Source organism: Medicago sativa, chromosome 7 (assembly GCF_051527215.1).
Source record: "Medicago sativa cultivar Bolivia chromosome 7, Bolivia_mono, whole genome shotgun sequence".
Classification (NCBI taxonomy): Eukaryota; Viridiplantae; Streptophyta; class Magnoliopsida; order Fabales; family Fabaceae; genus Medicago; species Medicago sativa.
Genome location: NC_140755.1, coordinates 28535320 through 28679498, shown reverse-complemented (window position 1 = coordinate 28679498; position 144179 = coordinate 28535320). Strand labels below are relative to the sequence as shown.

The 144179-nt window shown below is 35.1% G+C and overlaps 10 protein-coding genes, 1 long non-coding RNA gene, 1 other non-coding gene and 3 pseudogenes across 19 annotated transcripts; 9 read left to right on the top strand and 6 right to left on the bottom strand.

Annotated features, from left to right (window-relative positions):
* Positions 1-38210: 38210 nt before the first annotated feature.
* Positions 38211-42272, top strand: LOC146905380 (peroxidase 55-like). Its single transcript, XM_085730081.1, has 3 exons — positions 38211-38459; positions 40449-40640; positions 41590-42272. Exons 1-3 carry the CDS (start codon positions 38250-38252, stop codon positions 42148-42150), a joined length of 963 nt encoding a protein of 320 aa, XP_085586207.1. The 5' UTR covers positions 38211-38249; the 3' UTR covers positions 42151-42272.
* Positions 42273-48486: 6214 nt separating this feature from the next.
* On the bottom strand, positions 48487-49686 carry LOC146905379 (serine--tRNA ligase-like; annotated as a pseudogene).
* A 2273-nt stretch (positions 49687-51959) lies between these two features.
* On the top strand, positions 51960-53507 carry LOC146905378 (putative serine/threonine-protein kinase WNK11). The gene is made up of 2 exons (XM_085730080.1): positions 51960-52581; positions 52999-53507. The coding sequence occupies exons 1-2, from the start codon at positions 52078-52080 to the stop codon at positions 53401-53403; spliced, it is 909 nt and encodes a 302-aa protein (XP_085586206.1). The 5' UTR covers positions 51960-52077; the 3' UTR covers positions 53404-53507.
* Positions 53508-57257: 3750 nt separating this feature from the next.
* LOC146905377 (protein NUCLEAR FUSION DEFECTIVE 4-like) lies at positions 57258-64664 on the bottom strand. Of its 2 annotated transcripts, none has more exons than XM_085730078.1 (3): positions 62260-64664; positions 58779-59698; positions 57258-58203 (listed from the first exon to the last, which is right to left on the bottom strand). In XM_085730078.1, the coding sequence occupies exons 1-3, from the start codon at positions 62593-62595 to the stop codon at positions 57690-57692; spliced, it is 1770 nt and encodes a 589-aa protein (XP_085586204.1). In that variant the 5' UTR covers positions 62596-64664; the 3' UTR covers positions 57258-57689. The 2 variants fall into 2 exon arrangements, with proteins under 2 accessions (XP_085586204.1, XP_085586205.1); XM_085730079.1 differs by having other exon boundaries at positions 64160-64642.
* An 8136-nt stretch (positions 64665-72800) lies between these two features.
* Positions 72801-74127, top strand: LOC146905376 (uncharacterized). Its single transcript, XR_015019819.1, has 2 exons — positions 72801-73277; positions 73377-74127. It is a non-coding gene; the product is annotated as an uncharacterized LOC146905376 (long non-coding RNA).
* A 3570-nt stretch (positions 74128-77697) lies between these two features.
* LOC146905375 (uncharacterized) lies at positions 77698-80772 on the top strand (annotated as a pseudogene). Its single transcript, XR_015020118.1, has 2 exons — positions 77698-80112; positions 80413-80772. The product of XR_015020118.1 is annotated as an uncharacterized LOC146905375 (transcript).
* An 11-nt stretch (positions 80773-80783) lies between these two features.
* LOC146905374 (uncharacterized) lies at positions 80784-83487 on the top strand. The gene is made up of 3 exons (XM_085728527.1): positions 80784-80955; positions 81556-82210; positions 82863-83487. The coding sequence occupies exons 1-3, from the start codon at positions 80784-80786 to the stop codon at positions 83485-83487; spliced, it is 1452 nt and encodes a 483-aa protein (XP_085584653.1).
* A 1350-nt stretch (positions 83488-84837) lies between these two features.
* On the top strand, positions 84838-88765 carry LOC146905373 (uncharacterized). The gene is made up of 2 exons (XM_085728526.1): positions 84838-86165; positions 88726-88765. The coding sequence occupies exons 1-2, from the start codon at positions 84838-84840 to the stop codon at positions 88763-88765; spliced, it is 1368 nt and encodes a 455-aa protein (XP_085584652.1).
* Positions 88766-102008: 13243 nt separating this feature from the next.
* On the top strand, positions 102009-102899 carry LOC146905372 (uncharacterized). Its single transcript, XM_085723806.1, has one exon. It carries the CDS (start codon positions 102302-102304, stop codon positions 102509-102511), a length of 210 nt encoding a protein of 69 aa, XP_085579932.1. The 5' UTR covers positions 102009-102301; the 3' UTR covers positions 102512-102899.
* A 1399-nt stretch (positions 102900-104298) lies between these two features.
* LOC146905371 (chaperone protein ClpB1-like) lies at positions 104299-110341 on the bottom strand. 5 transcript variants are annotated; one of them, XM_085723805.1, is made up of 7 exons: positions 108817-109183; positions 108635-108698; positions 107160-108313; positions 106646-106827; positions 105775-106409; positions 104990-105467; positions 104299-104909 (listed from the first exon to the last, which is right to left on the bottom strand). In XM_085723805.1, exons 3-7 carry the CDS (start codon positions 108307-108309, stop codon positions 104631-104633), a joined length of 2724 nt encoding a protein of 907 aa, XP_085579931.1. In that variant the 5' UTR covers positions 108310-108313; positions 108635-108698; positions 108817-109183; the 3' UTR covers positions 104299-104630. The 5 variants fall into 5 exon arrangements, with proteins under 5 accessions (XP_085579931.1, XP_085579930.1, XP_085579928.1 ...); XM_085723804.1 differs by lacking the exons at positions 108635-108698; positions 108817-109183 and adding an exon at positions 110195-110341; XM_085723802.1 differs by having other exon boundaries at positions 108635-109183.
* A 3648-nt stretch (positions 110342-113989) lies between these two features.
* LOC146905370 (uncharacterized) lies at positions 113990-114636 on the top strand. Its single transcript, XM_085723798.1, has one exon. The coding sequence runs from the start codon at positions 114048-114050 to the stop codon at positions 114255-114257; it is 210 nt and encodes a 69-aa protein (XP_085579924.1). The 5' UTR covers positions 113990-114047; the 3' UTR covers positions 114258-114636.
* Positions 114637-115334: 698 nt separating this feature from the next.
* LOC146905369 (chaperone protein ClpB1-like) lies at positions 115335-119392 on the bottom strand. Its single transcript, XM_085723797.1, has 5 exons — positions 118176-119392; positions 117655-117836; positions 116777-117411; positions 115993-116470; positions 115335-115869 (listed from the first exon to the last, which is right to left on the bottom strand). The coding sequence occupies exons 1-5, from the start codon at positions 119323-119325 to the stop codon at positions 115591-115593; spliced, it is 2724 nt and encodes a 907-aa protein (XP_085579923.1). The 5' UTR covers positions 119326-119392; the 3' UTR covers positions 115335-115590.
* Positions 119393-123914: 4522 nt separating this feature from the next.
* On the bottom strand, positions 123915-128233 carry LOC146905368 (uncharacterized). 2 transcript variants are annotated; one of them, XM_085727112.1, is made up of 4 exons: positions 127963-128233; positions 125702-127664; positions 125120-125601; positions 123915-125013 (listed from the first exon to the last, which is right to left on the bottom strand). In XM_085727112.1, exons 2-4 carry the CDS (start codon positions 127634-127636, stop codon positions 124641-124643), a joined length of 2790 nt encoding a protein of 929 aa, XP_085583238.1. In that variant the 5' UTR covers positions 127637-127664; positions 127963-128233; the 3' UTR covers positions 123915-124640. The 2 variants fall into 2 exon arrangements, with proteins under 2 accessions (XP_085583238.1, XP_085583239.1); XM_085727113.1 differs by lacking the exon at positions 127963-128233 and having other exon boundaries at positions 125702-127779.
* Positions 128234-131106: 2873 nt separating this feature from the next.
* On the bottom strand, positions 131107-131213 carry LOC146905367 (small nucleolar RNA R71). Its single transcript, XR_015020825.1, has one exon. It is a non-coding gene; the product is annotated as a small nucleolar RNA R71 (small nucleolar RNA).
* A 10232-nt stretch (positions 131214-141445) lies between these two features.
* Positions 141446-143696, top strand: LOC146905366 (uncharacterized; annotated as a pseudogene).
* The last annotated feature ends 483 nt before the right edge of the window (positions 143697-144179 follow it).

The window sequence follows — 144179 nt, the reverse complement described above, 5'->3', positions numbered from 1 at the left end:
TCGATACGTCCGAAAGATGGCCAATTATGCAAATAATGATGCACTGATGATACACTGCTTCCAAGACAGCCTAGCAGAAGATGCGGCAGATTGGTACACTGGTTTGAGCAAAGACAATATCCATACTTTTGAGGAACTTGCTGCTGCTTTTGAAAGTCATTATGAGTTCAACACCCGTCTGAAGCCAAATAGAGACTCTCTTAAGTCTTTGTCTCAGAAATCAGATGAAACTTTCCGTGAATATGCTCAGAGATGGAGAGGGGCAGCTGCCCGTGTTTCTCCTCAGCTCGATGAGGAAGAATTAACGCAGACATTCCTGCAGACTCTGAAGAAGGAATATAAGGAAAGAATGATAGTCTCTGCTCCAAACAACTTCTCCGACATGGTTACCATGGGAACTCGTCTAGAAGAGGCTGTCAGAGAGGGTATCATTGTTCTTGAGAAGGGTGAATCTTCAGCCAGTGCGCCAAAGAAGTATGGTAATGGCCACCATAAGAGGAAAGAATCTGAAGTAGGGATGGTATCTGGTAACCCATCTACAACTGCTACTCAATTGCCTTTGCCCTATCAATATATGCAATACTCTCAACATCCTTTCTTCCCGCCATTCTATCAGCAATATCCTCTGCCACCGGGTCAACCACCAGTGCCTGTTAATGCCATTGCTCAACAAGTACAACACCAGCCTCCTGCTCAACAACAGCAGCAACAACAACAGGGTCCCCGACCCAGACCTTCTTTTCCACCAATACCAATGCGGTATGCTGAGCTGCTCCCAACTCTACTTGCTAAGGGACACTGTGTCACTAGACCAGGCAAGCCTCCGCCTAATCCATTGCCTCCCAGGTTCCGACAGGATCTTACATGTGAATTCCATCAGGGTGCTCAAGGCCATGATACCGAAGGTTGCTATGCTCTGAAATATATTGTGAAAGACCTGATAGAAAAGGGACGGTTGACTTTTGAAAACAGTGTTCCTCATGTTCTTGACAATCCACTTCCAAACCATGTTGCTGTTAACATGATCGAAGCTTTTGAAAGAATTCCTGTTCCTCAGGGGGATCCCATGTTGGATGTCCGCAATGTTGTTACTCCCTTGGTACCGCTTCATGTTAAGCTTTGCCAGGCTTCCTTGTTCAATCACAATCATGCTTCTTGTTCAGAATGTCTGCAGAATCCCATGGGTTGTTGTGTGGTGCAAGATGATATACAGAGTCTGATGGATGACAAACACTTGACTGCCAGTGATGTATGTGTGATTGTGCCAGTGTTTCATGATTCTCCGGTTGAAAGTGCATCTAAGACAAGGAATGCTGAGCCCTTAGTGATCAGGTTACCTGGTCCAGTATCTTACGCCTCTACAAAAGCAATTCCTTACAAGTACAATGCAACCATGATTGAAAACGGAGTAGAAGTGCCTCTGGTATCCCCAGCCACAGTTGATAATGTTGCGGGTGAAATAACAGCCCTGAGAAGCGGAAAAGTCCGTCCACCCTTGTTTCAAAAGAATGTGGCTACACCTATTGCCACAGTGACTCCACCAGTTGCTTCTCCTATTGACAAGAATACCGGCCCAACAGGCCAATCTATTGACGAGTCTAATCTGGATGAAATTCTGAGGCTTATCAAAAAGAGTGACTATAAAATTGTTGACCAGCTGCTGCAAACTCCGTCAAAGATATCCATCTTGTCTCTGCTCATGAGCTCAGAGGCTCACAGGAAAGTATTGATGAAGGTACTGGAACAGGCTTATGTTGATCATGAAGTCTCTGTGGATCAGTTTAACGGAATAGTGGGTAACATCACTGCTTGCAACAACTTGGGATTTGGTGACGATGAACTCCCCGAAGCAGTAAAACACCACAACTTGGCCCTGCACATCTCCGTGCACTGCAAGTCTGACATGATATCCAATGTGTTGGTGGATACTGATCATCCTTGAATGTAATGCCTGAGTCTACACTAAGGCAGTTGAGTCATCACGGAATCTCTCTGAGGGGAAGCAGCTATTTGGTCAAGGCTTTTGACGGATCTCGTAAGGATGTTCTTGGGGAAGTAGACTTGCCAATTACCATTGGTCCTGAGACATTTCAGATCACTTTTCAGGTCATGGACATTAATGCTTCTTACAGTTGTCTCATCGAAAGACCGTGGATTCACGACGCTGGGGCAGTCACTTCTACTTTGCATCAGAAACTCAAGTTCATGAGGAACGGTAAGATTGTCACTGTGCATGGTGAAGAAGCATATCTGGTTAGCCAAGTGTCATCTTTCTCTTGTGTTGAAGCAGGGTCCGCTGAAGGGACGTCATTTCAAGGCTTGACTGTTGAGGGTGCAGAACCCCGGAAGGCTACTGCTATGGCTTCACTGAAAGACGCCCAGAAGGCTGTTCAAGAAGGGCAAGCTGCTGGCTGGGGCAGAGTGATTCAGATTTTGGAAAACAAGCGTAAAGAGGGCCTTGGATTCTCCCCGACCTCAGGTGTTTCAACAGGAACTTTCTACAGAGCTGGGTTTATCAATGCTATTGCTGAAGATGCTGCTGAAAGTAGTTATGTGCCTACATTTGTTGTACCAGGAGGCACTGTGAGAAATTGGGAGGCCATTGATATTCCTTTAGTCATGCATGCTTCCATGTAATGTGTTTTGTTGCTCATGTTTTTCTTTGTTTTCAAAATAACAATCCTTTCGCTCTGCCCAAGGCGAAAGTGATATCATTGTAAGGGCATGTTTGTTTCGGCATTGCCATTATCAATAAAAAGTTGTCATCTTTCTCACGACTCTTTGTTTCTTTACTTTTTAGTGCTTTTTTCTCGGAAATAATGGTAATGCCAGAAAAAACCAAAACATTTGTATTTTTCTTATTAATTTCAAAAAATCTGCATGAAAAACATTTTTCTAAAATCATCCCAATCATATTATGCAGATTGAACCATAATAAACCCGTTGAACACAGTGACCCTATGGTTCCTCCAAATTTTGAATTCCATGTATATGAAGCTGAAGATGAGGAAGATGATGAAGAGATACCATATGAGATCACTCGATTGCTTGAGCAAGAAAGAAGAGCCATTCAGCCTCACCAGGAAGAGATTGAGCTTATCAACCTGGGTACTGAAGAAAACAAACGAGAGATCAAGATTGGTGCTGCACTTGAGTCAGAAGTGAAAAAGAAGATTACTCAGCTTCTCCATGATTATCCAGATGTCTTTGCATGGTCCTATGAAGATATGCCGGGTCTAGATCCCAAGATTGTGGAACATCGGATACCGACAAGACCTGAATGTCCTCCCGTCAAATAGAAATTGAGAAGGTCTCGTCCAGACATGGCTCTTAAGATCAAGGCTGAAGTGCAAAAGCAAATTGATGCGGGTTTCCTCATGACAGCAGAATATCCTGAGTGGATTGCCAACATCGTACCGGTACCAAAGAAAGATGGGAAAGTCCGAATGTGTGTTGATTATAGAGATTTGAACAAAGCCAGTCCAAAAGACAACTTCCCATTGCCTCATATTGATGTTCTTGTTGACAGTACGACTCAGTCTAAAGTGTTCTCCTTCATGGATGGTTTCTCTGGTTATAATCAGATACGAATGTCACCTGAAGATAGAGAAAAGACGTCCTTCATCACTCCATGGGGAACGTTCTGTTATAAAGTGATGCCGTTTGGCTTAATAAATGCTGGTGCAACCTATCAGAGGGGTATGACAACTCTGTTTCATGATATGATTCACAAAGAGATTGAAGTATATGTTGATGACATGATTGTGAAGTCAAGTGATGAAGAGCAGCATGTGGTGTATTTGAAAAAGATGTTTGAAAGATTGAGAAAGTACAAGCTGCGGTTGAATCCTAACAAGTGCACGTTTGGTGTAAGATCTGGAAAGTTGCTAGGCTTCATTGTCAGCCAAAGGGGCATTGAAGTTGATCCTGATAAAGTCCGAGCCATCAGAGAGATGCCGGCCCCTCAAACTGAGAAGCAAGTCAGAGGTTTCCTCGGACGTCTGAATTATATTTCAAGATTCATATCTCACATGACTACTACCTGTGGTCCAATTTTCAAATTGCTTAGAAAGAATCAGCCTGTTGTATGGAATGATGAATGTCAGGAAGCTTTTGATAGCATCAAAGAATACCTGTTGGAACCACCTATCCTTGTCTCACCAGTGGAAGGAAGGCCTTTGATTATGTATCTGTCAGTATTAGATGATTCAGTGGGTTGTGTTCTCGGTCAACAAGACGAGACTGGTAAGAAAGAGCATGCTATCTACTATCTGAGCAAGAAGTTCACCGACTGTGAGACTCGGTATACGATGCTTGAAAAAACTTGTTGTGCTTTAGCCTGGGCTGCCAAACGCCTGCGTCATTATATGGTGAATCATACAACTTGGTTGATATCCCGAATGGATCCAATCAAGTACATCTTTGAAAAACCTGCTGTCACTAGAAAGATTGCACGTTGGCAAATGTTGTTGTCTGAATATGACATTGTGTACAAAGCTCAGAAAGCAATCAAAGGAAGTATCCTTGCTGAGCATCTTGCTTGTCAGCCACTTGATGATTACCAGCCGATTAAGTTTGATTTCCCTGATGAAGAGATTATGTATCTGAAAGCGAAAGACTGTGAAGAACCACTGGTCAATGAAGGGCCAGATCCTAATAGCAAATGGGGATTGGTGTTTGATGGTGCTGTTAATGCTTATGGTAAAGGGATTGGAGCCATCATTGTAACTCCACAGGGGCACCACATTCCTTTCACCGCTCGAATAACTTTTGAATGCACAAACAACATAGCTGAATATGAAGCATGCATCTTGGGCATTGAAGAAGCCCTTGATCTGAGAATTAAGCACCTTGACATCTATGGAGATTCCGCACTTGTTATTAATCAGATAAAGGGTGAATGGGAGACTCATCATGAGAAGCTGATCCCATGCCGTGACTATGCAAGACGTCTGTTGACATACTTTACCAAAGTCGAGCTGCACCACATCCCACGGGATGAGAATCAGATGGCTGACGCTCTTGCTACTTTGTCTTCCATGTTTCGTGTCAATCACTGGAATGATGTGCCCGTAATCAAAGTGCAGCGTCTCGATAGACCCGCACATGTGTTTACTATTGAAAATATGCCTGATCAGGCTGATGAAGATGTGAATGGTAAAAAGCCTTGGTATTACAACATCAAACAATTCTTGCGGAATCATGAATATCCAACTGGTGCTTCCAACAGAGATAAAAAGACTCTGAGACGATGGGCTAGCAGATTCCTTCTGGACGGAGAAATCCTATACAAGAGGAACTATGATATGGTCTTGTTGAGATGTGTTTACAAACAAGAAGCTGAGAAATTGATGCATGATGTACATGATGGTACTTTTGGGACCCATGCTTCGGGCCACACTATGTCAAGAAAACTATTAAGAGCTGGCTATTACTGGATAACTATGGAACGTGACTGCCACAAACATGCTAAGAGATGCCACAAGTGTCAAATTTATGCTGATAAGATTCATGTGCCTCCACATGCTCTCAATGTTATCTCTTCCCCATGGCCTTTCTCTATGTGGGGCATTGACATGATCGGAAGAATTGAGCCAAAAGCTTCCAACGGACATCGTTTCATTCTAGTGGCAATTGACTACTTCACCAAGTGGGTAGAAGCCGCTTCCTATGCAAATGTGACCAAGCAAGTGGTAGTGAAGTTTATCAAGAATAACATCATCTGTCGATATGGTGTTCCCAACAAGATCATCACTGACAATGGTTCCAATCTGAACAATAGCATGATGCAAGCTTTATGTGAAGAATTCAAAATTGAACATCACAACTCCTCCCCTTATAGACCTCAGATAAATGGTGCAGTTGAGGCCGCTAACAAGAACATCAAGAAGATTGTTCAGAAGATGGTCACTACTTACAAAGACTGGCATGAAATGCTACCATTTGCCTTGCATGGTTACCGCACTACGGTACACAGTTCAACCGGGGCAACCCCTTTCTCTCTTGTGTATGGCATGGAAGCAGTTCTCCCTCTGGAAGTGGAGATTCCATCTTTTCGAGTGATCATGGAAGCAAAATTAACCGAGGCTGAATGGTGTCAAAGTCGGTACGATCAATTGAATCTGATTGAAGAGAAACGTATGGATGCTATGACTCATGGACAATTGTACCAAGTGCGAATGAAGAATGCTTTTGACAAGAAAGTCCGACCTCGTGAATTCAAGGAAGGCGAACTTGTATTGAAAAGAAGGATAAGTCAGCAACCCGACCCAAGGGGCAAGTGGACACCTAACTATGAAGGTCATTATGTTGTCAAGAAGGCTTTCTCTGGTGGTGCTTTGATTCTTACACACATGGATGGTGTTGAACTCCCAAATCCTATTAATGCCGATATAGTCAAGAAATACTTTGTCTAAAAAAAAAAAAAGAACAGCGTGGTAGGTCGAAAACCCGAAAGGGCGGCCTAGGCAAAAATGCGCTTCCCGGTGGATCGAAAACCCGAAAGGGCGATCCAGGCAAAAGTTAGGGACAAAAAAAAATGAATATGAAAAAGCTCGCTGAGATTGTATGCAACTCAGGCAAGAATGAGCGCCTCGATGAGCCGAAAACCCGAAAGGGCGGTTCATGCAAAAATGAGGTTGACAATAAAAGACAAGTAACTATATCTGGCAAATCACCATCACCCCTTGGGGCATCTGCAACTGTCAATAATCATCTTCATCAGAAGCTTCTGTACATGTGAATTCAGAATTTCTATGAAATGTAGCGGTCATCGTGTTCAATGTATCACCAACCAATAAAATTACCATTTTCCAAGCTTTGTAAATCCGTGAAGTCATGCCTTTGGCTGATTCTCACTCTTCTACATCAATTTGAGCCTGTGCTATTGTTTGAAACTCTATTTTTCTTTCTACTCTCAATGCTATATACAAAATATTTTCTTTCCATTTTGATAATGTCAATGTCTGAAACAAACATTTTTGAAAACTGAAAAAATCTTTTTCTGTCTATTTTGAAAGCAAACCTGAGCAATAGGGTACATGTCAATGAAACATGCATGAATGAATGAGTGTCAATGTCTATTTCAATCCATGTTACAAGCAGGTTACTCCCCAGGATGATCTGTGGTCAATGGCAAGAATGAAAAAATAGAATGAAAATGAAAAATTTGAAAAATGAAAATGAAAAGCTCGCTAAGTTGAAAACCCGAAAGGGCGGCTTAGGCAAAAATGAGCACCCCGCTGATTGACAACCTATGAAGGCAATTCAGGCAAAAATGGGGCAATGAAAAGGATCTTATTCCCCGGTGAATCAAAAACCCGAAAGGGCGGTTCAGGCAAAAATGGGATTGAAAAATGAAAGAATAAAAATGAAATATTAAAAGCATTGACCACAGATGCGAACATCCAATGTTTTCTCAGCACTGACACGCCTAGCAACGGCGACCTGTATCCAAGAACTTTCCAAGGGTCCCTCCTTTACAAGTTTTATTGCCCTCAGCCATGGTTTCGATACGTCTCTCAACGACGGTCTCTCCAAAGAGGTTTTCCCCCGTGAATATGTTGCAGCACGAGCCACTACGTGCCCAATCTTCCAATGTCTCATCTGCCTCTGTGAAACTTTCTTGACAAATTACAAACCAATCATGCATTTCAAGCATTCATACATGCATAATCATACATTTTATGTGCTCATACATTCAATAATCTTGTTATACCATACATACATATTGCATTTCCAATTCAATTTCCAATTTCAATCCAAGCTCAATTTCTATTCAATCCAAATTTCGACTGTCGAATTCAATTTCAATCCCCAATTTCAATCACAATTTCAAATTCCAACTTTCCAACTCAATTCAGTTTCCAATTTCAATTCAAATCTCAATTTCAATTCAATTCAATTTCAACTGTCAAATTCGATGCAATCTCAACTCTCCAATCTCAATTTCAAATCATTTCAAATCTCAAATTCGATGCAATCTCAACTCTCAAACCTCAATTTCAATTCAATCCAATCTCAATTTCAGTTTCAACTCAATTCCAATTTCAATTGTCAAATTCAATCCAATTTCAACCTTTAATCCAATTTCAAATGTCAAATTCAATTCAATCTCAATTTCCAATCCAATCTCAATGTCAATTTCAACTCTCCAAATCCAATGTCTATGTCTATGTCTCTAATCAATCTCGATTCTCAACCTTCAATTCAAAGTTTGTGTCAATGATTAATCCACTCTCAATTTGCTTTTGGGCCAACAAAAATGGTCATGTCTGTCTTCAAATCAAATTAATATCAACTTACTCTCAATTTGTATCTTTCTAAATCAAACTTCCAATTCATATCTTGTTATCGGCCAAGTGACTAGTTCGATCCAAATAACAAACTTGTACCTGCTTATATGCCTACATTTCCGGTCAAACAACAAGTTCGATCCAAAGAACAGTTTGTACCCAGCTTATGCTTTGTTATCAGTCAAACGACAAGTTCGATCCAAAGAACAGTTTGCACACACCTACATGATGTGGTGATGATCCAGCAGCAAGTTCGATCCAAAGAACAGTTTGTATCTACCCTTTTGTCTTTTGTCTATATCTCCGGCCAAACAGCCAGTTTGATCCGAAGAACAGTTTGTACCTGTCTATCTGTTTTGTACCTTCAATCAAGTGTCAAGTTCGATCCAAAGAACAGCTTGTATCTGCCTATATGTCTGTGTTTCCGGTCAAGTGCCAAGTTCGATCCCAAGAGCAGCTTGCACCTATCTCTTGTTTTGTATTCCTTGGTCAAGTGGCTGGTTCGATCCAAAGAACGGCTTGTACCCTATTTTTCTACTCCCTGGTTTGTCTACCCTGTCAGTGTCTATCTGAATCCCCAGTGACATGACATGTTCCATAGACTCCAGTTGTCTGTCTTGCATTCATAATCAAAATATTGCATGACATTCATGATTTTGAGAATCTAAGAACGTATTTTTATGTCCAAAAACAGTGCAAATGTTAATATTTAAGTATCTTCGTCCCGTCAAATCAAAGACTTCGTCTCTTGACTCTCCGGACAAAGAAACTTAAATAGGGGCAGCTGTTATACCCTAATTTTGGACCTAAAAATACTAACTCAATTCTTCCTTTCTTGCATTTCAAGCCATTTGATATGTCTCTGATCAATTACATCTTTCTTTGTATTTTATTTCAATATTATTTACAAAATCCATGAAAAAGGGTATTTTAGTCATTTCCTGTGTTAAAATTTCTTTCAAACTTTTAAAAAAAAATTGGTTTGAGACCTTTCAAATAGTTTGAATAAGTCCTTATTCCAACTCCATGTCAAAATCCATTTTTAAAATTGCATTTGAAGCCATTTTGAGTCAGTTTTGCCCCTAGGGGCATTTTAGTCTTTTCATATGTTAAAACCCTTTTTGATCTCTTAAAATTGTCTCTGAGTCTTTTAAATTGGTTTAAATAAGTTCTTGCTTTAGTTCCTTGTCGAAAAACCATTTTAAAATTGCATTTGAGTCGTTTTTAGTCGTTTTAGTCCCCAGGGGCATTTTGGTCATTTCACACGAAATTTCGGCAGAGAGAGGTTACTTTAAAGTACCTCATTTAGATAATTGGTTCGTTTTAGTCCATTTTGTGTTTTTAATCGTTTCACTTTACGTTTATTTCAAAATTACATTTTTTAAATTCAATTTTATTAATTTTTGCATTTTAGTCCTTTTGTGTCATTTTGCACTTTGGTCCTTATCTTTTATTATTTTGCAGATTAGTCCTTTTGGTCCAAGTGTACAGTCCAGTCCACGTGTCAATTTTTCATTTGTCCAGTCAGTTACAAGTCCAAGTCCACGTGTCACTATCCTATTGGTCCAATCATCACAAGTGGCAGCCTATAAAAGGCCACTTCATCAGTCAAAGTCAAGGGTACCACTCATTCTGTTACACATCACCAGAAACAGATTCAATCTCTCTCTCTCTACATTTTTTCGATCAAACACCACAAAATCACAAAAAAGCCTCAAGAACATTCAAGAACACTCTTGAATGTTCAAACCCTAATCATCCATCACCAATTCCAGAATCATCATCAATTGCACGAAGCAAACACAAATTATCAAAAAACGAAGCAAGAACTATGCCAATTCGAAAAAATTTCAGTAATTTCGAATAGTTCTCAGGTGATTTTCTTCGAAAATCCTCATCATTGAACTGGTTGATTCCTCTTCTCGCAATCCAAGCCAAAGGCGATCACGAGAAGAAGATCGAAGAAGAGAAGAAGAAAAAACTGAAGAATCAGTGAGTGTGCAGAGAAACGATCCAGCAAAATCAAATTCAACAAAGATTCGAGGCAATTTCATCAAGATTGAATCAGTTTCGTCCAAACCGAATCAACATTCACAGCAAAACCGGTTTAAATCCCCAATTTAGCCTAATTCAAAACCCTAGGGTTTCGAATTGAACATCAAATCAAGGAGCAACAGCAAAAGGATCTCAAACCTGCAAGAATTGGAACGGTTAGGGTTGAGCAATTTCCAGAGAATCAAGAAGACGTAGACGAAAGAACGAAGGTGGAAGGACGAACAACAACAACAACAATCGTTCATAGCATCTCCAAACAGATCGAAGAAGAGGTAACTCGTCTTCTCCCTGTTCGTTTCTTTTCGTTTCGTTCTCAAAAGCCGTAAGCATAAACACACAGATTCATAACCAATCCTCCTTCTTCCTTCGAAATCAAGTTTGGATCTATAAAGAACATGAAAAAGGATTCAAAAAAACTGTAAAAGATTTGAAAACCATGGAAGTTATCAAGCTTGACGGACTGGATTCCATCGGAGAAGATGAGAGCTTCTCTCTCTTCTCTGCATGTTAGAGAGAGAAGGAGAAGGATGTTATGAATCCTTGAACCGGTTTTATGCTTATATAGGAGGGTGAACCGGACCGGTTCACGTGAACCAGTCTGGTTCACCTTTGGTTTGTTCTCCTGCATTCCTGGCCGTTAGATCTGAGTCAATGTGATGTGTATGGCGTAGATTCATTCTTGCTGTGTACTTGACCTGTGTTACCATGTGCCTTTCAATGTAGACCGTTAGATCTAGGTTAAGCTTGGATTCGGTTTGATCTGAGGGCTCTAAAGCTTTCCTGAGATCCGAAACCATGTTTAGCCTTGGGCCTGGGTCGTTTTTTTGTGTTTTCCTGCATTTTGCTTGTTTTCTTGCTATTTGTCACACAGTCTTGTGTTTTTTACACCCTCACCATGCCTAAAACTTTTAGAAAATTCTATAAGATTTTTGTGAATGCTTCTCATCATTTTTTTTGCTTTGTTTTCTTGTGATGTTCTTAAATCAAAATTGGACAAAAATAATGTGTTGTGTTTTGGCTTTATCTCTTGAGTTTTATGGAAAAGACTTATGAGAATGTGCTTAACTTTGAGTCCAATCCTTGATACGTGTTTTTGAAATGTGATGTGTGAAGTTGTGATGGATTTACCCCTGTGTTTGATATATTTTCACTAGGAGTTTGAGGTGTTGTAATGTTTTACTTGTTTTGCAAGTCATATGGATAGTGGTGTGTAGAAATAAAGTGTCATATATACTTAAAAATTTATCATAGTTCTTGACTAGAGTATGTTCTTATAATTCTCACATTATTACTACAGCAAAAAAACTTCTTCAGAATTGGTAGAATGAGAGAATTATAAGTCATATCCATATTGAGATGTATGGTGAATTTTTAGAGCATTTTGATACTTCATTTTTGTTAGTCTTACCACTTTTTGTTTAACATCTTCTTGCTTTATTCTTTTATCCTATTTATCTTGTGCTATTAACCCTTTCATTTCATATTTCATGCATCCCATAAGCTTCTTTCATCTCATATTCATCTCTACTTTTCTTGCAATTTAATTCTTGCCAAGATTTAGCATGTAAAAAAACAACTTAGGGACTTTGTAATTTCCTTTTATGCATTTTTTTAAAATTTCTTGCAAGACCATAGAATGTATCTAGGCCAATGATGTAAAGGACTATGGACTCTAATGATGTACACTGACACAAGCACCGACACATGCACACACATCACTTTAGGTATATGGCTAGAATATGCATGTTTAGATGTATGTTTAGGATTGTATGTTTAGATGAATGCCTAGGATTTATACTTAGAAAAAATCAATTTTCCAAAAATATGAACCAACTTCACTCAAACCATTTTCTTAATAAACCTTGGGATCAAAATCCCATTGAATTCTCCTTTTCTTTTCTTAACCAAATTTCAATGAAAATTAATCATACTTGACCTTTTTTGCAAAATGACTAATTCCACCTCACACTTTTTACAATCTCATGCCCTTGAGGCCTCTCTCTCTCCTTCTTCAAAATTCCCTTTTCAAACTTAAAATCAACCAACAAAAACAAAAACATTTTTTGGAAGAGAACTACGGTGGATTTGATCCCTTAAACGGGTACGTAGGCAAGGAATCAAAATTCCTTCAATTCAAATAAAATAAAAATTCAAACACATTCTTCTCCCTCCAATTCTTCACTTAGAATACTCTTAGGATTAAATATCATTTTTCAAATAGCATTTAAAAATAAAGCGCGTGCGTAGAAATTAAAGACGGTTCCTATAGGATACTATAGTCGTTATGGGTGCCTAACACCTTCCCGTAGCGAAAACAACTCCCGGACCTCGATTCTCAAGGGTTTTGCTTACTTTTTCCCTTCCCAAGAAAAAATAAGATATCACCGGTTAAAAAGGTTCAAACGTAATCAATGTTTGACACCCGAAAACCAAGATAAAACAGTGGGGTATGTTTCACAGTTGCTGTGTTTTGTGTTTGAGTGATGTGGGGTTGTTGTTTTTGTTGCTTGGGTGGTGGTACGACGAGATTGACCCTCCGCACCACCAGTGGCCCAGTTTTTGTCTGGCGGCTGTTTGTTTCCGAATCTCCTTCTGTCAGCAGATCCGGTCCTACTTTCGATTACGTCGGTGCGCAACGGTTCAATATTGCTTTGTAGCTATTTTTGGTGGTTTCTTTGGGTGTGAAGCATTTGGGTTTATCTGTTGCGTACTGTTGGATGGTTTTGTGGTGGTGGATCTAGTTTCGGTTTAGATTCGAATCTCACAGTGGCTGGTCAATTTTTCGGAGGCTTTTCATGTGGTGGTGATTGGTGTTGTGTTAGGAGTTGAATTGTTATAGGTGTTGTTTTGTGTGGTGGCGAGGGTGCAGTTTGAATTATTGGGTGATTGAAGAAGGTTTGAAGGGGTGGTTGGTGGTGGTGACGGACGTGTGGTGTGGAGGGGGTTTGTGTGATACCAATAGGTGTGATCTGTTCTGACGGCTGCAGGTGTGGCAGATTATCTTTCATTCATGATTAATTCTCCTTCAACGAACTCCCTGATCGTTTGTCGTCGTAAGGATCGTGGTGGTTGTAGTTGTTCGCGTCGGTGGTCGTGGTGCTTCAGATTTTTCTTGTTTGGTGTCAGACCCCCCAGTCACTGAGTGTTCGTTATTTGTGTGTTGGAGGTGGTGATGTGTTGTGGTGGTGGTGGTGATGCTTAGGTGAGGAGGCGGGTGTTAGTTGAGGGTATTTTCTTTTGGAGGCGACCTCTGTTACTCGGGTCCTTCTTCGTCGTCACGAGCTCTTGTTTGGTTGTTAAGGTGTTTAGGGTGTTTGGAGGAAGCGGGTACTTTGAGATCAGAAGTCGGTGTCTGGCTGCAATCTTGTTTGGCGCGATTTGGTGTTTCTCTGGTGTACCAAGGGTGAGGGGTACCCTTCTGTTTTGGTCTCAAAGTCTGGCGGGCCGATCACTTTTGATTCGAGATCGGGAGTCAGTTCTTTGGATCAAGTTTGGTTTTGGGCTTTTTACGGTTTCTTTCAGAGGTCGAGAGGTGGTGGAAGCTGAATGATCTTTCAGATATGAGCGTTTCATTGTGGCTCAGCTTTAGTGTTCATGAATGGGATTTGGTTTTTTGGGGCGTGTTTTTTCTTTGGGGGTGAGTAGTGACGACGAGTGGTGTTGAATTTCATTTTTACAGTGGTCATTTTCGTGAAGGAATTTGTTTTAGGGGATTTTGGTGGGTGTTGTGTAACACCCTAAGACCCGACTTTGGAATATTAGTTAAAAGTAAATATATTTAATAAAATAGGTGTTACACATGCTCAACATCAATGCAGTCATGTAATATTAATATCTCAAAATAGAAGCGGAAATAGTTTTTCAAACTAAACGGAATAAAATAGATTTTCAACATTCAAAAACCAAGTCACAATCATAATACTTCAAAATTCAAGAAAAATGTGTAACCAATTAACCACCCCGACCCTAGTGTTACAGATCAGAGCACGTAAATTGACTACATGTTAATTCACTAATAAGATAAATACGACGGAAGAAGCTTCCATCTCCACCTTCTAAATCACCCCGCAATTATTACTCTTCAACATGAGTATCTGTACCCCATGAGTACAGACACCATAAACACAACAACAACAACATGTGAGAAATACAATTCATAACATAAGGCTAGAAAACATGAACATCATTAAATAATAATAGTATTCAAACCATCAACGGCTACAATCGTCATCTTAGTTTCTCATCAATATATATATATATATATATATATATATATATATATATATAGACACACACATATCATCATGTACACTTCATTCTACAACATACACACCAAGTTCAGACATCATCATTTAGATGCAGATGTATTTCATTCCTAGGACCTATATGCATGTGGTACCACACCTACTCATCGTTTATTGTATGTCAGAGTTGTGTTACTGAACATACTCTCATCGTTCTCATCGTTCCCTAATTATGATTCTATATGCATGCATGAAGACAGACCCACCAAGTAATGCACATTAACACATCATCAATGACTCACACATAAAAGAAACTCATCTCATCATACACATCATCATAACAAGGTATATTTCATCGTTACTCATCAATAAAAACAAGATATTTGTCATCGTTTCTCATCATCATAAACAATATTTAACTCATCACTATTCAACATCATAAAACAATTATTATCTCATCATTATCAACATCATAAATAAGTATTATCTCATCTTTATATAGCACATCTTCAATTATCACATCTTTATATAACACATAGTCAATTATTTTATTATTTACACATCGTTAAATAACACATCAATTACACATCATTAATCAACGCATAAGTTATCAATTATAATACAAAACTTATTCATTTCCACTCTCGGATTCTCTACACAATCAAGAATAGAGTATACATAAATAAAATTCAATAGAATCATCCCAATATAAAATTTATTCTTTTAAAAAAATCATAATATCACAACACAAGCTTTGTATCTCCTTTTACATTAAACTATCAGGTTTGCAAAACGAATCTACCTAAGCTTGCTTCTCCTATTTATCTAATCTAATCAATATACCTTATAAACATATGAACTAGCATAACTAACCCTTATTATTTCAACTCCTTTTTTTTTTTTTTCTATTCTTTACGTTAATTAAACATGGCTATGTAGGGGAAAATGCTTCTCTAGAAAACATTAAAAAAAAAGACATGGTACTAAGACAAATTGACTATGTAGGCATCTCAATTATAACAAAATAGTGAACAATACTTACTCATAGGGCACAAATTATAAATCATAATCAAAGGTATTCAATGTGTTACAGACCGTGTACTGTTAAATCTTGCAAGTAATATATTAATGCTTTCAAACAAATTTAAAAAGAAACTATTATCATCCTTTTGAAACAGGTTTATGGCGTCAATGATACCTAGTATCATCCTTTGCTGATTCAAATAATTTTAATAGCAATCACATTCAATATATCTACAGTATCTGAAGGCTGATAGCGTAAACCTATCAAAACCCTTTGAAGCCAATTTCTTCTTCCCTCTCCTCCCACTTCTTAAGGAGTTGCGCCTCTCTTCTCCCATTTTGTAGGAGGTTTGTTATTTTTACAATTTTCTCTCATTTCTTAATTAATATATAAAATCTATTTATTTAATGTCTCTTTATTGCATTTTTTCTCCTGTGATTAATAATATATAGTATCTCATTTTTTCACATCCCCCCCCCCCCCCCCCCCCCCCCCCATTTTCCCATCTCTTTAGCATTTGTTGCATTTTTTGTGTGATTGTTAATCCAGTGATGTTTATATAAATATTATTATTATTTACTTTCCTATGCTAAATGTAATAATGATAATTGTTATATGTCATGATAAATTATGATGAAACCCGAATCGGATGGATCTCGAAGAAGTAAGCCGAAATGCTTCACTCAAGTGGTAAAAATATTAATTGTATATATTAAGTAACATTTAATGGTTTTTTTTTTAGATATGTGCTATTTTTTTTAATATCATAATAATTGTTTATGTATGGCTAGGCCTGTCTCACCACGTCCAAGTAAGAAAATAGCTGGGAGGCGTCGTGGAGATCGGCATGCAAGGTAATATATAAAATACTAGTTTGATCATTTTATATATTTTTTTTCAATATTAGTTTTGTATACATGTATTATATAGGGTCCGTTAGGGTTGACTTATTTTATTGTTTATACAAATAAATAAGCATTAATGTATTATTTATATACTTGTTAAGATACTTTACGAAAAAACAACTTCTGAAAATTTGTGAGCTTTCAAAGAAAATTTCTTTGGGGGGGGGGGGGGGGGGGGGGGGGGGGGGGATAGGAGGTAGGAAAATTTGTTGTGTGAAGTGGAGAAAAGTTTGTCATCCAAGAAGTAAAGGAGGCTTAGGTGTAAGAGATGGAGACTTTGGAATATTAGATAAAAGTAAATATATTTAATAAAATAGGTGTTACACATGCTCAACATCAATGCACTCATGTAATATTAATATCTCAAAATAGAAGCGGAAATAGTTTTTCAAACTAAACGGAATAAAATAGATTTTCAACATTCAAAAACCAAGTCACAATTATAATACTTCAAACTTCAAGAAAAATGTGTAAACAATTAACCACCCCAACCCTAGTATCACAGATCAGAGCCCGTAAATCGACTACATGTTAATTCACTAATAAGATAAATACGACGGAAGAAGCTTCCATCATTAAACACGAACATCATTAAATAATAATGGTATTCAAACCATCAACGAATACAATTGTCATCTTAGACATCATCATTTAGATGCAGATGTATTTCATTCCTAGGATCTCTATGCATGTGGTACCACACCTACTCATCGTTTATTGTATGTGTGAGTTGTGTTACTGAACATACTCTCAACATTCTCATCGTTCCCTAATTATGATTCTATATGCATGCATGAAGACAGACCCACCAAGTAATGCACATTAACACATCATCAATGACTCACACATAAAAGAAACTCATCTCATCATACACATCATCATAACAAGGTATATTTCATCGTTACTCATCATTAAAAACAACATATTTCTCATCGTTTCTCATCATCATAAACAATATTTAACTCATCACTATTCAACATCATAAAACAATTATTATCTCATCATTATCAACATCATAAATAAGTATTATCTCATCTTTATATAACACATCTTCAATTATCACATCTTTATAGAACACAAAGTCAATTATTTTATTATTTACACATCGTTAAATAACACATCAATTACACATCATTAATCAACGCATCAGTTATCAATTATAATACAAAGCTTATTCTTTTCCACTCTCGGATTCTCTACACAATCAAGTATAGAGTATACATAAATGAAATTCAAAAGAATCATCCCAGTATAAAATTTATTCTTTTAAAAAAATCATAATATCACAACACAGGCTTCGTATCTCCTTTTATATTAAACTATCAGGTTTGCAAAACGAATCTACCTAAGCTTGGTTCTCCTATTTATCTAATCTAATCAATATACCTTCAAAACATATGAACTAGCATAACTAACCCTTATTATTTCAACTTCTTTTTTTTCTTTTCTTTACGTTAATTAAACATAGCTAGGTAGCGGAAAATGCTTCTCTAGAAAACATTAAAAAAAAACATGGTACTAAGACAAATTGACTATGTAGGCATCTCAATTATAACAAAATACTGAACAACACTTACTCATAGGGGACAAATTATGAATCATAATCAAAGGTATTCAATGTGTAACAGACTGTGCACTTTTAAATCTTGCAAGTAATATATTAATGCTTTCAAACAAATTTGAAAAGAAACTATTATCATCCTTTTGAAACAGGTTTACGGCGTCAATGATACCTAGTATCATCCTTTGTGGATTCAAATAATTTTAATAGCAATGCATTCAATTAATTTTAAATTAAAATTAATGGCTATTAGAGAAAGCCCTCATAGTTACTTTATACTATAGACCAATCTTTATGAAAAAATAATTGAAGACAGTATCAGTAAAATTTCAATTGCTAATCATATAATCGAAAGAATTAATATGAAGACAATTAATTAATCACATTCAATATATCTACGTATCGAAAATCAATATATTCAATTAATCATAAACAATTAATTCAGAACCCAAGCATCGATTCTAAAACAAAACAATATGCTAACAAATTTCAATCATATTCAACATGAAAAACATCACAGTTTAAAACTAAAATCAATCATATAGTAACGACAACACAAGTTTAACAAAGAATCATCAAAGGGATTAGAAAACAATGAAAATTAACAACACTTCACTACCCACATGAGTTTATTATGAATAGAACTCCCCCCTTACCTCGAATTCTCTGAAAAACGCAGCTTTTGGTTCAATTCTCTTTAGCTAGGGTTTGCCTTCTTTGCTCTTTTCTTTTATCTAGTTCTAACGTGCAACAATAATGTTTTCTCACTCTCTATTCCTCTATTTATACTAGGAAATTAGGTAAATTCTTGTTATTTTTACTTTTCTCTCCTCCACCTATTATAATTTACTCCCTCCTCCCCCACTTATTTTATTTTATTACTTCTATTTCTCACCTCTCATCCCTATTATTTATTATATCTTTTCTCTCTTTATTATTTTAATTCACATAAAATATTAATAACCACCAAACTCTATTTTCTCAACAATGGCACACTATTTTCTTCCTAAAATTGTTTTTCTCACATTATTCATTTGACTAGTTAACTCCTCCTCTCTTCCACATTATTCGCAACCCCTATAACCATGACGGGTTTAATTTAATAACGCCTAGCATCACTACTAATAATAACAATAATAGTAATTTTTAACCAATAGCTATATTAATATTATCTATTAATAATACTGATAAATATTATTAAAATTTGGGGTGTTACATGTTGTCCTCAGGGTGTTGTTAGAGTGTTTATTTTCGGTTGTTCCGCCTATATACGACGTCTTTTGTTTGTATTCTCAGTTTCACCGGTCTTTGTTCGTCGTCTTGAACAGAGATCTGATTGCTTAATAAAATTTGCTGTTTTAAAAAAAAAATTACTAGATCAAATTAAGTCGGTATTTCTTTTTAAATGAAAGAACAAATAACACTAATACGAGAGATATAATTAACCTAATAAAGAAAATTTTAAAAAATCAAAAGTTAAATTAAAGAGTGTTACAAATTTCATATCTAGAACACTTAAATAAAGAAGGCTTAATTGCATGTTTGGTCCCTTATGTTTATTTTAGTTTTCAAGTTGGTCCCTTACGTTTTGAAAGTTTCAAGTTGGTCCCTTACGTTTTAAAAGTTTTCAAGTTGGTCCCTTACGTTTTGAAAGTTTCAAGTTAGTCCCTTATGTTTATTTTAGTTTTCAAGTCGGTCCAAAACATAAGGGACCAACTTGAAAACTAAAATAAACATAAGGGACCAACTTGAAAACTAAAATAAACATAAGGGACTAACTTATTCCAACATGAGCAACGTTTTGGACCAACTTGAAACTTTCAAAACGTAAGGGACCAACTTGAAACTTTCAAAACGTAAGGGACCAACTTGAAAACTAAAATAAACATAAGGGACCAAACATGCAATTAAGCCAATAAAGAACTAGCACATCATAATCTGATTACCAGAAACATTTGTTTTCTCAAATAACATGTGTGGAATTTGACTCAATGTAAAAATTGTGGAGTAAGTTTCATTGACTTTTTTTTTAAATAAGTTTCATTGACCGGTTAATACCAATAACAATATAAGACTATAAGATAGGAGCTACATGGATAGAGGTAAAAACCAAATAGCCACTAATTTGTTGGAAAAAGAAAATCGTTCAAGTTTGTGATGTGTTATGTTTTTAATAATGGATTATTTTCAAACTCTTTCAATTTAATTTATGATAATGTTTTATACAATAATTTATGAATTTTCATTTACTCTAAAAATACCAAGTCTTTACAAAAGGCAAACTTGTTCCTACTTCATCCAACAAAGCTTATTCCCCTCCATTCAGTGATGGATCCATAAATTTTGATACGTGGGGACAAATTCATATGCTATAAAATGCTTATATAAAAAATATATTGATGCACTCATGATAAAAATAATTGTAGTCCCCGTTGTTGAACAAGTGACTTCAAACACACAAGAGGGGGGTGAATTGTGTTCTTTAGAAAACGATTTAAAATAAGCACTTAAAAAATGTTTTAACCAATTAAAATAAAGTGCTTATAAAAGGTTTAAATAAATATAAAAATAGATATGATGAGATAAAATAAATGACAATTAAAGTAAAAGAGATAAAGGGATGAGAGAAAAGACACAAGAAGTTTATACTAGTTCGGCCTAAAACAGCAAGGCCTAGTCTAGTCCCCAAGGAAAAGCCCCTTGAGATTTTCACTGCTCAAGCTTTTAATTAGGATAAGCTGATAACCTTTACAAATAACGAGCACTCTCCAAACAAAACAATCTTTTGTAGAAGAGTCTCTAAAACCAAGAGATATCACCTCTCTTGAAACCTTGGGATCGCACCCAATACAAATAAGAGTTACAACAATTAAGTAATACACCAAATGTGTAAATATAACAAATTGAAGCACAAGTATTACAACTCAACTATGTAGTATAAAATAGCTCTCAATAAAATAAATTAGCAAGTGTAAAAATAATAAGAGTGAATAATATGTTTGACAATGTTTAGTGCAGATATTAGTTGTTCAAAATGAGCTATCGCAAAGCACCTATTTATAGAATATGAGAAATGATGACCATTAAACAAAATAGCCGTTGGATAATTAAATTAGAAAAAAGTCATTGCCAATAAACATAGAAAAGTAGCCGTTGCTAAGATCAGCATTTTCATAAACACGTTGAAATGACCATTTAAAACCATTATATCATTACTATATATGATATATATTTATGCATTAAAGAAAGTAATCTGAAACATATACGCTGAATAAAATTCTTTGATGCATAAATCATTGTTTCTACTATATAAAATAGTTGGTAATGATGATGATGATAGAAAAACACAACGAAATCTCAATGCATGCTAAATATATCTTTAAGTTAAAAAGTAATTATGCAAATTCAGAATTAATTATAACTTTTCATGAAAAAATATTTTTATGCAAAATCATATTTAGATGAAAATCATTGTGAGTGTGTGATTTATTTTCATGAGAGCTTTTTCTACTTACATAAAGTCCTAATACAAATAAAAATAAAATTCAAGACTTGAAAGCTTGAATCTTCTTTTCCGCTTTTTGCATCTTTGTTCTTCTAGGACTTCTTTTGTCAATCATCAAAACCAAAGTATTCCTGTCAAGGCATATATTCACACCCGTGAGCTTAGCTCAGTTGATAGGGACGTTGCATAATTTATGCAGGGGTCGAGGTTCGAACCCCAGACACCCCACTTCTCCACATTTAATTGTGTGAGCTCCAGCCACTAGCCTACTAGACAAAAAAAAATTGTATAGTTATCGCTAAGCAAAAAAATTGGAGATTACAAAAACTATACTATTTTACATCAAAGAACTCAAAACACATAATCATCTATGAAGTATATTTCTCTACGAGTATTCATATTTTAAAATTATTGTATGAACTTTATATTTTTTAAATTATTTTATGATCTTTGTCATTCAATAATTTATCTCTCACCGTTGTGTATTTAGTTCTTTACAAATGAAATTAATCAATATTGTTTTGTGGAGTCATAACTTAATATTTAGGAAGAACGAAAACAAAATTACCACAGAATACCCAACAAAATAAACATGTTGTGGGGACAGCTGCCCACAAAACTCTACATGTAGGAAAGGAAAGAGAAAAAAAAAGTGGTAAAAGGAAATTTAACAAAGTAACTCTTCCTACCATGAACAAATGATGTCCATTTCAAACATATAACCTCTTCAACATAGCCTTCACAATCAGCCTCCATGTTTCTCTTCTCCTTGGATTAGCACCAAGAGGGATACTTAGAAATTTAAAAGAAATAATTTCAGTACTAAGAGACAGAACGGTTGCAGCGGCCAAAACAAATCTATCATCCAAGTTAATAACATACAACTTACTTTTAACAAAGTTAATCTTCGAACTAGAGAATAAATTAAAGAAAAATGCTATTTAAAGGAGTAATACCTTAAATTCGTCCTTGAATTATCAGCAATCCATCAAATTCGTCCCTGAATTTATCGAAATATCTATTTAGTCCCTGAATTTACAAAATGTCAATCAAATCAGTCCCTCTGTTAAGTTTGAAGGTGAGAAAAACACAAGAAGGGGGGTTGAATTGTGTTTTGAAAAATTCTTCGTTTCTCCTAAAAACTGAACACACTGATCAGAAGCTAAGAGAGACAGCTTCTGAAGTGATGATCAGAATCTAAATGCAGCGGAATAAAACAGAGAGAGAGAAGAAGAACGACACAAGGCAATTATACTGGTTCCTTCCACAATCCGGAAGTAGTCCAGTCCCCCTTGCACTTCCAAGGAGATTTCACTAAGAGTAATATCTGATTACAATTGCTCAAGCACACAAGCAAGAGACTTCCTTTGCTCAAGCACACAAGCTAGAGACTTCCTTTGCTCAAGAACACAATCAAGAGACTTCCTGCTCAAGCACAACTGCAAGAGACTTCCTAACTAAACAAAATTACACAGAAAATTGTTTAAGGTTGAACACTTGATATACAATCAGAGGTGCTCACAATACAAATCAGATACAGACTCAATGGACTTAAGAATTTCTAAGATATGACTTGAGACACAGAAATTCTAAGTGAATGCAGAACAATTTCAGCAGAGGTTTGGCACTTGTAAAAATGTTATGAGTCTTTCGTTCAGCGTTCTTGCATTACCAAATCTCTAGGTCTTCACTCCTTTATATAGAGGTGTGAAAGAGACGTTGTGAAATTGCCAGCACACCAAAGAGTCGTTGTTGAAGCTTGATCTTTCACCAATGATCTTTTGCCTGATTTGGTTGTTGTCCTATGAAGAACCAATTTGAAATCCATTCCTTATCCAAAGGAACATATATGCAGGCGAGACCGTATTCTGGAGCTGTTTTCTTGTCTTGTAGCGTGGACACAAAACAGAGTAGTGGAGAACGTGGTTGTACAATTCGTACAAAGTACAATGTCAACGCTTTCGTCCAAATTGCAAGCGCATGCCTTCAAACACCTTTGAAATGACCGTTGCAATGTTCCACTGATTTTCTGCTGTGTTTTTGAAACCAATAGACAACTTTTGCAATGTAGATTCTTCAATCTTTGAATGTTTTGCAAATCCAGTTGATCTTCAGCTTCTGGTGAAATGACTTCTGATGAGGCAGCTTCTGATGGTGCAGCTTCTTCAGCTTCTGATGATGTGGCTTCTGGACCTCTTGTCTTCAGAAGCACTATTCTTCAGGAGCAGCTTTACTTCAGGAGCGCTATTTCTTCAGGAGCAGCTTGACTTCAGGAGCGCTTTTACTTTCAGGAGCGTATTGCCTTCAGAATCATCTAAGCTTCATTTTCTTTTGCTCTTTATTTGCTCATTCAGAACCAATCAATGATGTAACTTTTTTAACTGTGGTCCTGTACACTTGAACAAATATTAGCTAGTCCAATTTACAATTTTTAATACCTTGTTATCATCAAAACTTTTTAAGGTTCATTGTTAAACACATTTTGTTCCAACAATCTCCCCCTTTTTGATGATGACAAACAATAGTATTTAAAAATTGATCAATTGTTGTTAATCTAATTAACAAGTTGACCTTGGGGTTCTGAGGTTTGTAAGCACAGAGTCTGAGGTTTGTAAGCTCTAACTCCCCCTGAGTCTGATAGTCTTTAAGGTGAGGTTTGTAAGCTCCCCCTAAGTTCTATCCAGGTTAATTAAATTCATTTTTCGCACAATAATATCAGAGCTCTAAAAATTGAAAGAATTGACTTATAGATAAGAAGAATGGTTCAATTAATTGTTATTTGAAATTTGATACTCCCCCTTTTTGATACACCGATAAAAAGGATAGAAATTTTCAAAATTTTCAAACTTCAATTAATAGGGCTCAGAGCCTTTAAATACTATCACATATACTCCCCCTTTTGTCATTAGCAAAAAGACATAAACAAAAAGAAGAGATGAGAAAAACTCAAGATTAAAGGTTCAGAGCATAATTCAAACAAATTTAAAGCATTTTAACCATCTTCAAAGATTAAATAAACAGTCATAGCAAGCATTATTATCAAAGCAAATAATAATACACAAGGTATAAACAGTTAAAGGTTTTTCAGAAGCAGGAAGAATCCAGAAGCATATATTATCAGAAGCAAAAAGCACTAATTCAAAAGCAGAAATGAACAAAGAATATCAAAAGCCTAAAAAGACAGAAAAATAAGCTAAAAGTGTGCAACTATGGGTTTGGCTTATTTCTCTAAAATCTTCTTCAGAAGCTCTTGAACATCAGCATACTTCTTGTCCATATCTTTTCTGTAGTTGTCTTCTCTGATCTTGGCTTCTTGCATGTCAGCTTCCAACTGTGATATCTTCAGCTTCTGCTCTAGTAGCTCTGTTTCAAGCCTGTCATTTTCTTCTTTGAGCACCTTGTTCTCCTGAGCTAGAGCCAGGTTAGGTGCATCAATCTTTTCCAGAATCTCAGAAGGAATGATCAGATTCAGCTCCTTAGGCAGGAATTCATCAGGTTCTCTGCCTCTGATACTGAGTGGATTCTTCACCCAAGTACCAAGAATTGCTACATCTCCATCATTCTCTTCAATGTCATTCAACCAATCTTCCAGCTTCTGCTTGGCTTGCTCTTGAGCCTCAATGCAGGAATCATGCAGAGCTGAAATCAGGTTGATGACTCTTTCCTTGATCCTTCTCCATTGCTTCTGATAGCTTATTGTATGACCCAAGTCATTTCTACTTGCTATCAGTCTGAGAACTTCAGAAGCAATATCTTCCCACACATCTTTTAGTACTTGAGAATCCAGGTAAATGGTGGGAGGTGAAGGTTGTTTAGAGGGTTTTGGAGGGGCTAGGGGAACAATTTGTAGGTTTGATGATGATTGGTCATTTGTAGTTGATGATTGGCTGGTTGATGGTTGGTCAGGAGTGGGGTCAACTACCATATCAGAGGCATGATCATATTGATCATCCTCAGAATCTGTGTCCATATCACATACACCAGTATGGTGGATGAGCTTGATGACTTGAACTGGTGAAGAAGATATGGAAGTAGAGGTTAGCTCAGGAACAATGTGTTCAGGAGCGGCAGTTTCAGGTTCAGGTTCAGAAGTGGGTTTAGTAACTGGTTGTTCAGGAACAAAATGTTCAGGAACGGTCTTTTGAGGAGTTGGTTGTTTAGGAACAGATGGTTCAGGAACAATTGGGGGTGATGAAGTTGTAGGGGGTGAAGAGGCTTTTTCTGGTGAAGGTGTTTGTTGTGGGGGGTCTTTTGAAACAACTTTATCAGAAGCAGCTGCTTCTGGAGTTGTCTCAGAGGCTTTCTCTGAGGTTGTGGTAAAGCCAGATTGGGGTAGTTCACCTAGATAATGACTTTCTAGGTGATCTAAAAGAGATGTGTCTTCAGAAGGAATAGAGGATGTGCTATAAGATGTGTGAGAAACTTGAGATACCTTAGATAACATTGCTGAGTTATCTACTGCTTCTGAAGTTCCAAGATTCTGAACTTGCTCCACATTTTCAGCAACAGCTTCATCCACTATTAGAGTCCTTTCTCCTTCCTGTTCTTTTTCAAGTTCTTTCATGGCTTTCCGTTCTTGCCTATTTGCCAAATAGTCATCAGAAAGTTCCTTAGCCATTCTCTTCATGGCTGGAGTCATTTCAACCATGGAACTTTTCTTGTCAACAGGAGCCTTCTTCCTTTTCAGCTTTGGCTCAGCCTCTTCTTGTTCTATTTCTTCGAGAGCTTCCTCTAGCTGCTCTTCGGTGATTACCAAATCTGCCTTACCTTTTCTTCTTTTCTGAGGAATAGAAGCAGCACCAACCTTCTGTATCTTTCCTTTATCATTGGCAGAAACAGATTCACCTTCAGACTTAGCAACTTTTTGCTTTTTGGTTTTAGCAACAGCAGCTTCTGACTCAGTGCTAGTTCTGGCCCTCTTTCCTTTAGTAGGAGCAGCATCAGATTCTGAACTAGTTCTGGCTCTCTTCCCTTTGGGTGCATCAGAAACAGCTTCTGACACAGCAACTGCCTTGGCCTTCTTGCCTTTCCCTTTAGCAACAGCAGCTTCCTCCTGAGAGCTCGCATTTTCCTCCAAGACGTACTCAGCTACTAATTTAGCTAAGTGTTCAGGATTACTTTCCTTAAAGATGGAAGGAAAGTCCCTGATAATCTCAGTTTCTTCTGTGGTCATCTCCAACCACTTTTCATCTTTAGGGGCTGTCTTGAAAACATGCATAGAATGCAATGTCTTGCTACTGATAGTCTTCTCAGCAGTAGAAACTTTGAAGCATTTATCAGAAGCATCTCTTGTCTTTTTCAAGAAATCCAGCACTCTTCCTTGATAAAAGATTTCTGATAACAATCTTCCACAGGGCACTTGTTTCCTTCCTTTGACAGTGCCTTCATTAATAGCCCAACAGAGATAATCCATGACATATCTGGGGAAATTAATCTTCTCAAGCATGGCCATGAAGTAGATTGCCAGTTTCTGTTGATGATTTGGTTGGTCAGACGCTCCTGCTCTTAGAAAGAAGCAATCAGTACAGAATTTCACCAACATCCTGTGATGAATCTCCATTTCAGAAGGCTTAGCATCTTTGTTACCACCCAGAAGAGTGTTGTAGTAGCTTTGCAGCAGGACATCATCCTTCTTAACTATTTCTTGAAACCTTCCTTCTGCATTCATTCTACAAGCTTTAGCTATTATCTCCTCTGTGATGGTTACGAGAATACCCATCACTTCAGACCTTATCTCAAGGCTACTGAAGGAAGTGGGATTCAACTCTATCTCCATCTTTCCTTTCTTCGATTCAGCTTGTTTACCTGCTACCTTCACAGGCTTTTCATTGTACACTTCAGCTTTTAACCAAAAGTCCTTGACCAAGTTCACATAAGTTGGCCCATTTAGCATCTTGAAATACTCAGACAGCTTCTGAGTTTCTATCAATCCTTCCATGTTTACTTTGTACTTCTTAAGTGAAGTGAAATCCACCGGTGATTCTATTTGAACTATTAAAGATTTCCATGGAATATCCATAGTCTTCTCTTTGTAGACTGGCCCAGATCCTGATGCGCCTTGCTTGCTTGATGTAGATTCTGAAACTTTTGAGCTTGAAGATGCCATTTGATGATGATTGAAGAAGATTTAGAGAATTTAGGGTTCTAAGGTTTTTGCGCTTACTTCGCAAGAGGTTTGAGAGCAAAATGTGTTTGTTGTGAGTGAGTAGTGTGTGAATTGACAAAGTGTTAAAAGTAAAACGATTGCAATTCAAAAGAGACAAACAAACATAACATTAATGACAAAATTGGGGGCGCGTGAAAAGTACTTTCAAAGCTATTAAATCATCATTGCCCTTTTAGTTATACACCAACACATACAGGCCACGTAAGAAGTTCACAGAGTAACTACCAAGTTAGTGGGCCAGAAGTTACTTTTAAAAAGTAACTCCCAACGTTTCCACTAATTCAACTATTCAGAAGCAATAAATCCAGCTTCTGGACTTCAGATGCTGACGTCATCATCAGAAGCGAGTTTTCCTCAGAACCTCAATAAAGAGCTTCTGATGGACTACTGCTTCTGAACTAACTTCAGAACCTAAAATCCTATTCAGGAGCAAGCAAACATCTAATCAGACACGTAGTGCATGTTCAAATTTTTCTTTATAAAATCATATCTTTCAACAGTTAAAGGCTTAGTAAATATATCAGCCCATTGATTTTCAGTATCAATGAATTGTATATCTAAAATTCCTTTTTGAACATAATCTCTGATAAAATGGTGTTTGATTTCAATGTGCTTAGCTCTTGAATGCAAAATTGGATTTTTAGACAAACAAATAGCAGCAGTATTATCACAATAAATGGGAATACTGTTAGCAGTTATCTGATAGTCTTCCAACTGATGTTTCATCCAAAGTAGTTGTGTACAACAACTTGCAGCTGAAATGTATTCTGCTTCTGCTGTAGACATAGCAATAGTTGTTTGTCTTTTGCTAGCCCAGGATATAAGATTATCACCCAGAAATTGACAATTGCCACTGGTTGACTTTCTTTCAATCCTATCACCAGCATAATCAGCATCACAGAATCCAATTAGCTTATAATCTAAGGATTTCCTATAAAGGAGTCCAAGATTAGTTGTTCCTTTCAAATACCTGAAGATTCTCTTGACAGCAGTCATATGAGATTCTCTAGGATCTGATTGAAATCTTGCACACAAGCATACACTGAATAAAATATCTGGTCTAGATGCAGTAAGGTATAACAAAGAACCAATCATACCTCTATACAGCTTCTGATCTACTTTAGCTCCTTCATCTTCTTTGCTTAAGGTGCACGTAGGGTGCATTGGAGTGTTCATCACTTTACAATCTTCAAGTTTGAACTTCTTCAGAAGCTCCTTTGTGTACTTTGATTGATGAACATAGACTCCATCTTTGCATTGATTGATTTGAATGCCAAGGAAGAACTTCAGCTCTCCCATCATGCTCATTTCAAATTCATCCTGCATTAACTCAGAAAATTCCTTGCAAAGAGATGCATTAGTAGAACCAAATATTATATCATCAACATATATTTGCACAACAAGAATATCTTTCCCAAGGGTCCTTCTGAAGAGTGTAGTATCAACCTGTCCTCTTTTAAAATCATTCTTGATTAAGAAATTACTTAGTCTATCATACCAAGCTCTGGGAGCTTGTTTCAAGCCATATAGTGATTTCTTCAGTTTAAAAACATGGTCAGGATATTTAATATCCTCAAATCCAGGAGGTTGCTTGACATACACTTCTTCTTCTATGACACCATTTAGAAATGCACTCTTGACATCCATTTGATATAATATTATGCCATGATTAACTGCATAGGAAAGAAGTAACCTGATTGCTTCCAATCTTACAACTGGAGCAAACGTTTCAGTGTAATCAATGCCTTCTTGTTGACTATACCCTTGTGCAACAAGCCTGGCTTTGTTTCTTGTTACTTCACCTTGCTCATTCAGCTTGTTTCTGAATACCCATTTTGTTCCAATAATGTTCTTGTGCTGAGGTTTGGGTACCAGATCCCACACATCATTTCTTTGAAATTGATTCAACTCTTCTTGCATAGCTAGGATCCATCCATCATCTGAAAGTGCTTCATCAACTGTTGTAGGTTCAATCATTGAGATTAGTCCAATCATTGACTCTACTTGTCTGAAATGTGATCTTGTTCTTCATGGACTATCTTTGTTTCCAATGATTAGCTCCTCAGGATGTGAAGACTTGTGCTTGAATGTGTTTCTGGGAGGATCTTCTTGATGTGAGCCATCTTGTGCTTCATCAGAAGCAGTTTCATCTTGTGCTTCTGATGTGGGTTCAGCTTCTGGACTATCTTCAGACTCAGCTATCTGATCAGGTTCTGGAGTAGCTTCAGGAACCTGTATCTCTGCAAAACTTTCATCTTGCTTTGAAGTTTTATCTTCAAGTTCCTTGTCATTAAATTTAACGTGCATAGATTCTTCAACACAGAGTGTTTCTGAATTATACACTCTGTATGCCTTTGACCTTTCAGAGTAACCTAAAAAGATTCCTCTTTGGGCCTTGGCATCAAATTTCTTTAGGTAGAGCTTGTTGTTCAGAATGTAACATGTACATCCAAATTGATGAAAGTAAGAGATATTGGGTTTTCTTCCTTTAAAGAGTTCATATGCTGTTTTCTCCAAAATAGGTCTAATATAGATCCTGTTTTGAACATAGCATGCCGTATTCACTGATTCTGCCCAAAAATGTTTTGGTAAATTGTTTTCATGAATCATGGTTCTGGCCATTTCTTGTAAAGTTCTATTCTTTCTCTCTACAACCCCATTTTGTTGTGGTGTTCTAGGAGAAGAGAATTCATGGAAAATTCCATGTTTTTCACAAAAAGCTTCAAATGGCTCATTTTCAAATTCTCCACCATGATCACTTCTGACTTTCAAAATTTTTGATTCTTTTTCAGATTGAATTTGAGTGCAGAAGCTACTGAATACATCACACGCAACATCTTTACTCTTTATGAATTTCACCCAAGTCCATCTGCTGTAATCATCAACAATGACTAATCCATATTTACTTCCATATAAGGATGCAGTACTCACTGGTCCAAATAAATCAATATGGAGTAATTCTAAAGGTCTTGAGGTTGAAACAATGTCTTTGGTTTTAAAAGATGATTTCACAATTTTCCCTCTCTGACATGCACCACAGAGTGCATCTGAATGATAGTCAATGTCTGGTAGCCCTTTCACAAGTTGTAACTTACTAAGCTTAGAGATTAACCTCCAGTTAGCATGTCCCAACCTTCTGTGCCATATCCATTTCTTATCATTCACTGATAGTAGGCAAAACACCTTCTGATCAGCCAGTTCAGAAAAATTGATTTTATAGACATTGTCAACTCTCTTTCCTTTGAACACAATGGATTTGTCTTTCTTGTTGATTACTGTACAGTTGGGTTTTTCAAAAAGCACATCATAACCATTATCACAAAATTGACTAATGCTCAAAAGGTTATGTTCAAGACCATCTACCAACCATACATTATTAATTGAGGTAGAGGAATTACCAATAGTTCCTGTACCTATGATCTTGCCTGACTGGTTGCCTCCAAATTTCACATTTCCTCCCTCTTTCATTGTTAGGCTGAGGAACATGGACTTGTCTCCTGTCATGTGTCTTGAGCAACCGCTGTCTAGGTACCATGATCTTTGCTTTGGCACTGCTCTTAGACATACCTGCATCATTGACATTTTTAGATTTAGGTACCCATTGTTCTATGGGTCCTGGAAGGTTAGTACTTAGGGCTTTACTCTTCACTTCTTGTACCTTGTGCTGTGAGTTGGGTTGCTTCTGATTAACCATCACCTTAGGTTTTGGTACTTCAGAAGCAGTAACTGTCTTCTTCTGAAACTTAGACTTCAGAACCCCAGATTTTGGTTTCACCAAACTCTGAGGAATAGGTTCTGATCTTTTCAGGATCCTAACCCTTGAAGTCTTGGAATCAGATTTGATCATAGCCTTTGACTTAGAGTTCTTTGGCTTTGAAGTAATCTTAGCCTTAGGACTAGAAGCTTCAGGTTCTGATTGAACAACAGTTTCCAACTCAGCCCCTTCTGGTACAAAGAAGGTTTTCAGACCTTCCTTGATGCATTCACAACAGGATTTTAGATTAGTTTTCTCAAGTTTCACTTCTGGAAAACCAATTCCTCTGCCATTGTTCTTGTAAATGCTATAAATCACAGAAGCTACTCTGCTTCTGTCAATGCCAGATATAATAAAATCTTCAAGAGCAATTTCATGGTTACTTAAAGGTTTTTCATTACACTTTTCTTGTAGCTTCTGACATAAGAACCTGAGCTGATCTTCATATGTTTTACACATGAAGTCAAAGCCTCTAAGTCCTTGTTCAGAAGCTTTCAGATCCAATAGAGTTGATTTTTGCTGTTGTACCAAATCAGCATATTTTTCTTTTAAATCATTCAACTCATTGGTTCTTACTTCAAAATGTGTAAGAAGTTCTTTAAGTGACTCAACAAGTTCATCTCTGGGAATTTTGGAATATACCTCGTTTTCATCTTCTGAGTCTGAATCTGATCCAGCTTCTGAAGTTGCTGTTGCTACCAACCCAACAGCTACCTTTGCATCTTCATCAGCTTCCTCTTTATAAGATCCAGATTCACTACCCAAATCATCCCAGGTTGCCATTAAACTCTGCTTAATCTGCTTCTTGAATTTGCTTGGTTTGAATGTAGACCTCTTTGACTTGTCCTTTGACTTTTCTCTTTGAAGATCAGGGCATTCAGCAATGAAGTGTCCCGGCTTCTTACAGTTGAAGCATCCCTTCTGATCTTCTTTCTTTGAGCTTCTGGAGTTACCCCTTCTGGAGAGAAACTTTCTGTTCTTCTTGGCCAGATATTGAAGTCTGTTTGAGAGCATGGCCATTTCAGCAGCATCTGGTTCAGAATCTGAACTTGACTGTTCTTCCTCTTCAGATTCAACCACTTTGAGAGCTTTTGATGACTTGCCTTTGGATGGAAGAGCTATTGATTTACTCTTCTTAGTAGACTCATGTTCATTAAGACTTAACTCATGAACTTTGAGAGAACTAACAAGATCTTCGACACTTAAAGTGTTTAAATCTTTAGCTTCCTCAATGGCAGTCACTTTTGGTCTCCATCTGGCAGGTAAGCTTCTGAGTATCTTGCTTACATGATCAGAAGCAACATAGCTCTTCTTTAGAATCTGTAGCCCAGAAACTAAGGTTTGAAACCTTGAGTACATCTCCTCAATAGTTTCATCATCCTTCATCTTGAATAACTCATACTGATGTACAAGCAGGAGAGCCTTTGCTTCTTTGACCTTCTTGCTCCCTTCATAATTTGAACAGAGAGAAGCAAACATAGCTTTAGCAGTGGATTTGTCACTCATCTTCATGTATTCTGCTTTGGGTATGGCAGTGACAAGGGCTCCTCTGATAATATGATGCTTCTTGTAGAGTTTCCTCAGTTCAGGAGTATGTTTCTTTCTATCCACAACAGCTCCTTCTTCATCAAGGACTAAATCACCAACACCATCTCCCAGAATATCCCATAATTCTTCATCTAGGCTCATGATGTAACTGTAAAAGTTGGTCTTCCACCAAGATAACTCTTCAGCATCTCCATTGAACTTTGGAACTTTTCCAACACTGGATTTCTTACTATCACTATAATCATGTGAGACATTTTTATAGCTAGTATCACCAGGACCAGTAGGAGGAGGAATAGACATGTTTTTCTCAGATCTTTGACTGTTGCACGGTTAAGTGTTACACAACAGACCAAGGCTCTAGATACCAATTGAAGGTGAGAAAAACACAAGAAGGGGGGTTGAATTGTGTTTTGAAAAATTCTTCGTTTCTCCTAAAAACTGAACACACTGATCAGAAGCTAAGAGAGACAGCTTCTGAAGTGATGATCAGAATCTAAATGCAGCGGAATAAAACAGAGAGAGAGAAGAAGAACGACACAAGGCAATTATACTGGTTCCTTCCACAATCCGGAAGTAGTCCAGTCCCCCTTGCACTTCCAAGGAGATTTCACTAAGAGTAATATCTGATTACAATTGCTCAAACACACAAGCAAGAGACTTCCTTTGCTCAAGCACACAAGCTAGAGACTTCCTTTGCTCAAGAACACAATAAAGAGACTTCCTGCTCAAGCACAACTGCAAGAGACTTCCTAACTAAACAAAATTACACAGAAAATTGTTTAAGGTTGAACACTTGATATACAATCAGAGGTGCTCACAATACAAATCAGATACAGACTCAATGGACTTAAGAATTTCTAAGATATGACTTGAGACACAGAAATTCTAAGTGAATGCAGAACAATTTCAGCAGAGGTTTGGCACTTGTAAAAATGTTATGAGTCTTTCGTTCAGCGTTCTTGCATTACCAAATCTCTAGGTCTTCACTCCTTTATATAGAGGTGTGAAAGAGACGTTGTGAAATTGCCAGCACACCAAAGAGTCGTTGTTGAAGCTTGATCTTTCACCAATGATCTTTTGCCTGATTTGGTTGTTGTCCTATGAAGAACCAATTTGAAATCCATTCCTTATCCAAAGGAACATATATGCAGGCGAGACCGTATTCTGGAGCTGTTTTCTTGTCTTGTAGCGTGGACACAAAACAGAGTAGTGGAGAACGTGGTTGTACAATTCGTACAAAGTACAATGTCAACGCTTTCGTCCAAATTGCAAGCACATGCCTTCAAACACCTTTGAAATGACCGTTGCAATGTTCCACTGATTTTCTGCTGTGTTTTCGAAACCAATAGACAGCTTTTGCAATGTAGATTCTTCAATCTTTGAATGTTTTGCAAATCCAGTTGATCTTCAGCTTCTGGTGAAATGACTTCTGATGAGGCAGCTTCTGATGATGCAACTTCTGATGAAGCAGCTTCTGCAGCTTCTGATGGTGCAGCTTCTTCAGCTTCTGATGATGTGGCTTCTGGACCTCTTGTCTTCAGAAGCACTATTCTTCAGGAGCAGCTTTACTTCAGGAGCGCTATTTCTTCAGGAGCAGCTTGACTTCAGGAGCGCTTTTACTTTCAGGAGCGTATTGCCTTCAGAATCATCTAAGCTTCATTTTCTTTTGCTCTTTATTTGCTCATTCAGAACCAATCAATGATGTAACTTTTTTAACTGTGGTCCTGTACACTTGAACAAATATTAGCTAGTCCAATTTACAATTTTTAATACCTTGTTATCATCAAAACTTTTTAAGGTTCATTGTTAAACACATTTTGTTCCAACAAAGTTGGTCTGTTAACGGAGGTGACGTGTAACGTTAACCTTTTACAAGGCTTGCCACGTCAGATGCCACGCAAGCAGGGACCAAATTGATTGATTTACAGAAAATTTCCAAGGACCAAATTGATGGATTTTCAGAAAATTTCCAAGGACCAAATTGATGGATTTTCAGAAAATTGGCAACGGCTCTTTCTCCTTGTACTCAATAACGGCTCTTTCTCCACTTCCAAATTAACGACTCTTTCTTCCTCAGATACATAAATATGAAACCCTAATGTTATTATTTGTCACCTAGAGTTCAAAATCCTCCAAAATTCTTCCATGAATTGAGTAGGTGTTCTTCCCCAATTCAAAAACATAAAACCCTAATTTTGTTGATTCAATTCGAAATTAAAAAATCATTGGTCATTGTTAACTTCTTTTCTACCAGTAGAAGTTAGCTTCAAAACTGTCGCATTTTGTTAACTTCTTTTCTACCAGTAGAAGTTAGCTTCAAAACTGTCTGTTTTTATATCAGCATTTTGCCATCTTCTCAATGTCCCACAAGCAAAACAGATCAACATCCATTTTCTCCCAAACACAAAATTCACCACCGACGTATTGCATCCTCCGATACTGATCTCGCTCTAAACAACCACCGTGATGCAGGATTACTGTAATACAGTCTTCCATCCTACGAATTTGGCCAACATCACACTTCAATACCAACCTCAAAAAACCCTTTTTATAAAATGTTTAAATCAGGACGTGATTTCGTTCAATACTAATATAATGTTCTTCATTTTTAGTAACCAAACATTAAGACATTAAATTATTACGTTTCTACCAAAAAACCCTAAAATTACTAATTAAAAAACGCAATCAAACACACAACAGTCACAAACAAACATCAACGAAACATGATATGAAGTTAAAAGTCTCAAAAATAATGCCTAAAACTAAAACCGATATTCACAAAAAACGGACAAAAAAGGGAGAAATGAACAATGGAAAACGAAGTTCAATGGCGTTACCTTGACAATCCACGGAATCTGACTTCAAGACCGAATCTTTTCCAAGGTTGATCGCTGGTGATGATGATGATTTTGGAGAAGTGAAGAGGGTGACGGTTTAGGCGGGAAGGTGAAAGATTAGGGACTGGTTTGATGCTTATGAGTGAAAAAAATGTGAGGATGAAAGACAATGGTAATAGAGGGGTATAATTGGAAACACAGGAAAAATTACCCTCAAAAGTTAAATCTCGAATTTTCTCCATTTCCATCAATTTCGTCCCTGTACACGTGACTGCCTTGTTGACACGTGTAGAGGACAACACAGCATGCAAGGGGACATGTCATCACCACTAACGGTGCTTTTGGACGGAGGGACTGATTTGATGGACGTCTGCAAAATTCAGGGACTAAATAGATATTTCGATAAATTTAGGGACGAATTTGATGGATTGCTGATAATTCAAGGACGAATTTGAGGTATTACTCCTATTTTGATTGACTTATTTTCATTCTTGATAAATTCCGGATAATAATTGTCAAAGTGTATAGCATGGCTGTTAAACCATCATAGTGGAGTATTTGAAAAACTAAGAAAATCTTACAAAATTGTAGATGTCTTCAATTAAAATTAAGCTTTAATAAGGTATAATAATATTTAAAAATTCTTCCGATGCATCACTTGAGTTGTTTTTTCTTGTCCTTCTTATTATTCCACACTTGTATCCTATCTTTATCTTTAAGTAATCACTGAAAATGCCTTAGTCTTGCTTTCAAATTTTAATATCCACGCAAGACCTATATTAATAGGTTAATATCTCTTTTGGTCCCAACAATAAATATTGCTTTCATTTTTTATAAACAAATCAAGAAATAAGACGTGACATTAAATTTGAAAGTGAGAGTTTTTTAGAGGTATTAACCGGATCCACACAATATTGCACTTGCAGTGACCAAAGAAGTATTAACCCTATATTAATCATCTGTTTGTGGAAGATGTGTGCTATTGACAAAGGATTTTAAGGAAGAAAAAGACTACTCAAGAAGATTTGGCTGAAATTTCAAACTTATATTTGGGACTGCACTTAATAGTATTTGTTGTTTATATAAGTGATATGGCTCCTTCTCAGAATTTCAATTTTCAATATTTCTTTTAGATGTTTTGAGTGATTTTTACTATATTGATCTATCAAGATTCAATGATTCTATTGAATTTAACATTTTTTTTATTAATAAAAACCATTTGCGTCATCTTAGCCCACACTATGTAGAAGCTAACCTGCTTGACACAATTGCTTAGCATTAAGCATATTAGTGTACACCTTGATGTCCGTTCTTTTTAACTCGATGTTCGGTATAAAGACCGACTAATTTAAGTGGATCCAAATTCACCGTCCACTTAACGCCTATTTTTCTTGTAGTGTGGACTTTTGGCTGCGCTTAATCACACTTTTGTTATAGCGAATCTATAACGAACGAGTCCATAATATGTGGTTTTTTATCGGATATTTTAATGAGTGTAAGGTAGATGACAGATTATATTAAAAAAAATAACTTTTGTAATTGTAAAGAATATCTATATTAATTACATTTCTAAAATTACGTACATTTCTAAAGGGTACATTTTTTAAATTTAAACAATAGAAACTAGATGCATATATGTATGTGTTGATGAGGTTTCCCATGTGTGTGTGTGCGTGTATAATAAATAATTATTTATTCCTTCAAAAAACAAATTATTCATTATTTTTTATAGGTAAAGCATAAATATTCATGAGAAGATTTAATCTTTGATGATACAGTCCAACGACAGAATGCAAGCGAGGCTCTTCCCCCTGCGGGACCGTGACTTTTGTTCATAACTTTTTTTTTGAAGAAAACTTTTGTTCATAACTTAATGTAGTATATATCTACTAAATTAAGAACATACAAACTTTTGAATAATGAGAACAAGTTTTTGGTAATGTATATATTTAATACTAAATTATTTTAAAAATAGTCATTTAAGATTTCTTAACCAATTTAAGTTATTTAACTTAAAATAACGAGTAGTATACTATATCTATTTTATAGCAAACTTGTAACACATGATTATACAGCTTATATAATAATTAAAATCCCATGGGAAAACTTCAAGAGGAAAATTTCATTTTGACAAGTTAAAATGACTGAAAACTTGAACTTGGACCAAGACATTTTCCAGCTATAACAACTAGTGGTTTGGAGGGTAACTAGGTAATTCATCTTATTCTCAATAATTATTTATTTTTTAGTTACTTTTAATTGATATTGATATTGATCTATGGGCTATATAAATAGAAGTAGAGTTGTGAAGACATTTGAATATTGCAAACTAGCTAATTAAAGAGAGGTAGAAGAGATGGAGAAAATAAGAATAGTATTTATGGCTTTGGTTATGGCTTTTACCATCATAACTAGTGGAGAAGGCCAATTAGTAGAGAATTTCTACGTTTCAAGTTGCCCTAACGTTGAACTTTTGGTGGCTCAAGCAGTGACAAACAAGTTTACACAAACTATCACCACTGGACAAGCTACTCTTCGTCTATTTTTGCATGATTGCTTTGTTGAGGTATACTCACATACATACTTAATTTTCACAGTTCATATATACTCAAGTTCCTCATTTAGTATATATTTTCAAAGTTTTTTTTTTATAAAGAAAAAATTATATAAGCTTCTTCATATATATGTATGTATGGTTCAATTTCTTGATTCCTCATAGTTATTGAATTGTTTCCATCCTCGATGATCAATGATCATATAATTGAAATTAATGAACTTTTAAGTGAAAGGTGTAGAAAATCATGCAATTCTTCCTATATGTATGTGTGGTTCAATTTCTACTACGTTTATTTTTAAATTTTTGTTTAAGGTGTACGAGTAGTTTTTTGTCATAACGTCATATGTGCATTGAAACTTTTATAAGATCTTTAGGACTTTTATGGCCGGTGGAGGCTTACTCTTCTTTTTCCTAGGTCTTAATCGTAAATACGTCATCCACTAAAAATTTGCATTAACGATGTATGGAAAATTGGAATGGTATGCGTGACTTATCTTTTAGAATGTTAAAAGTTCCATATCATATAACAGATGATCTAAATAAGTGTTTATAAATAATGACATCTTATCTTACCGTTCAGTTGGAACTAACATGATTTCATAAAACTGGTTTGTGGGTGGAAATTGAAGTTATAAACACTTGAATCATCTTTTATTCAATACTCCTTACGGTCAGTATTATAAGCAAATTTCTACTTTTTAGATTCATTCAATAAATGATGTATGTGGCCTACAATATAGACCACATACATCATTTATTGAATGAACCTAAAAAGTCAAAATTTACTTATAATAGTGACCGGTGGGAGTATGAAACTCTTTAACATAGAATAAACCTTACGATGCTCCAGCGATTCAATTTAGTTTCAAACTGAAAATAATACTCCAATTCATCTTTAACTTGTTAAGATAATGGACAAATTAACCACTACTAATTTTTTTATAGTTGTACAAAAGAGATTAGTTTGTCTTCATATTATTTTTAGTCAAAGATTGAATTAGAGCTGCTAGGAAATTGTGAGAGATTGAATCTTTTGATTTTTAGAAGCTGAAAATGATAGAAATATGCTAGTATGAAATAGTCACCACACACAAGTAGTGGACGCAATAAACAATAATATCCCACGTCATAAGAATTTGCTTGCTAGCTAGAACTAGAAGACATTGACTAAGAACACAAAATTAATACAACTTGGATTTGATTTTTCATTTCAATAAAACTCAATTGCTGCCAAAATTGATTTGGTTTTGTTTGTTTGTTTTTATCCCAAAATATTAATATATAATTGTGATTCTCTTAGCCACTAAATCCCTTGGTTTAGGACTCCCCACAAATTACTTGGCTACAGTATTGATAGACCTGATTTTGTGCAAAAAAATATTTAATTTTCAATGCTGGAGCTATACTACAAGAATAACTCTATTTCACTCAACTGTTGGTATACTGCACTCCTGTGAACTAATAATTGGATAATTATTGTAAAAAACACAAATAAGCCAAAAGGGAAATTTATACACTATGTTTACATTTAACTTGTCCATTATTTATTTATTTATTTATTTATTTATTTAATTACACTGTTTATTTTTTGAAAAAAAATGTATTTTGAATTTGGAATATAGTTTTTATTTATTTATAACCTTAAGAAAAATTAGGCCTCGAGTATTGGCTTTCTTAGAAATTGTGATTGACCTTAACACAACCCCATAAAATTGACTTGTGAGGTGATGATTGTCCTGAATAATAAACACGTCTAGATTATCTTTTGTCCAATGTGAGACTCTTTAATAGATTTTTTCCCACGTTCGGATGAGTAAATCAGAACAAAACGGTGTTTTTTTATGTATAGTTGAAATCTGAATGGGAATGGATTTCAAGAATTATGGGAGGTGGGAAAAGAAATTCCCTTAATTCATTAAACTCTTTATTTCAAATTGGTTTAATCCAATTAATTTAAAAATGATTTGGTTTGTATTAAAGAACAATTTTGATGTGTAGGGATGTGATGCTTCAGTTATGATTGCTTCACCAAATGGAGATGCAGAAAAAGATGCAAAGGAAAATCTTTCCCTACCAGGAGATGGATTTGACACTGTGATTAAAGCAAAGCAAGCAGTGGAAGCTGTTTGCCCAGGAGTTGTTTCATGTGCAGACATTTTGGCAATTGCCACTAGAGACGTTATAGGCTTGGTAAGCATTATTATTTTAGTGCCTCAGAGACACGAGATAACATTACCCTTATTTTATAACAAAATTACAAACCCTAAAATTAAGTAAAAATCAATGCATTTCATTAACCCACAAGAGTTTATTTTTTATTTTTTTTTAAGAAGCCCACAAGAGTTTATTTTGATAAAGTATATCCAAATATGTCACATTTTAATAAGATTTAGAAACTTATAGTGACATCATGACTTGTATAAAAAAAAAAGGTTGTTTCAATAAAGAAAACTCGGTGACTAATTACATTGTCAAACTCATTTTTTTAGGTTAAATTGTCAAACTCATCAAAAGAAATAATACATTAAATTGATTCCTAAAAAAAAATACATTTTAATTGTTTGCGTGTATTTATAAATATCATACTACCAATTTTTTTAATTCTGAGAAAGTTAGATGCATCTTTGTAAATTTCTTGTTGTTATTTTCAAACTATGTTTGGTTTGTTAATTTTCCTGGTGTTATTTGCACCCCCACATTTGTGGACTTGGGTGGCTTTTAATACATAGTCTTTCATTAAAAAAAAAAAACAATTTCCTTTCTTGTTCATCTAAGATTATACCTTCAATTATTCTTGAATACCAAAAAAAAGGAAAATACTATAAAATTTAATTCATAAGAATAACATAATTATTACAAAATAAAATCCAAACTAATTAAAGAGTATTTTTTAATCATATCATTAATAGAAGATGTAAGTAGTAAAATTGACTTTTTTTTATGGGTGTTGGCTTGAAACCTTGAAGTATGATCCTTCTCAAAGTTTCAAATTTGATTATGTTCGATGTCAATTTGAAGGGCTAGTTTTGCTTCTTATTTTTTTTTTTGGACTATTTTAAACCATTTCTGTTTAAATTTTGTTCTTCTTATAATCAACATCAAATTGATGTATATTATTATGTTCAACTATGTATCACAGCTTGGAGGTCCATCATTCAGCGTTGAACTTGGACGTAGAGACGGACTCAATTCCAAAGCATCAAATGTAGAAGCAAACCTTCCAAAACCAACTTTCAATCTGAATCAACTAAACACTATTTTCTCCAAACACGGCCTAAGCCAAAAAGACATGATTGCACTCTCAGGAGCACACACCGTAGGATTCTCACATTGTGACCAATTCACAAACCGTTTATACTCATCACGAGTGGACCCCACTTTGGACCCAACCTATGCTCAACAATTAATGTCAGGGTGCCCTAGAAATGTTGACCCAAACATTGTGCTTGCCCTTGATACTCAAACTGAACATACTTTTGATAATTTGTATTACAAAAATTTGGTTAATGGAAAAGGGTTGTTAAGTTCAGATCAAGTTTTATTCACTGATGGTGCTTCAAGATCTACGGTTGTTGAATTTGCTAATGATGGTAGTAAATTCTTTGATGCATTTGTTGTGGCTATTAAGAAGCTTGGAAGAGTTGGGGTAAAAACTGGTAAAGAGGGAGAGATTAGGAGAGATTGTAGTAAATTTAATTAGTGTTATGAATGAGTGATGGTGGGAAAATAATACAATTAGTTTGTATATGATTATTGAGTGATGGTGATCTAAATGTATTATATTATTAGCAATAATAATATTACATCAAAGGTTTGGATAAATTTCTTTTACTTGGTTGCTTGTGTTCATTAAACTAATTCAATTATGGAGTAATGATGTATGCTTTCACGTTTTAACTTGTTTATATAAATAATGGCTTGTATATAATCTTAATAAACTTGCATATATTTAATATATGAATGGGAACAAATTTTGCGATAAATAATTAACTCTGATGAATCACATCAATACATCTCAATTTCAATATAAATTATCAATACTATATAAATTTGTAAGCTTTTATTTAAGTTCGTACTAATAGATACTATTCAATTTCAACGTTTAGTGTTAACATGTGAGTTTGTCATGCTTCTATATCGATGATTTGCGGTTTTGACAAGAGCACTGGAAATATCAATAAATGAATATCGTTTTGTTGAGAAATGATGGAGCAAGTGTGTTCTTCACATATAAACCGTCTTCCTTCCACGATTCAATTGTTGGTTGCAAGTGCATTATTCACATATAGGACATGCGTTATGTTCCTCAACACTATATCTGCTCAAATTCCTATATGCAAGAAAGTCATGGGTATAAAATGACATTGTACACATCTTGAAATAATCATTGAGAATAGGCATCAAACACATCAAGACCTTCCTCACAAAGCATTTTCAAGTTTTTGGTCGATAGACTGGAATAAACATATGTCATTTCTCGATTTTCTTGGATCCGAAATCATTATGGATAACTCAATGTATTTGCGCTTCATGCAAATTCAAGGAGGTAGATTGTAGACAACTAGGTGAGTGGCCCATGAACTATGATTACTTCTTAAGTTTTCATACCAATTCATTCCATCTACAGCAAGTCCAAGCCTAAGGTAACGATTTTTGGCTAATTTCGAATACAAATCATCAATTTTCTTCCATTACAAAGAATCAGCTGGATGGCGAAGATGCACATCACATTTCCTCACATATGCATGCCATCTAATATTCTTTGCATCATTTTTTTTTTGAAATCAGCAAAATTTATTAGGAAGTGAGTATGTGCATGACGCACAACAACTCAGGAACAGGGAAATACAACAGTCTCCGACATACTGGAAAACCAAACCACCAAAACCCATAAAACTCCCTACAGACAGAACCGAAACCCATGACAGAAAAAACAGACAACCTGCTACAGGGAAACAAAAACAAAAACTGAGGCTGCTATGCATACTGGCAGCGAAACGAAAGCCTGCGCAGACACCGTATACAGCAGCCTCAACCTCCCTTAGCAACCGAAGTTCAACCTCTAGCGCATAAAACGTTCCTTTGGGTTCAAAATCCACTCGTAGAACATGCATGTCGGCGAATTGGACCGACCTAACCACCATCTCCAAGCCAAAACCTTAATATCCTCGACTAGAGCGTCCACCTCCCCAATTTTTTCATTGAAAATCATGTCGTTCCTTGCTCGCCAAATATTCCACACTACCGAATGCCAAATTGTCCGGAAACCCTTACGCACCTTTTTATTAGTCGAGGCTCCATCCCAGTTCTCCCATAGAATGAATAAATTTGGAGGAGTCAAAATATTCAAACCTAACCATCTCATAACCCTGTCCCACACCTTCATAGCATCATTTACATTAGTGAACACTCATTTAAGCCTTGAAATTATTGAAAGATACTATAATACCCTCACATCAGGATGGTTTGTATTTTGATCACAATTAAAATCACGGTCCTTCACTTTGTAGCATGATAGCCCACACCTGAGGCACTTCTTCAGCTCTTCAAGATCCTTTGAATACAATATACAATCTTTAGGGGAAGCATGTATTCTCTTATACACTATACACTCATGATACACAATATCTTACTTGCCTCATTGTTACGACTGGGAAATGTTGTTACCTTCTAGGAACATTTATTTTAATAGTTCAAGCAATTTAGTGAAACTTTTATTTGAACATAGGTAAGAGGGAATGTTGTAAAAACCGTGTGAATTTAGTGCACCTTGGATACAAAGTCTCTTTGTCACTAAACAAATCATCATATACATGTGCTAGTTGAAAAGACTATTGGACGATATCACAAATCATGTCCTCTATCCGATCGTCGATATCTACATTGATTTCATTTCTTTTCGTCACATTTAGCATGGTTACAGACTCGACATGCCATATCCATTTGGTATAATTTTGGAAAATCTCATGACAAATAAGATGATCTATTATTACCTTAAAATGTAGCGGGCCTCCATTGAAACATTGAACACAAGGTCAATAAAACCTTCCATTATTATCAGTAATTTTTTCAGGCAACCAGTTAGAATTCAACCAACTACGATCTATTTCTACTTGTGAAAAAAATATACATCAACAAAGATTAAGTTAAGGTGTTTACTCTGTCTAAAAGTAGTTAAAAAAGAAGTCCATATACACATCATCATTAAAATTATGCAACCATATGCACACCAACCATATACTCTCAAAGAAGAAGTCCATATACACGACAACCATATATTCTAAAAATTAGAATTTAAAGACCAAAATAGTACAAAGACTCATTCTAATATTGTTATTTGTTACAACGAGTCTCTGTTATTGAAAAATTATATGTGATTGATGTATCTTACATCTTCCTATATCCAAAAACGCGACATCTATCTCACAAAGAAGTTACATGGAGAGGGCAATTTCAGTATTATTGTAAAATTTTAAGTAAATTTGGCTGTAACTAGAATTATATGGATGAGACTAGAAGTAGTGTTTTAAAATTGAAGAGGCGACTAGAAGGAACATATGCTGCTGCAATTTTATCATCCTCAAATGAATGTGCTATTGAAATCCAGTTCTGGCATCAACATATGGCATTTCAAGACCTCAATAAATTCATAAGCTTTCTAAGTTCTGAGCCTGACCATTTCTCTCGTAGTCGTACACTTACTCTAAGCATAATTATATATATTATTATCAACTTCATAATTCATACATCACAGTTTTCAGCTTCTAAAACATACAGAGAGTTGGCATCACAGTTTTCAGCTTCTAAAACATCACAGTTTAAATTGTACAGACTACCAAGCCAGAAAATTGGAAATTCAATATGGACAGACAAAGAAGAGCAATGAGCAGTTGAAGCATTATGTTCATTTGTTGAACTCTACTCTCACGGTTACTCAAAGGACCATTTGCTGCATACTAGGGAACAACCAGAAGGAGGATGGAATAGAGATACCACAAGTCCTTTTTCTGCCATTCAAGAACCAACCGAATAATGTAGCCAAAGGGGCGTTGAAACATGTTCCATTTGATCGAGCTGGTCATGTTGCATTTAATCGAGCTGGTCATATACCAAGTTCAATTACGAATTTCATTGGAAAGAAGAATACAATCTGGAAAATTGGGACTAGAATATTCAATGTATTGTAGTAGGGAGGGAATGTGGTGGTTTTATTTGGTGGCTATTTTCTGGCTCATTTTGTACTATGATTTTTTTTTTTTTACGCATAATTTTACAACTATGACGATTGATTTTACCCTAAGGGTGTGTTTGTTTCAAGGTTTGTAATATGATTCACAGGGATGAGAGATTGGATATGCAATATTCCCGTGGTTCGAATCTCGGACACCACAAAGAAAAAAGATGCAGCAAAATAAATAAGAACAAACATTTACCACTGCATTCAATAAATAGGCAACCATATTCCCTAGAAAAGTCTATTCCCTCTTTCTTTGTCACAACTCTATCACCCTCCTGAAAATACAAGCACAAACATATATAACCAACACATAACCCAAGAAAAAAAACTAACAGCAATAAGCTCTGATATAATGCAGAAGTCAGACCTAGAAACAAATGTGATAACAGTGCAGCTGACTAGACTCATTCAACAATAGAAGTTAGAATTGTAAAACTGAGAGTCCAAAATGGAGTGCATGCAATTCATGATTTGTATATACTTAAATTAAATACCACATGAAAGGATGCAAACAAACCTTCTTCATTGTCTTATTTTAATTAGTGTTTAATACGCTTTCCTCTAATGATAATCGATTTTTTTTCGTAAAATTTTTCATTTCCGGAGGGATAAGCAATCATGCTAGAAGAACCAGAAGCAAAAGCACAAAACAAAAGAAAGAAAAGACAAGTACATAAGATCAAACGAGCTCTCCAACCTCTACATATGCAAAAGAAACTCCTAAAGAAACACGCTGATAACCAAATGCAAACAGATAGACGGGAAGAAACTTCTAATAAAAACTAGTGTTATACTTCATCCAAAATCACCTTAAATAAGCAGAAGTGTCAAAAACTGTCTCACCCTCCTTCTGCAGTACTCTCTACAATGAAAATACATAAATTGTCTGAACAAACCGCTATTTTCCACGAACTGCGATTTACTTAGAAGGATTTTAAACTATTGACCTAACCAAAATTTGCTGACGATTGAATTCCAAGTTCTCTATAAGGAATAAAACTTTAAAGCGCTGGAATGACATAGATTTTGAACAACTCGAGAATGGAAATATATGGGGAACATAGATTATTTAGTCAAGCCAAAAAATACATGCATAAATTTTTGCACTCAAACATATTCACTGACATGATTTAAATACAAGGCAGTATTATTAACTTCATAATTCATATACATCATAGTTTTGAAGCACAAACTAGTATTTTAAAACGAAGCACTTGACAGAAAACAAAACATAATTTATCAAATTGCATGTGGAAGCCTATAAAGCAAATAGCATGATAGATAAAAAAGAGATTCATTGAACAAAATTTTGGAACTACATACCGAAGAAAAGAGATACCTACAATGTTGGAGGCGTCCGCAAGATAGATGAAGAGGAGGAGACGTGATGTAAAACCTCTTTTTATTTAATAAAATTAAATAAATTTTAGAAATTTTTTGACATATATAGGTTCATGATTTGAATACGTTCAATGAGTAAATTGAAGGTTCAACATAAGTGTTCTCAAACATGTTCAATTTAATCGAGCTCGTTATATACTAAGTTCAATTAAGAATTTCATTGGAAAGAATAATGCAGTCTGGAAAATTGGGACTAGAATATTCAAATATTCAAATGATGAACCTATATGTCAAAAAATTTCTAAAATTTATTTAATTGAAGGTGCATGAAGAAGAGTATGTTGAAATTTCTAAAATTTATTTAATTGAGACCTCTTTTTATTTCAGAAAAGAGATACCTACAATTGTTTCATCCATGTACATGTTATGTTGTTTGTAATTATTAATAATACGTTCAATTTCATGTAATTGTTCCATAACAGATATGTTATCTACCATTTTATAATTATTGAATTGGGTAACTAGGAATTTCTTACTTGTGGCGTCCTCTTGCATGTATCTTGTCTCTAGTTTGTCCCATAATTCTTTTGCAGAAGTGCTACTTTGGTAGATATCAAACAAGGAATCTGACATACCGTTGAGGATGTGGCCCATGCAAATATAGTCATCGTTCTCCCACTTTTGTCTCTTTCTTGTTTCTGCAACTGTTTCTGCTTCATTCTCTAATGGTCTTTCTGTATTCAGAACATACACTACTTTCAAAGTTGTTAGAAGAAACTTCATCTTTTTCTGCCAACGCGTAAAGTTTCCTCCATCGAATTTCTCCAATTTCACGAAATCAGAGGTCATTTCTTTGAGTGATGCAGCCATTGATAAATAAAACGAATTAACTCTAAAGATTGTTAGAACTTTTGTTGGGAAAATACTGCTACACTTTGTACAAAGAAGATGTTGATGAAAATTGCACTCGGAGAAATTCAAAGCTGCGTGTGAATTGTGATCACACTAACCTTTAGTGTCAATTCGCCCCCACCAACTTTTAGACATTGGATGCAAATGGGATGTACAGCGAATTCTATTCAGGATACTTTGAATACCTTGATGTGGTTTGCATAAACACAACAAGCATATCTTTTGATAATAGTTTACAAAAATGTGTTTCCAACACTTCAATCATGCATTAAAGAAATGAAGGATGATTTAGAGTGATGTAAATGGAGGAGAAAAGGCTTATAATTGTTGCAGAATTTGTATGTATCTTCTGTTCCCCAAGTTCCTCTATTTATATTAGAAAAGATGTCACTTGGTGAAGAGACACAAAATTCAAAAACTTATGTATTGATAATTCTGAACGGTCACATAATGAAACCGCTATCATAACTGTTACAACAGTCAGCATGTATTATTAATAACCATATGAAGAAACAGTTATTAATTAAATACAAAATAAGTATTTAATCAATACATAGATACAATCTTCCAAATTAATATTTTGAAAATATCTCTTACAAAGTTTTTTCCACCCATGAATGGCCTAAGGACTTGTGGTATCTCTACTCCATCCTTCTTCTGGTTGTTCTCTAGTATGCAGCAAATGGTCCTTTGAGGTGAGAGTAGAGGTCAACAAATGAACATATTGCTTCAACTGTCGATTGCTCTTCTTCGTCTGTCCATATCGAATTTTCAATTTTCTGGATTGGTAGTCTGTACAATTTGAACAAGACACCAACTCCCCGTATGTTTTAGAAGCTGGAAACCATGCTTCTAGATCATACTTCTTAGCTGCAGCAGCAGTCAAGGCTCCAGAAACGATAGGAACAATTCGATAGGGAATGTTCAGCGCTTTGTAGAAGTCCTCGGAGTTTTTAAGCATTTCCTCATGCATTTCCCATGAATCATTATCATTTGGGGTAGTAATACAAAACTGCTCCACCTTTTTGAATTGGTGAACTCGGAATATTCTTAGAGTGTCCCTACCATGAGATCCAGCTTCTTTACGAAAGCAAGATGAAAATCCAGCATACCTTATGGGTAGCCGGGTAGGGTGGATCCATTCGTCTGAATGATATGCACATAGAGCTTGTTCTGATGTTGGAATCAGATATTTATCATCATCTACTTTGTAAAGCTCTTCATCAAATTGGTCTAGTTGAGAACACTTCGGCATTATATCTTTCTTGATGAAGAATGGAGTTTGTATTTCAGTATATCCCCTTTTCGACAAAAAATCAAGCCCAAAGTGTATCAGAGCATCGTTAAGACGAACACCAGCTCCTTTGAGATAGTAACCTCTACTTCCAGCAACATCAGCTCCTTTCTTCAAATCAGCTATCTCAAGCAAGTCAACTAGATCCACATGATTCTTGAGATTAGGTTCAGCTCTTTTCTCACCCCATGTTTGGACGACAAGATTGTTCGTTTAAAACATAAAATATCCCATGAATATTTCAATACAAACATAACATTAACAAAGAAAAAATAAATAGAAATATAAATAAAACAAACCTCGTCATTGCTAATGGGAACAGAATCATGAACAAGGTTTCCAATGGTTTCCAATTTAGAATTCAAGAGGTTGAGGTTTTCCTGAGCCTCAACCTCTTTTTCAGCTATCTTTTTCTTAATCTCTTTAGATTTAGAAAACAAACTCGGTTGCATCTTCACCACCTCGCTTGAGTTTGGAAACTTCCACGTTGATTTTGTTGAATTCTTTACCAAGATTCTCAAACTCAAATTGATGTTTTCGCCATTCTTTGTCGAGATTGATAACTTCATCAACTACTTCGACACTGGCTCCACGACGACGTCGAGATTCACGAATTATTTCAGGGTTGTAACCGGGGCCGGCCTAAAGGTCAAGCAACCCAAGCAAGGGCGTTAGGCCTCTAAATTTTGGGTGAAAAAGGCCTCTAAAAAATCAATTTGGTTTATCAAAAAAAAAAAAAATTAATTTGGTTATAAATATATTATATGGCAGATGAATTAGAAACATTTGCATAATTTAACTTAATACCAAGAAGGCCTCGATTACTTGGTCATGAATTTAAATTTTAGTCTTCACAAATTGATTTTATATAAATATTTCTGTTAAAAAAATATTTTTAAAGGCCACATTAAAATGTTTGCTTTAGGCCTCTCAAACTGTTAGGCCGGCCCTGGTTGTAACCCTTTTCTACTCGGAAGAGATTGATGTCTAACAAGTTTTTAGGGTTGCGCCGCTGCAGTCTAGAGAAGAGCAAAACGAGTCAATAAAACAATAAGTATTTTACAGAATAATTCCACGGGAGTAATTTTTTATTTTTTTTAACAAAGATGTGGTTTTTTTTTTTGGTACAAGAGAGGGCCGAAGCCCAAAAGAGAAAACTAAACAATTAAAAGAACATTTCTAGGCATACAAGCTCCAGAAATGTCATCAAAGATCAGACTATTGAGCTCACTAGGAGGAGTCTCCAAAAGAATAAAATTCCAAGAATTCATGGTAAGGCTGAAGTTGGCAAGCCAATCAGCTGTTGCCTTCTCTCAAAGTGTTGAATCTGCCAATTACGATTCAAAATATTTTGAATACGCCGAATAATTTATCTTGCAATTATTTGTTACCATGTCAATAAGCAACTTTGAATCACTTTCAAAGCAAAAATGAGAAATACCATCCCTCCAACGCAAAGATGTGGTTTTATTTCAAAATAGAAAATATTCCAATGAGAGACTTTATAAATTGATCGCATTTATATCAGAATCAAACTATGAATTAGAAAAAGATTCTATAAAACCGTTCAGATTTATTTATAATACGAATCAAAACAAATATATCACTTTAACTGCACTCCTTGATTTTTGCTTCCTCAACTATCTCTCACTTCCACGTTTCATTCTTTTCTCATTTCATTCAACTCTTTTCATTTCACATAAAATAGGTCAGGTCATTCCTCACCTTCTTCAGTTGAAGTTTTCTTCATGGTAACAATCTTCTTCTTCTATTTCTCTATTCTATTTCTAATTATATAATATTTATGATAAATATGATGAATAGTGCCAATACTCATAGAATTGGTGTTTTGTTATGTCATGCTAAATAATTCCAATTCTCTATTCTATTCTGATCTGAATTGTCATGCATGCATGCATTTACTTTTTCTAATACTTTGTTATTTCCTTTGTAAAACTAGTATCTTTATATCAATTTTGACGATGGGTTTCTTTTTCCCACAAATTTTAGCAATATCGTGATTCTCAAATGTTATAATCATTGTTGCAGTAATTGTTGAGTCGTAAGTTTTAATATTGTGGAGAATTGTAGTTTAATGTGTCCTAAATCGAAGTTGAATTAGGATTATTGGGGCATATAAAAAACCCTAATGTTGTGACATGCATAAATTGTGAAACTTGCTTTAAAACTCTATTTGATTTTGTTCTTTGAAAATCATACCAAGTTTCATCAATTAGATTTTACTAAGGTTTTAATAGTTGTCACGGCTATGGTGGTGGCCTTGTGACATGCATAAATTGATGATGGGTTTCTTTTTCCCCACAAATTTTAGCAACGTCGTGATTCTCAAAGGTTATGATCATTGTTGCACTAATCGAGTCATAAGTTTAATATTGTGGAGAATTATAGCATAATGAGTCCTAAATCGAAGCTGAATTATTATTATCGAGACATAAAAAAACCCTAATGTCACGACCTAAATTGCGAAACTTATTTTTAGAACTCTACTTGATTTTGTTCTTTGAAAATCATACCAAGTTTCAAGAATTAGATTTTGTTAAGGTTTTAATAGTTGTCACAGCTACGGTGGTGGCCGCGTCATATAAATTATATAGAGAAGATTCAGTGTTAAACAACACGTAATTGAAATTTGACTATGATTGTAGAGACACCAAAAACCTTGACATCATGACATAAATTATGAAACATTTTAAAAAACTATGTTGATTGATTTTGTTATCTAAAAATCACAAGTGTCTAGAATTAGATTTCATTTTTACTTTTTGCACTCTAATTTGGTTTTCATTTTGATGTTATTCATCTAATCCTTATTTTGGTGCTAGATGCCAAGTGTTAAACCAAATCCATCAGACAAAGACTCAGAACTATTTGTTGAAAATGATCCAACCGGAAGATATGGAAGATACGACGAGTTACTTGGATCAGGTGCTTGCAAAAAAGTTTATAGAGCATTTGATCAAGAAGAAGGAATAGAAGTAGCTTGGAATCAAGTTAAGCTAAGGAATTTCAGCAAAGACCCTGCAATGATTGATCGGCTTTACTCTGAAGTGAGATTGCTTCGAAGCATGACTAACAAAAACATCATTGCACTTTACAATGTTTGGAGGGATGATGATCATAATACATTGAATTTCATCACTGAGGTTTGTACAAGTGGGAATTTGAGGGAATATAGGAAGAAACATAAGCATGTTTCTCTTCAAGCTTTGAAGAAGTGGTCTAAGCAGATTTTGAAAGGGTTGAATTATTTGCATGTGCATGATCCTTGTATCATTCATAGAGATCTCAATTGCAGTAATGTTTTTGTCAACGGAAATACTGGTCAGGTAAATTTTATTCAAACCTTTTTTATTTTGAAATTAGTTACGATCACTTTCATCTCATTCACCCGAGCTAGGAATGTTATGTTATTTGAATTCATTTCTATGGTTCATTATCTCATTTTGGAACCGTAACAGTCGAGTTAATTAACTGTTCTAAAGTGAACAATTCAGTTTAGAAGTAAATAATCTGAATTGTTGTTCGAAAACTCAACTGATTTGTATTTTGTTATGAATATGCATAGTTAGTTTATTCACAAGGGTTGAAATTATGTACTTTTCCTTTCAAATATAATTATTCAACTTAGAAGAGGCAAATGCAAAAACACATCATTGCTTTGCATTGTTTCGTTTCTTTTCGTTTTCCATTGTTTATGACAAGATACCATTAGTAATGTTCTTTTTTATTTTCATGAAAATTAGGTTAAGATCGGTGACTTAGGTTTGGCAACGATCGTGGGAAAGAATCATTCAGCACATTCAGTTTTAGGGACACCGGAATTTATGGCACCAGAGTTATACGAAGAGAATTACACTGAGATGGTTGACATATACTCATTTGGAATGTTAGTACTAGAGATGGTGACACTAGAGATTCCTTATAGCGAATGTGATAGTGTTGCGAAGATATACAAAAAGGTGTCTTCAGGTGTGAGACCTCAATCCTTGAACAAGATTAAAGATGTTGAAGTGAAGGCTTTCATTGAAAGGTGTCTTGCTCAACCAAGGGCTAGACCTTCTGCTGATGAATTGCTAAAAGATCCTTTTTTTGATGTGTTAGATTGTGATGAAAATGGTGATGTTGATGATGAATCGGTTATTTTATGATGATGAAAATTTACACCATTTTTAGATGGTAAATCAATTTAGGGTAGGATTTGATTACTATGATGAAAATGATATTGTCGATTACTAGTTTTTTTTGACTAAAATTTTAGCATATTTATATTGTCTACTGTGTTTAATTTGTTGTGTCTATATATATGACAATAGATCAATGAGACAAACCAGCCTCAGTTCTAAAGCAAAAATACGTGCTGCCAATACAATTAAAGAGAAGGAATTTTAAAACTGCAAATTAATTCAATATTGGACCAAAAGAACGTCAATTGCTGCAACTAATTATGCCTTGCCTAATTCTGCAATAGAGATAAAACTAATTGCCTCTGCAATAGAGAAGGAATAAGAATATGACCCCATTACATACTATATTCAATGCTTTCCTCATATTTAAAAAATAAAATAAAAATTAATGCATGAATCATCCCATCAATGATGTCTCAATTAGTGGAAGACGAAAGACCCTCGTATGGTGGTCATTTTAGTTTTTCTTATGATCATCCTATCAATGGTCTCAACAAGTGATATACATTGTGGCCCTCATCCGAGTCTTGCACAATACCTTAAAATTATAACAGAACTTTATGATAGATAGGATAACTCATCAACAACTTCAAGCAGACCTTGTGGAAAAATCTCAACCTCTCCTTTTCTCCCACCAAAGTCTAACAAGATACTAAGAAAATTATATAACTTTAAAGGTAAAAGTAAAACAGACTCCCACCCCCACCATTTAAATACATGTTACCAGACCTGACCTAAAAACGGGACATCTAATAAAATGATGACAAGCCGACTTTACAGATCATAGAAAACACCTCAAGGGCAATTATAATTCTCTTACAAAAGAGATTATGGCGAGTTAGAATCATATCCTAAAGCGGTTGGCAAGAGAAAATTTCACCTTGAGATCAGGGAATCAAGAAACACTTTTGAAAGAAGCTGCACAATTTGTCTTGACCTCTCATCCACCTTACTAGCTCTCTCATGAAGGAACTTATAGGTAGACCTCACCAAATAAATACTAGATAAATCATTGCTCTATAACCAAAAATAAACACCTTAAGAGAAGGCCGAACTCTCTAAAGCCGAAGCAGCTCTCCCAAAAACACAAGCTCTCACACTAAAAGATCTCTCCTCCAATTAAGTTCATCTCACACCCACCCAAATCCTAAACAAACATAACTCTCATGACCATAGTAGCCATGTCTTCCTCCCAAGCAAACATAACTCATAAAAATAAGCATTTGAACCCGAATGTCATTGTCCTGATGACCCATGTTACCAACAATTAATCCATGCTGATTTAAGACTTGAAAAAGTCTTTGGAATTGGATGATGTAGTATTTTTCTATCAATCAAAAGTAAGTATTGTATGTATCGTCTCCTCAGGGACTAGTGCGATATCACGGACCGTTCGACACCAATTATCATCTTAAGTTAAAAGAGTATATTGTTTGTTTTTTTAGAACCAAGTTAACTACGTTGCGAAAATAAAGTTGAGATTAATAAGACGTGAAACTTGTTAGGATTAGAGTTCCTTGATCAAGCATCACATATAACCTAAAGATCATACATGGATTCTAGCTTTTCTTTGATATTATCACGCATCCCTCGTCAATATCATTCGTGTCCAAATAATATTGTGACTTCAATTGTATCGTTTAATCGTCGATGTCTCAAATTATTAAACGATTCAAGAGTCGTTCTTATCGTTTAATCAACGATTTCTCAATCTATAAATGATAAGAAAGCATTAAGTTTGGATACAAAAAGTGATTATCTAAACATCAATTCCATGTCTAGAATTTATGTTTGGATAGAGGATTATTCTAAACCTAGATTCAAAAGTATTTTTCAATCACCATTAAATCAAACATAAACAATAAAGTGCAAGAATAATCTCAATATCAAATCAAATGTTAGAACCATATATTTAAAGATCAAAAGATTACATGTTTAGCTAAGATCAAGTACCTCTAATCCCAACAATGGAGATTTAGCTACTCATTGTCATGGAACCTTTGCAAGAATGAATTGAAATGGAAAGATTCATCACAATTTTGTGATTTCTCAACAAATGAGGAAGAATCCACCTTCTGTCACTCTCACTCTATGAAGAACAAGCCCTATCTCTCTCTCTCTCTCTCTAAAGCTATTGCAAAATATTCTATGAGATTCTAAGATGTCTTAAAAGAATGGATCAAGTGGGCTTTTATAGATTTTCTGATCTGCATCAACTCGCCTCACGAGTAACTTCATTCGCCATGGCGAGTTGAGGTTCCTTCACCAGTGGGTTTGTGCCACATCATCTCTGGGGAGTTTAAGCCGCCCTAACTCGCCTTCCATTCGCCATTGCGAGTTGAGGGCATGTAAAAACTGGTGCTCTCTGGAAGTTGCTGGCCTTTTGGACTCGCCTTCCAGTCGCCATTGCGAGTGCACTCGCCTCCTGCTCGCCTTTGTGTGTTGAGTGCGAGTAGTTTCTGGTATTTTCTGTCTATTGCTCGCCTCTGACTCGCCTTTGGTCATCTTTTACTCGCCATGGCGAGTTCACTTTTGCACTTCTTCTTTGTTTTTCTTCTTTGCTTAGTGTCTTGAGTTTAATTCCTGCATAAATGGGTGAAGTAAGATAGATAAAGCGTAAAAGGGCAATAATCACTTATCTCTCGGCTTTTCCATAAATAACTTGTAGAACAAGTAACAAAAGTGCCTTACTTATTCATTTAAAATACAACTTTGTGGCACTTATCATTGGACAATCATAGAAATTATCCCACCCAACTATCATTCCAAAAGGAGGTAGATAGACAATTGTAAGATCATCCCTAATGGTGAGGTCTTCACCATTTAAAACTCGGTACCTAATAGGTACCCCCATTGGGGAAATTTTTTTTGGGAGTCTCTTTAAGACTCGCATTCTTAAGTGGACCTCACACCACTTATTATTAAAATAACCATTGTTGAGTTGTTTTTGTTGAAATGTAAATGATAAAGAGTTATTGGTTGACCCATTTAGACATTTTGTTCCAGGGTCTCCATTGGAGTGATTGAGTACTTATTAGGTACTATTATTAAAAAATTATAAAAAAAAGTGATGTGTACATGTGGGACCCGTTTAAGACCTCAAAATTGAGGGTTTCCATTGTGGATACTCCCTTAAACACTCCCTCTAAAAACTAATCTAAGGTATAATTCGAACCAGCAACGAGATACCTTCCCATGTAGGAGAGGGATAACGGATCCCACCAAAACAACCTCCCAAATGGGAAAATACTAACTGGTACCCATACCTAGCGGTCAAAATATCACGCCACGGAGCTTGGCTCTCTAAAATTAACCTCCAACACCACTTGTCTAAGAGAGAAATTAACAGGGGGAAGGTCCCTAACCCTAATCCCTCCTCTACACTGTCTTTGAAGTAAAGGTAGAAGATGAGAATAAAATTCAGAGCAAAATTCAAGAGGACCACCCTATCTCCGAGACTAACATATTCATTACTCCACAAGCCAAGCCTGTTAGAAATGAGGTAAACAAGAGGCCCCCAAGTTACCTCCCTACGAGGGTTAGCCCCGACCGGGAGACCAAGATACTTAAAACAGAGGGACCCAAGTTTTCTTAAATTCAACAAGTGTTTCGCACACACAAGAAGGGAGTTACCACATTGACCCTTATGTCGGTACTTTTAGCAAAGTTAACCCTCTGCCTCGAAGCTACCTCAAAACACTTGAGAATCGCCTTGAGAGTCCAAAGGTTTCCCATTGTAGTTAATACAATAATGGTATTGGTATATATGAAAAATAGAAATATAAGTTAATACATAATAAATATTCTCTGACACAATATAAACAAATAATCAATCAATACAATACAAAACTGCTAGCAAAAAAGAGCAGAACATTTACAACAATGAAATGCTTCATCAGCTACAATACATATTTTAGCATAACCACTGATAAGGACAAATTTCAGTGTTCATAGTAATAAAAGGGAAATATTCTGTGAATTTCCCTATAGAACAAGTGGAGAAACCTCCTGGTGTCAAATTTGCCTTGCTTTATTAGAAAAAAAAGGAATCAATATAACACAAATATTTGGAAAAGAATTTGCAAAACCGCGTGGAAGCTGCTAGCTGGTAAATCCATTTGGTTTTCCACACTCAAAACATATTCATATTCTTGCTTCTGCATTTTAATCTTTCTTTGATTCAAACCAGCTACAAATACTTTCTAAAGTATAATAATGGACACCAAAATACTTGGTCCAAAAATCACAGATCATCGAAGGCTTCGCATAGAAGATTTTCCATACAAGCTAGCATAAACAATCCTTGTTCGGAACACGAGAAACATGCTTAACCCTGCCGCAACAATGCATAATCCTGCCATGATAGTGGATGTCAGGAAGAAGCATATGGAACCTTCGCACTTTGGCGCGTCACCAACATTAAGCGCACTAGATACGAATGATGCTATATTCAGGTTTTGGCCACCATGAGCTTGTTTCTCTGCTTCATAATCATAGATCCTACTAGCAATGAGACTAGAGAAGACAAGAGTTCCAACAGGGTTTGCTAGAGTGATGAAATTGTATAATGCACCAAAGTTTCTTAAACCAAATAATTCAGAGGCTGTAGCTGGAACAACTGCCCAATGAGCACCGTAACCAAGTCCAACTAGTAAAGTGCCAACGTACATTGAACCTGGCCATCCCATGCCAATGAAAAGATGACCAACAGTCATAGCTAGTTGAAATGCAGCTAATGCAGCTGGTCTTGGATATGTATGATCCCTGCTCAGTAAAACACATCGGAATTAAAAAAACCATGTTAGAAATTTTGACAAGATTATCGCCTTTTGGATAAACAGCTTAATTAAGCGCTTATCAAATAAGTTCTTATGTATAAGCTATTTCTATAAAAAAAGATAAAATATAATCAAACTTTTTTTATATAGGTTATAAGCTCTTATCACAAGCCCTCCTAGAGAGCTCAAGGAAATAAGTTGAGACAGCTTATAAACATGTGATCAGCTGTTTCTATAAGCTCTCCCAAACAACCTCACAAGTGTTTATGCTCGTAAATAAGCTCAAATAAGCCAACCTAAGGGCTCAATCGATTTTCTCTCTGTTTTTTGTTTTAAATAAAAAAATGTCACATTATTTTCACTTTCTTTTCTTGGTTCAAAGTTTTGTATAGGTAACACTGAAAACAATACAAAGAAAGTTTTCATGGTTTCCTATATAGAACTTCGGAAACAGGAAACAAGTGAAAACAAGTAACATTTGCATAACAAAAACAAAAAACATTATCTGAAACCAAACAAGCTATAAATATTTAATCAGGGTGTAAATGAAATGATTTTTACTTGACAACAATCTCAGATATGTAGCCGCCTCCAACACGTCCAAGAAAGTTCCAAATACTGATCATGGAGACGAAAATATGTGCATTGTCATATCCCAAAGACTGGCTCATCTGACCGAGATTGTCAATTACAGTCAACCCAGATCCAGAACCTAAGACCATGGAAATGAAAAGAAGCCAAAAATCTGCTTTAATCAAAGCTTGCGTCAAGGTAAAATCTTCTCCTCTATGTGGTCCTCTCCTCCTCTTAACCCTCACAGCTCCTTCTGCAGCAGCTTGCAGCAGTCTTGATTGTAATTGTGCTATACGTTTCTGCCTTTCCGACGCAGGGAGCAAGTCCACTTCCTTAGGCTTCTCATCTTCCAACTCACTTAATATTACTTCATCTGAATAATTTTGAGATTGTCCTTCTGTTTCTGGAAGAAGTGCTTCTTCCTCTAGAGGTTTTTCCGCAGGGCCGAAGGTTAATGACAAAGGAATTATAATCGGAGCAATGAGGATCAAAAAGAGGATGATTGTAAAAATTGTGATAACAGTTTCACTCAGATCAACTAAATCTTGAACAACCATAACTCCCATCAAATAAGCAGCCAACAAGAGACATACACCATAAACCAACGTGAAAGATTTTCCATCCGACGGCCGCACTTGTTTGTGACCTCCGACAGGTCTAACAATGAACATAAGACCTATTCCTACCAATGCTGGACCAACAGCAACCATGAATATTAGCGATGCATGATCAGGGGAATGGATAACTGCATATATTTGAGTCAATATTGCACCACTCAATCCAGCAAAGCCCTTTAAAATTCCAACCACGGGACCCCGGCTTTTCGGGAAATTTTGAACACAAGAAACCAAAGAAACTGTGTTGAAGTAGGTTTCACCATTTGTTCCCACAAATATAAGAATACACATCTGCACACCAATAACAACTAATCATATAACTTGAACAACAAGGTAAATAAATATATTAAAAGACACCTCTTAATGTAATAAAGATGTATACGGTTATTATATGATGACGATTACATTGTCCTCAAATATACACTTGCAACATCTTGACACATCAATGAGAGTGATGGATATTAACTAACTTTTGATCTTTAGAAGACATCAACTATAAGAAATCAGTACTAGGGACAACCTGGGCAGCACCAAGTCCTCGGATTGAAGGAGTGACCAGTGTCCGACACGTGTCAGTGTTTGACACAACACTGATACATGTGGTTATATACAATCACTAATATTTTCTTAAATTATTATCAATGTCTACATGTCAGTGTTGTGTCTAGTCTTCATGTTTAAGTCGCTGTTTCGAAAGGGATAACTGGATAAGGGTCTCTACCCAACTTTCTTGTATTAGGAATACCTACAATGTTGTCATTGGCAGATGACGGTTTATTGAGGATGGACGAAAGTCCACAATATAAACATGGATTGTGACTTATGGCGCTAACATGGTGAATGATACAACACTACACAAATTGCATATGGAGGCTGGCGCAAGATATGCCACGCCATTCCATCATGGCTGCTATTTAACAACACTACTTTCATGTACTCAGGTCAAACAAACGTAAAATCTTTATTTTGAAACATGGGATTGGTATTATGGTGCCGCTATGACAAGTGGCGCTTCACAAAGTGCTCACAACGGCTGGCAAAAAATCTGCCGTGCCATTTCGCCATGGCCACTATTTAACAACACTACATTCCTTTGCTCACGTCAAACAAACTCAAAAATTTATTTTGAAACATGGGATTGTGACTTATGGCGCCCCATGGCAAGTGGCGCTTCACAAACTGCCTACGGCGGCCAGCACAAATCCGCCACACCATTCTACCATGGCTACTATTTAACAACACTGCTTTCTTGTGCTCAAGTCAGACAATATCAAAATCTTTATTTTGAAACAAGGGATTTTGACTTATAGCACCGCCAAGGAAAGTGACGCTTAACAAATTGCCTGTGGTGGCTGTAACGAAATCCGCCACGCCATTCTGCTATGGCCTCTATTTAGTAACACAACATTCATGTGATCAGGTCAAACAAATTCAAAAATCCTTATTTTGAATATTTTGTCCAACCACCAAACTACATCTAAAACCAAAACCGCCTAGATCAGAAGCCTTCCCCAAAATTTATTAGCATCCGCCATTATTAAAAGGGGGCACTGCTTAAGTCCAAACATAAAGTAGAACCAAGATACAACTTTTAGGTGCCATGTTGCCAAGTGTGACATATTAAATCAAAACTTTCTCAAGGAATCTTAGACAGTAATTAAGACATAACTTATTAAAATTTATTGCATAATCAATTTTCAAGTTCAGTTAACAAACACTAGAAAAGAAAAGCAGTACAGCATAATCCAAAAGAAGATTAGTTCTGTAAATTGTGACCAAGATTTAGTATCATGTCACATGCTCACATGGGAGCCAGCTGACAGACACAGCCAACAACCAAATTGAGTAAAGTTAAAATCAATTAATTCTAAAAGTCTTTAGTCAGCTTAAGATACAAATTTGTTTGCAACATGTATACCATTATATCTGGAGGGAAAATTTTCAAAATCTAAAGTATATTAAACCATTCTTTCACATTCACCTCTTTTTTTAAGCATGCTGTAAATCATTACACTGGTATAGTAATAGTAATAGTAATAGTAATAGTAATGTGAAACAGTCAAAAGCATAAAAAGGAATATACATCTATTTGTTACCATCATGTGGAAAAATAAGTGATAGAAAAATTTCACAAGCCAAGATTGAGAAAAGAGAAATGGAATATTCATTTAAGTGGATTTGTCTGTAAAGTAACCTTCCTGTCACTGTTAGATTTAAAGTCCCTTGTTTTTCCATATTGAAGAAACAAAACAACCCTTTATTCCAGATATTATGGTCCTAAAGTTTCTTTAATGAAAAAGTTGCATTTTCATATATAGTAGATTTAGGTAAAACCCATGAATGATCAACCAAAAAAATTTGTAGCATTAAAAAAAACTGGAAAACTCATTTTAATGCGAAGAAAAAGAGATTATGTTATGTGCTTATTTGGTTTGACAATGAGTTTGACAAAATCACGGCAGTGTACCGTCACCATCGTGATTTTGGCAAAAGTTACATACTCAACAAAATCACGCTGTCACCGTGATTTCACGAAATTCATAGTCAATCCAAACATACTCAAAAAATCAGTTACACAAAAAATTTGGAACCACATGAAATAATTACTACAAAACAAAAAATCAAAATTGTACAATAAATACTAATTTGATGATGAATGAAACAACAAAATTTATCAAAAAATGAATGAAACAAACAAACAATTAACAGATAGTTACCATCTTATGATTGAAAGTAACTGAAACAAACCCCAACAAAAAAAGAGTCAAACTTTACACAACAAAAATAAATTCAATCATCCAAAAAAACATGACAAATAAATACAAAAAATTCCAAAAAAAAAAAAAACTTACAGCCCATAAAGGAAGAACAGGAACTTTACTAGTAACAATTAACCAAACCCAGCCATAACCAACAAGATTCAAAGAAGCTCCAACAAGCAAAGCAGCCCAAATAGGTAAAATTTCACACAAAACACCAGTTAAAAAACCAACACAATCACCAAGGTCTTTTGCAACACCTAACATAGCAAGTTGTTTTTGATTATAATTTAATGAACTTTTTATAACTGGTGATATGCTTCCAAATAAATATCCTATACCAGCCCATGATTGTAACCACATTGCTCCTACAAAAACAAACCATCTACTTTTGTATAGGGTTATCAATTTCTCTTTTAATGCACTCATTTTTTGTGAAGATTGTTCAATGAATATACAAAGTTTTTTTTTGTGTTTTGTGAAAGATGATGAAGATTTTGATGGATTTTGAATCTGTAATAAAAGGGTTGGATGTTGTTGACGAAGGAGGGAGGGAGGGAGGGAGGGGCAGAAAAGAGGGATTTGTATATGAGCTGGCGATGATTGTTTTTTTCCTCATTAAGATCTTATTATAGATATAAAAATTAAAAAATCTTGTGGAAATTTTGTACAAATATTTTAATCATTGGATTTGATTTGATTTTTATTTTATTTTATTTAAATCAATTTGATGGATAGAAATTCACATTCACTTTTAAGAGTGTTTGAGTTTGTCCACGTGAACTTAGCTCAGTTGGCAGTTGGCAGGGACAATGCATAATATATGCAAAGGTCGTGAGTTCAAATCCCGGACACCACAAAAAAAAGTGTTTTGAGTTTGTCCCCATGAGTTTAGTTTAGTTTGCAAAGACAATATATAATATATGCAAGGTTCAGGATTCAAATCTCGACCACCACACAGCCAACAACCAAATTGAGTAAAGTTAAAATCAATTAATTCTAAAAGTCTTTAGTCAGCTTAAGATACAAATTTGTTTGCAACATGTATACCATTATATCTGGAGGGAAAATTTTCAAAATCTAAAGTATATTAAACCATTCTTTCACATTCTCCTTTTTTTTTAAGCATGCTGTAAATCATTACACTGGTATAGTAATAGTAATAGTAATAGTAATGTGAAACAGTCAAAAGCATAAAAAGGAATATACATCTATTTGTTACCATCATGTGGAAAAATAAGTGATAGAAAAATTTCACAAGCCAAGATTGAGAAAAGAGAAATGGAATATTCATTTAAGTGGATTTGTCTGTAAAGTAACCTTCCTGTCACTGTTAGATTTAAAGTCCCTTCTTTTTCCATATTGAAGAAACAAAACAACCCTTTATTCCAGATATTATGGTCCTTATAAAGTTTCTTTAATGAAAAAGTTGCATTTTCATATATAGTAGAATTAGGTAGACATAAAACCCATGAATGATCAACCAAAAAAATATGTAGCATAAAAAAAACTGGAAAACTCATTTTAATGAGAAGAAAAAGAGATTATGTTATGTGCTTATTTGGTTTGACAATGAGTTTGACAGGATCACGACACGACAGTGTACCATCATCATCGTGATTTTGGCAAAAGTTACATACTCAACAAAATCACGATGTCACTTTGATTTCTCAAAATTCATAGTCAATCCAAACATACTCAAAAAATCAGTTACACAAAAAATTTGGAACCACATGAAATAATTACTACAAAACAAAAAATCAAAATTGTACAATAAATACTAATTTGATGATGAATGAAACAAACAAAATTAATCAAAAAATGAATGAAACAAACAAACAATTAACAGATAGTTCCCATCTTATGATTGAAAGTAACAGAAACAAACCCCAACAAAAAAAGAGTCAAACTTTACACACAAAAAATAAATTCAATCATCTAAAAAAACATGACAAATAAATACAAAAAATTCCCAAAAAAAAAAAAAACTTACAGCCCATAAAGGAAGAACAGGAACTTTACTAGTAACAATTAACCAAACCCAGCCATAACCAACAAGATTCAAAGAAGCTCCAACAAGTAACGCAGCCCAAATAGGTAAAATTTCACACAAAACACCAGTTAAAAAACCAACAGCATCACCAAGGTCTTTTGCAACACCTAACATAGCAAGTTGTTTTTGATTATAATTTAATGAACTTTTTATAACTGGTGATATGCTTCCAAATAAATATCCTATACCAGCCCATGATTGTAACCACATTGCTCCTACAAAAACAAACCATCTACTTTTGTATAGGGTTATCAATTTCTCTTTTAATGCACTCATTTTTTGTGAATATTGTTCAATGAATATACAAAGTTTTTTTTTTGTGTTTTGTGAAAGATGATGAAGATTTTGATGGATTTTGAATCTGTAATAAAAGGGTTGGATGTTGTTGAAGAAGGAGGGAGGGAGGGAGGGGCAGAAAAGAGGGATTTGTATATGAGCTGGCGATGATTGTTTTTTTTCCTCATTAAGATCTTATTATAGATATAAAAATAAAAAGGCTTAAATGCAATTTTGCCCCCCCTATTTTGACTCAATCGGAATTTTACCCCCCTATTTTAAAACTCGGAATTTTGCCCCCCCAATTTAATGTTTTTAGGAATTTTACCCCCCTATTTTAAAACTCGGAATTTTATCCCCCCAATTTAATGTTTTTCGGAATTTTACCCCCACCACATTATCTTATTATCCACCTATAATCTTGTGGAAATTTTGTACAAATATTTTAATCATTGGATTTGATTTGATTTTTATTTTATTTTATTTAAATTAATTTCATGGATAGAAATTCACATTCACTTTTAAGTGTGTTTGAGTTTGATCTCATAACTTTAGTTTAGTTTGCAAGGACAATATATAATATATATGCAAGATTCAGGATTCAAATTCTGATTTTTGTATATACTTCCTCCGTTTTAAAAAGAGTGTCGTTTTAGGTGTTTACACACATATTAAGAAATGCAATGATTAAAAGAAAGAGAATGATTATTTTACCAAATTACCCTTATTAACTATTGATTAGTTTTAAAAGTAATACTTTGGAAGTAGTGTGCAGAGTATTAATTGGAGGGTACAATTGAAAAGAAAAAGTTATTATTGCATTGAAACTGAAAGTGACATTCATTTTGAAATAAATTTTTTTGGCTAAAGCGACACTCATTTTAAAACGGATGGAGTATTATGTATTGTGTCTAACAACTGAGTATTATATATTATGTCTAACAACTGAGTTAGGCTCACGAATATTTGTTAGTTTTAGTTTTAAATTTTTTTAAAAAAAAAAAAAAGTTAAACTAGTTCATCCATTGATATTAGAGAAAATCAAACCTAACACATTGAAGATGAACACAATCATCCTAGGTTAATATGATCATGTCAAACCAAATGGACTAGTGGAAATTTTGTACAAATATTTTAATCATTAGATTTAATTTAATTTAGTGACTTGTTGTTTTCATATTGAGTAAAGTATTAATATTAATTTCGTGTGTGAAGTTATGTCATTTACTACTACTATCATGCTATTTGATTTGTCTTTATCGTCTTATTTATTAGGCTAAAATATGGTATTGGTCCCTGTAAAATAGGTCAGTTTTGGTTTTAATCCCTGCAATTTTTTTTTATAGTTTTTGGTCCCTGCAAAAATAGGCCAGTTTTGGTTTTAGTCCCTGCAATTTTTTTTTATAGTTTTTGGTCCCTGCAAAAAATTTTGTTTTTGGAAATAGTCTCTGACCCCAGTTATGTGATGATTTGTCACTTTTATAAATAAAAAAATAATTATTGTATATGTTTTATTATTATTTTTTAATTAAAAAATAATTATTGTTATATAAATTATAAAAAACAATATTCTTTTTATTAAGTAAACACATATGCCACATATGCACAAAAGTGACAAATCATCACATAATTGGGGTCAGGGACTATTTCCAAAAACAAAAATTTTTGCAGGGACCAAAAACTATAAAAAAAAAATTCCAGGGACTAAAACCAAAACTGGCCTATTTTTGCAGGGACCAAAAACTATAAAAAAAGAAAATTGCAAGGACTAAAACCAAACCTGGCCTATTTTTGCAGGGACCAAAAACTATAAAAAAAAATTTGCAGGGACTAAAACCAAAACTGACCCATTTTGCAAGGACCAATACCATATTTTAGCCTATTTATTATATATAGACAAATTGTTATGTACCAATGACACATATTTGACGGAACATTAAAAAACTAACGGAAACCGGTGTTTCCGGGGCATTAGTTATGTCCACTAGTTTATTGTTTTTTGTTGGTGCTTTCTTTGTTTTGGCACCTAGTTTGTAAATACTCTTGGGTGTTTCACCTTTTGCACACCTTATGCGGGGTGATTCATTGGTGTTAATATAAATCATTTTAGTTTGTTCAAAAAAAATTACTAAAAAATGAGTATTTTATTTTGTTTTTTGGTACAAAATAAACAATTCTATTTTACTAGTTTTACTAGGTGTTAAAAAAACGTGCTTTTGTTTTGTGTGTGAGGGGAATCTCTCTTAGAAAAACAAAACAAAGCGTGTTCGTTGTACCCAAAAAGATGTGAAGCGTGTTCCACGTGAAAACGTCAACATCCGTAAAATTTATGGAGTATCATATTTATTAAATGATTGTATTTTTTTTTTGGTAGTGTAAATGATTGTATTAATAAAATGACTTATTCGGCTCTTGTAAAAAAAATGACTTTTAGTAAAATAATGACTTATAAAATGAATTTTTAAGTTGACAATATTTCCCTTGTACAATAAGTTATTAGAATGAAAAATTAATTGAACGTTTGCTCCTCTATTGTCACAATGCCGAAAATAGTCTCCTCATTCTTTTTTGAATTGATCTGTTTGCTTATTTAAGTATTATATTTGTTGCAATTTTAATCCTATTTTAATATTTTTTTATCACAAAAAGACGATCTGACAAATTTTTAATGATATTTACATTCAACGTATCAATGAGTCAAAAATAAAATACAAAAAGATAATTTATGAACCCTGTTATTAAAATAACTTGAGTTTGAAATCCTGACAATAAAACAAAGAAAAACTAAAGATGAAGTGAGTTCTTCAAAAGAATTTAAACAATAGTTGATAATTGGATTCTTGAAAGATAAAAATTTTGTAACATAACATCATCATTTTTCAAGCCAATAATCTTGATTAGGATCAAACCTGCAATAAGTGAGATACTTGAGGGAGAAAATATTCACTTTTAAAAAAGAAAACTATTTTGTGAGCATGATAATGTTGTTTTTAAACAAAAGTTGATATTATTATGGATACTCAATCTCAAAGGATAAAAAAATTGTCAACATCATTATTTTTGAAGTCAATAATCTAAATTAGGGTCAAACCTGCAACAAGTGTACTAATTGAAGAAGAAAAGATTAGGGTCAAACCTGCAACAAGTGTACTAATTGAGGAAGAAAAGATTCACTTCTAAAAAGAAAATGATTTGTGTGAACATGATAAATTGAGCTTAGCAACAACACCATAAGCCACATCAAACTCATAACAGAAATGGAAAGATAACTTGAAGAAATAATATCAATAACTAGTTGAAAGACGGGCACGAGCTCTTTCTACTGCGCTAACGCATGTGATTATTTTATTATGTTTGTTTGTATTATTTTGATTAAATTTTTCAAATTTTTAAATATTAATGGAAATTATTGATATATTGATTTATAAACAAAATATTGTCAAGTTATATAACAATTATTTATGAACTCAACGTATTTTAGTTTGTCTGCATATAAAATAAAGAAAAAATAATGATCTTTTATTGTTTATTCTAATAGTAATTAGTAACATCATAACATAAATGTATAAATGACATTTTATGTAAAAGAAACATTGTTATGATTGCGATAAAAGAATATCTTTAAAAACTATATTTTTCGTAAAGTCTCAATCTTCTCCTTCTATTTTCCCTTCATTAATGAGAACTTTTGTTGAATTTTGAGAAACTCCTCTCGATAAAGCTACATATAATTGACCATGACTGAAAACATGTCGTGGAAGATAGATTCCGACATTGGGAATGGTCTGCCCTTTAACATTAATTTTTGCTCACATTTGTTACTAATATTTTTTTAGAGGATTTAAAGTCCAATCTTTAACATAATATTTTGCTCACGTTTGTTACTAATATTTTTTTCCAGAGGATTTAAAGTTCAATCTTTAACATTATTTTTTGCTCACGTTTGTTACTAATATTTTTTTTAGAGTATTTAAAGTTCAATCTTTAACATTATTTTTTTCTCACGTTTGTTACTAATATTTTTTTAGAGGATTTAAAGTCCAATCTTTAACGTTATTTTTTGCTCACGTTTGTTACTAATCTTTTTTTTAGAGAATTTATAGTCCAATCTTCAACAATATTTTTTGCTCACGTCTATTACTAATCTTTTTTTAGAGGATTTAAAGTCCAATCTTTAACAATATTTTTTGTTCACGTTTGTTACTAATTTTTTTTAGAGGATTTAAATTTCAATATTTAACATTATTTTTTGCTCACATTTGTTACTAATCTTTTTTTTTATAGAGGATTTAAAGTCCAATCTTTTTCATTATTTTTTACTCACGTTTGTTATAATTGATCAAAGACTAAGGATGAGTAATTTATATCAATAAAATAATATGGAATACTGTTTTTTGTGGAAGGGATATGAAAATACTTGACAATCTTTGTCGGTTGTATTGAGGGGAACAACACAGATGTACAACATAAAAGCGGCTGATAAAAAAGTAACATGAGTTGTTGTTTTGTGGTAGTTTTTTTGTGAGTTTGATCTTTGGTTAACAGAGGTAAAAGAGGGTTAACGGTGACGATTAAGGACATGGATTACTAATCCACGTATTATTTTATAATTGGCTACTTGTATTTAAAATTAAGGATATTTGGAAAGAAAAGTCCAACCCAAAGGTGTGCTTATAGATAAAAAAGAAAAAAAGCACACTATTATAGTTTGTATAAGCAATTATAAACCAGCAAAGTCAAATAATTCTTAAAATTAATCGTAAATAGTTTGAATCATAATCAATTATAGACCAGCAAAGTCAAATAATCCATAAAATTAATTAACTTTGATTAGTTGTAACATGAAAGAAAAAAAACTTACAGGTTAATTCTGAATTCTGATGCAGAGGGCGGAGAGAGGTTGAGAAAAACTAAACAATGTGGGAACGAACTATGAACTGTGAGAACCCTATTTATTAATATTTTTAATATAGTGCTAACAAATCTTTTTCTAAAAGATTTTGAATCATAATTGTAACATCCCGATATTTTTATACATTATATACATGTCATTCATAATATTTTTCTTAATATATAGTTTATTCTACTTATTTTATGCGTAAAATATTTAAGAAAATCTTGACATTTTCTACTTTGGTCAATTGAAATTGAGAGACTTAACGGAGCGAAAAATAGAGGGTGTGGATCAAGAGGTTTTTCGGCTAGGAAAGTGAGCTTTTAAGGTAAGGGCTTTTTCCCCATACGTCCATACTAAGTGCTAGGGTTGTGTTAGTAAATAGTGGTAGCAATTCTTGTCTTTTAAAAAGAAAAATAATTAAAATGTATTTTCATGGTAAAATTTGATCCTTTCTGAAAGTGATTATTCTTAATTATGAGTGATTATTCTTAATTATGTTTTATATGAAAGTTGTGTATGATAATGCGGTGTGAATTGATATATTTATATTATTATGTTTTATATATTTTTGTGTTGTTGGAAAAGAAGTGTTACATTTTTTTTTGATGAATTAAAGGAAGAAAGAAAATCAAGGTAATGTGAGTTTTATGAAAATATTGGTTTTTGGGTCATGTGCATGATGATTATTAATATTTGATTGTGTTTGCCTAAGTGGCAGGATTGCATTCATCGTCATGCATGCATATGCATTTCTGTGTGCCTTAGTGGCGGTTAAAAAAATATATATGTGTGCCTTAGTGGCGGTTAAATATTATGTGTGCCTTAGTGACGGTTAAAGAATCATGTTTGCCTTAGTGGCGGTTAAATATTTTGTGTGCCTTAGTGGCGGCTTATGTAACAGCCCAGGGCCCACTGCCCCGGTCTCTCTATTACTCACAAGCTTAATCACTAGCCCCCTCACTCTACTAGTGTTTTTGCCTCCCGTGGGAATCGAACCTAGTACCTGGGGATAAGTACTACTTCAATGCATTCCCACTACCAATTGAGCTAGTAGCTCAATTGGTAGTGGGAATGCATTGAAGTAGTACTTATCCCCAGGTACTAGGTTCGATTCCCACGGGAGGCAAAAACACTAGTAGAGTGAGGGGGCTAGTGATTAAGCTTGTGAGTAATAGTGAGACCGGGGCAGTGGGCCCTGGGCTGTTACAGCTTATATCTGAATCATATAGTTATAAGAGCATGCATCTTACGCATAATTGCATTGAGTCAATTGTATATTTGTGATTTTAGAATTGATTAAAATATTATAATGCAAATGAAATGGGTGTGAACTTTACTTAAAGAATATGACTTGAATGTATTTTTCTTAATTCTTTTTGATTGAGAAGTTTTGATATCATCTATTTTATAACATTGTTTCTTGTGCTTTGAGTATGAACCAATTTGGATAAGGAAATTGACCTTTTACACCAACATTTTAGGTACCCATGAACATGAAGAGATGTGTTTTGCTTTGGTGTTTTGTTTGAAGCGCGACGGGGACACAAATTGGGTTTTTGATCGAATTGTAATCTGAAAAGTAATTTTGAAGGATATTAGTTTAAGAATTTTAATTAAATTATGTTAAGAATTTTGGATAGGTTTTGCTAAGAATTTATTATTGAAGAAATAAATAAATAGTAGTGTTTTTAGAAAAATTGAAATGATTTAGGCGTAATGTCTTGGACCAAAATCCGGGGCGTTACAATAATATTTTCCTCACGTTTATTACTAATATTTTTATCAGAGGATTTAAAGTCCAATTTTTAACATTATTTTTTTCTCATGTTTGTTACTAATATTTTTTTTGCTCACGTTTGTTACTAATCTTTTTATTAGAGGATTTAAATTCTAATATTTAACATTATTTTTTGCTCTTGTTTGTTACTAATCTTTTTTTCGAGGATTTATTGTCCATTTAATATAGTGCTAACAAATATTTTTCTAAAAGATTTTGAATCATAATATTTTGCTCATGTTTCTTACTAATATTTTTATCAGAGGATTTAAAGTCCAATTTTTAACATTATTTTTTGCTTAGTTTGTTACTAATATTTTTTTTCTCACGTTTTTTACTAATCTTTTATTAGATGATTTAAAGTCTAATCTTTAACATTATTTTTTGCTCATGTTTGTTACTAATCTTTTTTTTAGAGGATTTAAAGTCCAATCTTTAACAATATTTTTTGCTCACGTTTGTTACAATTTTTTTTTAGAGGATTTATAGTCCAATCCTCATCGGCTATTATTTTTGTTTAAAAAAAATTTAAAAAACTCATAGACTCGTGAGAAATAAAGGAGGAAAAAACATAAACTTTGGATTACTTTTTTTTTTCATAAGTGATTATTGTTCAACTTTGATTTTCTCAAATTCTGATTCATTCATTCTTCTAACAAAAAAAGTAAAAACAAAGCTTGAATTGTAATGTTGGCGGAAAGTAAATTGCTCGAAGGATAAAACAGAAAGATATTCAATTCATGAAGTGGACCTTAAAGATATTTCATTCAATGGTGCTTCAGAAGTATTAATCAAGTTACTGAGCCTTGAAACTTTCTAATTTTTTAGAGGTGATGAGATGTGATCAGAGGGTACTATGATGAATTCTGGATCGATTTGAATTCATGAGAAGAGACATAAAGAATGCAAATATAATTTTTAAACTTTTTGTGAGTTTCATCTGTTGTTAACGGTGGTAAAAGAAAGTTAACGGTGGCGGTTAGTGACATTGATTATTAATCCACGTGTTATTTTATAATTGGCTATTTGTATTTAAAATTAAGGGTATTTTTGGAAAGAAAATTCCAACCCAAAAGTGTGCTGAAAGGGGCAGCTTTCTTTATATATCGTGTATATATATAGAGATCTTAACAACTGATCTCTACGTTAATTTCTCAAAAATATTTTCCAAATGAGAGAATCTTGGTCCAACCGATAACAATCTCGTAAGCAGTGGCGGAGCTAGAAAAAAAATATCGGATGAGCCGCTAAAATAAACAATAAAGTACAATTTTTTTTTTTGGTGAATCTTTTATAGTTTTATTTTAGTTATCTTCAACAACAAATGTAATATAGTTAACTCATATAGTCCTAACAATTCAAAAATATATAAACCCTCCGGTCACTAATATAAGCAAAAGTTTGATTTTAAGATTCATTCATTAAATGATGTATGTAGTCTTTATTATAGACTACATACGTCATTTAATAAATGAATCTAAAAATCAAATTTTTGCTTATATTAGTGATCGGAGGGTGTATACTTTATCCTTAATATAAGTAATTAGCATATATATATGAAAAGTCGTTTTTTAAACTTCATAAATACCAAATTATTTGGCCAATTTGCTTTTTCTTTTTATAGTAATTCATCCTTAATATATTCTCATTTTGTTTCGTTGTCAAAGATTAAGAAATTTGTTTGCACCTGCCGTCAACACCTCCTATTTACCAATCTCAGATCCAGCCATGTAGATGCTGGTATCGGGTGGTGCGATGAGCGGCGCCGGCCCTCCGCACTACCATTTTTCTGTTCTCCGACGATGGGTTTTTTTTCTTTTTTTCCTGTGTCTCTATTCATTTTTTTTCATTTCACTTTGATGGTGTCCAAAGCTTTGTCAAATCCGGTTGTGTTCTATGGCAGTGGTGGCTCCTCATCCGCTCTTGATTGTTCTCTGTTTGTCCGCGGTTTTCGGTCCGGGTTCGTTTGATTTGATAAGGATTAGCGTGGGAAAGGTGATGGTGGTGTTGTAGGTATGGTTTTGGTGGTGAGGCGGTGATGGTGGTGACGTAGGTCACGGGTTAGGTGGTGGGAAGAGGTGATGGTTGTGTTGTTATGGTGGTGGGAGGTGGTGGTGGTGGTGATGTTGTGGTGATGGGAGGTGGTGATGGTTGTGTTGTTGTGGTGGTGGGAGGAGGTGATGGTGGTGATGTTGTGGTGATGGGAGGAGGTGATGGTGGTGATGTTGTGATAGTGGAGGTTGTGATGCTGTTTTTGGTGGATCGGTGGTGAGAAGATACGGGTTTCGGGTTGTGTGTGTGGTTGCGGTTTTGTGGTGTGTGGTGGCGGTTTTGTGGTGTGTGGTAGTGGTGATGCAGTAGGAAGACGGAGCATCAGAATCGTTTCTTACGGTTATTTTCGGTGATGTTTAAACGGTGGCAAAATGGGTGGTGGCCAACGGGAGGGGTTAGCGAGATTATTGGTGTTTGCGTGGTGTGATGGAGATAGCTGCTTGCGTGATGGTTGGAGGTTTTCGAAGTTGTAGTTTTTGCATAGCGGTATGGATGGGGTAGGCTTGGATAATCTAGTTTTCGGATTTTGTGGCGGCTTGTGAGGATGTTTGAGTGATTTGGCACAACTTTTGTTTATGTTGTTGGGGAGGGTTGTCTTTGAATTTGGTGTTCCTTTTACTGTTTTCGAAGATAGTCCTTTGTTAGGTGATGTTTCCTGTGGGTTTTTCAGATTGTCTTAGATGCACGGGTCTATGGGTTTACACTTGGGTGCTCCCCATCTATCATTTGTATGTTGCTATTTTACGACTCCTGGCCTAGCACCTCTTGTGCTGGTCAGGACTCATTGTGATTCTAATAAATTTAATTTTAGCTTCTTAAAAAAAAAAGAAATTTGTTTGCTCTTTGCAATTAAGGCAAACAAGAATAGATTAATCAAATTAGAAATGCTAACGAATGATGTTCGAAGCAACGGTGACGACGACGAAAAAACAAATCCATAAAGACATAGACATACAACAACAAACCATTTATCAATTCAAAAATCAACCAGAGACAAAAAATTAACTTTCAAATTTGAAGTGAAAAAAGTGAGATAGGGAGTGAAAGAGACTACGAAGAGGGCTTTCACCTCGGCTATGACAACACTGATTGGGTAGATTGAAAGCTGAATGAGCAGCGATAATAAAAGAGCTGAAGGAAGTTGAAGTTGAAAATTGCGTGCATTAGAAGAGCCTAAGTGAAGGAACGGCCGTGCTTGAGTAGTGGAGAAGGTGGACCATTTTGTATTTTTCTTTAATAACAAGGGGTGTTTTAGCAATTTTGTTATTGGAAAAAAATTATTTTACTTTTGGGTGGGTGGACCGTGGTCCACCTTAGGCCATACAAAGTTCCGCCACTGCTCGTATGTATTAAAAAAATGGCCATCAACATATACATTATACCAGTTTTTTTTTAAGGAAATATACATTATGATTGTTAAATTGCTTTTTTTAAAGAAAAATAAATAAATTTAACGAATTAATCTAATACAATTATACAAGAATACAATTAAATTAAATAGCCTAAAGGAGACCAATTTTGCATAATTGTTACTACATTCGTTCCTAAATATAAGATCCTTTTGGTTAAATATGAGAATTAAAAAAGTTGATAATATTATTAAATTTATTTGTATTTTTTTCTAACAAGTAAATTTATTTGTAAATACAATACTATTGTTTTTACAATATTATCTTTTGAAAGAGAGAATTAGTTTATATTTCAACATATTAAAAGTGTCTTATAACTAGAGAAAGGTAATAATTAGTATATTCATTCAGATTTATATCTTGGTATTATCCTAAATGGTAGTATTAATTTTTATTTAATCTAAACCTTATCAATATACTCTCTCTGTTTCAAAATGAGTGTCGCTTTAAGCTTTGACACACAGATTAAGAAATTGAATGAAATAATCATTGGATATAACGCTTTTACTAAACTGCCCTTAATTTATAAGGAAAAGACAAAATTAAAGTTGCATTGAAAATTGTGTGAGAGAAAAGTTGGAAGAAAAAAATTAAAGTTGTATTGAAAATTTAAAGTGACATTCATTTTGAAACAAATATTTTTGGCTAAAGTGACAATCATTTTGAAACGGAGGGAATATATTTTTTTTTATTTTGCTACAAGGAGAGGAAAATGTGGGGAGTCAAATTCAAACTCGGAATTCGACATAAAAATAAAATATCCTCAAAGACAAACTACCAACAAGTGACATTATAAAGTTTTTTTTTTTTTGAGGGAAGTGACATTATAAAGTTTGAAAGTCACTCCAAACAAAGCTATGCTTATAAAAAAAATCCAAACAAAGCTTGAAGCTTTTGTTTTTTTTACAGGAACCAAGCTTTAAGCTTAAAGAGGATATTTAGTGCTTTTTTTTTTTTTTTTTGAGGAAGTATATTTAGTGCTCTTGAAAAAAGTGAAAGGATATGTACCTATATTTAGAAGGGAAAAAAAGGAAATTAATGTCATGAACCTTACAACGAGTAAAAAATATAATATTTTAAGGAGATCGTGTAACACGTTAATAAAAGAAACAGAGAAAGTCCCCTAAAAATAATAAAAAAACAGAGAACGTGGCCACACGCAGCAGAAGCAGCAGAAAAAAAAGAAGATACGACATCAATAAATTGATTCATATACAACTTAATATGACGATGAGGAGATCTTAATATTATCAGAATAATAATTTGAATTGTTCTAAACACCAAGCATACCAGCTTTCTGTTTATATTAAATAAAATCTAGAAATATGTACATAAAAATGCACACGGGTTTGTGAAGTACATTAGATAGTACCATATCATGAAAAGCCCTCCCAAAAACAAGTTAGGAGTCAAAGAAAAATTAAAGATAATGGCATAAAAAAATTAAGTAAAATAATTTAAATACATATAAAGTGATTGGTTCCTTAAAAAAACTATAAAGTGAATGCAATATAAGCTTCTCATTATTATTCAACCTCTTAAGCAAGTCGATCGAAAATACACTCCGAACTAAAAACAATGATTGGATTGTAATCTCTTATGGATTTTGTGCGATTAAAAGTTACGATCAGAAAAATAGATAGTTTCTAAATTATTACTTTTCCTACCATATGTTCTTGTCATGCGCCCTATTTTATTCCATAGATCAGAAAACCCCATTGTGTAATTTTTGAAGGTTTTTGCTCAAAACGTCACATTTTAAGCATTTCCAAACATCAAACACAACATAAGGTCTCATTAATTCAATTTATATATGTTTGATTCATATTTTTTTTATGGATATTGAACCCGTTCAGATTATATAACTCGAACTAGATCGTTCATGTTTGGATTATATAATCCGAACAACTTCATTCTATGCCGTTTTTAATTATTTTGTGGATTTTTGTTAATTGTATGTACACGTGATTTTGCTTGTTTCAAATATGGACCACATGGACCGTGTTAGGAACGACATAGTTTCCATGACTACATCTGCTAGGCGGGAGCGGATGGAGAGGAATGTAGTGTTGAGGCAAAATCCCTAATTAATTTTAAAGATAATAAACTTTAAATGATTAAAGGATTAAATGGACTTTGATTAATTCCTTGGTATTTAACTTGTGCTCTTGAGTGTTTTACTAAGACAGGAACAGATTTAAATCATACCAAATCAAAGGACATTTAAAATCATGAACTAAATCTGAGTTCAGAAAGTTAGTTCAGAAGGTTGTTCAGAATGTTGATCAGAAAGCTGAACGTTCTGATGGAAACCCAGAAGGGTGTTCATAAGCAAACCCAGGTTCATCAAGAACGTGAAGAACATGCTAGTACATTTGACATAAATGAAAGGTCCAGAAAAGTACATTTGCATGGGCCTATCAACAAATAAAGGCATGAACAAGGAATCATGTGTAAAGGATCTTTAATGTTCATCAAAGACTATGAACATTAAAGTACTAGGAATATTCCAATGTGAATTTAATCCTAGATGTTGCATTCACTGCACTTCAGTTATGTCCTTACTATTAGGATTGATTACATTAAAAGCTAGTCTTACAAATCATCCTAAAGTAAGCACAAATGGAACATTCTGATGGTCAGAATGTTCATGTCTGCGCATGCTTCAGCCAATGAACAGTGTAGTTGGTGAAAAGTTAGCAAGCAAAGCAAAAGAGATCTTGCATCAGAGATAACATGACCTCTGAGCTGTAAACAAGCAGATTTCTTTGAAGCATGGGCCTGAAGTTGCAGATCCACTGCTCTCTCTCTCCTGCACAAAGTCCAAGACAGATTTGGTGTACTTTATCCCACCTTTTCCAGCAAAACTGGATGCATATGGAAAGGCTACTTTTTGGAGGATAAAACTCATACAAATCTCATACCACGTGCTGGGCAAGCCCAGATATTCATCCAACATTCATCCATGATGAACCCAGATGAAGAACATCATGAATATCCAACATTTTGATGAAGAACACATCAACATTCTGATGTTCATCCTGGGAACTCAACAACATTCTGATGGTCAGAATGTTCACCCAGATTTTCAAGTAAAAGCTTGTGGGGCCCAGGACACGTGGCATAACACCATTGGTCACCTTACAACGGCTATATGAGCCCAAAAACTCTATAAATAGAGATCAAAGGCTCAGCATTACTTGCACCATTGCAAAGCATACAAGAAAATAACTTAATTTGTTTGAAGCTCTTGCAATTCAATTGATCATCACTGAAGGCTTTCTTCTTACCTTCTTTATAGTGTAAATCAATTTTCTTTCTCCCTCTCTGTTATCTTATTCACAGATAACTTCTTCCTTCCTCTCTTCTTCTGTTTGTCTGATTCACAAACTTTCAAACTTCACACAAATTGTAACAAAGTCTCATCTAGCTTTAGGGGTACTAAAGTGTTAGCTTGAGCAAGAATTGTAAAAGTCTAAGTGGTTAACTTAGCAACAAGGTGCAAGCCTGCTGAGGCTTAGAGAATACAGGTTGTAAGTGTTCAGGTGAACACAGTCTGTAAGGTGCAGGATTTGAGAGGTTATCTCAAGCATCATAGTGGAAAAATCTCACAAAAACTGTGAGGAGTAGACTAGCCCACATTGGGTGAACTACTATAAATCTCTGTGTGTTATTTCCTTCTTCCTTATACTCTTTTACTTACTGCAAACACAAACACACACAAACACAGTTACTTTGCTGAAACTGTTTTTACACTCAGACATCAGAACGTTTTGAAGTCTGCTGTTAACTTAACCATTCCAAGATTTCTCTTGAGAATTTTTTTTAAGTTACAGGTTATTTTTAAAGGGTCACAATTCAAACCCCCCTTCCTTGTGACTATTTTATCTACTTCAATTGGCACCAGAGCCTGGTTCTAAGGGTTTGAACACTTAAACAAGTGTTAGAGAAAAGATTCAGGAAGTATGTCTAAAGTCAAGTACATAGCTGAAGGAGGATCATCAAACAGACCACCTCTTTTTGATGGCTCAAACTACTACTTCTGGAAAGGCAAGATGGAGCTCTTTCTCATATCTCAAGACAATGATATGTGGCAAGTCATCACAGATGGAGACTTTGTTCCAACAACCAAAGAAGGAGCTGTCAAAGAAAAGAGTTCATGGTCAACAGATGAAAAGGCTCAGGTATTGTTAAACTCTAAAGCTAGACTCTTTTTATCATGTGCACTAACCATGGAAGAAAGTGAAAGAGTTGATGAATGTAAGAATGCTAAAGAGGTATGGGATACTCTGAGAATACATCATGAAGGTACATCTCATGTCAAAGAAACTAGAATTGACATTGGTGTCAGAAAGTTTGAAGTCTTTGAAATGAGTGAAAATGAAACCATTGATGAGATGTATGCTAGATTTACTACAATAGTAAATGAAATGAGATCTCTTGGAAAGGCATATTCCACTCATGATAGGATCAGAAAAATCCTAAGATGTCTTCCTAGTGTGTGGAGACCTATGGTCACTGCAATCACTCAGGCCAAGGATTTAAAAACCATGAACCTAGAAGATCTCATTGGTTCACTGAGGGCTCATGAAGTTGTACTTCAAGGAGACAAACCAGTAAAGAAGGTAAAGACACTTTCCTTGAAAGCATCTCAGCAAACTCCATCAGTAGCTGTTGATGATGTGCAAGAACCACAAGAATTAGAAGAAGTTCATGAAGAAGAAGCTGAAGATGAACTTGCTCTAATCTCCAAAAGAATTCAAAGAATGATGTTAAGAAGAAATCAGATAAGAAAGAAGTTTCCAAACACCAACAACAGCACCAGAACTGAAGCTGACAAAAGCCAAGTCACTTGTTATGGCTGCAACAAAACTGGACACTACAAAAGTGAATGTCCTGACATCAAGAAAGTGCAAAGGAAACCTCCCTTCAAGAAGAAGGCAATGATCACTTGGGATGACTTGGAAGAATCAGAACCTCAAGAAGATGAAGAAGCCAACATGGGATTGATGGCTCAGTCAGATGATGAAGAAGAGGTAATTATCTATAAAACTGACTCTTTTTACAAAGATCTTGAAAGTAAAATAGATAGTCTTTTATATGACTCAAACTTCTTAACTAATAGATGTCATTCTTTAATCAAAGAACTTTCTGAAATAAAAGCAGAAAAAGAAACACTTCAAAACAAATATGATGAATCTAGAAAGACAATACAAGTTTTGCAAGATTCTCATTTTGAAATGTCAGAAAAACAAAGAGAATTAAAGAAAAAAACAAAAAGGCATTTTATCTATACCTTCTGAAATGCAAAAGGAAAATAAACTTTTGAAAAAGGAAGTTGAAAGATTAAAAAATGATCTTACAGTTTTTATAAAATCTACAGAAACATTTCAAAACATTTTGGGATCCCAAAGTAACATTGCTGAAAAATCTGGTTTAGGTTTTAAAAATCCTAGCAAAATCATTGAAAGTATTGTACCTAAGAAAACTGAGATTAAAATGAAATGTTCTTATTGTGATAAGCTAGGACATAATGAATCAGTATGTCATGCTAAGAAAAGACTTATCAGAAAAAATAAGATTAATCTTAGTTCAGAACGTTCTCATCTCAATAGATCAGAAAGTTCACAAAAGGCTGAGAAGGCTAAGAAGATATGTTCCTACTGTAACAAATCTGATCTTACAAGACAGAATGTTACAATAAGGAAAGATCTCTTAAAAGAACTAACCCTCAAGGACCCAACATTACATGGGTACCTAAAGTTTTTATCTTGTCAAATGTAGGTCCTGCCTCAGGGTGCTAGAACAAAGCCATGGTATCTGGATAGTGGTTGTTCTAGGCACATGACAGGTGACAAGAACTGTTTTCTGACCTTTGAAAAGAAGGATGGAGGACTGGTAACATTTGGAAATAATGACAAGGGTAAGATCAGAGGTAAAGGTACTATAGGTAAGCCTAACTCTGCTAAAATAGAAAATGTTCAGTATGTAGAAGGTTTAAAACACAATCTACTTAGCATAAGTCAATTGTGTGATAGTGGATTTGAAGTGATCTTTAAACCTAACATATGTGAAATAAGACAAACCTCCTCTAACAAACTGTTTTTCACTGGATCAAGAAGAAAAATTTTGTATGTTTTAGAACTAAATGACATGCCTGCTGAATCCTGTTTTATGTCTCTTGAAAAAGACAAATGGATCTGGCACAAAAGGGCTGGTCACATAAGCATGAAAACCATTGCTAAACTTTCTCAACTTGATCTAGTTAGAGGATTGCCAAAGATTAGCTTTGAAAAGGACAAGATCTGTGAAGCTTGTGTTAAAGGTAAACAAGTAAAAAGCAGTTTTAAAACCATTGAATTTATTTCAACTCAGAAACCTTTAGAGCTTCTTCACATTGATCTCTTTGGTCCAGTTCAAACTGCAAGTCTAACAGGCAAAAAATATGGTTTTGTTATTGTTGATGATTTTTCCAGATTTACATGGGTTCTGTTTTTAAAACACAAAGATGAATCTTTTGAAGCATTTCAACACTTTTGTAAAAGAGTTCAAAATGAAAAAGGTTCTAATATTATTACAGTAAGGAGTGATCATGGAGGAGAATTTGAAAATGCATCCTTCAAAACATTCTTTGATGAAAATGGTATTAAACATAATTTTTCTTGTGCAAGAACTCCACAACAAAATGGAGTTGTTGAAAGGAAAAATAGGACTTTGCAAGAAATGGCTAGAACAATGTTAAATGAATCAAATGTTGAAAATTATTTTTGGGCAGAAGCCATTAACACATCTTGCTACATTTTGAATAGAGTCTCAATAAGAAAGGTTCTCAATAAAACCCCATATGAACTCTGGAAAAACATTAAACCTAGCATATCTTATTTTCACATATTTGGCTGCTATTGCTACATTCTGAACAATAAAGAAAAATTGGGTAAGTTTGATCCTAAATCAGATAAAGCTATCTTTTTAGGATACTCTACAACTTCTAAAGGTTATAGAGTGTACAATCTAAAAACCCAGACAGTTGAAATTAGTATGCATGTCATATTTGATGAATATGATGAACATTCTCAACCAAAAGAAAGTGAAGACAAAGAAGTGCCAGCACTTCAGAATGTTCCCAGCCAGAACACTGAAACTTCAGCAGAGAAAGAAGATGATCAGAATGTTCAGGATCAAACCTTCCAAAGTCCACCCAGAAGTTGGAGAATGGTAGGAGATCATCATGTAGATCAAATCATTGGAAGCACAACTGATGGTGTGAGAACCAGATTGTCCTTTCAAGATGCCAACATGGCAATGATCTCTCAAATGGAACCCAAGTCAATCAATGAAGCTATTATTGATGACTCTTGGATTGAGGCCATGAAGGAAGAACTTTCTCAGTTTGAAAGGAACAAAGTTTGGAACCTGGTTCCAAATAATCAAGAGAAAACCATCATTGGAACAAGATGGGTTTTCAGAAACAAGCTTGATGAAAATGGTAAGGTTGTCAGAAACAAAGCAAGGTTAGTTGCTCAAGGTTACAACCAACAAGAAGGTATTGACTATGATGAGACATTTGCACCAGTGGCAAAGTTAGAAGCCATCAGAATTCTTCTTGCATATGTTGCACATAAAAGCATTAAACTTTTTCAAATGGATGTTAAAAGTGCATTTTTAAATGGATTTTTAAATGAGGAAGTTTATGTAAGCCAACCTCCTGACTTCTTAAATGAAGAAAAACCAAATCATGTTTTCAAACTCACTAAAGCACTCTATGGTCTTAAACAAGCTCCTAGAGCTTGGTATGACAGACTTAGCACATTTTTGATTGAAAATGGTTTTTCAAGAGGAAAAATTGATACCACACTTTTTAGAAAAACACATAACTCTGATTTACTTATTGTTCAAGTTTATGTGGATGATATTATTTTTGGTGCCACCAAAGAAAAAATGTGTGAAGAGTTTTCCAATCTTATGCAAAGTGAATTTGAGATGAGCATGATGGGTGAACTTGGTTTCTTCCTTGGTTTACAAATCAAACAACATCCAAATGGAATTTTCATTAGTCAAGAAAAGTATGTCAAAGACATTCTTAAGAAATATAAAATGAATGAGGCAAAAATCATGGTCACCCCTATGCATCCATCTTCAAGTTTAGATAAGGATGAGAGTGGAAAATCTATTTCTGAAAAAGAATATAGAGGCATGATATATAGGTTCATTATTATATTTAACTGCTAGCAGACCTGACATAGTGTTTGAAGTAGGATTATGTGCTAGATTTCAAACATGTGCAAAAGAATCCCATTTAACTGCAGTTAAAAGGATTTTTAGATATCTAATAGGTACTACTGATCTTGGCCTTTGGTATAGAAAAGGTTCTAGTTTTGATCTTTTAGCCTATTGTGATGCTGACTATGCTGGAGACAAAGTTGAGAGAAAAAGTACAAGTGGCTCATGTCAATTTTTGGGACAAGCATTAATTGGATGGTCTTGCAGAAAGCAAAACACCATTGCACTCTCCACAACTGAAGCTAAGTATGTATCTGCAGCTAGTTGTTGCTCTCAAATTTTATGGGTAAGAAATCAGTTGGAAGATTACTCATTAAGGTACACAAATGTTCCTATTTTTTGTGATAATACAAGTGCAATTAATCTGTCTAAGAATCCTATTCAGCATTCTAGGTCTAAGCATATTGAAATTAAACATCATTTCATTAGAGACCATGTTCAGAAAAAGAGTATTGCATTAAGCTTTGTTGATACAGAAAATCAACTAGCTGACATTTTCACAAAACCCCTTGTTGAGGATAGATTCAATTTTCTTAAAGAAAAATTGCTAATCATTAAAAATCCCAATAAAGATTGATCATTAATCACTAAGGGCCTAAAACTTACCCCCTTGATGTCATCTGATTCAAATCAGTAAGATCAATCTTAATCTGAATATTCATCAGAATGTTCAAGAGTTCAGAATGTTCATCAGAATGTTCATACGATCAGAATGTTCATCTGATAGTTCAGGTCAGAATGTTCATAAGGTTCAGAACATTCAGTCTTGGATTCTGGGTAAAAATCCTGTACGCAGGAAATCATGGGATTTAATCCAGTAATCTTCTCAAAATCTCTAGCATTTAATGTTTGATTAAGGGTTGTTATGCTAAAGCTATGTCCATTAGACAAAAGCTTAAAAATCATTTCAACCACTCCCCTTCCATCTTGTCAAACGGCTAGTTCTTTCTCTCTCCCACAACTTTTCAGTTTTCATCTTTCCCAATAAAACTGTCAACACTCCTTCATTTCCTCTTTCCACTCTTACACGTTGGTCTATAAATCTTTAAACCAACTCCAAACCTTTCATCACATCTTCAAACACTCTTTCTCTCTCAAAAATTCTCAACACTCTGTTTTTCTGACGAGAATGGCGAGAACCAAAACCACTTCACGCGCTCACTCCCAATCACCACCACACGCTGCTGATCAACCCTCTGATCACTCTCCACTCAACGAAGCTGCTGTTCATACCATTCTTCCTGATGAGATCATTCCCCTATTTGAATCACCAAAACCTAAATCTTCAAAAAAATCTGCCAAACCAAAACCTAAGGCTACTAGAAGATCAACAAGAATGAAAAGAGGATCTTCATCAACACCAACCACTTCTCACATGGACCTAGTCTCTGATGATGAGAAGAAAGAAAAGGAAACAGCTTCTGAGGAAGGAACACACTCTGAAAAGGACGAGTCTGACAAAACAGAGAAAGTTGAGGAAGAACTTTCTGACAAGGGAAAAGAAATTGCTCAAGAGGAAGCAAATTCTGAAGAAACTGGTGAAACTCTTCTTCAAATGGCTAAAACTGCTAAGAAGGTTTACCAAAGGAGGAAGAAGATTGCTACTGATGCTATGCCTCTAGAGAAAACTGCTTCTCCATCTCTGGAAAATGAAGAAGTTGGAAAAGAAGAGAATGTTGAGGAAGAAGCTCCTTCTAGGAAAAGAGGAAAATGTAAGGACATTGCCATACTTGCTTCTGCTCTAAGGGTTCAGAACTTGGAGAAAATGGCTGCTAGGCCATTGAGCAGAGCAAAATACTTTGATTTTGAAAGTCTCAAAACAAAGGGATGGAACCTTGAAGAGTTCACAGATCCTCAAGGATGGTCAGGATTTGTCTCTACATAAGAACCAACCTTTGAGGACTTGGTAAAAGAATTTTATGCATCAATGAGAGTAAAGGAAGAAAAAGGAGAAAAATTCCTAGAGTCCACAGTCAAAGGAGTAAAGTTCCAAGTCACTCAACACTCTCTCTCTAGCATTCTGAACATTCCCAATCAAGGTAATCAACTTTTCAACACTTGGTTTTCTTGCTCAGATGTAACACGTGAGCAACTCATCCTAGAGTATACCAAACCAAACCTTGATTTTACCTCCACAAACCTCAAAGATGCTCCCAAAATCCTTTATAACATATTTAGGCACACCATCTTACCTAGATGTGGAACCTTTGATGCAATCACAGATCTAGACCTTTGCATCCTTTATCATCTTATGAACAAGACTCCCCTAAATCTCTGTTACATCATGATTCAATACATGATTGATCAATGTTTCTCCTTCAAACAAAAAGTTGCTGGTTTACCATATGGGATGCATCTGACACCCATCTTCAAAGCTGTTGGTGTGTCTCTAGATGGAGAAGAAAGTTTGGATACTTTCATGAAGTTCACAGCTAAAACCATTAGTCAACTACGCATCACTTCCACCAACATAACTACCCCTCAGAAAACTGGATCAGTGAAGAGACTTGCAGATCAGAATGTTCAGGAAGTTAGGAAGAAACAAAGAGCTGACAAGTCTGCCAAGAGGGAAACTGGCTCCAGCTCTCACAAAATTGAGAAAGAAAGACCTTCTCCAGCTCAAGAAATCTTTGCTCATATTGCTGAACATGCAAGAGAATTGGTTGAAGCAAGCAGTCAGGAATTTGAAGCCATGCTTGCTAGAAAAGCTGTTGAGAATGTTGGAGAATCTGCTGGTCATCAGAAAGTTGAAGCAACTCTAAATCAAGGTGTTGAAGGACCTTCTGGAGATTTAAGAGTTGAAGAAAATACTGAGCAAGATACTCAGAAAGTTGATAATGGTACACAGGAAGTTGCTGAAATCCTGGCATCAAACACCCTTGGAAGTCAACAAATGGAGGTTGATGATGAAGTTCAAGTGAATGTTGGAACTCATTCTGACTTTGATCTCAACATTGAAGATACCACAAATGATCTCTACAATGAGATCTTTCAAGATGCTCAGGGAGAAGACCTTCAACACAATGATCAGAATGTTCAAAACAATACTGATCAGAATGTTCAGGAAGCTGGAGATCAGAATGTTCCCACTGAGCAGCTGTCAGCAGATCCAAATCCACTGGATTCAGGATCTTTGCCTTCTATGGAAGTTCAACATCTTGTTCAACCTAATCAGAATGTTCAGGTTCATCAGAATGTTCCCTCTGATCAGAACATGGAACATGCTCAGTTTGTGAACTTGTCTGTTTTATCTTGGTTTTCGGATGTCAAACATTGATTACGTTTGGACCTTTTTAACCTTTGATATCTCATTTTTTCTTGGGAAGGGAAAAATAAGAAAAAACCCTTGAGAATCGAGGTCCGGGAGTTGTTTTCGCTACGGGAAGGTGTTAGACACCCATAACGACTATAGTATCCTATAGGAACCGTCTTTACTTTCTCCGCGCGCGCTTTATTTTTAAATGCTATTTGAAGAATGATATTTACACCTAAGAGTTTACTAAGTCGAGAATTGGAGGGAGAAGAAGATGTTTGAATTTTGTTTTATTGGAATTGAAGGAATATTGGTTCCTTGCCTACGTACCCTTTTAAGGGATCAAATCCACCGTAGTTCTCTTCCAAAAATGTTTTTGTTTTTGTTGGTTGATTTTAAGTTTGAAAATGGAATTTTGAAGAATAAGAGTGAGAGGCCTCAAGGGCATAAGATTGGAAAAGAGTGAGGTGGAATTAGTTATTTTGCAAAAGAAGTCTAAGTACGATTAAAATTCATTAAAAATTTTATTTAAGAAAAGAAAAGGAAAATACAATGGGATTTTGATCCCAAAGTTTATTTAGAAAATGATTTGAGTCAAGTTGTTCGTATTTTTTGGAAAAGAGAATTTTTCTAAGTATCGCGATTCCTAAGCATACATCTAAACATGCATTCCCTAAGCATACATCTAAAGTATCCATGTGATGTGTGTGCATGTGTCGGTGCTTGTGTCGGTGTACATCATTAGAGTCCATTGTCCTTTTACATCATTGGCTTAAATACATGCTATGGTCTTGCAAGAATTTTAAAGGCATAAGATAAAGTACAAGAATTCCTAGGGTTTTACATTCTAACTTTGCATGAATTTTAAAGTGTAAGAAGATAAAGACCAAGAATGTAAGATGGAAGATGAGGTGCTTATGGAATGCATGAAACATGAAGTAAAGTGGTTAGTAGCATGAGGTATAATAGCATGAAAATTATAAGCAAAAGAAACACTAAAAAACTTGACAAAAAGTAATGAAATTCTTAACCTAGAAGTAGCAAAATTCACCTAAAGTTTACCATAACATCAAGACAAGTATATGACCTATAATCCCCATGTCATGACAATTTTCCAAAGGTTTCATTACAATCAATTATGTGAGAACTATGAGAACACATTCAAGTCAAGAATTATGATGTATCTTAGGCATATTTGGCACTTTATTTTCACAAACAAACATTTAAGTTGCCTTGTAAAGCAAGTAATTAACCACACATATTCACATAAAGCAAGAAACACATCCAAACAGTGACAAATCAATTCCCAATCCACACATCCCAACTCACAAGCATGCACTAAGAATTGGAATCAAAATCATGCATATTTTCACAAGTTCTTAACCTAAAATTCAAGAAATGAAGCAACACACAACACATTATTATTATTTTTTTATCCATTTTTGTATGTCAAAATATCCTAAGTAACAAGTTTTAAGTGTCAAAACTACTTGCAAGGAAGTTCACAAAATTTTTAGAAGCTTTCAACAAGATTTTTTAACAAAAGATAAAAAAGAATTGAATTAACAAAGCACCAATTATTTTCATGTATTTTCATCAAGATTAATATGTAAAACACATCAAAATTCATTGAAAATAACAAGGAAATATTAAACCAAATTTTTTAGGAATTTTTATCAAAATTTTTAGGCAAACAGTGGTGCAAACGGCAAGAAACAGTGTGCATATAGCGAGAAAATAAGGAAAAAGTAGTAACAAAAGTCCAGGCCCAAACACACAAGATCCACATCCAAACTGAAAGCATCAGGGACCATAGGATTGATCCAATTGGATCAATCCCAAATCCAACGGTCACAAAGGCATAGGGAGCATGGAATTATAGTGTACGCACACATAGGCAATCAGAATGAAACAAAACTCTTTCAAAACAAGCAACACGTGAAAGAAGAGTCATAACAAGAAAATTTTCTCTCTAAAGCCAAAGCCTGCGTGAATGCTCTCTTCTCTCTCTTAAATGTTCATCTTCAACCTTATGAATGTCACCGGAAAGTTCAACAAGCTCGCCGGAATCTTCAAAGGTTCGCCGGAAAATTCATAACTCCGGCGACACTTCCGGATTCCGGCGAGCTCCGATTCGAATCTTTTTTACACTTTTAAAACCGGATCGTTATCCTCTTTTCGAATATGAACTCAGAAACATTCAAAATACAATCAATACACCTAAATCTATAGATACAGCTGCAAAAATTTGAAGCAAAAGAATGGAATAGAAAGCTTGGATCAAGAACAATACCGTACTGCTCGACGCTTCTTGCTCGCGAATATGTAGCTATGGCCGGTCCTCCTTCTCCTTTGCGATTCTGGATTTGAAACGATCCTTTGATTCGGTTTTGTTCTTCCTCGCGTTTGGATCGAAGCTCATACGACTGCTTGTGGTGGCTTGAAAGAATTCGAAAACGATTCCTTGATTGGTTGAGATTTGCGGTCTGTTATTGATGCTTGTTAATGGATTAGAAATTGGAATCTGTTTGTTGTGTTCGTTCAAAGTGGAATTGATTGAAGGTTGTTGTTCATGGATGTGATTTTTGGAATTGAAGGTTGATTGTGGTGGTTTATGGTTGTTGGAGAGAGGTTGAAGATGAAGTTGAGGTGGTTATGGAGTTAGTTAGGGTGGTTAGAGGTGGTGGAAAGAGTTTGTTATGGTGGAGGAAGTGGTGGTGGATAGTTGGTTACGGTTAGGGAGAAGAGAAAAGAGAGAAGATTTTTCTTCTCTCAATTTTTTATGATTTTTGTGAATTTTTGCAAATGATTGGATCCTTTTGACTTTGACCCATGGGACCCATTATATAGGTGATGTGTGAATTTTTGGACCAATAGGATAAAGACATGTGGCACCTGAAAAGTTAGTTGGACTAAAAATGGACCAAAAGGAAAATAACAAGATTCTAAGGACTAAAATGTAAAAATTTACTAAAATTGAATTAAAAGAGTAATTTGAAAATTAACGTAAAGTGAAACCAATAAAAAGCACAAAAAGGACTAAAATGAACCAACTACTAAATGAGGTACTTCGAAGTAACCTCTCTCTATCAAAATTTCGTGTGAAATGACCAAAATGCCCCTAGGGACTAAAATGACTCAAAATGATTCAAATGCAATTTTTAAAACGGTTTTTAACAGGGAAATAAAGCAAGAGTTTGTACAAGCAAATTAAAAGACTCATGGACAATTTTTAGAGATTAAACAGAGTTTTAACACTGGAAATGACTAAAATGCCCCTAGGGGCTAAACTGACTCAAAGTGACTTCAAATGTAATTTTTGAAATGGATCTTAACATGAGATTGAAACAAAGACTTATACAAACCAATTGAAAAGACTCAAATAACTTTCAAGGACTAAGATGGGTTTGAATGCAGAAAATGACTAAAATACCCTTTTTCATGAATTTTGTAAATAATATTGAAATAAGATGCAGAGAAAGATGCAATTGATCAGAGACAAATCAAATAACTTGAAATGCAAGAAAAAACCCTTTGGATGACTAGAAATGCAAGAAAACATAGACAAATGCACATATGAAAAGGTTTTCAAAGCTAATTTGGAAGATAAAGCAGAGTAAAATATCAGTGTAAAAACAATAGCAAATTGGCAATCTTTCAAGAGTAATAGACATATATCAAAGATGGAAAAATATTTTGAGCAAGTATTTTTAGGTCCAAAATTAGGGTATAACATTGTCAACTTCAACCATGGGATCCACTGCTGGAATCAGCAAATATCTAGTGTCTTCCCTACCAACTCCAAGCACTATTCCTTCATCCACACCACCGCCACCTCAAACCAGAACCACCACAAGCAAACTTCCAAATATGTCTGCCCTGTTTGACTCTTTGAACACCTTTGTGACTGCTAACAAAGAGAAAGCTGAACCTTTTGATGCTGCTGCACCTACCAAAGTCTTCAAAAGCTGAAAAGATGGCTGCTAGGGCTCTTAGAGTTTCAACAAAAACTCACAAAATTGTTTGTGCACTTGCTGACTGGACTAAGAATGTTCATGCTCCTGGTTTGGCCATTGATCCACCAATCTTTGATGATCCATCTGTCTTTGAGTCTGAACCATCCTCAGATTCTGGGGATTCAACTCCCTGAATCATTTCTGGTCCTACTCCCTATCCTTTTTGCAGATGACTAAAGGGGGAGAAGCTTTAGGATATTATGTCTTAAGTTTTCTAAGTATTAGGCCCTAAGTAGGCTAAGTGATCAATAGTTATTGAAGTCTTATAAAACTTCATTTTTGCATGATCATATGTACTTTGAATTTCTTTTTTGTTTTTGAACCATGTTCATCATATAATTGTACTTCATGAATGATAAGTAATGAATGAATATTGATGTTGGTTCAAATTTGCATATTTTTATTTATGCTATGGATTATAAAAATGAGGGGGAGCTTTTATAACTTCTAAAAAACTCATAATGGATTATAAAAATGAGTGGGAGCATTAAAATAAATTTTCTTTTAAGCTCTGAAATTCTTCATATATAATCAAAATCCATAATACTAAATCATAAGTTTATCATCTTCAAAAAGGGGGAGATTGTTGAGGCAAAATCCCTAATTAATTTTAAAGATAATAAACTTTAAATGATTAAAGGATTAAATGGACTTTGATTAATTCCTTGGTATTTAACTTGTGCTCTTGAGTGTTTTACTAAGACAGGAACATGTTTAAATCATACCAAATCAAAGGACATTTAAAATCATGAACTAAATCTGAGTTCAGAAAGTTAGTTCAGAAGGTTGTTCAGAATGTTGATCAGAAAGCTGAACGTTCTGATGGAAACCCAGAAGGGTGTTCATAAGCAAACCCAGGTTCATCAAGAACGTGAAGAACATGCTAGTACATTTGACATAAATGAAAGGTCCAGAAAAGTACATTTGCATGGGCCTATCAACAAATAAAGGCATGAACAAGGAATCATGTGTAAAGGATCTTTAATGTTCATCCAAGACTATGAACATTAAAGTACTAGGAATATTCCAATGTGAATTTAATCCTAGATGTTGCATTCACTGCACTTCAGTTATGTCCTTACTATTAGGATTGATTACATTAAAAGCTAGTCTTACAAATCATCCTAAAGTAAGCACAAATGGAACATTCTGATGGTCAGAATGTTCATGTCTGCGCATCCTTCAGCCAATGAACAGTGTAGTTGGTGAAAAGTTAGCAAGCAAAGCAAAAGAGATCTTGCATCAGAGATAACCTGACCTCTGAGCTGTAAAAAAGCAGATTTCTTTGAAGCATGGGCCTGAAGTTGCAGATCCACTGCTCTCTCTCTCCTGCACAAAGTCCAAGACAGATTTGGTGTACTTTATCCCACCTTTTCCAGCAAAACTGGATGCATATGGAAAGGCTACTTTTTGGAGGATAAAACTCATACAAATCTCATACCACGTGCTGGGCAAGCCCAGATATTCATCCAACATTCATCCATGATGAACCCAGATGAAGAACATCATGAATATCCAACATTCTGATGAAGAACACATCAACATTCTGATGTTCATCCTGGGAACTCAACAACATTCTGATGGTCAGAATGTTCACCCAGATTTTCAAGTAAAAGCTTGTGGGGCCCAGGACACGTGGCATAACACCACTGGTCACCTTACAACGGCTATATGAGCCCAAAAACTCTATAAATAGAGATCAAAGGCTCATCATTACTTGCACCATTGCAAAGCATACAAGAAAACAACTTAATTTGTTTGAAGCTCTTGCAATTCAATTGATCATCACTGAAGGCTTTCTTCTTACCTTCTTTATAGTGTAAATCAATTTTCTTTCTCCCTCTCTGTTATCTTATTCACAGATAACTTCTTCCTTCCTCTCTTCTTCTGTTTGTCTGATTCACAAACTTTCAAACTTCACACAAATTGTAACAAAGTCTCATCTAGCTTTAGGGGTACTAAAGTGTTAGCTTGAGCAAGAATTGTAAAAGTCTAAGTGGTTAACTTAGCAACAAGGTGCAAGCCTGCTGAGGCTTAGAGAATACAAGTTGTAAGTGTTCAGGTGAACACAGTCTGTAAGGTGCAGGATTTGAGAGGTTATCTCAAGCATCATAGTGGAAAAATCTCACAAAAACTGTGAGGAGTAGACTAGCCCACATTGGGTGAACTACTATAAATCTCTGTGTGTTATTTCCTTCTTCCTTATACTCTTTTACTTACTGCAAACACAAACACACACAAACACAGTTACTTTGCTGAAACTGTTTTTACACTCAGACATCAGAACGTTCTGAAGTCTGCTGTTAACTTAACCATTCCAAGATTTCTCTTGAGAATTATTTTTTAAGTTACAGGTTATTTTTAAAGGGTCACAATTCAAACCCCCCTTCCTTGTGACTATTTTATCTACTTGTTTTTAGGGGGTGGATATAGCTTCAGAGTGTTAGGGGGTGTGTTATATCCTATTATTGACCACGACCTACAATCTGCATTTGTTGAGAGATGACATAAGTAGATGTCTAGCTTGCATCTTCTGATTGGGGAGATGATAGTGACACTGGATGACTTCAGAGTGAACTTGCTTCACCCTCAAGATATGATTCACTTTTCACAACACTTTCTACACACGCTTTCTCACTTCCATTACTGACTTGAGCGTCAGAGTGCTAACGTGCCTACAGGCACCTTTCGTTCCACCGCAAGGATTCGTCGCCGCCGTACCGGAAGCCTTCACCGTCACACCGGAGCATTTTCCGCCACCGTTGCCACTCATCCATTCTTACTGGACAGATAATAGTTGAGGCTAGAATTGGTAGGTTTTGGATTCTAACGTTTGTTTTAACCTTAAATTTATTGTTGGATCAACTTTTACATAAATATATTGAAATATAAACCAATCAATATAAATATATTACATCCATCTCACTTTTATTCTCATTGCCAAATTCTTTGTTTTGTATTTAACATATGTTTGGTTTCAATTTCATAGAGTTAAAAGTGATTCTAGATGTAGTAAAATTAATTTTATCATGTTTTGATGATTTAAAGAAGAATGGATTTTGCTTGCAAAATTGATTATAGTTTGTCCTGGACAGGTCAAAAGACCAACCACGAGTTGACATGTGGCATAAGTTACACCACCTTAAGGCTCCGCGTCTGAGGGAACTAGCGAGCTAAAATGCACCACGCCTCACAGGAGTTCTCCCGCTCACTAGGATCGCCCTACATGTGTCCTCTAACCGTCCATAATCACACGCCGCATAACCCAGAGACGGTTATGCCCAACACGCGTATATATAAGGGTGAACTTGCTTCACCCTCAATGTATGATTCACTTTTCACAACACTTTCTACACACTCTTTATCAGTTCCATTACTAACTTGAGCGTTAGAGTGTTAATGTGCCTGCAGACACCTTTCGTTTCACCGCAAGGATTCATCGCCGCCGTACCGGAAGCTTATACCGTCACACCGGAGCATTTTCCGTCACCGTTGACATTCATCCATTCTCACCGGACATATCATAGTTGAAGCTAGACTTGGTAGCTTTTGGCTACTGCCGCTTGTTTTAGCCTTAAATTTATTGTTGAATCAACTTTTACATAAATATATTAAAATATAAACCAATTTAAATTACCTTCAATTTATTAAAAATCAATGTAAATATATTACATTCATCTCACTTTTATCAATAATCAATTTTACAAAATCAATTTAAATTACCACAGAACCAAACACACACTAAATTGTCTATCAATTTAAATATATCAATTTTTTGTTGGGGGTGTATATAACAATACTTGTTTTTAGGGGGTGGATATAGCAAAAAGTACAAAGAGAGCCCAACCAAGCATAATTTTCTTTTCATAGTCCAACCAAGCGCTTTCATTTTCACACCCCCAACATTTCATTAGTCAAATGCAAAATTGAGAAGTAAAACCAAAACCACAAAAGAAAATAAGATTGAGAAAGTCGAATTAAGAGTGTTAAGGTTATTAGATTTTATTGTCCCCAAATAAGATTGGCTTGTTGGAATTATATGAATGGTGTGATAATGATGCAAAGATAAATAGTGGCGTGGAGTGTTTGATTAATGCATTAGAAAGTTGAGTTATTGCTTGGTTTGATTTTTTGGCATGATATTTTGTTTTCTATTAATATGGTTAGCAAAGTATTATGAAAATGGTATTTTCTCAAACTTGACCTATGGTCCATTAAATACTAGTAACGGGGCTGGCCAGAGGCACTAATTTTCAAATAGGTATCCTCCCTTATTGTTAAATTTTTACCATAAATTTTCTTAGGGATCTCAAGCTTCCGATTAAACAAAAACATATCTAATAGTTGGAGTAATTTGGGGTTAGTGAAACAAAAGTCACGTCTCAAATTCCAGAGCACATTTTACAAGCGAAATAAAATATCTATTTATTGTAGGAAAGTCAAACGGCAACGTTGATATGTCCGAGTGGTTAAGGAGACATACTTGAAATCTGTTGGGCTTCGCGTTGGGCTTCGCCCGCGCAGGTTCGAACCCTGCTGTCGACGTGTTTTTAACTTTTTATATTTTTTTAACGCATTTAATTTAATTTTTTAATTGGAAACTTGTGAAAATTATTTTAATTCCGCTATTAAGAAATGAATCAAGTCGGCACCACTATAAATTATAAATTTCAGGAGATTGTTATTTCAGCTATGAAAAATAGTGAAATGTAATTATTCAATTTCCCATTTATTTACCAAACAATTGATCAATTCATGAAATACGTTTATTTATTTATTTTTTTGCAAAAACTTTTTTTTTCATATTTTTATTAAAATTTGACTTAAATGCTTTTTTTTTTTTTTTTTTTGGTTTACAATTAAGGTCTCCCCATTTTAAAAATGAAGAGATTAAATGCACTTTTGTGTAAAAAGAAAATTTATTGTTTGCAAATTATGTTTTGGTAGGGAGTGGAGATGAAGACATACTTTTCTTTTTAAAAAACAAAAATATAGACTTAACCTCCAAAATTTAGATTATGGTTTATGTACCCTCATGCTTTTTTTTTCCTTCAATTTTATTAATAAGGGTTAAATATATTTTTGATTTCTATAAATATATCAACTTTTCGTTTTAGTCTCTTTAAAATTTTCTTTTGACTTTTAGTCTCTATAAAATTTTCAATCACCGTTTTTGGTGCCTATTTTTAGTAAACTTATGTGTAGCCTTTGTATATTTTTAATGAAATTGTGTAAAAATGTGTTGATTATTATAAAAATTCCTCCAAAAAAAATAGAACTTTTTAACAAAACATGAATTAAATGAATTTTTAACTGGCAAAAATAGGAAAATTCATATTTAATTCATGTTTTGTTAAAAATTTCTAATTGTTTTTTTTTTAGAGATTCTTATAATATTATAAACTTTTCAGCAACATTTTAATCAAAAATGTGAATTCTACATGTGAGTTTACTTGAAAGGAGAGACCAAAAGTGAAGATAGAAAACTTTTAGGGACTAAAAATCGAAGAATTTTTTTAGAGGGACTAAAACGAAAAAATTGATAAATTTATAGAGATCAAAAACATATTCTATTATTAATTTATTTTTTTTCATGATGTTTGTGAGTTTAGGTTGTTGATGTCGATATAGTTCGCGTGCCTTTCCTACATTGTCTTTCATGTTTTTCGTTTGCTTAAAATATAATAATAAACGTGTTAAGTCGTTTGATCTGGTGTATGAAGGTGAGAAAGACACAAGAAGGAGAGGAGTTGAATTGTGTTGGCTTTTTCAAAATTTTCCAAGTGTTTAAGCACTAGCCAGAGTCTGACACAGAGTCTGATAGCAATGGTTAAAATCAAACACAAAGATAACAAGATATATATATATATATATATATATATATATATATATATATATATATATAGAGAGAGAGAGAGAGAGAGAGAGAGCAGACACAAAGCAATTATATTGGTTCCTTCTACAATCCAGGAGTAGTCCAGTCCCCTTGCACTTTCAAGGGATTTTCATTATAATCACAAGTGATTATAAGTGCTCAAGGACACAACAAAGAGACTTCAATTGTTCAAGCACACAAACAAGAGAGTTTCAATGCTTAATCACAACTGAAAGAGACTTATAAGAGTTTACAAATGAAATATTTGTTCGTACACTTGATATACAATCGGAGGTGTAAAAAATTACAAACAGAACAAACTCTATGAGCTTGGAATTTCAAGGATATGAACTTAGTAAGAAATTCTTACGTTTTTTATGCGTTTTTGAATTAGACAGAGTAAGGGCACAATTAAAATAACAGAGTCTTGTTTGAAGTCTTTAGCTCATTACATACAGGCAAGGATTTGAAAGACGTTGAAGAGATGTCAGCACATTAAGAGTCATTGAGATGCTTCAAAGGACGTTGGGATATTGCTTGATATGGATAATGTCGTTGATTAGACATTTGAAATTCCTTTGCTGCAACTGGAATTATCCGTTCATTCTCTTTGATGTTCTTTGTTTGTTTCTACACATGGTTAGAAGATAACAAATTATACTGTCAGAGTTTGATATAGACAGCTACAGAAGAAGACAAATCTGACGTGGCTTCTGGGTTCCTCAGAGTCTTCTTTTCTTCAGAGTTTGGTATCCTTCAGAGTCTGATGCAGTTCTTCAGCTTCTGATTGACTTCCTTTCTTCTAATCTAAATTGTTGACTTATTGTTGACCTTTCTTCATATCTTTTACCAAGTCTTCTAGCTTCTCTTGTGCTTCTTTTTTATGCTCTTATACATGTTCAGACCTTGTTAAATTTTACTCTTTGGTCCTTCATACTTGAACAAATATTATCATATCTAATTGTTCTTTAATACTTTGTTATCATCAAAACTTCAGAGGAATTGTACAAATCCAATTTTGTTTCAACAATCTCCCTATTTTTTATGATGATAAACACAAGTATTTAAGAAAATTGTTATTGATTTAATTAACAAGTTGACTTCAGAGTCTGAGGTTGTAAGCTCCTCTTAAGTCTGATATACCATAAGGTTAGATTTTCAAGCTCCCCCTGAGTCTGAAGGCACAAAGTCGAATTCTCTTAGACGCGTCATCAGGAGGTACCATGAAGAACATGATAGTTATAGAAATCAAAGAGTTGATCGATAACATGTCCTTGAACAAGTACCGCTCCTAAAGCGAGAATAAGGCTGTTATTAAGAAGCAATGAGTTCTTGGTCTGGAAACACATGACACCTTACTAGCATTAAATTTCCCATCGTCAAATTGGAAGAAATAGCAAAGATGTTGAAGCGCAAGAGGTGGCTAAGTTATCAATCAATGGTGTAGTTTGTGACCTTTGTGAGAAAGCACATGAAAGCGGTGCATGTCTTCTATCAAATTTGGAGTTATCTAAGGAGAAACTTAAGTACGCAGGTGTTTACACAAGGCAACAACAAAACCACTATTCCAATACTTACAATCCAGGCTGGGTAGATCATCCGAATTTCTGATGGAGAGGGAACAATTACCTTAACCCACCTCCAACAACCAATCAACAGCCACCCAAGAAAAATCAGGCAAAAATCCTCACCCAATACATGCAAACAACACAAAGTTAAACGATGCCATCTCCAAGAATCATGAGGAAGCTCGAAGAAATAATGAAACTTCAATCAAGAATTTGGAGATACAAATTGGGAGAATCTCAACACAGCATGTCAACATGACTAGGGTGGGATTCTCAGGAACAACCTTGGATAACCCAAAGGGAGATAGTTGCAGAATGATGGTGAAAGACGAAGAACATGATGGAAATGATCACACAAAGATTGAGTATGCGAGTGAAGATGAAATCTCAAGTGAGGAAGAAGGTGAAGATATAACGAAGGATGCTCATCTACAGAATTACCAACATGAACTCGTAACTAAAAATTGTCCCTCTAAACATAGACGTTTAACATCCTTTACGCCTTGTAAGTGTGACATTGCATCACGCTCAAGGTACGATTCATTCACCACTTTTTAGTACAAAATCAACCTCTTTCTCTTACTAACTTTTGCGTCGGATTGCTAATGTGCTTGCATACAACTTTCTCTTTCGCCGTAGAAGCTTTCTCTCCACCACGCCAAAAACTCGCTCTCCATCGTGTTGGAACCTCTTCTACTTGAGAACCACCATCAACAACTCTTTATTCTGCATCAGACATGACATATATAAAATCTAGTCAAGAATTGTTTATCTTATGAATCAAACTTAGGTTATCCTGAATAATTTGTCATTTGTTAAAATTTATTAACCATCTAAGTCTAATTAATTGATTTCTTTCCATAATTTTGTTTTCTCATTAATTTGTATTGACCGCAAGTCATAAGTGGGTGATGGGAGACGTGGAGCACATTACACTTGGAGGTTACGGGAGACTCGACAACCTCGACGAAGTTGCCCAAGGGTTCCAACCGGCAAATCCCATTATCTTTGACTTTAAAATCGCTTTTCTCGCCTCTCTAAGGACAACCCATTTCTCAAGTAAGGAATCGGAAGACTGTAATGCTCACCTTATACATATCCTAGAAGCATGCAACACTATTAACCCGACTGGAGTTTCAGAGTCCGATAAAAAGGCTCTTTTTGTTTGTCTACACTCTAAGTGGATGGATGAGTGAAAGATTGGCTCAATGCACTTCCAAGTGACAACATAGCTATTTGGGACAATTTTTTTTTGGTGGTGTCCGGAACCTTCACCAATGGTCTAAAGCCACAAACTCAAATTGTTTTAGACGCATCAACAGTAGGTACCATGAAGAACATAACAGTTGTAGAAATAGGAGAGTTGATTGATAACATGTCATTGAACGAGTACCACTCCCAAAGCGAGAATAGGGTTGTAAATAAGAAGCAAGGAGTTCTTGGACTGGAAATACTTGTCGCCTTACTAGTAAGAATTAAACTGCTCAGGGCCAAATTGGAAGAAATAACAAAGAAGTTGAAGCACAAGAGATGGTGAATAAATAATCAATCAATGGTGTAGTTTGTGACTTTTGTGAGCAAGCTCATGAAATCAGTGCATGACTTCCATCAAGTTTGGAGTTTACACAAGGCAACAACAAAACCCTTATTCCAATAATTACAATCCAGGCTGGGTAGATCATCCGAATTTCTGATGGAGAAGGAACAATTCCCTTAATCCCCCTCGAAAAACCAATCAACAATCACCTAAGAAAAATCTGGAAGAAATCCTAACCTACTACATGAGGAAGCCATCTCCAAGAATCATGAGAAAGCTCGAAGAAACAATGAAACTTAAATCAAGGATTTGGGGACGCAAGTTGAAATAATATCAACACAACTTGCCAACATAACTAGGGTGGGATTCTCAAGAACAACCTTGGATAACCCAAATGGAGAGAGTAGAATGATGGTTAAAGAGGAAGAACATGATGGAAATGATAGCACAAAGAATGAGTATGTGAGTGAAGATGAAAGCTTAAGTGAGGAACAAGGTGAAGATAGAACCATGGAAGCTCATATGCATAATTAACAACATGAACTTGTAACTAAGAATCGTCCCTCTAGACTGAGACGATTATCATCCTCTTCGCATGTATAAGCGTGACATTACATCATGCTTAAGGTACAATTCATTCACCACTCTTTAGTACAAAATCCACCTCTTTTTCTTACTAACTTTAGCGTCGGAGTGCTACGTACTTGCATGCAACTTTCTCCTCCACCGTAGAAGCTTGCTATTCACCACACAGGAAACTCGCTCTCTATCGCGTCAAAACCTCTTCTACATGAAAACTACCATCAATAACTCTTTATTCTGCATCAGACATGACATAAGCAAGTCTAGTAAAGAATTGTTTATCTTATGAATCAAACTCAAATTATCTTGAATAATTTATCATTTGTTAAAGTTTATTAACCATATGAGTCCAATTGATTCATTTCTTTCCATAATTTTGTTTTCTCATTAATTTGTATCGACGATAAGTCATAAGTGGGTGATGACTAATTTTCTTTAATTATTTTGACCCATAAAGAGTGATGGATGATTCATTGATTTGAACTCTTATCACTAGCTTATACTACCTCCGTTCCTGATTATAAGACCCTTTTGAGAATTTTCTTTGTCCCTTTTTATAAGACCCCTTTGCTATTTCCAACTACATTAATTATTTCTTTACATACATGCCCCTATTTATCATACATATTTTTCTTCAATTAGCAATAAATAACATATAGAAAACATAAACTAACTCTCTCTCTTAAGGATAAAATTGTAAAAACAATAGTAATTACTAACAACTTTAATACAAATATCCACTTTCTTAATTCCCGTGATTTTAGCAAAAGGGTCTTATATATATGGACGGAGGTAGTACGAGTTTCTTATTAGTCAATACAGACCACATATTGGTGACATTTACGATATATGTAATTGTCTTTTTTTCTTTTTTAAAATATCGTATTCGATTGTTTAGCTCATAAGTAATTAAAAAGTGTCCTTGATCTTTCGAATAAAGAAAGCTCCCAAATGCAAGCGTCCATCCAAGTTGTAATTTCTCTTTCATTTTATTTTCTAAGGGAGACCAGCAATTCTCAAGTACGTCGTTTCTTCTATTAAAGTAAACTTTTATTTGATTTATCAGCACCCTATATATCCATATCATAAAGTCATAATCACACATACAAGGATTTGAAACTTTTACATAGTTTTCTCACTGGAAATAGGAAAGAGGAAAACACAAAAAAACAATCCCACTAATTCATTTTGTTACATCTACGATTGTCTTTTCTTCTCATGAGAGGGTGAAAATCTCACTCACATACTCAATTTAAATCAATATTCTTAAAATTTATTTTTAATGAGTTTCATTTACACTCATAAAATAAGTTTAGACTAGCCAATTAGAACTGAACTAATGATGTCAATGAAAAATTATATTTTCACATAAAAAAATTGATGTAAAATATATTGTTCTCTGATTTTTATGTGTATTTTTAAATTTGTGTAAGTTGTAGAAGAACAAAACTAATTAGGGAAATAGATATAAACATATATATCATAAAATGTCTCTTAGAATTTGTGTTTCGCTCTAACAACATAACCACACAAAACTGACTTGTGAAAAGAAGATTGTTCACACTTATAAACATTTGTCCGTGCCATATCACTTTTAATATGTGACTCTTAACACATTCCCTCACGTTAAGGACCAGACTTTTGGAGCATGACCTGACTAACTTGACAGCAGAAATTTGATAGAAGATGACCCATAAATCTTGGATAAACTCTTATACCATTTTGAAATTTGTGATGGAAAATAACTCTACTTCACAAAACCGACTTGTAAGATAAAGATTGTCCTCACTTTATCTTATTTGTACTTATGTGTCTTACAAATTTATGAACCAAGTAGTTTTCATATACTACACCTTAAAACAGTAAACTTCTAGCCACTAGGCTGCATGACAAAAGTAAATATATTTTATATTTAAGACCGAAAGAAATATGAGACATATAAATTAATATAATAAATAGCCACTAGGCTGCATGACAAAAGTAAATATATTTTATATTTAAGACCGAAAGAAATATGAGACATATAAATTAATATAATAAATAGGAGCTAAACCCACATTATGGAAATGATCTTGCCTCTCCGTTAAACCCAACTCGTTGCTTACTTATTTGAATCTTTTAATAATTGTTTGTTTTTTGTTTTTTTTTTTTTAATAAAAACGACATGAATTGGTGAGTATCATGATTTTTATTTAAGGATAGAAATTATTATTAGAAAAAAAAAAAGATAGAAATTATCATCACTACAAGTGGTGAGTATCATGATTTTTCATGCGTGTACCTTATCGTGACGAAGTTTCTTTATAATTTAAAATACCGTGCATATGGGGTATAAATTTTTATCTTTAATCTATCAGAATAGCTTGATACTACAACTTTCACTTTTTCCATGTCATCAATTGCTTGTCTCTTCTTCAAAGTTGGTTCCTTTCTATCCCATTTCCTTTTTATGTCCTTTCAAAGTTATTTCAACTTTTATTTTATGTGATCACAAACTTTACAAACCATAGTTTAAATAGATAGTGAAATAAGAAACCAAAGAAACACACATAACAAGAATATGGCTGATTGGGGACCAATTTTTGTGTCAGTGGTGCTCTTCATTCTCTTGACTCCTGGTTTGTTATTTCAAATACCTGGTAGAGGAAGGTTTGTGGAGTTTGGAAACTTTCAAACTAGTGGATTATCCATACTCATCCATGCTATGCTCTACTTTGCTCTTGTTTGCATCTTCATGTTAGCAGTTGGAATCCACATCTATGCTGGATAAATTAATAGTCCAAATTACAATATGAATTGTTTTTATAGAATGTATTTTTCAGTTTATTTTGTATTATATGGTTTGAATTCTAGCTAGGACTCTTTATTTTTATTTTCAATGTATATTAGAAAAAGTAGAATTAATGACCAAATTTAAGGATGAAAAAAAAAATGAAATTCGTCACTAATTTCTGCACGTCATGAAATCAGGGACGAATGTCATATTTTTTCTTGTTAAGATTTGGTCTCTAATTCCTTTTTTCTTATATATATGGTGTGGCCTAATTTTGGGTAACCGATTTGGTTGTATGAATTATCATGCTCTCAATATATTAAATTATAGCATTTATTTTCTTGTTTTTGAGATGAAATACAAAATTGAACAATATATTTAAGAATTGAGTGTTTCATTTTATATGTAGTGATTAGATATTTGTCCTCCTTTGTCAAAAAAAGATATTTGTCCTCCTATTAGTTTTGCTATTAAATTTATTTTAATTTTTGGTCAAAAAGAGAGACAATAGAAAATATATACTAGTGCATAGTAGAGGTGATAATAAGAAAGAGGAAGATTAATCAAGCTCCAAAGGAAAAACAGAGAGGGTCATGAAATTTATGTTTGGGAGTTTGTGATAAGACTTTGAAAAAAGAAAAGAAAAGTTGAAGTATACTACTACTTCCGTCCCTTATTATAAGACCCTTTTAAAAAAACACGGGTTTTAAGAAAGTTGATTATTGTGTTAATTTGTTGACAAATGATATTTTTTTTTTGCATGTTTGCCCTTCTAATAATTGAAATCACAATTCATTATTTTCCTATATTAATTTACCCAATACAACGTGAATAATGCACCAAATTAATTTATCTTTGTACCCATAACAGAAAATTAACGTGAATGAGCCTATTGGATTGAATGTAGACTAGTTGGAAAAGCCATGGCGCAAAAAACTGGAACGTGAATGAACATTCTTTTTCTTTTTCTTTTTTTTTTTTACAAAAATTTGGAATCACTCTTTTTTTTTCCCAAAATTTAAATTTTGATGGCTCCAAACTTAAAATTTTTTGGAATTATTTACAAATTGCTGTCGCCATTTTTTTAAGTACAAGGAGCATGAAACAAGAGTATATATAATATACATATAGAACTAAACATATTCTTCATGAAAAATTATAGGAAGCCATGGGAGTGGACGTGAATATGATTATAAAGGCATCTTCAAAGAATGGTGCATGAATGAGAGTTACTACTCTTTTGTTTTTCCACGTAAACTTATCGTTGTTCTTTTATCAAAGGAATTTTTTTTTATTGCTTTTCAAAAAAATATTTAGAGTAAATAGGGGTAATTTTGTAAAGAAATAATTAATGTACTTGAAAATATCATAAGGGTCTTAAAAAAAGAGAATTTGTTTTCTTCTAAAATGTTCCTATAATAAAGGATGGAGGTAGTATAAGAAGGAATAAATAAAATAAAATTTAACAAAAAGAAATACGCTTTATTGTAAGGAAATTTAAAAATATATTTCGATTGAAATTTAAATTTGTGTCGAGTTTAGTCGGAGACTATTCATGCAATGACATGAATAACTACATTTTTAGCTAGCTCCAATACGATTATTGATATACCAACATATGTAACTCATTTGCTTATTAACCAAATGCCATAAGAATCCTTCTAAACGAAGAATTATCGTGAGAATTTGACCCTCTTTTGAACCAAAAAGAGAAAAGAAATTCAAACTTATCGTGATTAGAAAAACAAAACATATTAAAAAACAATGAACTACACCCTCCAAAATTGATGAGAATGAACTTGCTCAAAGCTATTCAGACTGACAATTAAAGTTCATGAACAAAAACTAAACAGGAGTAAATCTGTCCAAAAAGAAAAACTTAAAGCAAAGAATTATTTTGGTCTTTGAAATGTGTAAGACATAGTCTCTAAATGTACACAAATTAAATTGCAAACATATCCCTAAAGCATCTTTTGTTAGTAATATTATGGATTAAATTGACCAACAAAAATCACGTATCCATTATGTGGACCAAAAGAGCTAATAAAAGAGATACTTATGGATATGTTTGCGATTTCGATACATTCAAGAACTATAGCGACAAACCTAATAAAGCTTATTCTTCCATTTCATCATCGCCAATGACCTCATATCCATTTTCATCGTCAGTTTTTGGTCCATTTGGTATCTGAATTAAAATATCTGACTTCACACCAGTTTCAGCATCGACAATCCCTCCATTCTTTTCCACACGGTATAACAATTCACTTCCCTTAGGACCAGCATCAATGCATACAGTTGTATTCTCATCAATTTCTTCCTTTATAAGCATCATAGATAGCTCTGTCACCACATTCTTCTCAAGCCACCTTCTAATTGGTCTAGCACCATACACCTACACAACAATAAAACATAGTTAGTCACATTTTTTGTTTAAGAAAATGATTAAGATGATGATTATATAAGATCACTTACAGGATCATAGCTTTCAGCAAGTATATAATCTAGTGCTGGATCAGTAACTGCCAATGCAATTCCTCTCTCAGCAAGACGACTAGCTACATCCTTCATTTGCAACCTTGCAACCTTCATCAATTGCTCGTGAGATAGAGGATCGAATACAACAACTTCGTCCAGCCTATTCAACAATTCTGGCCTGAAATGCTTTTTTACTTCCAGCATTACTCGGTCGCGAGCAACTTGCATGGTACAATTTCCTGAAAGTCCACTTATGAGATGCTCGGCACCAAGGTTTGAAGTCATGATAATGACTGTGTTCCTAAAATCCACAGTTCTTCCTTGGCCATCGGTTAATCTCCCGTCATCTAAGACTTGAAGCAGAGTGTTGAATACAGATGTGTGTGCCTTCTCAACTTCATCAAAAAGTACTAGACTGTAAGGCCTTCTCCTTACGGCTTCCGTTAATTGTCCACCTTCGTCATGTCCAATATACCTGAAAACTCATTTCACAATCAGTGACACATGAAATGCATATCTTTAATTCATGATATGTGAAAGACTATAAGTCTAAACAAGTATTAATAGGAAAATAAAAACTCGCATTCAATGAAGTCTAATAAACCAAATTTCAAATGCCGGTTAAATAAATCTCAAGAAAGACTAATTTGACCGACATTTGAAATATTTAAAGACCAAATTTGTAGCTCTTTTCCATGGACCAAACAAATTAAATGTTTTATCTCCAAATATAATTTAGGCTTTTACTATAATCAAATGCAGCTAAAAATACAATATCTTACCCTGGTGGTGCACCAATCAATCTTGATACCGAGAATTTTTCCATGTATTCCGACATGTCAAGTCTAACCATCTGATTTTCATTATCAAAGAGTTGTTGAGCAAGAGCCTTAGCAAGTTCTGTTTTACCGACACCGGTTGGACCAAGGAATAGGAAGGAACCAGTTGGTTGTTGTGGTCTTCCTAGACCAGCTCTCGATCTCACTACAGCCCCAGCGACAGCTTTAACTGCTTGGTCTTGTCCCACAACTCTACTATGCAATCTGTCACCAAGTCCAACCAACCTTTCTTTATCATTTTGGCCTAAACGAGTCACTGGTATACCGGTCCATCGGCTTACAACCTCAGCTATTTGATCTGGTCCAACAGTTTCCGTCAGCATCAAGTTCTCACCTTTGTTCCCATCAGTGCTACCTTCAAGATTTTTTATTGCATTTTCCACCTCTTCAATTGCACCATATCGTAGGTCTGCAGCTCTGGCTAGATCATACCGCCTCTCAGCCTCCTGTAGTGCAAAGAGGAGCTCTTCACGTTTCTGTTTCAGACTTCGAATCTCATCAATCCTCTCTTTCTCTTTGCTATACTTCATCTTCAGAGGTTGAAGCTTGTCTCTTAAATTGTCAAGTTCTTTCCGCACCTGCAATGTCATCAATAATTAGAATAAAGGAGAATAATGGATGTTACAAAGGCAGTGTATACAAAAAACGACGAAAAGCATTGTCCACCACTCATTTTTTAGTTTTATTCAATTGTCGTAGAATTCTGTCTCTTTCATACTCGTACATTTAACATAGCTCTTAGAATAGATATGTGTTCATTGTCAAATATATCACCAACCCTTAGTTAAAAGAAAAACTCAACATCGAGACTTACATCTACAAGACGAGCTTTGCTAGCTTTGTCCTCCTCTTTCTCCAAAGCATGAAGTTCCACTTCCAGTTGCATTCTCTTCCTTTCAAGGTTGTCAATTTCCTCTGGCTGACTGTCAAGTTGAACTCTAACATTTGCACAAGCCTCATCAACTAAATCAATTGCCTTATCAGGAAGACGACGCCCTTAACAAACACAAAACAGAAACATACCATGTTAGCAAAACCACAACAAAAACCATTCACACTCAATACATCTTGCGTTTAAAGATTGTGTACACATACTAATCAAATCAATACATCTTATTACTTTTGATATAATTATTTCTCTTTTACCTATAACTATTTATCATCTCATTACTGTTTGCAATAAATACTTGTGCGTAATATTGATAAAACAGTAGCTATTATTGCATTACACTTTAAAAGTGTCAAGTAAATAGAAGAAAAAAATCTATAAAAGCAACAAGTAAAAAGAAACAGATGGAGTAATTAACATCGAGAGAACTTATATATACCAGTTATGTACCGACTAGACATCTGAGCTGCAACAACAATTGCACGGTCTTGAATTCTGACACCATGATGACCCTCGTATTTCTCTTTTAGGCCACGAAGAATACTAATGGTATCAGGCACACTAGGTTCAGAAACATGAACCTGTTGAAACCTCCTTTCAAATGCTGCATCCTTTTCAACATATTTCCTATATTCATCAAGTGTTGTTGCACCGATGCATCTAAGTTGTCCACGAGCAAGCATAGGTTTGAAAAGATTAGCAGCATCCATTGATCCTTGACATCGACCGGCACCGAGAACAAGATGAATTTCATCAATGAAAACAATAACCTTCCCTTCAGCATCTTCCACTTCTTTCAAAACTGCCTTCAACCTTTCTTCAAATTGTCCCCTATACTGAGTACCAGCGACTAACGCTCCCATATCCAAAGCAAATAACCTAACATCAGCAAGATTACTAGGAACATCTCCTCTAACTATTCTCTTAGCCAACCCTTCAACAACAGCCGTTTTACCAACACCTGGCTCACCTATAATAACAGGATTGTTCTTTGTCCTTCTTGACAAAATCCTCACAACCCTTCTTATCTCTTCATCACGTCCAATAACAGGATCAAGTTTCCCTGCTTGTTCGACCAAGTCTCTACCATAAGTTTTCAATGCTTCAAATTTATTGTCACTACAAGCACTCTCAACTTTCGTCCCTTCTTTACTGCGAAGATTTTCAACCTCTAATTTAACCCTAGAAGCAGCCACACCAGATTCTGTCAACAAGTCTGCAATATGAGAATCCTCAAGAATTCCCAAAATCAATCGATCAATTGCCAAATGAGTGTCGCCGCGTGACTTCTGTGCTTCCTGTGCTCTTTCAATGACTTTGATAATGGAAGAGCTTTCTGGTACATGTTGAGGTGGAGGCTGTTGAGTAGGATATTTTTTCAATGCTTGTTTTAAAACTCTTTCCACGGAACGTGCAGATTCGTCACCACCGACATTGGAAATTGCTTGGAAAAATATACCATTGAGATCAGAAATTAAAGTGGATGCAAGGTGTACGGGAGTGAGCTGAGCATGTCCTGAACTTATTGCTAGTTTTCTAGCAACAGCAAATGATTCGTTTGTTTTGTTTGTAAACTTTCGTGGATCCATTTACCTACATTACAAAAAAATAATAAATAAAAAGATTAAATAGATTTTTTTACTCACTTTTTAGTCTAAAAAATTCAATATTATACACATGCTTAGAAAAAGAATTATTATAACATCTAAAAATCAAAGCATAATTAAACATGTTTTGTTTCAACATAACTAAAACTGTTTGTATGATAGATTTGTTGGGATTAAAGAGTGTGGCTTTTTCAATGCCATGACCAAACTTGATAATTTTATCGAACCAAAAACATTTAATTCTAAATAAAAATACCAACTTGAATAGAAAATCATGTACTCAAGGTTTCAAAAAACGGAATGTTACCGCAAAAACGGGCGTTACAAAACAGTATCGGCAGTCACCGTTACCGGTTTTGTCCCTTTTCACGCTGAGGAAAAAAAATCACAGAAAAATTGCCGTTACAAACGTTACGGAACGCCGTTACGGCCGTGAAAGTACAGAAAATTAGAGAAGGAGAAGGAATCTCAGATTGGAATTTAAAGTACAAATTTAAGGACACAGTTTGTTCTTCATTCACATCCGGCAGCTGCTTTTCTTTGTTCTCTGTTCACAACTTCACTTACCAATCACCATACGTGCCTCAAGAGTCAAGCCCTCAACCAGATCCATATCTGCTTCTTCAAGAGGTAATTTTAAATTGACAGTTTGACACTCTCAATCTCAACTCAACCTCTTAATTTGGGTATTTGGGTAACAAAGATTAATTTTAGAGAAAAATTGGGGCTTTGATGTTTCAAAGTTGAAACTTTGATTGTGTATGTTGTTTGTGATTGTGATTATGTTGGTGATTGAAAAGAAAAATAAAACTATAGAGGAGTTAGATTAGTTATGGTTATGTTATGCCTTTGTTATGATTATGGTTCTGCAGCTTGTTTCTTTTTAGAACTTTGTTTGCTTCTCGTTTCATTTGTTCCTTTTTTCTCATAATTTGTTTTTTTATTTTTTAAAAAGCTTGTAAATCCCTTTGATTGATCACCACCGTCCATCATAAACTTGCCAATTATATTGTGGATTTCTTGTATTGGTGTTTACTTTAAACATGTTATAATAATGTGAAAAAAAATGATTAATCTATGTTATTATACATTGTATGATAATATAAATAATTTATTAATTTTAATAAATTTTGTGAAACGTTTTGATTAATTCACACCGCAAAGACCGTTACTTGTATCGCAACGTCTGTTACAGTCGAAATCGCGACAACCTTAACGCGACCGCGACCGTTTTTTAAAATCTTGCTTGTGATAAGGAAAAAAAAGGACCTAGATTACATGAATCGTTAATCGGGGAAAACCCTAATTGTTCCTCCTAAAAATAAAATAACAGCCATTGTGAGAATATGTATAAAGTGAAGTACGAATACAGACATGAACACCGGACACGACACGGACACTAACAGGCTGATATGGCTTATAATTTGAGAAAATCACATAATTCAGTGAAACTATATGTGTTGGTGTCATGTCAAACACGGGACACGACACTTGTCCAACACCAGGACACATCTTATCCGAGGGGTGTCCGTGCTTAATAGGTGAATACTCTTTTTGTTTTCTTCATGATACCTAATACCGGTATGTATAAGTTATAAAATTTCAACTCAAACAAAAATAGAGTATGTCCCGTGTTCGTAGACCTAAAAGTTTCATATTCCTTGAAAATCAACGGCTAAAGGTAATTTATAATCAACATTCAACAAACATCTACACTATTTAAACAAAAGATAAAACAGTGAAAACATACACAAAACCAACAAAAATAAAACTGTGAAGAGATACACAAAACCCTAAAATAGGCAATATATCAGATAAGTGGCGTCGGACACATAGCAAGAGACGGTAAAATAAGAGATTAACGTACCTTTGATTGCAAAGACAAAAGTTATTTTTTCTTCTTCTTTGTAACAGAAAAGACTTTCTAAAGCAAGTGAGTGAAAGACTATTTATTGGAAAGAAGCAGAAATAGAATGGAGTTTAGGTTTCTTCTCTGAGTCTCTTCCGTTCCCGTCTTTTCGTTTCCTACTACTAGAAGACTATATGTAATTGTCTTTTTTCTTTTTTAAAGTATGGTATTCGATTGTTTAGCTCAGAAGTAATCAAAAAGTGTCCTTGATCTTTCGAATACAGAAAGCGTCTATCCAAGTTGTAATTTCTCTTTCATTTTATTTTCTAAGGGAGACCAGGAATTCTCAAGTACGTACGTCATTTATTCTATTAAAGTAAACTTTATTTGATTTATCAGCACCCTATCCATATCATAAAGTCATAATCAATACACAAGTCACACAGACAAGTATTTAAAGCTCTTACATAATTTTCTCACTGGAAATTGGAAAGAGGAGAACATAAAAAATAATCCCACTAATTTTTGTTACATCTATATTTGTCTTTTCTTCATATGAGTGGGTGAAAATCTCACTCACATATCCATACTCTTTTTAAATCAATCAATATTCTTAAAATTTAATTTTAATGAGTTTGATTTATACTCATTAAATAAGTTAGACCTTGCCAATAAGAATTGAACTAATGATGTCAAAAAAATTAATATTTTCACATAAAAAAATGGATGTAAAATATAATGTACTCTAATTTTTATGTGTATTTTTCAATTTGTGTTAGTCGTAAAAGATAAAAACTAAGATAAATAGAAATAAACATAGATAATATCAAATAAAATGTCTTTTTGAATTTGTGTTTGGATCTGATATAACCACACAAAACTGACTTGTAAAGTAGAGATTGTTCTCATTTATAAACATTTGGGCATCTAGAGTGTGACATGACTGATTTGATAGCAAAAATTTGACAGAAGATGGCCAAACAAATATTAGATAGACTTTGATACCATCTTAAAATTTGTGATTGATTATAACACTACTTCTCAAAACCAACTCATAAGATAAAGTTGTCCTCACTTTTTCTTATTTGTACTTGTATGCAAGGTTTTCCAACTCAGTTTACCTCAACTCGTTTTATCTAAGTAAACTCAACTCGCAAACTCATGAGTTTACATAAATAAAAATTATTATATTCATCACATGTATATAATATTGATGGTCTATTTTTCTTGTTGAAAACTCTGACCTTTTCGTTTTGAATCTGAAATAAGAAAACGCTGATTTTGTCGACGTCGGAACTCGTCCGTTTGGGACTTTATAGGTTTCAGATGAATGTTTTGTGAATGAATGAGATGTCTCTCTTTATTGTATTTTGTTTCTAAAAATGTTTGGGAAAGTCTGGGCTATAAAAGAAATAGGTCATAAAATAATTTCCCCAGGAAAAAAAGGCCTTTCTTTTTTGGAAAGGTAAAATCAAAATATTCATCTAAACTTGGGTGATTTTACTATGTTTTAACTCGCTTAAACTTGGTCTAAATTATGATTTTACCAAAAACTGTTTTTACCTTTGATTTAACACGAATTTGACGCATAAAAAATTAAACTCGTCCGAGCTTACGAATTGTGAGTGATGAAAAAAGTATTAATTATAGTTATAATTGAAAAAAAGTAATTAATATTATACTGAAAAGTGAAATAGATCAATTATTTCGGGACATTTTTTTTTTGCAAATGACTCGCATATTATGGCACGCATGGAGAATCAGTGTTGAGTAAAAAAAAAAGAAACATATCCGTGTAAAATTAATTTAAAATGACATGACATACCTATAACTTTTGAAAATAAATACACAATAGTGAGTTGAAAATATATACACAATCATGTAAATGCTCATGAAAATATAAACAACACTTATTTTAAACATTTTTATTGTGTAAAAGACACATGGATAATACTATATCCGATTCTAATTACAAGAGACATAGAGTCAACAAAAATTAATTTATTGTGTAAACGACACATGGATAATACTCTATCCGATTCTAATTACAATAGACATAGAGTCAACAAAAATTAATATATGTTATCCAATTTTAGATAAAATACATTAATATTTGATGATCTGACTATATCTTATATTTGTTTCCGTGAACTTAGATTAGTTGATAGTAATATTGCATTATTTAAGATTGCTTGAAAAAAAAACCTATATCATATTTAAGATCGAAAGAAATAGGAGACTTATAAAGTAATTAATAATAAAGATTTTTCTAACATGTGCAAACTTGCACATGATAAGGATATTAAAAATAGTAACTTTTTATTGAAAACCACAATTATTTATTTTAAAGTTATATATTTAATATAAAATGCACAAGTTCATATACAAACTTACTACTTTAAACTTCTTATCATGTGCAAATTTGCACAGGTTAGAAAAATCCATATAATAAATAGGAGCTAAACTCACATTATGGAAATATTTAATAATTATTTGTATCTATACTATATATAATGAAAACTACCCCTTTCATCACTTTTGGGATGGCTTTTTCCTTTCCAAAAAATATCCTCAATTTTCCATACAAATAACACATATAACAAATAGATCAGAATAAATTTAAATATTAAAATAAAAATGTAACAAACATAAATGTCCAGTTTTTTCCTTTATCATTTAAAAAGTGTAACAAACTAGATGAGTGTATCCATACTTACTTTTTTATTATCCCAATTATACCCTTAAACAACAACTTTTTCTATAATAAAGATTGATGTTGGTGTCATTAAAAAAATAAGAATTTATATTATATTATTTTGTTATATTGTTGGTTTCATTGAAATAGATAATCATGGTTAGTTTGATTTATTATAATTTAAAAGCAAAAAACATTTATATTTTTACTTTTAATCAAAATTAAAATTTCATAAAAAAAAACACCAGTTCATAATTTTTAAACGTTAGTGCAATAAAAAGAGTGGAAAGAAAAGTGTCTGTCTTTTCGCTTGTCTTTAATAATTATAATTAGAAAAAAGATAAGACAAGCGTTTGTTTTGTATAAAAAAAAAAAAAAGACATGAGAGAGTTTTACTTAAGGATATAAATTATCATCATTTTTTTTTTGAAGACATAAAAATGGAATATATTAACGGTAGAGATGCACCTAAGTACAAGATGTACTAAAAGTGCCACCCCTATTATAAACAGTCAGTCATACAATGAATAGTCAAAGCGAAGCTCAGTCGATACCCAAACATAATAAAGGGTCCGACCACCATCTTTGAGTACCGTACATAAAATTGACACCATCTTTGAGTACCGTACATAAAATTGACCTTATTAGCTTTAAGCCACCACAAAGAGTGATATTTAACTTTTTCTACTAGTTGTTCCATGTTGGTTTGAATATTATTATGGAGCCTATTATTACGTTCATTCCAAACCAACCATGTACAAAGTAACCAAATAAGTTGGAGGAAGGATTGTCGAGCCTTGAAATGAACTGTAGAGTGAGTAAACTGAATGAAATGGTCATCAATATTAAGCGGAATATAAATTATCATCACTACAAGTGGTGAGTATCATGCATGATTTTTCATGCGTGTACCTTATCGTGACGAAGTTTCTTTATAATTTAAAATACGGTGCATATGGGTATAAATTTTATCTTTAATCGATCACAGTAACTTGATACTGCAACTTTCACTTTTTCCATGTCATCAATTGCTTGTCTCTTCTTCAAAGTTGGTTCCTTTCTATCCCATTATGTCCCATTATTTCAACTTTTATTTTATGTGATTACAAACTTTACAAACCATAGTTCAAATAGATAGTGAAATAAGAGACCAAATAACACATAAGAAGAATTAATATGGCAGATTGGGGACCAATTTTTGTGTCAGTGGTGCTCTTCATTCTCTTGACTCCTGGTTTGTTATTTCAAATACCTGGTAGAGGAAGGTTTGTAGAGTTTGGAAACTTTCAAACTAGTGGATTATCCATACTCATCCATGCTATGCTCTACTTTGCTCTTGTTTGCATCTTCATGTTAGCAATTGGAATTCACATCTATGCTGGTTAATTAATAGTCCAAATTACAATATGAATTGTTTGTTTAATTATAGAATGTATTTTTTTTCCGTTTATTTGGTATTGTATATGGTTTGAATTCTAGCTAGGACTCTTTGTTTTTATTTTCAATGTATATTAGAAAAAGTAGAATTAATGACCAAATTTAATGGATGAAAAAAAAAATGAAATTCGTCACTAATTTCCACACGTCATGAAATTAGGGACGAATGTCATGTTTTTTTCCGTTAAGGTTTGGTCTCTAATTCTTTTTTTCTTATATATGGTGTGGCCTAATTTTGGATAACGGATTTGGTTGTATGAATTACCATGCTCTCAGTATATTAAATTATGCATTTTTTTCCTTCTTGTTTTTGAGATGAAATACAAAATTGCACATCTATATATTTAAGAATTGAGCGTTTCATTTTATATGTAGTGATTAGATACCTAACTTCGTCCTCCTGTTATTTTTGCTATTAAATTTATTTTATTTTTGGTCAAAAAGAGAGACAATACAAAATATATAGGGCATAGTAGAGGTAATAATAAAAAAGAGGAAGATGAGTCAAGATCCAAAGGAAAAACAACGAGGGTCGTGAAATTTATGTTTGGGGGTTTGTGGTAAGACTTTGAAAAAAGAAAAGAAAAGATGAAGTATACTATAAGAAGGAATAACAAAAATAAAATAAAATTTAACAAAAAAATACGCTTTATTGTAAGGAAATTTAAAAATATATTACAATGGAAATTTAAATTTGTGTTGAGTTTAGTCGGAGACTATTCATGCAATGACATGAATAACTACATTTTTAGCTAGCTCCAATACGATTATTGATATGCCAACATATATGTAACTCATTTGCTTATAAACGAAGAATTATCGCGAGAATTTGACCCTCTTTTGAACCAAGAAGAAAAAAAAAATTCAAATTTATCGTGATTAGAAAAACAAAACATATTAAAAACCAACGAACTACACCCTCCAAAATTGATGAGAATGAACTTGCTAAAAGATATTCAGACTGACAATTAAAGTTCATAAACAAAAACTAAACAGTAGTAAATCTGTCCCAAAAAAAATTAAAACTTAAAGCAAATAATTATTTTGGTCTTTGAAATGCGTAAGACATTGTCATTACTCTAAACGGACACAAATTGCGAACACATCCCAAAAGCATCTTTGTTAGTAATTTTATGGAATAAATTGACCAACGAAAAACATATTTGAGTATCAAAAGAACGAATAAAACAGATACTTGATGTTCGCAATTTCGATACATTCGAGGACTATAGTGACAAAGCCACAAACATTCACTCTCAAACTTAATTACTACTAATAAAGCTTACTCTTCCATTTCATCATCACCAATGACCTCATATCCATTTTCACCGACAGTTTTTGGTCCATTTGGAATCTGAATCAAAATATCCGACTTCACACCAGTTTCAGCATCAACAATCCCTCCATTCTTTTCCACACGGTATACCAAATCACTTCCCTTTGGACCAGCATCAATGCATACAGTTGTATTCTCATCAATTTCTTCCTTTATAAGCATCATAGACAGCTCTGTCACCACATTTTTCTCAAGCCACCTTCTAATTGGTCTAGCACCATACACCTACACAACGATAAAACATAGTTAGTCACATTTTTCGTTTAAATTTGATTTTAGTCCCCTCAAATATAGCATTTTTTTTATTTAAGAAAATGATTAAGATGATGATTATATAAGAGCACTTACGGGATCATAGCTTTCAGCAAGTATATAATCTAGTGCTGGATCAGTAACTGCCAATGCAATTCCTCTCTCAGCAAGACGACTAGCTACATCCTTCATTTGCAACCTTGCAACCTTCATCAATTGCTCGTGAGATAGAGGATCGAATACAACAACTTCGTCCAGCCTATTCAACAATTCTGGCCTGAAATGCTTTTTTACTTCCAGCATTACTCGGTCGCGAGCAACTTGCATGGTACAATTTCCTGAAAGTCCACTTATGAGATGCTCGGCGCCGAGGTTTGAGGTCATGATAATGACTGTGTTCCTGAAATCCACAGTTCTGCCTTGGCCATCAGTTAATCTCCCGTCATCTAAGACTTGAAGTAGAGTGTTGAATACAGATGTATGTGCTTTCTCTACTTCATCAAAAAGTACTAGACTGTACGGCCTTCTCCTTACAGCTTCGGTTAATTGTCCACCTTCGTCATGTCCAATATACCTGAAAACTCATTTACAATCAGTGACACATGCGATGCATATCTTTAATTCACGATAAGTGAAAGACTATAAGTCTAAACAAGTATTAATAGGAAAATAAAAACTCGCATTCAATGAAGTCTAACAAACCAAATTTCAAATGTCGGTTAAATAAATCTCAACAAAGACTAATTTGACCGACATTTGAAATATTTAAAAACCAAATTTGCAGCTCTTTTCCGTGGACCAAACATATTAAATGTTTTATCTCCAAGTATAATTTAGGCTTTTACTATAATCAAATGCAGCTAAAAATACAATATCTTACCCTGGTGGTGCACCAATCAATCTTGATACCGAGTATTTTTCCATGTATTCCGACATGTCGAGTCTAACCATCTGATTTTCATTGTCAAAGAGTTGTTGAGCAAGAGCCTTAGCAAGTTCTGTTTTACCGACACCAGTTGGACCAAGGAATAGGAAGGAACCAGTTGGTTGTTGTGGTCTTCCTAAACCAGCTCTCGATCTCACTACAGCCCCAGCGACAGCTTTAACTGCTTGGTCTTGTCCCACAACTCTACTGTGCAATCTGTCACCAAGTCCAACCAATCTTTCTTTATCATTTTGGCCTAAACGAGTCACTGGTATACCGGTCCATCGGCTTACAACCTCAGCTATTTGATCTGGTCCAACAGTTTCCGTCAGCATCAAGTTCTCATCTTTGTTCCCATCAGTGCTACCTTCAAGATTTTTTATTGCATTTTCCACCTCTTCAATTGCACCATATCGTAGGTCTGCAGCTCTGGCTAGATCATACCGCCTCTCAGCCTCCTGTAGTGCAAAGAGGAGCTCTTCACGTTTCTGTTTCAGACTTCGTATCTCATCAATCCTCTCTTTCTCTTTGCTATACTTCATCTTCAGAGGTTGAAGCTTGTCTCTTAAATTGTCAAGTTCTTTCCGCACCTGCAATGACATCAATAATTAGAATAAAGGAGAATAATGGATGTTACAAAGGCAGTGCATACGAAAACCGACGAAAAGCATTGTCCAGTGTCCACCACTCATTTTTTAGTTTTATTCAATTGTCGTAGAATTCTGTCTCTTTCATACTCGTACATTTAACATAGCTCTTAGAATAGATATGTGTTCATTGTCAAATATATCACCAACCCTTAGTTAAAAGAAAAACTCAACATCGAGACTTACATCTACAAGACGAGCTTTGCTAGCTTTGTCCTCCTCTTTCTCCAAAGCATGAAGTTCCACTTCCAGTTGCATTCTCTTCCTTTCAAGGTTGTCAATTTCCTCAGGCTGACTGTCAAGTTGAACTCTAACATTTGCACAAGCCTCGTCAACTAAATCAATTGCCTTATCAGGAAGACGACGCCCTTAACAAACACAAAACAGAAACATACCATGTTAGTAAAACCACAATAAAAACCATCCACATTCAATACATAAATACTCCCTCCATTCCTTTTAACTTCTGTTTTAAGATGTGCACATACCAATAAAATCAATAAATCTTGTTACTTATAACAGCCGTAACTATTTATTATCTCATTACTGTTTGCAATAAATACTTGTGTGTAATATTGATAAAACAGTAGCTAATATTGCATTACACTTTAAAGGTGACAAGTAAACAGACGAAAAAAAAAATCTAGAAAAGCAAAAATTAAAAGAAAACTGATGGAGTAATTAACATTGAGAAAACTTATCTATACCAGTTATGTACCGACTAGACATCTGAGCTGCAACAACAATTGCACGGTCTTGAATTCGAACACCATGATGACCCTCATATTTTTCTTTTAGTCCACGAAGAATACTAATGGTATCAGGCACACTAGGTTCAGAAACATGAACCTGTTGAAACCTCCTTTCAAATGCAGCATCCTTTTCAACATATTGCCTATATTCATCAAGTGTTGTTGCACCGATGCATCTAAGTTGTCCACGAGCAAGCATAGGTTTGAAAAGATTAGCAGCATCCATTGATCCTTGACATCGACCGGCACCGAGAACAAGATGAATTTCATCAATGAAAACAATAACCTTCCCTTCAGCATCTTCCACTTCTTTCAAAACAGCCTTCAACCTTTCTTCAAATTGTCCCCTATACTCAGTACCAGCGACTAACGCTCCCATATCCAAAGCAAATAACCTAACATCAGCAAGATTACTAGGAACATCTCCTCTAACTATTCTCTTAGCCAACCCTTCAACAACAGCTGTTTTACCGACACCTGGCTCACCTATAATAACAGGATTGTTCTTTGTCCTTCTTGATAAAATCCTTACAACCCTTCTTATCTCTTCATCACGTCCAATAACAGGATCAAGTTTCCCTGCTTGTTCGACCAAGTCTCTACCATAAGTTTTCAATGCTTCAAATTTATTGTCACTATAAGCACTCTCAACTTTCGTCCCTCCTTTACTGCGAAGATTTTCAACCTCTAATTTAACCCTAGAAGCAGCCACACCAGATTCTGTCAACAAGTCTGCAATTTGAGAATCCTCAAGAATTCCCAAAATTAATCGATCAATTGCTAAATGAGTGTCGCCGCGTGACTTCTGTGCTTCCTGTGCTCTTTCAATGACTTTGATAATGGAAGAGCTTTCTGGTACATGTTGTGGTGGAGGCTGTTGAGTAGGATATTTTTTCAGTGCTTGTTTTAAAACTCTTTCCACGGAACGTGCAGATTCGTCACCACCGACATTGGAAATTGCTTGGAAAAATATACCATTGAGATCAGAAATTAAAGTGGATGCAAGGTGTACCGGAGTGAGCTGAGCATGTCCTGAACTTATTGCTAGTTTTTTAGCAATAGCAAATGTTTCGTTTGTTTTGTTTGTAAACTTTCGTGGATCCATTTACCTACATTACAAAAAATAATAAATAAAAAGATTAAATATTTTTTTTTACTCACTTTTTAGTCTAAAAAATTCTAATTTTTTTTTGGAAGAAAATTTAATAATATGATACACATGCTTACAAAAAGAATTATTATACCATTTAAAAAATAAAGATGTTTTGTTTCAACATGACTAAAACTGTTTGAAGGATAGATTTGTTTGGATTAAAGAGTGTGACTTCTTCAATGGGATGACTAAACTCGATAATTTTATCAAAACAAAAACATATTTAATTCTAAACAAAAATACCAACTTGAACAGAGAATCATACCCTAAACCCTAAACCCTAAACACGACCTAGATTACATGAATCATTAATCAGGTAAAACCCCTAATTGTTCCTCCTAAAAATAAAATAACAGCCACAATGTGAATACTCTTTTTGTTTTCTTCATGATACCTAATACAGGTATGTATAAGTTATAAAATTTCAACTCAAACAAAAATAGAGCATGTACCATGTTCGAGGACCTAAACGTTTCATATTCCTTGAAAATCAACGGCTAAAGGTAATTTATTTTCAACATCTATACTCGTACAAAAATAGAGCATTACTGTTTTCTCGCACTCGTACGAAATTACTGCTCTTCTTTTAATGTGACGTCCTTGTTCAATTTCAGAGAAGAGGTTGCATTTATCAGGAATTTGTGATTTTCCTTACTATATGAAAGCTGAATGTCATATTGCTAATTTTCTGCATCTGATCCTATCCTATATGATTAATAGCTAGTGAGAATTGACAAATTTTTTGTGCCATCACTCATACCTTATAGAAAGTGATTTTCACAAATCTAATAACTGGAACTCAACCCGAATTAGGAAGGTTCACATAAATTAAGAGAAACCAAAAAGTTAAATGGTGTTAAAGGACTTTAACACACAAGGTATGATCATGACAAGGTATGATATTAACTTTTATTCTACAAGCCATATGAAACCTGCTTTGCTGTTAGTTAAAGAGGCAGTAACTATTGAGTATGACTTTTGACAAACTATTGAGGCATGTTTAGTTTCAACATAACTAAAACTGTTTGTAGGATAGATTTGTTGGGAGAGTGTGACTTTTTCAATGCCATGACCAAACTTGATAATTTTATAGAACCAAATACATATTTAATTCTAAATAAAAATACCAACTTGAATAGAGAATCATGTACTTGTGAAAAGGAAAAAAACGACCTAGATTACATGAATCATTAATCAGGTGAAAACCCTAATTGTTCCTCCTAAAAATAAAACAACAGCCATTGTGTGAATACCTATGAAGTACGGATACAGACATGAACACCGGACACGACACGGACACTAACACGCCGATATGGCTAATAATTTAAGAAAATCACACAATTCGGTATAACTATGTGTTGGTGTCGTGTCGGACACGACACGTGTCCAAAATCCAACACCAAGACACATCTAATCTGAAGAGTGTCTGCGCTTAATAGGTGAATACTCTTCTTGTTTTCTTCATGATGCCTAATACGGGTATGTATAAGTAATAAAATTTCAACTCAAACAAAAATAGAGTATGTACAGTGTTCGTAGACCTTAAAGTTTCATATTCCTTGAAAATCAACGGCTAAAGGTAATTTATAATCAACATTCAACAAACATCTACACTATTTAACCTAATGAAAACATCTTTTAAAAAAAGATAAAACCGTGAAAACATACACAAAACCAACAAAAGATAAAACTTTGAAGAGATACACAAAACCCTAAAATAGACAATATATCAGAAAAGTGGCGTTGAACACATAGCAAGAGACGATAACATAAGAGTTTAACGTACCTTTGATCTCTATTTCTTCTTTGTGATAAAAAAGACTTTGTAAAGCAAGTGAGTGAAAGACTATTTATTGGAAAGAAGCAGAAATAGAATGGGGTTTAGGTTTCTTCTGAGCCTCTTCTGTTCCCGTCTTTTCGTATCCTACTATATGGTATTTGTTACCGAATTTTTTTTTTTCGTTTCTCTTTCTTTTTTGGGTGAAATTACCAAATACTCCCTCCGTCATATTTTTAATTATCGCTTTAGATTGTGTGCGGTTCTTAAAAAACAGATTAGTTGAGTTTATTTTAATGGTAAAATTAATATTATTTACTAGAATACTCTTATTAATAGTACTAGTTAGTGTTATAGTTTAGTGAAGTGGAACTCAATAAATAAAGGTATATTAATGAGAAAAAAAATAGTAAATGATGCATTGGTATTCCAAAATGATGATTAGTTTGATAAAGAGTTTTTTTTTTTTTAAAATGACAATTAAATTGAGACGTATTGTTGTATGTATTTTGTACTATGAACGCTATTGTGTATACACGCGTAATTTTGTTATCTATATTCACGTATGTAAACACAAGTTACAATATATGAGCTAATCATCAGAGCTTCTTAGAAGGAGCTCCATAAATACTCTAAAATAACTGAGGTGAAGATATCAGGTTTAGGCCAGAATGAGTGGATCTCCTCTACCTTCCAAGTGTCCTCTTGCAGCTCCTCTGTACAAGACACATAGATATAGATTACGTGCAACTTACGTCATTTTTCCGTGAGGATGTGTGGCATGCCATGAAACACTTCTTATGAGGACCACAACTTTCTCTTGGACAATACTGTGAGGATGAGTTGAAGCTTTAGTTGATCTGAATGGTCAAGCTGAGCTAAGGATAACTTTAATGGTAGTGCTAAGCCAACCATGACCTAAATGGTCAAGCTTAGATAAGCACGATGAATGGTGGAAATGAGCTAGGCATGTTGAATTATGGAGTGGAGCTAAGCATGAACTCAATGCTCAAGCTCAATTACGCATGATAAAAGGTGGAGTTGAGTTATGCATGTTGAAAGGTGGAGCTGAGGTAGGCATGCAGAATTGTGGAGTTGAGCTATGCATGATGTGAATGGTCAAGTTAAGCTAGACATGCTGAAGGGTGGGTTTGAGCTTGGCATGCTGAATTGTGGAGCAGAACTAAACATGGCCTGAATGGTCAAATTGAGTTAGGCATGCTGAAGAGTGGTGTTAAGCTAAGCATGACATGAATGGTCAAGCTGAGCAAAGCATGATGAAGGGTTGAGCTCGACTTGAACGATCAAGCTGAGTTAAGCATGTTGAACGGTTGAGCTCTTCTGACGTGAACGCTCAAGCTGCGTTGGACATGTTGAATAATCCAAATATAATAAAGTCCATGTGGTATGATCCTCCATAGTAGTCCAACTACATTTTAATCTTCTGTTACAATGGGAATAGAAGATATGTTAGGTTAGATATTTCATTATTGCATGGCTTATTTACATTTTTATTCCCTTAACTAATTTAGTGGTTTCAGTTTGGTCCCTTAAATAATTAATGTTACAAACTGGTCCCGCAAGTCTGTTCCGTCCATCAGTTAAGTCCTTTCCGTCTCTTTTGAATTTGAAAACGTTAACTTGTGATGACGTGGCAAGAGTGGGTTGTGATAAGGTTATGACATGGCAAAAGAGATTTGTAGAGAGAGAGAAAACCACTTCTTCATCTTTCTCTCTTCTCCCGTCGTTCCTTTTCTTCTTCCTTCTTCCTTCCTTTCAAATTTCTTCTTCCTACCCTTCCCAAATTCAAATATTCTTCCCTTCCCTAAACAAACCCAGATCTCGAAAATACTTGAAATCCCAAATTTCTTCTTCGTTCCTTTTTCAAAACCAGATTTTGAAACTCATCATGTCCACTGTTTCCCAGAATTCGAAAACCAACTCAATGCAGCAAAGTGGAAACTCATCAGCTTCGTGTTATGGATCTATTCTCAGGAGAAGATCATTCAGAGACTGTAGATGTGGTGAAAAACAAGTGTTGAGAACTGTTAGTGATGTAACCAATCCGAATTTTGGAAATTTTTTTTGGAGATGTATCAATTACAAGAACCAATTTGATAAAGGTTGCAACTACTTTAATTGGTTTGATGCAAGGGATGATATCATTGATGCAAAAGATCAGGAGATTGAGAAGCATAAGAAGAAAACTGTGAAGTATAAGATTGCATTAGCTAGATCACAAAAATGGTTGAAAATATCTATTGCATTTGGAATTGTAAGCTTTGGGATTGTCCTAGTATTGTTAACAATATTGTTGTGTAACAATAACAATCTTTTGGGTCAATTGTATTTGAAGTAGTTTAAGGAGGTGTATGTAATGCCACTGTGTTGGTGAATTGTTATCTGAAACAATGTATTATTATCTTCTAAGTTAATGTATGATTATCTTTTTGAATCAATGAATGGTTTCATTCTCTATTTATTTGCATTTAATAAGCTGCTATGATAATAAGCTGCCATGATAATAAGCTGCTAAAAACCTGCTATGATAATAAGCTGCTAATAACCAGTACAGGAACCTAAAAAACCAAAAGCCAGTACATGAACCAAAAGCCAGTACAGGAACCACAAGCGTGGGAGTCAAAACACACCACTCCTAAAAACAAAAAACCAGTACAGGAACCTAACAAACCAAAAGCCAATGCTGGCATGCGCCTAACTGCTACAAAAGACAGCAAAAACACACAGACCAGCAGGCCAAAAATGGATAAACAGAAACTTATAACATAAAATAAGTCTTACATCCATAATTAAATAGAGACATAATGCCAAAATAAGGTAACCAGTACATGAACTTAGGTAATCCTTAAAGTTATACATCCCAAAAAAGGTTACCATAAAGTCAGTCATACTTGACCAAAATGAGTCTTAATACCAAAATACTAACAAGTCATACATGACCAAAATGACATAAACATAAACTATTTGAACATAAACATAATTCAGGTGTTTTATGGCTGAGTTGATGTTGATCCTTTCTTCTTTTCAAGTTGTGTTTTTTTCTTCTTTGTTGTTGGTTGACTTAAGGAAGCCCTTTTTGGTGCCTTGTCCTTCTTACTCTTTTGATATGGTTTTGAAGTGGTGCCAGACCTCATAGAATGAGTACTTCCATTTCCAGCAGTTGCACCAGTTGTAGAATTTCCACCAGTTGCATTAGCAGTAGCAGTTGCAGTAGATTGTGCAGAAGCTGATGCAGTTGCAGTTGCAGTAGTACCAGTTGCAGCAGATTGTGCAGAAGCTGATGCAGTTGCAGTTCCATTAGTACCAGTTGCATGAGATTGTGCAGAAGCTGATGCAGTTGCTGTTGCATTAGCACTAGTGTTGCCATCTGTAGCAGTTGCAGGTGGGGGTGGTGGTGGTAGCTTGCAGGTAGATTTTTTGTGACCCTCTTTCTTGCACCTACTGCATTTGACTCCATTTTTAGCCCTCTTCAATTGTTGTTCATCCCTCTTTTCATCTGCATCCTTTCTTCTTTTTTTCTTTGGCCTTCCAGGCTGCCTCTTGACTGGAGGTGGTTGAAGATCTGCATACTCAGTCCTTCTCCATAGAGCATGCCCATTAGTTGGATATATGATAGACCTGTAACAAGCTTCATACTTCTCCTTCCTAAAACAGTCTGAACATATTGATCAATGCCAATACTCTGGCTTTTCATGCATGCTATAGCATGACAGCAAGGCAACCCAGTTATGAGCCATTTCCTGCAAGAACATTCTCTTCTCAACAGATTGACAGCAAAAGTTTCTTCTCCATTCCCAGTCATTGAAAGATATCTGACCTCATAATCAAATTCACTACCACGCCTGTCAATAACATTATACATAATCAGGAAATAAAGGAGGAATATGCATACCTAGACATAATTGGCATAAAGGACATAAATGAAATATAGTAGAGTTATGGTTTTACCTCACAAGTAGATTGTTGGTGTAACTGGACTCTTTAGCAAGTATTTTTTTAATGTTAGGTAAAATTCTACCTTCATAATTTGCCCCTTTCTGTCTGTTTTTTTCCCACCTTTCCATCAAGTAAACTCTAAGTTCCTCAAGCATTGTAACCACAGGTTTCTCTCTTGGACCAACTATCACTGAATTGAATGCCTCAGTCATATTGTTTACTAATGTATCACACAATGGACCATTAGTAAATTTTGACTTGCTCCAATGTTTTGCTGGTGTTTGCATTAGATGGTTGTATGCTTCTTCTGATATAGCCTTTATCTCATTCATATGCTTCTCAAAAGCATTTTCATAAGTGGATTTGGCTGCTTTCCACATAAGCTCCTTAAGTTTTTTTCCAGGATACTTCTTTCTAAAGTTGCTGTACAAGTGCCTTACACAAAACCTGTGGTCTACATCAGGTAGTAAGTCTGCCATTGCAGGAAGCAAACCCTGCATATATGAGTGTTTTAAATTAAAAATATTAAATGATACTCTAAAATGTATAATGAAAAAAATAATATTAATAGAATTTGAAAGTATTAAATTATACCTTCTGTTGGTCACTTATGAATGAATAAGTATTGCATACTCTTGCACCGCCCAAGTCAGATATTAGTAAATCCAAAAACCAAGTCCAGCTTTCTTTGGTCTCACCCTCAACAACAGCATAAGCTATTGGTAACATTTGGTCATTAGGGTCTCTCCCAATGGCAGTGAGTAATTGTCCCCCATAATAACCTTTTAGGAAACACCCATCCAAACCTATAATCTTCCTACATTTCTCAAAACTATCTTTGCATGCTTTAAAACATATGTAAACCCTCTTAAAATGAGGAGAGAAAGATCTCTCAGGGTTTCGTAACTCACCTTCAACACTTTGAAATGGCTGAGTTTCCACCCTCACAGTAGAGTTAGGATTTGACCTCAAAAGTTCATGACAGTAATCATACATTCTAGTGTATTGATCCCTGTATGACCCATCCACTACATCAATTGCATAGGACTTAGCTCTGTATGCCTTTGTTTTATTGATATCAAGGTTCCATTTCTGCTGTGTCTTTGTCATTATTTTGTCCAATTTAATGTCTGCATTCTCCCTCACTGTGTTGTTCAGCTTACCACCTAACCACTTAGAAGTCAACATCTTAACTTTAAATTCCCTACCACACGTGTGATCATCAATAATCTTCCTGAGTTGCCAAGTTTCTTCCCCATCTATCTTTGCACAGAATGCTTTCCATGAACAAAGTCCTTTTTTGCAAACTATTCTAACCCTCTTCTTATCATTCTTTCTAAATTTCAAGTCATAACCATTATGCACGGCATATGTTCTAATCCCCTCTTGAAAAGCCTTTTTAGTCACAAAAAAAGTACCAACTTCCCATTTGTAGTCACGCATTGATTCCAGTAACTTAAATGTTTGGAATTTGGTATTAGTTTGACCATTATCATCCTCACTATCACAATCACTGTTTAGTTGGTCACTATTGTAATCCTCAACATCACTTAACCCAAATAATGGTGCCTGACTAGACTCACCAATTTCATTATTAGCACCTGCAGCCTCTTCCACTACAACATTTTCAGTAACAGTATTTTTCCTTGGTCTTCCTCTCTTCTTTTTGGGTTTACTTCCACTAGCAGCCTCTGAATTAGTGTTAGGTTGAGTTATGGGAAGTAAAGTTGAGTTATGGGAGGTAGCAGTTTGGAAAGTTTGTGAGGGGATGTCTGTTAACACAGTTTGTGAGTTGTTATTAAGGGAAGGTTCAGGTTCAGGTGCTAGTGCAAAATCATCAAAGTAATCCTCTAGTTCAATTTCATCTTCTGAGTCAAAAGTGCTTCCCAAAGCACTATCCTCATCACTATTATTTGCATCAGGTGGGGTAAAAGCATTTGAGGGACCACTTTCTTTTTCAACCACATTTTTGCCACTACCATTATCTTCCACAATGTTACTAATGGGCCCATTGTCCACATCAACAGTATCATTGCTTGGCCCACCATTCATATCTTGCACAGTGTCATTGATGGGCCCATAATTGTCCACACCCACCTCAACTTCTTCCATTTCCACTACATCTGGCCCATTATCCTCAACCACATCAGCTGGGCCAACATTACCCCCTGCATTTGCATTTGGCCCTTGAATAAAATTTGCTAATGTTGGATACTCCTCAACAACAGGTTCTTCCAAAGTGTGTATCACATACAGATGGGCTTGACCCTCATCATAAGCAATGTTTTTCATCTTATTTGTACCTACATCATCTCTTAGCCTAACTATTTCATCCTCAAGCACAGGGTCATAATACCATAAAGACTCTAAGTTATTGTAGCCCATTTCTTTCAAATCCCCCAACACTCCAAAATAGGACCACACATTAGGGTCACAGATCCAACTGTCCTGAAGCCCATAGTAACTTGAGTGTGTAAACCCATCAAATTCTCCATTATGATGTACCACAACTTCGAATTTTTCTTCCATTACGTACAAATCAGAGAATATCTAATACCTAATAAACAAATGTCACGCACACAATTCAACAAAGCGAAAACGACAACAGAGGGAACAAAGGGACCACTACAACTATACAATATTCGTATACAAATTGGACCACAATCTTATCACTTTACAGTTGTTAACCCATCAAACACCTTATAAAAGCATCAAAATTCAAACTTTTAAACATATAAAGCCTCATTTAGAGTGCAAACAACAGCAGCAACAAACAACAGCAGAATCACTCTAAATCGCAGAACAGAATCAATACAAATCATAACTCTGCAATAGAAAGAAGAAGAATAACTAACCTTAACCGTCGCCGTCGTTCAATCGCGCAAACAGCAGCATCAACAAATCGCAGCTTTTTTCTTCAGTAACTCGGATCGCAGGAAGGAAGAAGGAAGAAGAAAAGGAACGACGGGAGAAGAGAGAAAGATGAAGAAGTGGTTTTCTCTCTCTCTACAAATCTCTTTTGCCATGTCATAACCTTATCCCAACCCACTCTTGCCACGTCATCACAAGTTAACGTTTTCAAATTCAAAAGAGACGGAAAGGACTTAACTGATGGACGGAGCAGACTTGCGGGACCAGTTTGTAACATTAATTATTAAGGGACCAAAATGAAACCACTAAATTAGTTAAGGGACTAAAAATGTAAATAAGCCTTATTGCATTTATATCATTAAAAAGTTTGACTATATTATATCGTTGGTGATATTGAAAAAGATAAAAAAATATATTATATTTGCAATATTGTTGGTAAAAGATAAACTTAGTTTGTAATGTAAGTTTAATCGAATTCAAAATTTCATAAAATAAAAAAATTACTTATAATTTACACATGTTAATAAAAAGAGCGGACAAACATACACAATGTACCCGTTTAAATGCTTATACTATATATAGAGAGAATATAGGATTTTAGGGGAATTTTGAGCTGACTTTTTTGTTATTCTAATTATACCCTTAAACAAATTTTCCTATAATAATGTTATATTTTTGGTGTTATTAAAAAAAATAAGAATTTTTGTATATTTGTTATTTTATTGTTGTCATTGAAAAAAATATATGGTTTGTTGAGTTTGTTACATTTGAAACTCACAAATATCTTCGTTCAAAAAAAGAAAGTCACAAATATCTATACTTATAAATTTAATCTATATCAAAAAATTTATATAAAATATCATTTAAAATTTACACGTAATTTTTTTTATAAAATATCGTTGATAATCACACGTGTTAGCGCAATAAAAGGAGCAGAAATACGGGCACATGAGTGTCTGTCTTTTTGCTAGTATATATAAAGGGAATACATGTTTCAAAAAGGAATGCAAGGTTTTGAGGTGACTCTTTCACTTTCACTTATACTCTTAAATAAATATACATGTAATTAAGGATGTTATATTGTTGGTATCATTCAAAAAAGATAATAGTTTATATTATATTTTCTATATTGTTGGTTTCATTAAAAAAGATAAATATAGTTTGTTACAATATGAAAGTGCAAAATATGCATACCTATGATTTTAACCAAAATCAAAATGATTTTAATCAGAACAAGAATTTCATAAAATTCACTGTTCGGAGGTATTGTACGAGAGCTTTGAGCATGAGGAGAGGGGATGTGTGATGAGTCATAGATTAGTCTAATTTAATGCTTTATTTAATTTAGTTTTATTAAAGATTTAGTTTTGTTTTATTGCATTTTATTTCCTTTTAGAATATTTTACTTTAAATTGCTTTTTATTATATTTTAGGAACGAATATATGGTGGAAGGTGTCTTGGAGCAAAAGAAAGAGGACTGGAGCAAATACAGTGCAAGAATACGAAGATACGGGACAAAAATATGTTCCCACATAGTCAGAAGCTTGGCACGGCCCGTGCCAACATGTGGCACGGCCGTGCCCGTCCCCAGAGTCCACTTTTGCTGCTTTTCTTCAAGCCCAAGTTACCCTGTTGCAGCTTTACCGTTTTATCCTTTTAGTTGTTTAGTTTCTAAGTCGATTGTAAAGCTATAAATAGAGTAGCTCTCCACCATAAACATTCACCTTTACTTTGCTTAGAATATTTCTATTTTCAATAAAAGTCTTTATTTCTTACTTTCTTTCTTTGAAATTTTACTTTACCGTTATTTTCTCTTCTTCCCCCATGTCTACGATGAACATGAGTGAGTAGACTTCTTCGTCTTAGGATTGTTGGGGAGTCTAATGACATAATCCTAAAACAAACCAAGCTTAAACCCTAATTTCTATGTAACCCTAATTTCTAATCTAGATTCACCGTCTTAACGTGGATTAACAATTATCAAACTGTGGAAGCGAAAGCGGAGGGTTTGATAATCGTTAATCCATCATCCCAAACATCAATTCACAAAGCGAGAGCGGAGTCTTGATGTTGGAACAAGTGAATCTAGACAATAATTGCAAAACAGTGAAATAGTCTTTTGCAATTATTGAGACAAAGAGTAGTTTCAATCCTCTATGCATCTTCTAGTAATCAAGTCAGCGAAATAGGCTTGGTTACTAGAAGTAAACTCTCACCGGACTTTCATCGGAAAGGTGAGGGGCTAAGGGAAACCGGTCTTTAGAAAGTAGTGTGTAAACCATGAAATTAGATGTTTAAGTCTTGTCTAGTGAAGGGTTTGTTATTATGACAAACCAATAATCCTAAGGCTCTTTATTAATATTGTTATTTACCTTCAGCAATCAAACTCCTTTCTACTAAACTTTCTCTCCTCTAATCATTCTTTAAAAAGTTAATTAAGTTGAACAACTCCCTAGCGGAACGATACTCTTACTTACTACTATTACTTCGATAGGCCGTGCACTTGCGGTTTGGCCCTATCAAGTTTTTGGCGCCGTTGCCGGGGAGTTAACTAATTTGATTAATTTTTTTTTAGTGATTAGAATTCTCTCTTCTTTCTCTTTTCTTTTTCGTTTTTATTTTTAACTTTTTATTTTTCTGTTATTGTTAACTTCTTGGGTTCTCAATTTTTTTTATGCGAAAAACCAGAAATCGAGTTGTAATAATCAACGAGATCGAAAGGTATTTGCATAAACGAAAGAGAGGCGCACGAAATAACACCGCCATGGCCAATCGCACTCTCAAAGAGTATGCAACGCCGTCTACGGCTGAGCCACAAGCTGTTATTGTGTACCCAACGGTTGAGGATGACAACTTCGAAATTAAGCCTGCCCTTCTTAACTTGGTGCAGCAAAACCAATTCACGGGATCCCCCACTGAGGATCCCAATCTCCACATCTCTGTTTTCCTACGAATTAGTGGAACCATGAAGGAGAACCAAGAGGTCGTAAGACTTCATCTCTTTCCCTTTTCCTTAAGGGATAGAGCTAGCGCTTGGTTCCATTCCCTCGAAGTCGGTTCCATTACTTCATGGGATCAGATGAGGCAAGCATTCCTTACCCGATTCTTTCCACCATCTAAAACCGCTAAACTTAGAGACCAAATCACGCGGTTCTACCAAAAAGATGGGGAATCTCTCTACGATGCGTGGGAGCGTTTCAAAGAAATGCTAAGACTTTGTCCCCACCATGGCCTAGAGAAGTGGCTTATAGTCCACACTTTTTATAATGGCTTGTCTTATACCACTAAGATGTCTGTTGATGCAGCTGCAGGTGGAGCACTTATGAACAAGAACTACACGGAGGCCTATGCCCTGATTGAAGACATGGCTCAAAATCATTACAAATGGACCGACGAGAGAGCCATCACTAGTTCTTCATCCTCCAAAAAGGAGGCAGGTATGTACGAAGTCTCTAACTATGACCACCTTGCTTCTAAAATTGATACACTAACTGAAAAACTTGAAAAACTCAATGCTAGTGCTATCAATTCTGCTTCTACTCCTTCTTGTGAAATTTGTGGTATAACTGGTCATGCTGGTGTTGATTGCCAACTAGGTAGTGCTATTAACGGTGTTAAGCAAATGAATTATGCTCAATACAACCAAGGGATGAGACAAAATCAAAATTTTTACAAAAACCAAAATCCCTATGGACAAGTAGCACCACCCGGTTATGCAAATAACCAAAGATTCACTCAGAAATCCAATTTGGAAATTTTGTTGGAAAATTCTATTGCCAACCAAACCAAACAACTTCAAGAACTTAAAAACCAAACCGGATTTCTGAATGATTCTCTTTCCAAGCTCAATACCAAGGTTGATTCTATTGCTACTCACTCTAAAATGCTTGAAACTCAAATCGCTCAAATAGCCCAACAAGTGGCTACCTCTTCCCAAACACAGGGAGTCTTTCCTGGTCAAACCGAAGCCAATCCCAAAGCCCAAGTTAATGTCATATCTTTTGGGGGTAGTAAGTTAGGCGAAACTTTTGCTAATGTTAAAAACATTGGGAAAGAAAATGTCAAGCCTTTAGGTGATAAAATTGTGATAGAAGAAGCAAAACCGCTTGAAGAAAACAAAACTCCATCCCCCTTAAATCTTGATAAGCTTAAACTAGAGGGTAAGTTTGAAAAATTTGTCAACATACTTGGGAAGATTTGCATTAAACTCCCCTTTGCTGAAGCTTTGTCTAGGATGCCTCTATATGCCAAGTTTTTAAAGAATTTTTTTCAAAGAAAAGGCCTATAGAGCATAGTGAGACAATAGCTTTGGCTAAAGACACTAGTCCAATCATTCAAGAAGCACCCCCTAAGCTTAGAGATCCAGGTAGCTTTGCCATACCATGTGAAATTGGGAATGAAACCATAAACAAAGCCTTATGTGACTTAGGAGCTAGTGTTAGTTTGGTGCCTTTGTCTCTTCTCAAAAGGATAGGGATAGGATAATTGAAACCTACCGAAATAGAGTTAAAGCTAGCTGATCGTTCTACCATGAAACTTGTAGGATTTGTCGAGGACATACCCGTTAAGATAGAAGGGATATATATCCCAACTGATTTTGTAGTCGTTGACATTGCGGAGGACGAAGACGTCCCTATAATCCTAGGTAGACCTTTCCTCGCCACTGCGGGAGCTCTTATAGATGTCAAGAACGGTAGGATAGTTTTTCAAGTGAGTGATAAGATGGTAGGATTTGAGTTGAAAAATGTTATGAAGGGTCCTGCTCTTTACTCTTGTTGTATGCTTAACGATCATGTTGTGAAAGAACATTTTATAACGTCATCTACACAATATGACATCTTTGATCCATTCTAAGGACTCTTTCTAACCGTCAAGCTAATGACATAAAAAGAGCGCTTCGTGGGAGGCAACCCACGCATTTAATCGCTTTTGTTTTGTTTTTCTTTGTTTTAAGTTGTTTTGTAGGAAATTGTCCAAGTGTGATTCGAAAAAAAAGTCAAGAAATTGAAAAATTCTGAAGCCCCCAGGACCAGAAAGGTGGCACGGCCCGTGCTAGGTATGGCACGGCCGTGCCAAGTTCTTAAAGAAAAAAATGGGCATGAAGTCAGGAAGATGGCACGGCCCGTGCCAATAGGTGGCACAGCCGTGCCTGATTTCTACACCTTATAACCTCCAATTTTTTCTTTCTTCTTCCTCATTCTCAAACCACAAACCTCTCTCTACCTTCAAACTTCTCTCTAAACCTCTATAACCTCCAAACCTTCAAACCCTCATATCTCCCTCAAATCATAACCAAATCACTCAATTCTTTCACCGATCAACCACAAACTTCATCCAAAACAAAAACCACCAATCAAAAACATCTTTCACCCACTCAAACACATAATTCACCAAACCCTTATCTCCATCAACCCTAACCCAAAAACCACAAAACCTTAGCCAATCTCCACATCTAAAACCATAAACCTCACTTAAACATCAACCCCAATCCAAAACCAACCCTTCCCACTAAAATTATCATCAAAACTCTAACCTTCACCAAGACCCCAAAGTCAAACCAAGGTCAAAGGTCTAATGGCTTCAAGAAGGAGTGGCAAGGAACCGGCAACATCTTCCGGAGGTCCACCATCAAAGAAAAGGGCACCGGCAAAGAATCATGGCATCACCTTCAAGGATAACAACCAAAAAGAAAGGTACAAAATCCTTATCACTAAACCTTTGCATCCTTGTAGGTACCCTCATTCTCATACTATGAATACCTTAGGGATTAGGGACAATGCTTTTGAATTGCTGAATAGATTAGGATGAGGTGAGATGCTTAGTCCTATGAGGGGGTATGAAAATTTTACTTATGAGTTTTTAAGTTCTATCCAATTTACGAAAGATAATTTGAGTTTAGATGACCCCGATCATAGAGTCTCCTTCCGGCTTTTCAATATTGATTACGAGATGTCCCTTGAAAACTTTTGCACTGAAATGGGCTTCGCGAATGCGGGGTTCATCCATGACTCTTGGAACCAAGCTTTAAAGCCGGAAGACTATAACCCTGCTGCCTTTTGGACACGCATCACCGGTCTAGACCAATATGTTTCACGATCCAACAAGGCTAGTAACATCCACAACCCGGTTCTTAGGTACCTTCAGAGAGTAATGGCTTGTACCATTTGGGGTAGAAAAGAAGTAGGAACATGTAGGACGGATGAAATCTTTATGCTTTGGGCTATGCTTACTAATAATCCCGTGAATACTTGTTTTTACATGCTTGACTACCTTGCTTCAATAGGAACTAAGCCTAATCTTGTAGCTGACATAGTAGTAGGGGGTGTTATCACATTCATTGCTAGGAAGTTTGGAGTGAGCGAGGAGGAAGGGATAAATGAAATTCAGGGCAACAATAGGCTTAACATAGAGACATTAATCTCTATGAAATTCATTACACATCATCCACCAATGCAATATGCCCTTAAACTCAATGTGCCTATTCTGTTTTTGCTTCCTAACCCATCTCGGACTAACACCGAGGTGGAGGAGAATTGGTTGTATGATAATGAATAGGTACATGAGCAACATGACGAAGGAGAAGGTGCTAACTTGCACCCTGAGGAGGAGCACCATGACCATGATGTCGGAGAGCTCAATGATGATGAAAGATGGGCATGGATGCGAACCGAGGTAGAGAGGATAAGCACCGAGCAACAAAGGCAAGGTGTAGAACTTTTGGGGCTGAGAAATGATGTCCAAAGGGGCAACCGCTTGTCGGAAGAAAACAATGAAATGCTCTGAAGAATGATGCACCAATTCAATCTCCAAGGTCCTCCTTATGGACCTCAATAAAATGTGAGATTTCCTCTTCCTCTCTTCCCTTCTCTCTTCCCTTCTCTCTTCTCTCTCTACTACTCTTCTTCTACTCCTTCTTACTTCTTCTTCTTCTCTTTTAATTTCTTTTTCTTTTGAATCATTGAGGACAATGCTTCCCCTAAGTGTGTGTGTGTGTGTGTGGGGGGGGGGGGGGGGGCTAATAAAGTGTCTAGAGTCGTAGTGTTCCCAAACTCCCTTGAACTTTATTCTTTTTTGTTTTGTTTTTATAGTGAAAGGCATGACTAGTAGCTTGTTTTTAATGCAAATTATGGCATAATTTTTTTTGTTTTGTCTCTCCTTTAAAGGTTGCTTCTTGTACATGAAAGTAGTTTCTTGTGTTTCTTATGTTCTTGCTATACCCATGTCTTGTTTTATTGTGAAAATCTCCAATGAGAAATGCACCCGGTTGCAATCTTTGAGCAAGTGTATGAATAGGTATTTTAAGGAACACATTCTATCTTTAGTGTTAACTTAGACCCTTTAAAGTCTTAAGAGTAAAAGTAGTGTAAGTTTGTGTGGGAAATTAATCAAATGTTCTTAATTGTTATATTCTTAAATTGTTAAAGTTAAAATGGGGCGGGAGAATGGCACCAACATGTGGGGGAAAGGACAATCCCTAACTTCCTAATTGTGGTGGTGACTCCCTAATTTGAACTTAAAGAAATTCATCAATGCTAGGGGGGAAAGGACAATTACATCCAAAAAGACTTCCTACGCGGAGATGAAACAAATAATAATTTTGCAGCGCTGCTTAGGGTGATTTTGAATCTAGGGGGAAAGGACAATTACATCCGAGAAGACTTCCTACGAGGATAGATAGCCCCTAAGCATCTGCAGCCCCTTGTGCTTAATTGTTAATCTAATTTTAACTTAAATTCCCATCACTCTTATATGAAATGAAGAAAGGACTTTTCTCGGTTACTTTAGCACTAAGGATAGAACCCATTCCTCATAATATCTATCTTATACAGGAGCAAGAAAAGGGTTGGACTGAACACACACACTCACTTGAGACTTGATGTTGGGTAGAATAGGTTCATGAGAAGTATTTGAAATTGTAATTAGTGTACTTGAAGCAAAGCCTTTCTTTTGAGACATGTGTTCTTAATATTGCCATGAATAAATCTTTTGTTGCTGCTATGTCTATTGCCTTTTGCTTGAGGACAAGCAAAGATTCAAGTGTGGGGGAGTTTGATGAGTCATAGATTAGTCTAATTTAATGCTTTATTTAATTTAGTTTTATTAAAGATTTAGTTTTATTTTATTGCATTTTATTTCCTTTTAGAGTATTTTACTTTAAATTGCTTTTTATTATATTTTAGGAACGAATATATGGTGGAAGGTGTCTTGGAGCAAAAGAAAGAGGACTGGAGCAAATACAGTGCAAGAATACGAAGATACGGGACAAAAATATGTTCCCACATAGTCAGAAGCTTGGCACGGCCCGTGCCAACATGTGGCACGGCCGTGCAATTCCCCAGAGTCCACTTTTGCTGCTTTTCTTCAAGCCCAAGTTACCTTGTTGCAGCTTTACCGTTTTATCCTTTTAGTTGCTTAGTTTCTAAGTTGATTGTAAAGCTATAAATAGAGTAGCTCTCCACCATAAACATTCACCTTATTTTGCTTAGAATATTTCTATTTTCAATAAAAGTCTTTATTTCTTACTTTCTTTCTTTACAATTTTACTTTACCGTTATTTTCTCTTCTTCCCCCATGTCTACGATGAACATGAGTGAGTAGACTTCTTCGTATTAGGATTGTTGGGGAGTCTAATGACGTAATCCTAAAACAAACCAAGCTTAAACCCTAATTTCTATGTAACCCTAATTTCTAATCTAGATTCACCGTCTTAACGTGGATTAACAATTATCAAACTGTGGAAGCGAAAGCGGAGGGTTTGATAATCGTTAATCCATCATCCCAAACATCAATTCATAAAGCGAGAGCGGAGTCTTGATGTTGGAACAAGTGAATCTAGACAATAATTGCAAAACAGTGAAATAGTCTTTGCAATTATTGAGACAAAGAGTAGTTTCAATCCTCTATGCATCTTCTAGTAATCAAGTCAGCGAAATAGGCTTGGTTACTAGAAGTAAACTCTCACCGGACTTTCATCGGAAAGGTGAGGGGCTAAGGGAAACCGGTCTTTAGAAATTAGTGTGTAAACCATGAAATTAGATGTTTAAGTCTTGTCTAGTGAAGGGTTTGTTATTATGACAAACCAATAATCCTAAGGCTCTTTATTAATATTGTTATTTACCTTCAGCAATCAAACTCCTTTCTACTAAAATTTCTCTCCTCTAATCATTCTTTAAAAAGTTAATTAAGTTGAATAACTCCCTAGCGGAACGATACTCTTACTTACTACTATTACTTCGATAGGCCATGCACTTGCGGTTTGGCCCTATCAATGTGCGAGTGTATCGTGATGGCCAGTGGCACCGCCACGGGCCACCACGCCGGCACGTTTCGCCGGAAGTGAGGATCATTGGGGGGGGGGGGGGGTAAGGGGTCCAAGCAGGGTGCCACAAAGGGGTGGGAATGAGGGGGATTGGATTGACGTGAGACCACGACGGACGAAAGCGTTGCGACAGGATTTTCAAGATCAGGACAGGTTTCTGGAACGACAGCGGCTTCGAGATAGAAACGACTTCAAGCTTCGGGATTCCAGGGTTAGGTATTCATCACGGGAGGAGCGCTACTATGGAGATTTTGATACGGGTTCAGACTATACAGAAGGTAGGTCAGTTTTGGAGGAAGGTTGCGATTTGGGACTGGTGGATCTTGAGGAAGGTTCTGATTATCGTAAATGGAAGCAAGGCTTGGGTGCAACATCGCGAAGGGGATACCGTAACAATGGGAGGAGCAGCGCGATGGTTCCAATTCAAACATAGCCATCGCGTGACATGGAAGCTATAGGGAAGGGCGGTGCTACTGGTTCTGCACTAAAAAGGTTTGTCACTTTCTATATCACTAATTTCCCGCCACAGGCTTCGGCTTTTTTCTTGCGAAGAAATTTTGAAGTATGTGGAATCCTAGAAGACGTTTTTATTGCAAATAATAGGAATCGAAATGGTGAAGTGTATGGCTTTGTTCGTTATTCTAAGGTTCGCGATGTTGATAAACTATTGAAAGCATTAAACAATGTAAGTTTTGGTCAATATTGTGTTTGAGCGGTGCTTGCTAGGTTTGATAGGAAGGGTTCGAGGAAGGAGGAGGATGTGCGGGAGGTTGAGGGAGGAGGTGGGAAGTGTAGGGAGCATCGAGAGGACGGAGGTGAGGTGGTTATTGAGAGGAAGAAAGGGGTTGAGGGAGAAAAAATTGAGGAAGAGTGGTGTAGAGGACGTGGCAGAGGGAGTGGTTCAGAAGGAGGGAGAAGGAGGTGTGAGAGTGGGTTCAGTGTTGGTGAAGGTGGGAGATACGGGGAGGAAAGGTAGGGAGGTAGAGGGAGGAAGAGATCTGAGAAGGGAGCAGGGGCAGTCGGGTAGGAATGCATGTACAGATAAATTGACAACGGGTATGAGATTGGTGCGGAAGTATAGCTCATGTGAAGATGATTTGAGGTGGACAACTCGTGGCTCGATTGGTACGGTGATTGATGGGATGGCTATTACCACTTATTCAGAGTAGAGTGTCGGATGCGGGCTTCAAGGATATTGACATCATTCCTCTTGGGGCGAACAAGGTATTTGTTCACTCGTTGTCAGATATTGATGTAAAGGAAATTGTGGCGGAAGCGAAGCAATTTTTTGATATGATTTTTTCAAATTTGGTTTGTTGGAATAAAACGGTGATGCCATTTCATAGGGGAGCATAGGTTCGTTTGTATGGCATACCGATACACGCATGGAATGAAAACTTTTTCAAACTATGTGTTCTTGATTGCGATAGTTTTTTAAGAACAGACAATTGCTCCTTGAACAGAGAAAGGTTCGATTATGCTAGAGTGTTGGTATCAACAACATCTTTAGATGTGGTGAATGTTACCGAACAACTCATTGTGGATGGAACGTCGGTGGATATAAAAATTGTTGAAGAGTTTGGGTTCAATATAGCTGATGATGTTTGTTTATATGATGTGAATGATAATTCTGAGTCTGACAATCAGGAACATGCAGACATGTATGAAGACATTGCAGCGGATAAAAATGTTGATATTTTGGCGGATAAAATAGTACAAGATTTAGTAGATATGGAGGACTTGAATACCACTGATGTTAATGGTTTGCTGCCAGAAAATGTGGCGATTACGGCATCAGCTGCTGCCCATAACAAGCAATCAGCTGAATCTGAACAGCCGGCCAGTCCCACTTGTTCTGAACAGTCGGATAATGTAAATGTGGAGATTACGGCATCAGCTGCTGTGCATAACAAGCAGTTAGCTGAATCTGAACAGCCGGCCAGTCCCACTTGTTCTGAACAGACTGTTAATGTCTCTGAAAACGCTGAGGAATTATGTATGAAGCATGGTACTGAGTTGGCGATTTCGAAGAGGGGACCAAGTTTGCAAGAAAAGGGTGTAGAGGTATCGGTTGAAAGGGAATCTATGAATTCGGTAGTGGGAACAGAAGCTTGTACTGCTGTGGGGGCGTCTAGTAAACAAAAGAAAAAAATTACATCGTTTTATTCGAATGATACTCGGTCTATCGGTTCAGGCCCGTGGAGTGTGGATTGGATAAAAAATATTCAAAAAGGTGATTTAGCTCTTATTTCTTCCAAAAATAAGCGACTGAGGAAGGTAGGTAAGGAAAGTGGTGTTCGTGGGGGAAACACAAGTGTAGTCAGCAAGAAAAAGGTGGGAGGAGGACTGCGACATCCGGTGTTGACTCTTAAAAAAATAGCAAGGTTACCAAGTAAGGATAGACAAGAGGTTATGAAGGTGTTACGAAATTCTAAAGTTATGTTAGTGATGAATGAAAAAATCCAGCGTCGTCGTCGTTTACGGGAGAAGATAACAAGGTCGCTAGAGGTGCCTAGTGAAAGCTCAAACAATGTTTCCGTATCAACGGCTTCGGTGAATAATGACTGGCAAAATTTGCTCGTTTTACATGGTAGTGAGAAGACTAAGGTGAAGGATATTCAAGGTATTGCTAAGACTATTGGTGTATCTGTTTCAGAAAGCACTCAAAACAAGTTCAGTGTTCTCTCTCGGCCCAGAAATATAGCGTTAGGTCCGGTGTTAACGCCTGTGTCGGTTGGGGGACATGTGGAGGATGAGATGTAGTAGGTTTGGTGGTGTGGGGGTGGAGTTTGGGCGAGGTGGGTGTTTTTGATGAAGTTGGTGTCATGGAATGTGAGGGGTTTAGGTAGTGTAGAGAAGAGGAGGGAAGTCCGAAAATTGGTGGGAGAAAAATGCCCTTTTCTTATTTGCCTTCAAGAAACAAAATTAGGGGTTTGTGATGATTCTTTATGTGCATCGTTGTGGGGACATTCAGATTATGCGTTTTCGTATCGTCCGTCCGTAGGGGCCTCAGGTGGGTTGTTAATTATGTGGAATTCATCGGAGGTGGAAGTTTGGTCATCTGTCAGTAAAGAACATATGTTACAAATTCATGGTAAATATATTCGGACGAATAAGGAGTTTTACTTGATTAATATTTATGCACCTTGTGAGTCTCGTGCTAAACAGGAATTATGGGCCTCTTTGTCGACAAGATTGCAGATGCTAGGGGGTTCAAAGGTTTGTGTTTGCGGTGATTTTAATGCGGTCCGCAGTATTGAAGAAAGACGGTCGACTAGGGAAATTTTTCAGACAAATTATATTCAGAAGTTCAACCTTTTTATTACGGATAATGGTTTGATTGATTTACCTTTATGTGGTCGTCGGTTTACGTGGTTTAAGGGGGATGGTACATCTATGAGTAGGATTGATCGTTTTTTGTTGTCAGAAGAATGGTTCCTTCGATGGTCCAATTGCTTTCAGTTAGCCCTTCTCCGGGGCCTTTCGGATCATTGTCCGCTCCAGCTGTCAGTGGATGAGGAGAATTGGGGTCCCCACCCATTGAGGATGTTAAAATGTTGGCAAGAGTTACCTGTTTATAGACAGTTTGTGCAAGAGAAGTGGCAGTCCTTTTTAGTTGATGGTTGGGGCGGCTATGTCCTTCGACAAAAGCTAAAATTGATTAAGTATGCTTTGAAGGAGTGGCACGCTATGCATGCTAGTAATTTACCAAGAAAGCTTGATAACTTAAAAGTTCGACTCTCCGAGTTGGATGAAAAAGGGGAGGATGGTGGTTTGTCTGCGGAAGAAATAGTTGAGATGAGGGGTATAACTCAAGATATTTATTCTTTGTCTCGGGTAAGTACCAGTATCAGTTGGCAACAGTCACGGCTTCATTGGTTGAGGGAGGGTGATGCAAATTCGAAGTATTTCCACTCGGTTCTTGCTAGTCGTAGAAGGCGGAATGCTATCGTTTCTTTATTAGTGGACGGTAACATTGTTGATGGTGTGCAGCCCATTCGAAGTGCAATTTTTTCTCATTTTAAACATCATTTTGCGGCTTCTAAAAGTGGCAATTTGGGATTGTGACAGTTACAAAAGTCTAGGTCCGGATGGAGTGAATCTTGGTTTCATTAAGGATTTTTGGGAAATGTTAAAAGCTGACGTTATGCGTTTTGTATCTGATTTTCATCGCAACGGCAAATTATCAAGAGGTATAAATAATACTTTCATCGCTCTTATCCCGAAGGTTGACAGTCCCCAGAGCTTAAATGATTATAGGCCAATTTCTTGGTTGGATCTTTGTATAAAATTTTGTCCAAAGTGTTAGCTAACAGGTTGCGAATGGTTATTGGTCGAGTAATTTCAGAAACTCAGATGGCCTTTGTAAAAGATAGGCAGATTCTTGATGGTATACTTATTGCAAATGAGGTGGTTGATGAGGCAAAAAAGTCAAAAAAGGAGTTAATGCTCTTTAAAGTTGATTTTGAAAAAGCTTATGATTCGGTGGATTGGGGGTACTTGGACGCGGTTATGCATAAAATGGCGTTCCCGGTGTTGTGGAGAAAATGGATTAAAGAATGTGTTAGCACCGCAACGGCTTCGATTCAAGTTAATGGAAGTCCAACTGACGAGTTTCCATTACAACGGGGACTGCGACAAGGAGATCCGCTTTCCCCTTTTCTTTTTTTGTTAGCAGCTGAAGGGTTGAACGTTATGATGAAGGCAGCGGTAGCTAATAATTTATTTAAAGGGTATGGCATTGGGACATATAATTCGGTGAGTGTATCTCACTTACAGTTTGCGGATGACACTTTGCTTTTAGGGTAAAAAAGTTGGGCTAATGTCCGAGCTTTACGGGCGGTGTTGACTTTGTTTGCGGATATGTCTGGCTTAAGGGTGAACTTTCATAAGAGTTTACTGGTTGGAGTTAATATTGGGGATTCATGGTTAAATGACGCGGCATCTGTGTTAAATTGTAAAGTTGGTAAAATTCCGTTTTTGTATCTTGGCCTCTCAATTGGGGGTGATCCTCGGAAGTTGGCGTTTTGGGATCCGTTGGTGTCTACCATTAAGTCTAGATTGTCGGGGTGGCAAAGTCGTTTTCTATCATTCGGGGGTCGTTTAATTTGCTCAAGTCTGTCCTGACTTCGCTTCCTGTCTATGCACTTTCCTTTTTTAAAGCTCTGTCAGGTATAATCTCTATCATTGAATCTATTTTTATTAAATTTTTTTGGGGAGGGAGTGAGGATAACAGGAAAATTGCCTGGAGCTCTATTTGTTTACAAAAGGAGTTAGGAGGTTTGGGTGTGAGGTAGTTGGGGAAATTTAATTTAGCCTTGTTGGGTAAATGGTGTTGGAGGTTGTTGGTGGATAGAGGTGGGTTTTGGTATAGGGTTTTAGTGGCGAGATATGGTGAGGAGGCTGGGAGGTTGGAGGTTGGGGGCCGGAGTGTTTCTCATTGGTGGAGGGAGGTAGCGAAGATTAGGGATAGCGTGGGGGATGTAGAAGGGGGCTGGTTTGCTGAGAGGGTGTCGAGGGTGGTGGGGGATGGTTCCACTACATTATTTTGGTATGATAGGTGGGTAGGTGATCTTCCTTTGCGTAGTAGGTTTGCTCGATTATTCGATTTAGCGACGGATAAGCTGATCACGGTGGCGGAAATGTTTTCTCTTGGTTGGGAGGTAGGTGGTGATGCTTGGAGTTGGCAGAGACGTTTGTGGGCGTGGGAGGACGAGTTGGTAGAAGAGTGTAGGGTTTTACTTGATACTGTTATTGTGCAACATAATGTTTCTGACAGGTGGCAGTGGGATCCGGATATTCAAGGCGGTTATACAGTGAAAGATGCGTATCAGATTCTGACATCTACGATCTTTTCTAGTACTCCTGTTGCAACGGACGAATTAGTATGGCACAAACAGGTTCCTTTGAAGGTTTCCATTGTGGCTTGGCGTTTGTTGAAGGACAGGTTACGCACTAAAATCAATTTGCAAAGGCGTGGCTCTCTGCAGGATGCGGCTACTACGTGTGTAGCGGGGTGCAGTTTCGAAGAGACGACTTCTCATTTGTTTTTGCGCTGTGAGGTTTTTGGCTCTTTATGGCAGCATATTAGGACCTGGATTGGTGTGTCAGGAGCTGATCCTCAAAACATACATGATCATTTTTACCAATTTATACATTCCACAGGTCACTCAAGAGCGCGTAAGTCATTTCTTCAATTGCTTTGGCTTCTTTGCATTTGGCTGGTTTGGACTGAACGAAACAACATGTTATTTAACAACGTTGAAACATCTGTTATTCAGCTATTAGAAAAAGAAAAATCACACTCACTTTGGGGGCTAAAAGCTAATAATATCTCTTTTGTGTATGGTTCCCAAAGATGGTGGTCGGACCCTCTTCTATGCTTGGGTATTGACTGATTTTTTCATGTAAATTCTTTGTATGACACTTTGTTTTCCGGGGTGTTTCTCTTAGTACACCTTGTACTAACGAGTTAGCACCGCCGTTGTTAATTTATCCCATTTTGATTTCTTCAAAAAAAATAAAATTCACTGTTCGTAATTTATACGCATTAACACAATAAAAAGAGTGGACAAACAATGCCCATCTGAACGCTAATCTATACTATATATAAAGAAAATAACATGTTTCGGCTATTTTGGGCTGGCTTTTTTGTTATTCCAATTAAACCCTTAAACATATTTTCCTATAATAATCTTATAATGTTGACGTTATTGAAAAAGATAAGAATTTTTATTATATTTGTTAATTATTGTTGTCAATATGAAAAGATAAATATGGTTTGTTGAGTTTGTTATATTTGAAAGTCACAAATATCCATACTTATAATTTTAATCTATACCAAAAAAATTATATAAAATATTGTTTGTAATTTACACGCA

Coding starts and splice junctions, on each gene's coding strand:
- LOC146905368 (XM_085727112.1), bottom strand. CDS start 127,636: ATGGAAGAAAAATTCGAAGTTGTGGTACATCATAATGGAGAATTTGAT. Junction 125,602..125,701: donor TCATAAGTGACCAACAGAAG/GTATAATTTAAT, acceptor TCATATATGCAG/GGTTTGCTTCCTGCAATGGC. Junction 125,014..125,119: donor ACCAACAATCTACTTGTGAG/GTAAAACCATAA, acceptor TGTTATTGACAG/GCGTGGTAGTGAATTTGATT.
- LOC146905370 (XM_085723798.1), top strand. CDS start 114,048: ATGGCAGATTGGGGACCAATTTTTGTGTCAGTGGTGCTCTTCATTCTC.
- LOC146905377 (XM_085730078.1), bottom strand. CDS start 62,595: ATGAGTGCATTAAAAGAGAAATTGATAACCCTATACAAAAGTAGATGG. Junction 59,699..62,259: donor CTGTTCTTCCTTTATGGGCT/GTAAGTTTTTTT, acceptor ATTGGTGTGCAG/ATGTGTATTCTTATATTTGT. Junction 58,204..58,778: donor ATATCTGAGATTGTTGTCAA/GTAAAAATCATT, acceptor TTTACTGAGCAG/GGATCATACATATCCAAGAC.
- LOC146905374 (XM_085728527.1), top strand. CDS start 80,784: ATGCCTGCTGAATCCTGTTTTATGTCTCTTGAAAAAGACAAATGGATC. Junction 80,956..81,555: donor CTGTGAAGCTTGTGTTAAAG/GTAAACAAGTAA, acceptor TGAACAATAAAG/AAAAATTGGGTAAGTTTGAT. Junction 82,211..82,862: donor ACATTTGCACCAGTGGCAAA/GTTAGAAGCCAT, acceptor AACTGCTAGCAG/ACCTGACATAGTGTTTGAAG.
- LOC146905369 (XM_085723797.1), bottom strand. CDS start 119,325: ATGGATCCACGAAAGTTTACAAACAAAACAAACGAAACATTTGCTATT. Junction 117,412..117,654: donor GCAAAGCTCGTCTTGTAGAT/GTAAGTCTCGAT, acceptor ATGTCATTGCAG/GTGCGGAAAGAACTTGACAA. Junction 116,471..116,776: donor TTGATTGGTGCACCACCAGG/GTAAGATATTGT, acceptor ATGAGTTTTCAG/GTATATTGGACATGACGAAG.
- LOC146905371 (XM_085723804.1), bottom strand. CDS start 108,309: ATGGATCCACGAAAGTTTACAAACAAAACAAACGAATCATTTGCTGTT. Junction 106,828..107,159: donor GTCTAGTCGGTACATAACTG/GTATATATAAGT, acceptor GTGTTTGTTAAG/GGCGTCGTCTTCCTGATAAG. Junction 105,468..105,774: donor TTGATTGGTGCACCACCAGG/GTAAGATATTGT, acceptor ATGAGTTTTCAG/GTATATTGGACATGACGAAG.
- LOC146905373 (XM_085728526.1), top strand. CDS start 84,838: ATGAGAGTAAAGGAAGAAAAAGGAGAAAAATTCCTAGAGTCCACAGTC. Junction 86,166..88,725: donor AACTTGTCTGTTTTATCTTG/GTTTTCGGATGT, acceptor AATTGATTGAAG/GTTGTTGTTCATGGATGTGA.
- LOC146905372 (XM_085723806.1), top strand. CDS start 102,302: ATGGCTGATTGGGGACCAATTTTTGTGTCAGTGGTGCTCTTCATTCTC.
- LOC146905380 (XM_085730081.1), top strand. CDS start 38,250: ATGGAGAAAATAAGAATAGTATTTATGGCTTTGGTTATGGCTTTTACC. Junction 38,460..40,448: donor TGCATGATTGCTTTGTTGAG/GTATACTCACAT, acceptor TTTGATGTGTAG/GGATGTGATGCTTCAGTTAT. Junction 40,641..41,589: donor CTAGAGACGTTATAGGCTTG/GTAAGCATTATT, acceptor TATGTATCACAG/CTTGGAGGTCCATCATTCAG.
- LOC146905378 (XM_085730080.1), top strand. CDS start 52,078: ATGCCAAGTGTTAAACCAAATCCATCAGACAAAGACTCAGAACTATTT. Junction 52,582..52,998: donor TCAACGGAAATACTGGTCAG/GTAAATTTTATT, acceptor CATGAAAATTAG/GTTAAGATCGGTGACTTAGG.